Below are 141,850 nucleotides of genomic sequence, written 5' to 3'. Positions count from 1 at the left end.
AGTAGGCAGAGCACCCCTTCTCAGAACAGGAAGCGCCTATACAAAGTGATCCAAAAGTAAGTCAAGAGGCCTGGCCTCACCCCTGCTGCGTCCTTCATGGAAGTCAGCTGTTTGCTTACCACCCAGCCCCACCCCACTGCCTTTCCTGTGTGTTACCATGTGAAGTGGCCTGAGCCAGAGAGTATTACAGGATGTTTGATCACATTCTGAACCCCAAGATTGTGTTATTCACTGGGAAAAAACTTTTTAATTGTGGTGTAGCCCAGCCATAGCACACATCTTTAGTCCAAGCACTTTCTGCTTGAACACTGTAAACAGGATTAAATAAAGTCAACCACAGGTCAAGAGATGGAGCAGGCAACCAGTTGACAGGAAGTGAACATAGGATTGTTAAGGAAAAAAGCCATAGAGAGGAAGAGAAAGTCAGGAGGACAACTAAAGGAGACACACAGGAAGTAGAAGGGAGGGGGTTTGAAGGAGGTTTTTTGAGGTGGTGTGGGAGAGGGGGATTCTTTCTGGTATGTCGTTGGAGGGGGAAAGTCAGTGAACCCCTGCATCAGCTTCTGAGTCTGTATTATTAAAATCGAAAGTTGAGATTTTGTTAAAAACAAGGTGGACATCAGACCTTAGGAAGGCGTCTCACTAAGACAGTCCCCTGAGGACAGAGCCACAGCCAGAGCTAATGTTGTCTGTTATTCTTTCAGGTTGCGGGATCTGGCTGGAGGTGAGGATCTGGGGGGCACTAAGATGGTCTCTCTCTCTCTCTCTCTCTCACACACACACACACACACACACACACACACACACACACACACACACACGAAGAGCCAGTGCCTGTGGAGGAGTCCGCAGCCACCCCTGAGGCATGAGAGAAGCCCCTGCAGCGGTCTGTGACGTGGTGGGGGAAGGGCAGGCAAAGGCCCCAGCACTCACTGCCTCTCTGTGCTTGCACAGTGCTGCACAGACTTCTTTGCCAGTCCTGGTCCTGGGAGGCCTTGTGACCTTTCACTGTCCTGTTCTGGCTTGCTAGGGAGCCAGCCTCTCTTCCCTCACCAGAATGTACCTTGATGCTTCGTGTGGGCCGTAAACTTATGCCAGTATTTCTAGATGAGGTTCACACTAGAGTGTGTGTGCTGTGCATGTGATGGGTGTGTGCCCAGGAACCCAGTGCAGAACCGAACATGAGTTACCACCGTGCATGTGCAGCCTCATACACTTTAGCCGAATAGCCTGTGTGAGGAAGAGACCGCGGCACTGTACACGTGCCACAGACTGCCTCTCCGTGTTTCCTTGCTTCTGAGCTGGGTCTGTGTCCACCCCTAACGTGGGTCTCAGCAGCTTAGTCATTGCAAACATGTTGAGTCTCGTATGAGAGCAGGCCTTGCAGAATGGAGATGATGCATTCCCTCCACACCCTGACTGTCACCTGCTTCTCAGGCACTTTCCCTGAAAATGAAATCTCTGAAAAGGCCTGCAAGAAGCTGCTAGAAGGGAGGCGGGAGAGGAAGAAGAAAAAGAAACGTTTGCCCAGATTGGAGCCACAGAATGATAAAGGTAGGTCCCTGGGCGGTGGTTAACATGTGGGCTGCCTCACACTTCTTGTCTCCCTTACTGGTGGTGCTGCCTTTTCTTAGGCTCCCTCCCTGCCCTCGGTGCTCCTGGCCTGGGGACCCCGTCACTCTCCACTCTTCTCTTTTTTAGTTGGAAGTCCTCCAGTGCTCGGACTAGACTACCTCTCTCTGGCCTCTTGCACTCTTTGATCGGAGCCCCCTCTGTCCTTCTCTGTCCTTTAGTGGTCCAGAGCCTCACCACTCAGCACTGTTGCTTTCTGGACCTCTACCCCGTGGCCTTCCTGGTGTGTGTCCTAGCTTGCAGCACTCTTGCTAAAGACTGTCCAGGGCCTGCCGTACGTTGTTGGTGGCCTTGCCCTGAGATAGGTTTTTCATGTGCTAACCTAGGATCTGCGCTGTGAAGGGTCACTGGGTTTACCATCTCTGTCCAGCTAGCTCCTCACTGAGGTCCATCCATATTGGTCCCAGCTGCAGCCTTCTCCCCGGCCTGCCCTAGGCCTGGCTCCAGCCTCAGTCTTCCAGATCTGACAGGGCAGGTTGAGTTATGTTTGCTGGCCTAGGGGTACAGGCTCTGGCCACTTGTCGGATAGCCATCTCTGCCTCCCTTCCTGCACCCTCTTCTCACTCCGATTCATGTCTGGGCTCTTTATCCTGAGCTCTGCCTGATCTTCCTGGGGACTTGGTCCTTGAGTCCAGCTCTCTCTGATATCCACTGCCCACATAACATGGCTGCTCGCTGGTCAGCAGCCATGTCTGGTACTGTCCCTAATGCTGACACCATAGTTGCAGAGTTGGGTGAATGGAACCCACTGTATTGCCCAAGCAGCTTGCTCACAAGCCTCACTGTGTCCACAGCAGGAAGCGAGACAGAAGCCTCAAGTGCGGATCCTAGCCCAGGGATAAAGAGGAAGAGAAGTGGGAGGACGGATGAGAAGGCTGGCCAAAGAGGGCGTCCTGGGAAGAGGAGGAAGCCTAATGCTAGAGCAAAGGGGGCTGGCGTCCAGCAACTAAAGCGGAAGAGGAAACAGGCATTGCCCAGTGAGAAGTAAGGTACACAGCCCAAGCCGGCCAGCCTTCCTCCTGCACCTGGGGCAGGATGGAGCCTTTCTTTAGTGCTGGCCTTCAAGAACACTCCTGCCTCAGAGCCACTGCCTGCACACCAGAAGTTCATTAAGACTCAAAGGTTCACATGTACTGTGGGCAGTGGCTATACCTGACCCTAGCCAGAGGGTTAAGAGATTGAGTCCAGCCTGGGTCCCAGCGTAAGACCCCCGTCTCAGCCTCCCTCCCTGAAAGTAAGGAAAACAAAACCTATATTTACACCTTCGGCTGCCCACAAAATAAAACTACAGGTCCTTACAGCACATGGCTGCTTCTGCCCTTTGTTTGGACTTCTATGTGGAGGTGGTAGATGCTACTTCCTGGGTGATGTGTATATTTTTATTAACTTAAGTGTGTGCATCTGAGAACCCTTGCAAAAGAGCCTTCCAGGTGACCGTGGGTTGGCGCTCTGTACTTCCACCTCACACACTTGCACTGTTGAGGGTATGCAGGAGGTTCCTGTGTCTGAGGTGACAAGGCCATGGCAGGAAGGCCTGGCTGTTGCCACCACCTCTCTTTGGGACACTGTCGTGTGCCTGTGGACACAGCATGCATTGAGACCCCAGCCTGGGGGCCAGGACATGGCCTTACTGGGCTGTTGTTGGTCAAGAGTAAGGCAGACTCAGGCCTTTTGCTTCAGGTTTGTCTCTCCTTGGGGATCACTGGGACGGCCAGGTTGCACGGGGCCAGGTGACAGGCCATGGGAGGAAGGACAGTGCCAAAGCCATCTGCATGCCCCTGGAGGTTGTGCTGGAGGTGTGCACTGGAGACAGCATTAAAAAGTGTGGTGACACGCTGGTTCTCAAGTCAGTGTTCCTGCTACTGAGTGAGGCCCGGGTTCCATGCCTATGTCCTGGGGAAGGCCTGCAGCCAGCGCCATGTGAAGCACTTCTGTCTTAGGTTCCCTCTAGTAACCGCCTCACTCACACCAGTCGCCGCGTGCCCTGCTGTTGACTGTGGCTCCTTACTGATGTGTCACGCACAGCTGAGGATGGCATCATCAGTGTGTAAGTGGTCAGCTTTAATCCTGTATGAGTGGCTTTGAGAACAGGCAGTCTACACCATCCACCCACTATGCCATTCATGAATTATTAGGACATTCTCAGGCCTGGGCAGCCACCGCCAGTTAGTCGTCAGTTATGCCTGGTGTGCTTTAGCTAGCAGCCCTCCCTGTGCTGGCAGCCTCTGATCTGCATCTGTCTGCCGGCTACCCTGCTCTGCACACGTGTACCTGTGATCGTGTGGGGCATGATCTTGGCATCTGGCTTATTTCACTTAGCTCTTCTCAGGACTCATGCCTGTAGCATGTGCTGGAGCTCCCTGTGTAGACAACCTCACTTAGAGTATGTTTCATTTATGCCTGTGGACACTTGGGGTGTCTGCCCTGGGCTGTACATCGTGCACATGTGTCTTCACTGCTCTGGGGGAGACACCCAGGAGTAGAATTGTCTAGGCAACTGAAAGACCTCCAGGCTTTTCTGCAGCACGGTCAGTTGACCTGTTGCAGCCTTAGGCATGACAGCTGCTCCTGGTGTGACCCTGAATACAGCTGCAGCTTCAAGGAAGGCTCTACTGCCTCCACATAGCCCCAGGATGTGGGAGTGGACTGGGTGCCCCAGCATTACCTTCTCTTCCCAGGGTGGGGAACCTGCCCTGCCAGGTGTGGCAGTCCCTGTTCTATCAGTTGATCTGAGGAGGTGATGCACCAAGAGGTTTGTCTCCGCCTCTGAGTGTGTGAACTCAACAGGAAAACAGGCCCCTCCTCAAGCCCATACAAGCATGAAAACTCAGGAGAGAGGGAGTTCCATGGTGCTGACCGGGTGAGCTCCAGGACCCCACAAACACGAAGCACCCCTAACGCTAAAGCCCCTCTTTGAAAGCTGTCTTTCACACCTGCCTGTGTGCTTTGTGTTCACACCCGAACAAGGCAAGATTCTACACAAATGGCTTCTGCTCTGTATCGATGAACCAAGGACACAGAGGAAAAGCCCATGCAAGTTCAGTACAGCCCAACGTCTTTGATCTCAAATTGTTTGCATCTACAGGTGTTGGAGCCCGTAGTAGGTATGGAGGGTGGGCGGATGTGATTTATTTTTAATCTTTCTCAAGCGGGGTGGTGGTGGCACATGCCTTTAACCCCAGCACCCAGGAGGCCGAGGCAGAAGAATCTCTGCAGTGAGGATGATGTGTGAAGGTTGCAGGGCAGGCAAAGCCCAGGCCCAGAGAGAAGGGATACTGTATCTTGGATGGACCTGAAGGCAGTCCTGGGGACCTCAGGTTTTTCTCTTGAGGTCTTTAGCTGATGAGATAAGACAAGGGCCCTCCACCCACACACACAGAGGGGAGGACTGCCTGCTTTATTAATAGCCTGCTAAATTAAATATCAACTCTTATTTATTTCCATGCTGTTTGGTCGTTTGTTTTTCGAGACAGGGTTTCTCTCTGTAGCCTTGGTTGTCCTGGACTTACTTTGTAAATCAGGCTGGCCTTGAACTCACAGTGACCTACCTGCCTCTGCCTCCCGAGGGCTGGGATTAAAGGCATGCGCTACCACTGCCTGGTGCTCCATGGTTTCTTAATTGCCCTCCTGACGTGGATGCAGGCTCTGTCCTTCAAGTGAGTCTGTGCCCAGAGAGGATGCTTCTGCTGAAGCCAGCCCCAGGAACCTGGTCCCCTTTCTCTGCTAGACCTCCCTACAGGCTCTGATGAAACTGACCTTCCCCAACGCTTTATTCCTGGCTCCATGCAGAGCTTGCCCATCGAAGAGCAGGACCCTTTTCTTACCTTCATTCTCAAGGTTTCTGTTGCTGCAGTTAGTACCATGACCAAAAGCCATCTGGGGAGGAAGGATGTCAGGGTGAGAAGTGAGGCAGGAGCTGATGCAGAGGCCATGGAGGAGTGCTGCTTACTGGCTTACTCAGCCTTTTTTAGGGGGTGGGGTACTTTGAGACAAGGTGTCTCTGCGTAGCCCTGACTGTCCTGGAATTCTGCCTCCCAAGTGCTGGGATTAAAGGCGTACACCATCAACACCCAGCTTAGCCGATTCCTAATGCCCAGGACCAATAACCTAGGGGTGGCACTACCCACAATGGCCTGGGCCCTCCTACATGACTAAGAAAATGTTCTACTGGCCTGCCTGCCTACAGTTTGGTTTTTCAAAGGCACTTTCTCAATTGAGGTTCCCTCCCTTTGGATGACTATAGCTTATGTCAAATTGACATAAAACTAGTCAGCAAAATAGATCTTTTGTCAATTTGACAGAAACATCATTATTAAGCCACAACTTTCCCCACCCCCAACATATTAATATCAGCTCAATATAAAACACTTTACAAACTTAGAAAGTCCTATGGTCTTAGAAGTTCAAACACTTAAAGGTGTTTTAAGAAATCCAGAGTTGAGGCCGGGCATGGTGGCATGCCTTTACTCCCAGCACTTGGGAGGCAGAGGCAGGCAGATCGCTATAAGTTCAAGGCCAGCCTGGTCTAAAACGGGTCTAGGGCAGCCAAGGCTACACGGAAACCCTGTCTCGAAAAACCAAAAAACAAAACAAGAAATCCAAAGTCTGGCTATGCTTTTGGTGGCTCATGCCTTTAGTCCTAGCTTTTAGTCCCTGTACTCAGGAGGAAGAGGCAGAGGCAGGTGGATCTGTAAACTGATGTTTTCATCCCACCGTGTGTTCTGTTTGCCCACCACAGGTGTCCAGTTTGGTGGCGTGTCACAGGTGCAGAGACACAGCCTATGTTAGGACCTTTTCATCACCCACAGAGAAACCTCCCACTCTGTGCCCTTGCCTCTGGAGCCGACTTGGGGGAATATCTGGGTAAAGCTGTGTCCTCAGTAGCCTTGTGTGGCAAGGACAGCTGGGGATCACAGGCTGAGGTGCACTTACTGTTTCTTCATACAGTATATGGCAGGATACTGTGACCTGTGTCCTCCCTTTGCATCTCATTTCCTTCAGCTGGTCATCAGACATGCTTCTAGGAAGGTCACACTACAGACAACTGTGCAGCCCGTGCCCACGAGCTTGTACACATACTCTAACATCTCCACCCACCTGTCAATCACTCATGCATCTTTGTAGCATCCATCTGCTTCCCTAACATCTAGTGTGCCTCTCCTGGCGTCTGCCCACCCACCACTCCTCTCTGCCCATGTTTTTACTGCTCTGTCTATTGTCCAGGCCATCTCCTTATCTATGACCTCAGATGACGGGGACTTTCACCACAGTTTTATATGCAAAACAGGCATCCTTCCAGGGTTATAATCTCTTCTGAAGATGACACCCTTCTGTCATTTTCCATATTGTGACATCTCATCCTTGAACTCCCCCTCCCCCGCCCCAGCATACTGAAGTCACTGTGGGCAGGGGCTTGTTGCCAGGGAGCCTTGGCCTGCATCTTGGGGGAGGGACAGACCAGAGAGGAAGCCAGTGGGCACTAGGCCACCTCATCTCCTTGTGTCACCTCCAAGTCCCTAAATGGAGTTCCAGGATCTGCCGCTAGGGGAAGTCTGGGTCCTGGCTAAGGCTCCGAAGAGAGCAAGCATGCATCTCTAGTTTCTTGCCGGCTGGCTGTGGTTTCCAAGGGAACAGGCTTGGGCGGCGGGAGGGAACTTTCCTCCCAGTGCCTCTCTACAGCTGAAGTGCCCCTCTGTTACCTGTGTCCAGTTGTCAGTTTCCATTCCACTGTGCTCCTAACCAGACTATGATGCTCTGAACAAGTGCTTTTTGTCACTGCTTTTCTAAGTTCTGACTTGATAGGGATCGAAGGGGTGCAAAGCATGGGTGGTGCGACTCACTACATCAGGCCCTGAGCCAGGTTTCTACTGGCTTAAACAAGAAGCGGGATTCCTAGCTGAGCATCTGCACTAAAGTTGAGACTACTGACTGGTCCCTGTAGCCCAGACCCCAGCAAGGGGCGTGTAACAAGGCCACATACCCCACAGTCCTACACTGTCACAGTGATGCCCAGACCCTCTGGGGGCCCACTGGGTTGGAGAGCTGTCTGGGCCTCTGCCAAGTGCAGTGAAGGCAGGAAACCCAGGTTTCCCCTACTGACATGTCAGCTTCCTGATCCAAGTGGAGCCACAGTTCCCAGAGGGGCAGTGCCAGCATGTGACTCTTCCATGCTGTCCTGTCTGCCCATCACTCCCTACACCCTCATAGCCTCCAGTCTGTTGGTGCCTTTTAGGTCTCTGAAATGTATTCAGAAAGCCTAGCACTTACAGGAGGGGGAGGTGGGTGAGTGGGTTGCTTTACTCTGGGAAGTTAGAACAGCTGTCCTCAGGCTGAAAGTGGTGGCACACACCTTTAATCTCCGCACTCAGGGGCCAGGTGTGGTGGCACATGCCTTTAATCCCAGCAGAGGCAGGCAGATCGCTGTGGGCTCGAGGCCAGCCTGGTCTACACAGCCAGTCCAAGACAGCCAAGGCTACACAGGGAAACCCTGTCTCAAAAAACCAAAAAAATAAAAATAAAAAAATAAAATAAAATCTCTGCACTCAGGAGGCAGAGGCAGTTGGATCTTTGTGAGTTCAAGGCCAGCCTGGTGTATAGAGTGAGTTCCAGGACAGCCAGAGCTGTTACACAGAGACACCCTATCTCAAAAAACAACCAACCAACCCTGTCCTCCGGCCTGCTTTGTTGCAGCTTACAGAAGCGTTGGTCCACTGACCTCTGGCTCCCTTCTACATGGTGCCTTCTTCCCTCAGGGTGCACCCTTCCTGCAGCACACACCAGAGCTGGGTGTAGACTGGGACCCAGGACCAGGGCAGGGACAGGGAGCAGGAAGTAGAAAGTAGGAATCCTTCTTAAGTACCAAATACCAAGAGTGCTTAAGAGACCTGCCTTCTCCCTTCCTCCTTCAGTCCCCACTGGCAATGTCACACCAGCCATGGCCTTGAATCCTTTTCACTGGATTTCTACAGCCTACCTGGTTACCTTATTGCACAAGGAATTCTTTTTTTTTTTTTTGGTTTTGCGAGACAGGGTTTCTCTATGTAGCCTTGGCTGTCCTGGACTCGCTTTGTAGACCAGGCTGGCCTCGAACTCACAGCTATCTGCCTGCCTCTGCCTCCTTTTTGCTAAGAAGTTCAATCTGTCTCTTGAGACGGGCACTCATATTCACCAAATCTCTCAGCTGTGTGCCTGCCAACGAAGACTCATCTTTTTTTTTTTTTTAATATGGTTTTTGGGCTGGAGAGATGGCTCAGAGGTTACAAGCACTGTGTGTTCTTCCAAAGGTCCTGAGTTCACTTCCCAGCAACCAGATGGTGGCTCATAACCATCTATAATGAGATCTGGTGCCCTCTTCTGGCCTGCAGGCACACATGGGGGCAGAACATTGTATACATAATAAAATAAATCTTTAAAAAATATATATTTTTTTTATTATTAGTGGAGGGTGGTATGTGTGTGCCATGGCGTGCTCGTGGGGGTCAGAGGATAATTTTTCCAGAGTCGGTTCTCCCGCTGTGGGTCTGGGGATGGACCTCAGGTGCGCTGGCTTTGTGTGCTGTGTTGTAGGACCCACTGAGCAGTCTCCTTCCCCAGCCTGTCTTAATAGGGGGTTCCTTTCTCATCAAGGAAAAGTGAGAGCAGCAGGCAAGGAGACTGCTATTGCTGATAACATACCTGTCTCCACAGGGGACTCACAGCATGCAGGGGCCACACAGGAAAGTTACCTGGGAAGCCTCTGATGACCAGGAGACAGAAGGAACAAGGGGAGGTGGCAGGGGCTGGACTGGTTGGTTTTTGTTAGCTTGACACATCTAGACATGCCCGGGAAGAGAAACCTTGGTTGAGAAAATGCCTCCGTAAGAGTGGCCGGCCTATAAGCAAGTCTGCAGGACGTTTTCTTGGTTAATGACTGATGGGGGAGGGCCCAGATTACTGCCTGCTGCCACCCCTGGACAGGTGGGCCTAGATGACATTAGAAAGCAGGCTGAGCAAGCCAGGAGGAACAAGCCAGCAAGCAGCATTTCTCCACAGCCTCTTCAGTTCCTGCTTCCAGCTTCCTGGCCTGCTTGACTTCCTGTCTTGCTTCCTTCAGTGAGCTGCAAATAACACCGTCTCCCCTTCGAGCCGCTTTGGTCAGTATTTTATCACAGCAATGGAACCCTAAGATGGGGATCTCCTGAGGCTTCTGAGGGTTGAGCAGGCGAGTCAGAGCAAGAAACTGAGGGTGGGCTGGCGTGGGACATTTCAGCAGGCTTGGCGCGTAGGCACTGTGCCCAAGTGTCCGGTACCCGTCTGAGGTGACGAGAGCAAGACATCCCTTAGAAACAGCAGCTGGGTGGGGGCCTAGCCATCTGGGTATGAGTGAAAGGTGGGCTCTTGGCTTGGTTGGTCACTGTCTCTAGAAAGTGCAGTGCCAGCTCAGCAGTGCCAGCCAGTGCTGCCCTAGGTGTCCTAGCACCAGCTGCAGAAGCCAGAAAATGCAGTCCTCACAGCCCAGCTTCCTTGCCTGCTGGTTTTCTAGGTTTTGCCCACAGCAAATGAAAGGGAGGAGAAGGAGAAAGACAGAGACTTCATCTTTCTTCTTTCCTTCTTACGGATGTCTCTACATCACAACAAACAGTTGCAGCTCAACTCCTAGCAAATAGCTGGTTCATGGAAACCAGGAGGAAGCAATTGTCTGGGGACAACCACTACATTGGGAAAGTCCACCTGAGCCCAGAAGGGGGCGCTGCTGCTCTGGCTGATGAAGAGCACCACGAGGGCAGAGAGAGTGTAGGGGACAGACACAGGCCCTGTGGGCATGTAGGCCACTTCAGGCACATGAAACCTCGTCTGGTCACACACACACACACACACACACACACACACACACACACACACACACACACACACACACACACACACACACACACACACACACACACACACACACACACACACACACACACACACACACACACACACACACACACACACACACACACACACACACACACACACACACACACACACACACCCCAAAGCCTGGAGTGGATTGTGTACACGTGTGCATGTCTGTGGAGAGCGTTATCTCCACTGTAGCTCATTTTAGCCCACTGATTCCACACCGTCACTTTAACATATGTGGAAGATAATGAAGGTATAAAGAAGAAAGGATTTGTTTGTTTTGCTTTCAGGGTTTTGTTTGGCTCACAGTTTGGGAAAGTCGCAGTCTGTGTCAATTAGCTCCATCACTCTGTGGTCTCTGATGAGTCCGACTTTGACAGGAGCATGTGATAGCGCACAGCTGATCATCTTGGTGACCTGGATGTAAAAACAAACAAGTTAGAGAAAGACCTTGCTGAGGCCCCCGCAGTGCCCCTTAGGCCCGTCCCTCCAGTGACCTGAAGACCTCCCACTAGGTTCCTCCCCTAAGAGCTTCCACCACCTTTCAGCACAGCAGAGCTGGGGGCCAGCCTCCAGGGAAGAGTCAGCATTCAAGTGACAAGTGACGGTGATGCTGGAGAAACTTGGAGTAAAATTGATGCCATAAAAAAAAAAATAAATAAATTGGGGCTGGGGAGATGGCTCAGAGGTTAAGGGCACTGTCTGTTCTTCCAAAGGTCCTGAGTTCAGTTCCCACACCACCTACAATGAGATCTGGTGCCCTCTTCTGACAGGCAGGTAAACATGTGAGCAGAATATGTATAAATAATAAATAAATATTGAAAAAATAAATTTACTAATGTTTCTGGGAAGTGTTGGGTCTTACCTTTAAATCCCAGCACTCAGGACAGCTAGGGCTACACAGAGAATTCCTGTCTCAGAAAACAAAAAAACAAACAAACAAAAAACCAAACGAAAGAAACAGAAACAAAGAGAAGGAATTTACTAGTGAGCTTACTTGGGAAATACTTATTAAACACTTATTACACCAAGTAGAATTTAGCTAAAGACAGGCGGTAAAGAGTGCTAACAGGCTTGTTAGAAACGTTGAGAAAGAAGTCTGTGCCATAACTGAAGTTTAGGGTTGCTGAGAAAGTTTCTGCTAGAGCTTATTCATCAAGGTTGACCTCCAATTAAGCCTTTTTCCCATAACAAAGGATGGTAACCCTGAGTTACAGCCAGCCCGCAGGGCCATCTGCACAACAAAGAACACCTTCTAGGGAGCAGCTCCAGGGACCATCCTTAACCCCTGGTCCGTCCTTAAGCCCCCTGGGCTATTCAGGAAAAGCAGCAGTTCTGCCAGGTGGGCAAGGTGACCCTCGGTAACAGCTGCTGGGAAAAAAAAACAACACTGCTGTATTTAAGAAATGATTCTGACAATACCTTTGCTATGTAAACCTCTCATCTGCCCAAGTGTCCAGACTTGTAGTCTCCTGTCCCTGTTTAAATTGTTCAAAGTGGCGGGGAGTGGTGGTGCACACCTTTAATCCCAGCACTTGGGCAGATGGATCGCTGTGAGTTTGAGGCTAGCCTGGTCTACAAAGTAAATCCAGGACAGCCAAAGCTACCCAGAGAAACCCTGTCTTGAAAAATAAAAAAATAAAAAAAGAAAGAAAGAGAAAAAAAAGCTGGCATGGTGGTGCACGCCTTTAATCCCAGCACTTGGGAGACAGAGGCAGGTGATCGCTATGAGTTCGAGGCCAGCCTGGTCTACAAAGCGAGTCCAGGACAGCCAAGGCTACACAGAGAAACCTTGTCTCAAGCAAGCAAACAAACAAACAAACAAACAAAAAACCCAAAAAAACAAAACAAAACAAAAAAGATGAATGCCCACAAGCTTCAGAGGTCTGCAAGTTAGTGAAATCTATTTGAGACCAGCTTCTCTTTAGGTAGAGTCTGGTGTGCTAATTTATAAGACCTTTTTTTCCTTCTTTTTAAAAACAATGTCATTATTATAGTAATATTACTATTTATTATTAGTAGTATTTTCTATGTACAGATTGTTTTTTACTATCTGTAAAAACTATCTGTTCTTTTTGTTACAAATTTTTTGTTTGTTTGTTTGACTGATTAAAAGTTTGCATCACCACTGCTGAACTCATTACAAATTTCAAGCTAACTTTTTGTTACAGATTTTTAAAATTATATATTTTTATTTTATGTACAATAATGTTTTGCCTGAATGTATATCTTTATGAGGGTGCCAGGTCCCCTGGAACAGGAGTTACAGACAATTTTAAGCTGCCACATGGGCGCTGGGGACTGAACCCAAGTCCTCTGAAAGAGCAGCCAGTACTCCCAACCAATGAGCCATCTCTCCAGCCCAGCTTTTTTTCTTTCATAATCTCTTAAGTGTGTGGAGTGACTTCTCACTGAGAAGGCATGGTCTAGAACACCCACTTATTATTTTTAAATATTTATTTATTTAATGTATACAAGTGCTCTATCTACGTGTACTCCTGCAGGCCAGAAGAATGCATTAGATCTCCTTATAGATGGTTGTGAGCCACCATGTGGTTGCTGGGAATTGAACTCAGGACCTCTGGAAGAGCAGACAGTGCTCTTAACCTCTGAGTCATCTCTCCAGCCATTCCCCTCCCCCCCCTTATGTTTAAACAGTTTTGTTGTGGTGATATGCAATGCAGAATTCACCAGTGGTAACTGCCCTGAAGGATGGCAGTGGATGAGGATGAGGATGGTGGACGAGCTCACCAGACATAGGCAGAAGTAGGGAGTTAATTTTACACACCAAGTGAGGAGGTAGATGAACAGTGCCTGGGGGCATGCTAAGGACCTGCTCTCACCTGAGCTTTTTCCCTGTGGACCATCAGGTAGTGTTTCAGTTAGCACATTTACAGGATTGCAGAGCCAGGACTTTCACGCCGAGGAAAACCACACCCATCAGCAGTGGATGCCCGTCCTCAGCCCCTGATGCCAGACTTGCTTTCCATCTCGGTGGACTGTCCTCTTCTGGACACTTCATAGAATTGGAATCCCTTGGGTGGCTTTGTCTGGCTTCTTTACTTGAACACAAGGTCTTCAAAGTTCGCCCAGGTTGAGTTCCTTGTTAAAGGTTGAATAATAATCTCCAGGGAGGATGCACTGCTATGGGGTACCTGAAGAGGAGAAACTTGAGGTGCCTGAAAAAGTACTTACTCACCTCTGGAAGGGATGTCCCAGGCAGAATAGCGAGAAGCTCTAACCCCCACCCACCCCCACACATCCCCACACATTTGTTTTCAAAGGCAACAATGGCAATTGTGACGTATACAGAAAGGCAGCTCTGGACATCATCGGCAAGCAAGCATTGTTTACAGAAACAGTGAGAGAGTCCCGGAATGGCAGGGCAGTTAACCTTTAGGTCAGAGTCACATTGTTAAGGAATTTGTGGCTGATCCAGAGAGCAGTTCACTCTAGGGAATTATAACAAACTTAAAATGACCAGAGACCCGTTTGCCCAAGATAGTTTTAGCACTTAAAGTATTCTTTTTTTTTAAAGATGTATTTATTTATTATGTATTCAGTGCTCTGCCTGCATGTACACCTGCAGGCCAGAAGAGGGCACCAGATCACATTCTAGATGGTTGTGAGCCACCATGTGGTTGCTGGGAATTGACCTCAGGACCTTTGGAAGAACAGTCAGTGCTCTTAACCACTGAGCCATCTCTCCAGCCCACTTAAAGTGTTCTTAAGGTTACTTTCATGAAATGTGCAATAGTTCAGGAACCCACCGCAGTACCGTGGATGCCTCCATTTCTCTGATAGTGGACTCCTCTCTGTTCTGGGTGGCGCTGCTGTTGACTGGTGTGAACAGGTGTGAACAGGCTCCTGCTGAGCACCTGATGTTCTTTGGCCTGGAGCGTGGATTGCGGGGCTGCTGCTGGCTTCTTTGAGAACCACCAATGGGCCCATGTGTCTGTGTGCTTTAATTTTATTTACTACTTATTTATATTATGGAGGATAGAGGACCACTTTTCAGAAATCAGTTCTCTCCTTTTGCCCTGGTCTGGGCATTACACTCGGGCTGTTAGGCTTGTGTGGTATGTGCCTTAACTCACTGAGCTATCTAGCTGGTCCTCATGCATTTTTTTTTTTTTTATGTGGATGGAAGCCTGTGATGGGCAGGAATGCTGGGTAGTGGGAGGCTCCTGCCTCTGGGAGATGGTGTTCCTGTAGTAGAGTGTATGCTGAGGTGGGTGGAGCTAGGCTATGCTGCCAAAGGTCAGGGAGGTCATTTCAATGGGACAATTTTCCTTCTCTACCTTGGTGCCCTAGGGCCCAACTTACTGGAGGGGTGTCATAAATACGTCTCTTCTTGGGCGTGGGGCATGCGTATTCACGTGTGTGTGGGAACATGTGTGTGTGTGTGTGTACACACACGTGTGCAGGTGCATGTGCATATGTGTGGAGGCCAGAGGTGACATCTGGCATCTTCCTTAATCATTCTTCCCTTACCTGTTAAGGCAGAGTCTTTCATTGAACCTCTGGACCTCATTACTTTGGAATGTCTAGTTGACCAGCTTGCTCTGGGGATCCTGTGTCTCTGCCTCAGGAACTGAGCACTGTGGCCTGCGGCAGCTGTCACACCCTGCTGGCTTTTACATGGGTGCTGGGGACCAGAGGTCTCCTCCTCATACTTACCCAGCAAGTCATCTCCCCAGCCCTGAGGAGCATCTTTCCTCCTGCCTCACCCCAGGGCAGTTGGGATGAGCTGCAGAACTGCTTCCCTGCCCCGCCCCCCTTTTTTTTTTGGTTTTGTGTTTTTGTTTTTTGTTTTTCAAGACAGGGTTTCTCTGTGTAGCCTTGGCTGCCCTGGACTCACTTTGTAGACCAGGCTGGCCTCGAACTCACAGGGATCCTCCTGCCTCTACCTCTCAAGTGCTGGGATTAAAGGCGTGAGCCGGCTTGTCACTTCTGCCTGTCAGCCACTGCCTAATAGGAGATTGTCTAGAAGCCATGTCTGCCAGCACAGCTGTCTTGGTCATTTAGCGGTGTGGGCTCAGGAGCGTGTAAAGCTTTTGGTGTTGAGGCTCCTTGGCACTTAAGGGGTCTGTGAGCCTTTGAACCTGCGTCCAAGCCTACTAGGCCCTTGGGGAAACTACCATCTTCACTCTTTCTGCCCCTTACAGAAGAATGACGGGCCCTCATTAACAGACTCACAAATATCCACCTATCTCTGCCACCTGGATACTGGGATTAAAGGCATGCGCCACCCCTTAAAATGCTTCTAAATTACACCTGTAATCCCAGCACTCAGGAGGCAGAGTCAGGCAGATTTCTGTGAGTTTGAAGCCAGCCTGGTCTATAAAGTGAGTCCAGGACAGCCAAGGGTACAAGAGAAACCCTGTCTTGAAAAACCAAAAACCACAAGAAACAAAACAAAAAATCCCTAGTTTATTTATTTACTGTAGGGTGTGTGTGCAGAAGCAGGGTTCACACATGCCTCAGTTTGTGGCAAGTGTTCTCTTCTGTTGAATCAACTACAAGATTGTAGTTACAAGGTTACAAGATTGTTCACTTTTCATATCTTATTTATTTATTTATTTATTATTTATTATGTATACAGTGCTCTGCCTGCTTGTACCCCTGCAGGCCAGAAGAGGGCATCAGATCACATTGTAGATAGTTGTGAGCCACCATGTGGTTACTGGGAATTGAACTCAGGACCTATTGGAAGAACAGACAGTGCTCTTAGCCGCTGAGCCATCTCTCCAGCCCCATACTTTTCATATCTTAATAATTCAGGTGTGTTTTTTTGTTTGGCATACTGGGCTGAGGGAGGGTTAGCAAAAGAAACTCTAAGAGCACAGCTTTAGAATGGTGGCAATTGTCACCGTTAAAAAATAAAAATAAAAGTATTGGGGGGAGTTGGAGAAATGGCTCATTGGTTAAGAGCACTGTCTCTCTTCTAGAGGTCCTGAGTTCAATTCCCAGTAACCATATGGTGGCTCACAACCATCTATAATATGATCTGATGCCCTCCTCTAGCATGAAGGTATACATGCAGGGAGAACACTGTATATGCAATAAATAAATAAATCTTTAAAAAATAAAGATAAAATAAAAGCCAGCCATAGTGGCACATGTCTGTAATCCCAGCACTCAGGAGGCAGAGGCAGGTAGATCTCTGTGAGGTCGAATACAGCCTGGTCTACAAAGCAAGTCCAGGACAACCAAGGATACACAGAGAAACCCTGTCTCAAAAAACCAAAAATAATAATAAAATAAAGGTGGCTCAGAGCCAATGTGTCCTTGTGTCCCCTAGCCCAGGGAACTGTGGGATATCTATATGCAACCCTGAGATTCCGTAGGACACCTTCAGACAAGCAGTGTGTGGAGCTCCAAGCTGAGCCTCAGTTTTCCTGCACAGGCTTGCCTCCTCAGGGGTGGGGTGGTGGTGGTGGTGGTGGTGGTGGGGTCATTTGAGGATTCGGGAATTGAATGGGGACAGAGCTCCCTGGCACAAGGCCTCTGCCAGCAAACGCCCCTACTCAGGTTTTCTGTTCTTTCCTTTTCTCTCTCTGCTCCTGGAGCATGGAGGAGCCTCAGGCCCTGAGAGAGGATTCAGGAGGTAAATGTGGCATCCGCACACACAGAGCCACCCCAGAAGCCCCAGCTCGCTTTCTAAGGCTGGTGGAGAAGCAGCCTTGCTTTCCTGGGTGACAGGCAGATCAGGGGGAGGAAGAACGCGCCTCCCCTTGGGGAAGTGCAACCGCAGTTTATTTAAAGGAGGCTATATTTTTGGAGCAGCCTCTTGGAACAGGAAAGTACAGTCATCGCTTCAGAAAAAGGAGACAGCTACTGCTAAGTCGCCAGAGAGACGGTCATTAGCAAACTGGTCAGCTAATTGTCTTCAGTGTTCTGGAGTTTAAAAGCTATGTGCTACGATAGTAAGTTGTGTCTCTTAAATGTTCCACTGCAAACAGCGGGGTGATCAGAGACAGGAACTGCAAGGAACATGGAAGCTGTGGGGAATAGCAAGTACCTAGAAAGGGCAGAGGAGGAGCTTTCTCCAGCCCCATGCTCTCCCAGCCAGCCTGGCAAACAGAGCATCTGTGTCCTAGAAACTTCTCTACCTACTGGCCACAGGCCATAGGCGCACACTCTTGCTTGGGTCAGTGTGGAGCCTGCCCTACCTGGATCATGTCTGTTTTGTCTGGTCCTGAGGCACCACATGGTAACCATACGGCCTTGCGTTAGCGTGGCACAGACCACCTTGCTCCAAACAGCCAGGACACAGAGATGGTGGCACCAAAAAAGTGTCAGCCTACCACACGTGGAGGGCGACTCTCCTTTCAGCTTTCAGCCTACACCACTCTTTCTTTCTTTCCTTCCTTCCTTTTAGATATCTGTGTCCTCGGGAACCAGGTCCTGGCCTGCGGATGGCTCAGGCGGACTACCCCTGCTGAGGTTAGTGTGGATAGGAAATTAATGCAAGAGGGAAGCTTGAGGTGGGCAGACATTGTTTCTAGGAACATGTGCCCAGATCAAGTTGGCCAGAATCCCAGGGACCCATTGGGCCTCCAGCTTTAGCAGTGCAGTTCCCACTGGGAGCCCCAAACCTCCATGGAATCTCTAACCCCTACAAGGAGCCTCTGTGGGAGGCGTTGGCCCTCCTCCATGGACTGCCCTAATGCTCCCATAGGAGACCTAATCTGCCATGGTGCAGAAGGCTGTCAGGGCCAGGGGCGGAGCCTGAGGAGCCTGCCCCTCACCTTGGGCCTTTCAGTAGCTAGTGAGCATGGACAGCTGTGAGGACTTGGCCTGTGTGGTAAACAGTTGGGTCAGTGTCTACCCTGGGTCAGCTCAGCCCCTGGCTCTGCATAGGGGCCATGTGCTTATGAGAGATGATGGAGCCGGGCATGGTGACCCATGTTTTTTTTTTTTTAAGATTTATTTATTTATTTTATGCATGAGTACTCTATTTGCATGTACACCTGCTGGCCAGAAGAGGGCATCAGATCACATTATAGATGGGTTATGAGCCACCATGTGGTTACTGGGATTTGAACTCAGTACCTCTGGAAGAGAAGTCAGTGCTCTTAACCGCTGAGCCATTTCTCCAGCCCGACCATATGCCTTTAACAGCACTTGGGAGGCAGAAGGAAGTGGATCTCTAAGTTTGAGGCCAGCCTGGTCTACAGAGCAAGTTTCAGGATAGCCAGGGCTACACAGAGAAACCTTGTCTCTAAAAAACAAAAGGATGGGGGGAGGAGAGGGACAGGGAAAGAGAGAGGGAAAAGAAGGAGAGGGAGAGAGAGGATGGATCTTGGAGCTGGGTCTTGGAGTACAGCGAGGGAACAGAGGACTAGCCCTGTTCCTTCAGTCTTTTCCCTCTCCAGTTCTGTGCCTGGGGGTCAGTGGCCTCTACTGGCATGTAGGCCAGGCGTGGTGGTGCATGCCTTTAATCCTAGCCTTCAGGGCGTAGAGGCAGGCAGATGGATGTGAGTTGGAAGAGCAGCCTGGTCTATAAAGTGAGTCCAGGACAGCCAAGGCTACACAGAGAAACCCTGCCTCAAAAAACCAAAAAATAAGAGAAAAAAAATCAGGAAGGGGACTGGAGAGATGGCTCAGTGATTAAAAGTACTGGCTGTATATGCCGGGCGTGGTGGCGCATGCCTTTAATCCCAGCACTCAGGAGGCAGAGGCAGGCGGATCGCTGTGAGTTCGAGGCCAGCCTGGTCTACAAAGCGAGTCCAGGACAGCCAAGGCTACACAGAGAGACCCTGTTTCGAAAAACCAAAAAAAAAAAAAAAAGTACTGGCTGTTCTTCCAAAGGATCTGGGTTCAATTCTTAGCACCTCTGTGGGCACCGTGGGCAGGTGGTACACATACATAGATGCCACTCATCTATGTATGTGTATGAGATGTGTACTCATACACATAAGTAAATAAATCTTAAAAAATAAAAATTGCATGTGGCCTACCAACTGCTCTGTTCTTAAGTCAGCAGACTCTGGCCGACTGTGCAGCTGAGTGCTGAGCACTCCTGTGAGTGCTCTTTGTTGTTTTTGGTATAAAAACCCAGCAGGATGGGGCTGGAGTGAGATAGCTCAGCACACTGGCTGCTCTATAGAGGACACGGAGGACCCAGGTTCAATTCCCAGCACCGACATGGCAGCTCACGACTGTCTGTAATTCCGGTTCCAGGGGATCTGATACCTCACATTGGCATACATGTAGTCAAAACACTAATGTACATTTTAAAAAAAATGAATAAAATTAAAAAAAAATCCAGCAGGACTCCTGCAGGGGGATGCACCTGTTGGCTTTGCTATGCACCTTCTGCAGAAGTTGGATTTTTAGCCTTGGAGGGTGTGTGGTCACTTGCCTCAAACCCAGACCCACTCCTAATACAGGGGTATAACTTTTGCTTCTGCAGGGTGGTGGGGTCTCTTCCCTGACCAAGCTGACCCTCTGGGTCCATGGGTATGAATAATAGGTTTAAGTGAAACCAGGTTTCCCATTCATGACTTGGACCCTCCTATTCTCAGGGAAAACCCTAGGTTAGAGGATTGCATTGGCCCTCTGTGAACAATCAAGAGGCTGGCCTCCCTCAAGGAGCATCTTTGGGGCTGATACCACATCTCGTAGGATCCATCCTGGGCCTGACACTTGGGTTCCCAATCATACTCTCTGGGATGTATTTCCTTCTGGCTACTTTCTCTGCCAGACGGACCTCCGTGAGACCCCTGGCTTCCTCTCCTCCGACCCAGGCTCTGTCTCCTTTCTGCCCCTCCTCCTCTCCCCTGTGTATAAATCTCACTGATGGTAGCGGAGAGAGCTGAAAAACCGTTAGGCTATTTTCTCTTATATTCTTGGTTGTGAGCCTAGCCTTTAACGGCTGAGCCGTCTCTCCAGCCCTGAGCTATTTTTTCAACACCTCTCTTGCCAAAACTTTTGGGATTATATGTGTTTGGTACCTGAGTAGCTAAGACACCAGCCTTTCCTGGACCGAGCCTTTTGTTTAGATAATTAATGCATTGTTATGTTAAATTTCTACCATCTCGCCAGTGATCAGAGTAAGGCACGCACACATGCACACACACAATTACTAAGTAAATAAATACGTAAATGTAATAATAAGTTTCACTCTGCTGCCTCTCTGATCTTTGGGGACAATCCTGGGACCCAGTTGAGAATTATCCACTTCTCTCATGAGGCTTTGTCACCCCCACCCCCACCCCTGCCACCACCCCCCTTTCTCCTAGAGGTCTGCAAGACTCAGTCCTGCTGAGCAGGCTCCTGGAGAGACCAAGTGAGACCCTCTCTCTCACTCTTCCTTGTGGCTCCTTGAGAGAGAGGCTTTAAGGCCAGGCCTTCCTCTCCCAAAGCTTTTCCTTCCTCTGGTTAATGAATATGATTCCGCTTGGCAGTTGGTGGTGCACACCTTCAATCCCGGCACTTGGGAGGCGGAGGCAGATGAATTTCTGAGTTCGAGACCAGCCTGATCTACAGAGTGAGGTCTAGGACAGCAAAGGCGACACAGACAAACCTTGTCTCCAGAAACCAAAAAATAAGCCGGGCGTGGTGCCGCACACCTTTAATCCCAGCACTCAGCAGGCAGAGGCAAGCGGATCGCTGTGAGTTCGAGGCCAGCCTGGTCTACAAAGAGAGTCCAGGACAGCCAAGGCTACCCTGTCTCGCAAAAAAACAAACAAACAAAAAAACAAAAACAGAAACCAAAAAATAAAATATAATAATAATAACAACAACAATAATAATAATAGAAAGAAAATAGAAAAAAGAAAAAAAAGAAAGAATATGATTATAGGACTAAAAAGACAAATCTAGCAAAGGCCGGGTTCCCAGGGCTGTCACTGCCAGGAGAAAGGGAAAGACTTAACATCACAAGTTACACTTGTCCCAGTTGCCCATAGCTAGGCACTGGTAAAAAATAAAAATAAGTGTGTGTGTGCTTTAAAATATATTCTAGCCAGGTGTGGTGGCGCATGAGAAACAGGTGGATCACTGTGAGTTTGAGGCCAGCCTGGTCTACAAAGCAAGTCTAGGATAGCCAAGGCTACACAGAGAAACCTTGTCTCGAAAAACCAAAAATAAAATAAAATAAAATAAAAATAAAACATATTCTGATACAGAGAAACTGTCTTCAAAACAAAACAAGCAAACAAAAACAAATTCTGGGGACCTGGAGAGATGGCTCAGCAGTTAAGAGCACTGGCTCATCTTCTGGAGGTCCTGAGTTCAATTCCCAACACCCACGTGATGGCTCACAACATCTGTAACTTCGGTGCCTGAGGATCCAATGCCCTTTTCTGGCCTTTGCGGGCACCAGGCACATTTGTGGTGTACAGACATGCATGCAGGCAACACAATCACACACGCACGCACACACACAAATAAAAATAGATGTTCTAGAGCCAAATGTGGTGGTACAGTGAGATGCGATGGTATACACCTTTAATTCCAGCACTTGGGAGGGAGAGACAGGTGGGTCTCTGTGTGTTTGAGACCATAGATGTATATAATAAAGTTTGAGGCTAGCCAAAGATTCACAGTGAGGTAAACAAAATGTTCTGGGTCCAGCCAGTACCTCCAGGCTCATCAGCGAGCTTCCTGTTCTGCCTGTACCATTGGGTTCTTCCTCCTACTTGGCCCTTAAGGAGAAAGCAATAATTTGTTAGCTCCACTAGTTCTTCAAGAGACCAAGTATTTTTGTATCCAAAATGGTAATTACAGGGTGAACAGAAAGTTGTGGGGTTTTTTTTTCCCCTGTGTATTTTCTGTCCCTTCTGTCTTTTCTTGCTAAGTTAAGAAAGATATTCAAGACCCTGAAAAGTTAGCCAGCCCTTGCTGGAATGTAACATTCTGTAACTAATAGGTGACCCACAAAAATATGTGTAAAAGCCTTCCTAATAATCTATATGACAATAAAGCCTGTGTAAGACCCATAGCAGACAAAATCTATGTAGTTTAACACTGTGTGGATAGCAACATCAGACTGTTACATTGTGTTGTAAATGTGATTTAGATTCAAGTCCTTTAAGGAGTCAGTAAATTTGTTATCTTGCTTCTCTTGACTAAATCTTTTTTGTTTTTCCAGACAAGGCTTCTCTGTGTAGTCCTGGCTGTCCTGGCACTTGCTCTTAGACCAGGCTGGCCTCAAACTCAAACTCAGAGATCTGCCTCTGGAATGCTGGGATCAAAGGCATGTGCCACTATGCCCAGCTAAATAAGTATTTATTTAATCTTAAATATGTATTTTCATTATGCTGGACATGGTGGTAATTCTTTATTTTCTTTTTTATTAATCACTTTATAGCCTGACACCAGCCCCCTTCCCCCTCTTCCCCCAGTCCTGCCCTCACAGCCCCCTCCCCCACTACTTCTTCTCTTTCTTCTTAGAGATGGGGAGGTCCTTATATGGTACCATCCCGCCTTGGCATCTCAAGTCACTGCAGGACTAAGAGCATCCTCTTCCTCTGAGGCCAGACAAGGCAGCCCAGCTAGGGGAAAGGGATTCAAAGGCAGGAAACAGAGTCAGAGACAGCCCCTGCTCTTGTTGTTAGGGGACCCACACAATGACCGTGCTGCACATCTGCTACATATGTGTAGGGGGTCTAGGTCCGGCCCATGCACTCCCTGGTTGGTGGTTCAGTCTCTGTGAGCCTCCATGGGCCAGGTTAGTTTACTCTGTAGGCCTTGACTCCTCTGGCTCCCTCTCTCCTTCTTCCACAAAACTCCCCGAGCTCAGCCTATTGTTCGACTGTGGGTATCTTCATCTGTCTCCATCAGCTGCTGGATGAAGCCTCTCAGAAGACAGTTATGCTAGACTCCTGTCTGCAAGCACAGCAGAGTATCATTAATAGTGTCGGGAGTTGGCCATCTCCTATGGTGTGGGTCTCAAGTTGGGCCAGTTATTGGTTTGCATTCCCTCAATCTCTGCTCCATCTTTATCCATACACTTCTTGGAGGCAGGACAGATTTTGGGTCAAAGGTTTTTCGGGTGGGTTGGTGTTGCCATCCCTACACCGGAAGTCTCACCTGGCTACAGGAGGTGGTGATTTCAGGTTCCATACCCCCCACTGTTAGGAATCTCAGCTAGGGTCACCCCATAGACTCCCAGGGGTCTGTATGGTAGCGCATATCTGTAAGCTAAGGGTGAGATGGGAGATGGGAGAGGCCCTGGAAAGCTCATGGTAAACAAGTAAAAGACCTCATCTCAGAGCAAGAGGAAAACCAAAACTAGTGCCTGAGGTCGCCCTCTGACCCCACACACATCATGTTCCACGATTAACAAGCAAACAAAACAAACTAAGAAAAGGAAAGATGGGGATGAAAGGGTCTCCCTACATATTTATGGCTGTTTTGGAACTCACTGTGTAGACCAGGCTGGCCTTGAACTCGTAGAGATCTGCTTGCCTATGCCTCCTGAGTACTGAGACTAAAGGCTACATCCATCCATCCAAACCTTGATTTTCTTTTTCTTTTTCTTTTCTTTCTTTCTTTCTTTCTTTCTTTCTTTTTTTTTTTTAAAGATGGGGTCTCTGGCTTGGCCTGGAATGACTTTTCTTCCCTACCCGGCTTTCCTGCATGGTGTAAACTTTGCTAGCTTTGGGTTTGTTTACACCTGCATCAAAGTATCTTCTAATTGACTTCATTAAGCTAGTTCATTGGTTCAGGGCCTGGGGTGTTTCTAAATGTCCTCAGAGTGATTTCTAGCTTCTGTATTCTAGGACTCTGTTGAGGCCTTTCCCAACTCCCCGTGGCCAATCAGTTCCCAGCTTTTCCTTTGAAGAAACACTGCCTCAGGCAGCTGTGACATTAAGCAGCTGCTGCTGCACACACAGCCTCAGTGGTCCCCAGGGAAAATCGGTTTCCAGTAACAAGGTCTGAGTTGCGCCCTGTGGTGGGGCTGCAGGACTCTGCCGACACTGACAACCACTTGACCATCAAGGATGAGGCCTCTGGGTAGCAAGGAGTTTGTGCTGCTCCTCGGGTGGATCTCAGCTGCTGGGTTTTGGACTGCCCAGGATGCTGGAATAGAAAGTACATTAGAGGAAGCCAAAATGCCATAACACTAGAATTCTTTTCTGTAGCTGTGTTTCTTCCTTCCTTCCTTCTTTCCTCTCTCCCTTCCTCCCACCCTCTTCCCTCTCCCCCCGCAACTGGGTTTCCCTGTGTAGCCCCAGCTGTGCAGGATTCACTTTGTAGACCAGGGTGGCCTCGAACTCACAGTGATCCACCTGGTTCTGCTTCCCTGAGTGCTGGGATTACATGTGTGCGCCACCTCACCCAGCTCCTCTCTCTCTCTCTCTCTCTCTCTCTCTCTCTCTCTCTCTCTTTGGTTTTTCGAGACAGGGTCTCTCTGTGTAGCCTTCGCTGTCCTAGACTCACTTTGTAGTCAGGCTGGCCTCGAACTCACAGTGATCCGCCTGCCTCTGGCTCCCGAGTGCTGGGATTAAAGGCGTGCGCCACCACACCCGGCCCTCCCCTGTCTCTCTTAAAACAAGGTCTCTCCAGGTAGTTCTATTTGTCCTGGAACTCACTCTGTAGATCAGGCTGGCCTCTGCCTCCCTAGTGCTGAGATTAAACGTGTGCCCCACCACACCCAGCTTTAGCTGTGTTTTCTTGATAGCTCTTGTCCCGTGGTTGCAAGTTAACTTGCAGAGTTCTGGAAATGCTGCTTTTCATGATTTTTCCAGTGCTCTTACAGTTTTAGGGAAGTGCCGCCCAGCTGCCCGGGTGTTTTCGTGTTGTTTTGGTCTGTGAGTCAGTGTTTCATGGATCGCAGGCTCTCTTTTAACTTGCTATGTAGCCAAGGATGACCCTGAACTTTGACCCTTCTGTTTCCAACTCTTAAGTGCCTAGATTATGGGCAGGCATCATGAGACTGGTGTGCATGGTGTGGAGGAGTGGACAGAGGCTTTCAGGCTACACGTGAGTCACTCTGGAAGCCCCTAGCCACTCAGGACACTCATCTGCATCATCAGATTAGCTCATCAGAGAACACTATTGTCGCTGTTCCCGCTGCCCACTGAGGACATAGGAAGACTAGCATTGACTGTGAGCCAGTCCTGCTCACCCTGAGCCTCAGGAGGAAGGGAGAAGAATCAGAGATCTCTGGCCTCTGCCTTGGCTAGGGTCTGCTGCTTTAGGGGTGATCCAAACACAGGCTCCTGGGGTTCCCAGCATCTTCTCCTGATAGCACAAAAGCTCACTCTCTGGGTCTGAGGTTATAATCGAGACACTAACAGTGAGTGGCAGGCTGGTCTCCTCAAGGGGCTCCACCAAACACCCAGGTTGCTGTTGTAGGCCATGCCTGGCAGCCCCCATGGGGAGGGTTGGGTCCCCATTTTTTACCTTTTAGCAAGTCCTCAGCTGCCGTTGGTGAAAGAGGCCCAGAACACACACAGATGTCAACTTCTCAGCACAACGGTTATTTTGTTATCCTGGATGGGATGGGGGGAATGGGGATGAAGCCTCCAGCTTAGTAGCAGGTGTTTCTGCAGGAGAAAAGGAAAAGTCTGTGCTAAGGTGGATTAGTAAGTCCTAATCGGACAAATTAGCCAGTATAGCCAAATAATAAATTTTTATTTCTGGACCCGGCGTTTTAGTCAGGCATAAAGAAGTGGCCAAGGCCAGTCATGGTGGTGCATGCCTTTAATTCCAGCACTCGGGAGGCAGAGGCAGACAGATAGATGGCTGTGAGTTTGGAGGCCAGCCTGTTCTGAAAAGTGAGTCCTGGACAGCCAAGGCTACACAGAGAAACCCTGTCTCAAAACAACAAACAAACAAGCAAAATAAAAAACCAACCAAACAAAGCAAAATGGTGAAGAAGTAGGCAAATAAGAGAATAGGCCTTTGTGGCTGGCTTTAAGAAGATCATCTAGGGGCTGGAGAGATGGCTCAGAGGTTAAGAGCACCGACTGCTCCTCCAAAGGTCATGAGTTCAATTCCCAGCAACCACATGGTGGCTCACAACCATCTATAATGAGATCTGGTGCACTCTTCTGGCTTGCAGGCAGGATATTGTATAGATAATAAATAAAGAAATCTTTAAAAAAAAAAAAAAGAATTTAAAAAAAAAAAAAAAAAAAAAAAAGAAGATCATCTAGCAGTTTAGCCAGCGTGAGGGCAAAGCGTGCTGGTGTCTTGTTGGCAGTGTTTAGGTCTGTTAGAGAGCCTTTCATTATGAGAATCACACGCTGCTCCCCCACCCGCAGCAAGGCCTCTGCGAGCAAATGTCACTGTCTCAAGATCAGCACTTGCTTTATTTGGTGGTTTGAATAAAATGACCCCCATAGGCTCATAGAGAATGGCACTACTAGGAGGCGTGGCCTTGTTGGAGGAAGTGTGTCACTGGAGGCGGGCTTTGGAGGTCTCAGATGCTCAAGCCAGGCCTAGTGTTTGAGTCTCTTCCTGCTGCCTGTAGATCCAGATGTCGACCTCTCAGCTGCCTCTCCAGTGCCATGTCGGCCTATACGCGCTTCCCGCCATGATGATAAAATATTAAACCTAGGGGACTGTAAGTCAGCCTCAAGGAGATGTTTTTCTTTATTTGAGTCGCTATGGTGTCTCTTCACAGCAATAGAAATCCTTACTATGACACTTTGTGAACCCGGCTGGAAGATGGCTTGTCATGGGGCATGAACCCTCCACCTGGTCATGACCCCTTGGCTCACCTCAGCTTCCCTTCAACACTCAGCTCCTCCTGCTCATGAACAAGCCCCCAAGGCCAGTGGCCCCAGCACACCGCCGTCTCTCCTTACCTACTTGTGAAGTGGAATAAGATAAAAAATAAAATAAAAAAAGACCAATGACTAGATAGTGGCTTGTTGATTTATTTAGTGATTTACTCAAAGCGCTGCTGCTATAGCTCATTTCCAAGTGCGATCTCACTTGGTACTTGGGACAGGATGACAAAGAGAAATAGAATGAAACAATGGGTCATTGTCCTTAACAACCTGACCACAAGAGCTTATGCCCGTCAACTGTGTATAACATCTTTTAAAAGCCAAAAGCTGCCTGCCACCTAGGCTTCTGTAAACAAAATCTCTCTTGCTTTCCCAGCCCACTTTGCGGTCTTGGAGTATAAGAAAGGGACCTAGCAAACCAGATGTGGGACAGAAACATTTCAGGAGCTATGCTGGCTTCCATGCAATGGAGGAATCACTCTTCCACGCTCCTTGGTGCTTATTCCAGAAAGATCCCCACAACAGCTTCTTTACATAATGCAATCATTTTAGCAGGAAAGACTCTGGAGGCACGTGTGTGTGTGTGTGTGTGTGTGTGTGTGTGTGTGTGTGTGTTGGTAGATGCTTGTCCAGCCCGCACGAAGCCCTGGGTTTGAGCCCCGGCATTGCACGGAGTGGCAGCGTGGTGGTACACACCTGTAATGCACTTGGGAGGTGGGATCAGGGGGCTGGATCATAATTGAGGTTGTCTTTGGCCACATAGCAAGTTAGAGGTTAATATGGGCTGCATGAGACCCCGTCTCAAAAAAAAAAAAAAAGATTAATGGAGAAGAAAAGAAAACTGGAATGCCTAATTGGGTCTTTGAGCTCAGCCTTGCTTGGTGCTGTAGGAATTGCTGAGAGTGTGTGAGGCCCTGGGTGCCAGAGCCAGAGATATTAGCTGAACCCAATCCTCCACAGAGAGAACATCAAGTGCTGGTCACAGCATCAAAGGGGAACAGAGGCCTTTAAGAAGTGCAGACACAGCCGGGCATGGTGGCGCACGCCTTTAATCCCAGCACTCGGGAGGCAGAGGTGGGCGGATCACTGTGAGTTCGAGGCCAGCCTGGTCTACAAATTGAGTCCAGGACAGCCAAGGCTACAGAGAGACCCTGTCTCAAAAAACCAAAACCAAAACCAAAACCAAAAACAAAACAAAACAAAAAAGAAGTGCAGACACTGAGGTTGGGCATGGTAGTGCAAGCCTTTAATCCCAGTACTCGCAAATCAGGGGCAGGCAGCTCTCTGTAATTTCCAGGCCAGTCAGAGCAACAAGTGAGACAATGTCTCAAACGTAATAAAAACCAAACCCAAAAGAGAAACGCAGACTTTGGCAAAAACACCTTGGCTGCTGGAGGACAAACTGGGTGGGAAACCTTCCTGGTGTGGGACTCGGGGCTTTAATACAACCTACAGTGAGTGTGCTGGTGGGCACTGGTGGGTGAGCAGCCAGTGACTGGGCTCTCCAGAGGGGCCATGGGGGGTGGTGAGTGACCTGGACTGACCAGTAAACCTTCCTGTTTTGTAGTGAACACAAAGACTAGAAACGGATGTGGGAGGAAGGAAGGAAGTGGGAAGGAGAAGGAGGAAATGAAAAATAGCACGAGTAGGAAAAAAAGACAGCACAGGAAGCAAGCTAAGACAGGCTGATGCCAGAGAGGTAGACTAGAATCCTGAGAAATGCAGTCACTAGCGCCCTGGGGTGGGGGTGTCACAGAGCAGCCTGCCCTTTCCCAAAAGCCTGACCCCCCCTTCTCCCTTCATTTGGCTGTCCTTGGTTGAAGCCACTGTCACCATCAGTTGTCAATAGTCAACCAGCTGCATCTGGCAGCCACTGCCTCTCTGTGGCCTTCCACCAAGGGTGGCCTGAGGAGCCAGGCTGTTCTGAGGGAATTCTGGGTAGAATCCCCGGTAGAATAGAACACTGTTGGCGCCCAGAGTGGTGATGGCTGAATTCTCCTTTCCTCTTCTGCATCCTCCTCAATTCTGATACACAGATGTCCTTGAAGACACAAGGATTAGTTGGGATTACTCGTAACAAACCTAGATTTTTATTTTTTCCAGACAGGGTTTCTGTGTATAGTTTTGGCTGTCCTGGACTCACTCTGTAGATCAGGCTGGCCTCGAACTCACAGAGATTCAGCTACCTCTGCCTCCCCAGTGCTGGGATTAAAGGTGTGCGCCACACCTGGCCCTAGATGTATTCTGAGGAGTGGCTGAGGACACCAGGGAAGCTTGGGAAGAAAAAGCCTTGGAGTGTGGACAGCCCCTGCCTGCCCTTTCTCCCATAGACAATGTTGGAGTGTGAAATATTTTATGGGCCTGGCCCTTTAAATGACCCTATGCCCTTCAGTGTCAGCTGGCTCTTGGACTTCTGGGAGTAGGAAAGGATAGAAAAGGCCGGCAGAGGCTGAGAGCTGGGAGAGAGTAGTAGGATGGGGAGAAGGCAGGAGTAGGATCCCGGAGGCAGAAGAGGAGGGGCCAGAGAACAGAACTGATTCAAGAAGAAAGAAGATGAGTAGAGCTAGAGCGAAGAGGAAAAGAGATCGAACACAGTGAAAATACGAGTCAGTTGAGCCTTTAATCCCAGCACTTGGGAGGAAGAGACAGGCAGATCTCTGTGAGTTCGAGGCCAGCCTGGCCTACAAAGGGAGTCCAGGACAGCCAAGATAACATAGAGAAACCCTGTCTCAAAAAACAGAGAGAGGGAGAGAGAGAGAGAGGGAGGGAGGGAGGGAGGGAGGGAGGGAGGGAGGGAGGGAGAGAGAGAGAGAGAGAGAGAGAGAGAGAGAGAGAGAGAGAGAGAGAGAGAGAGCTGAGCCAATGAAGATACTGTTAGGAAATAGAAGAAGAACCCAGAGAAACCCACTAACAAAGTAGCTAAGATATAGTAAAGACTAAAACGATACATTTACTAAAAGCTACACCGAGTTTTTGTTTGGCTTTTGTTTTTATTTTATTTTGAAACAGAGTCTCACTCTGCCTCTGACTTAGAGACCCAGTAGCCTCTGCCTCCTGAGTGCTGAGATCAAAGGCCTATGGCACTCTGCTCAGCCTCAGGCTTTCTTTCATTCATTGGTTTTATATCCAAGTATCATATATATTCTTATTTAATTTTTAAATCTATGTTGATAACCATTTACAAGCATTAGTTTTGCTCCCCAAAATATTATGTATAGATTATGCATTTGCTACACTTTTGTATTTGTTACAAACAAGATAAAGAGGCAAATTTTCAGTTTGGTTGTTTTGTCAATTTGGCACAAGTTAGAGTTATCTGGGAAAAGGACCTCAATTGAGAAAATGTCTCCATCATGTTAATCTGCAGGCAAGTCTGTAGGAGCATTTTCTAGATTAATGATGGATGTGGGAGAGACTAGATCACTGCGAGTAACATCATGTGTAAAATGCAAGCTGAGAATGTTCTAGAGAGCGACAGTGAGCAGTGTTCCTTCGTGGAACACGTCCCTCAAATGGACTGTGAGCTAAAATGGACTGTAAGACGAAATCATCCTTTTCCTTCTAAAGTTGTTTTTGGTCATGGTGGTTTGTTGCAGAAATAGAAACCTTAACTAAGACACCTAAGCTGACCTTGGACTCCCAGGGTCAGGTGACCTCTGCTCAACCTCCCAGGCTGCCTAGAGACAGGTGAGTGACCAGCTGTATGTGTGATATTGGGGGTAGGCATCAGGGCTTCATACATGCCAAGCAAGTGTTCTACCAGCAAGCTATATCCCCAGCTTAAAAAAAGAAATCAGTGTTTTAAATTTTTTTAAACTTTTTAATTAATTAATTAATTAATTTTGAGGCATGGTTTCTCTGTGTAGCCTTGGCTATCCTGAACTTACTTTGTAGGCCAGGCTGGCCTCGAACTCACAGCAATCTGCCTGCCTCTGCCTCCCGAGTACTGGGATTAAAGGCATGTGTCACCACTGCCAGGCCAGAGTTGCTTTTTTTTTTTTTTTTTTTTTTAAGGAGTTTATTTTATTATTTTTAGAAAAGATCTTACTTTGTGTTTATGTATATGTCTATGTTTGAGTATGTGCAGCATGTAAGTACAGTGCCTCCAGAGTCCAGAAGAGGGCATCATCTCTCTTGGAGCTAGAGTTACAGGAGGTTGTAAACTTCCTCATGTGGATGCTGGGAACCTAGGTCCTTTACAAGAGCAGCAAGTGCTCTTAACTGATGAGCCAGCTTTCCAGCACTCACTTAATTCTTCGGGGGGTGAGGGAGAAAGCTTTGCCACAGATCCAAACCCGTGTGGATGTGTGTTAAAGAACATGCACCAGCCGGGCGGTGGTGGCGCACGCCTTTAAACCCAGCACTTGGGAGGCAGAGTCAGGCGGATCGCTGTGAGTTCGAGGCCAGCCTGGTCTACAAAGTTAGTCCAGGACAGCCAAGGCTACACAGAGAAACCTTGTCTCGAAAAACCAAAAAAAAAAAAAAAAAAAAAAAGAACATGCACCAATGTTCAGGATTTTAAAATCTGCTCTCTGAAGCTGGGCTGTTCTTTGGAGTCCTAGTCTGGCCTTCAGTCCCCATAAGCCTTCTCCTCCACTGCCTGAGACTCAACGTGACTGCGAAGTGGGTGGAAGATGAGGGCTGGAGCCGGGATTAGTAACTGCCACTTATTACCTTTAGGGTGTTAATTATCACCCTGTCACTGGGGAGCCGAGTCATCCTGCACATTAGCACAGCTACACAGGACACAGCGGCTACATGTCAGGAGCTGACACGTACAGGATAACTGGGATGCCAGCTTTGGGGGATTTGGTTGTTTTTTTTTTAAATCAAATAAAGTCAGAATAATTCCGAAAACTACACTATAAAGAAGCCCATGTTAGTCTCACTACCTGAACACAACTGATTATTTTAACCGATATTCCTCTGTGCTTCCCACCCAAGACTCGTGATATTTTTTATGTTGATGTAAGATACAAATGTTTACAAATTTTAGTGTGTGTAAATATATGTGCATGAGGTTGACATCAGGTATTGTCCTTAGTTTATCTCTATATTATTGTTAAAAATTCTGCCTGGAGGTGGTGTTACATGCCTTTAATCCCAGCACTCAGGAGGCAGAGGCAGGCAGATCTTTGAGTTCGAGGCCAGCCTGGTCTATAGAGTGAGTTTCAGGATGGCCGGGGTTGTACAGAGAAACCCTGTCTTGAAAAACAAAAGAAGAAGAAGAAGAAGAAGAAGAAGAAGAAGAAGAAGAAGAAGAAGAAGGAGAAAAGAGGAGGAGTAGGAGGAAGAGGAGGAAGAGGAGGAACAACTCTTGTGCTCTTTGAGGACCAAGTCATAAGAGGGGTGGCTAGGTCACTGCAGGCCCAGTTGACCACTTCAGTGACCAGCCAGGCCCTATCTCTGCCCTTCCTAAATAAACCTAGATAAGCATTGGCTTTCCTCACTCCTGCCCACCAGGCATGGGAGTAAGGCACTGAGAAAGACTGAAGATCAGCTGAGCTGGGCTGGAGCATCCCATTCAAATGGAGGAGAGCTGGCCATGGTGCTGGCTGACAGACTCGCTGTCAAGCACGTCGCTGGGATAAAATACCCTGAGAAAAGCAACTTAAGGGAGAAGGGGCTTGTTTTGGCTCACAGTTCCAAAGGGACACAGTCCATCATGGTGGGAAAGACATGGTAGTAGGAGCAGGAGGCTGCCTGCTCACATTTTATCTGCACTCAGGAAGCAGGAAGTGAACAGGAAGTGAGGCTGGGCTACAAGGCTAATGGCCTGCCCTCAGTGGCTCACTTCCTTCAGTGAGACTCTGCCTCCTAAAGATTCCACAACCTTCCCCAACAGCATCGCTAGCTGCTAGCTGTAGTGGTTAGGGTAGTGGAGTCTGCCTAGGACTGGCTCAGCAACAGACCCAGGGGAGGAGAGTGCTTGCCTCTTGGTGAGGGAACCTCATCTTCTAGGTTCCTGCTGACAGACAGTTCAGGGCCCATGATTTTGCCCACATCCCAACACTGGCACCATATCTCATCAGAAGGAACTTAAACAATTACATCTCAAAATTAAGCTAATTTTGTTTGTTTGCTTGCTTTTTGTTTTGTTTTTCTTTTTTTCTTTTTTCTTTTTTCTTTTTCTTTCTTTTTTTTTTTTGGTTTTTCAAGACAGGGTTTCTCTGTGTAGTCTTGGCTGTCCTAGACTCGCTTTGTAGTCCAGGCTGGCCTCGAACTCACAGCGATCCACCTGCCTCTGCCTCCCGAGTGCTGAGATTAAAGGTGTGCGCCACCACGTCCGGCTTGTTTTGTTTTTCAAGACAAGGTTTCTCTGCATAATATCCCTGGCTGTCCTGGAACTCTCTTTTTAGACCAGGCAGAACTTGAACTCACAGCGATCCTCCTGGCTCTGCCTGGGATTAAAGGTGTGTGCCACCACACCCAGCCAAGATGAAGCTGATTTTAAAGCATGGTCACGCTTTAGTGATTTAAACTGCCCATAAAGCCAAGGCTCCTCATATACCCTATGCTTGGACAACATCCCATTTTGCCTCTGCCCGTGTGCCCGGCCAGGGGCCGGACTCCCAGTCACCCCAGGAAGCAGACGCTCTTCACAGCAGCTCTCTCCAAATAAGGACAAAGACTCAACCTTGGGTTTAAGTAGGCTGGTTCCTCAGAGGACCCGGGGAAGCTTGCCAAGCTGCTTGGGTTCTCCTCAACCACACAGTAATTTGGGGAACACCTCAGAGCACCCCCATGTCCCTGACACCTACCTGCTGCCCTAAGCCTGACCCTATCATAAGGGACAGAATAAAACAGGAAGTCCTGGCTTTTAGCAGCCATGGAGGGGTGTGTTCATTTCCAGGCTGAGTTGAGGTTCAGGCAGCAATGGTTGCCTGCAGTGTCTCTTGGGATCCAGAGCCATGAGTTCAGGTTGGGAGCCTGACCCCTTGGCCAAAGGTGCAGGCTGAAGCAGAGATGGAATGTTCTCAGAGTGTGTGAGAAGCCCTGGTTTTGACCCAACAACTAAAATTACTAAAATGTATCCTCACGGGCTGGAGAGATGGCTCAGAGGTTAAGAGCACTCTTTGCTTTTCCAAAGGTTCTGAGTTCAATTCCTAGCATCCACATGGTAGCGCACAACCATCTATAATGAGATCTGGTGCCCTCTTCTGGCTTGCAGGTGTACATTCAGGCAAAACACTGTATACATAATAAATAAATAAATCTTTAAAAAAATGTATCCTCACTTTACAATTAGTTTCATATTGAGACACGAGCCACATGCCCCCCCACACTGTCCGTGTTTGTGACGTGTCCCGGTAGAGTCCCAGAGTCACCTGCCTTACACAAAGAAGCAACTTGATAAACAATGTCACCACCACAGATAGAAACCCTATGTCCTTGGCCATACCTGTTGTGCCTCATCTTTCCCTCCCACCTCTGACTGGCCTGGGTGGACAGACAGTCCCATAAGCTGAACCAGGGCTGGCTGCTCTCTGTATGCCTCCAACTGTAACATGACAGAAACACTGACTTGAGGAGGAACAGACAGGACTGGCCTCTTTAGATGGTAAACTGATGCCTTTCCCCAGCTCAGATCCTCTAGTTGCTCCCAGATCAATTGTGGTAAAAGGACAAAGGCACCAAAGCCCCCAGAGACAACTGGGATGGCAACCTCAGTTGTTAGCCATGGTGCTTTGACCCCTCCACGGCCTCCTTCGCACCTGGGTGTTCTCCATCTCAGCTTTTTCTAGGCTTTAGCCCTTTCCTATGCTTTGCTCACTTTATTGTGCGTATTGTGTGTATTGACTGATTGCTCTTCATGACAGGACATCAGTTCTAGGGTGGGGCTCTTGGCCTGGTGGCTGGTTGCTGCAGCCCCATCCTTAGTAGGTTCAGACACTCGCCCAGAACTTGCCCAGTAAATCAGTCAGTCCCAGTGTTCCTTTGTCCTGGAACATCTCTCTCAAGAATGGTTGTGGCCAGTGGCTTGCAGAGAAGTAGTAAAAACACCACACTATGTGTATCAGGTGCCCCCGGGGGTCCACTGTACCCCTCACTTCTGTGGACCCTGAAAACACACAAGTTTATTTGTGCACTAGGCACAGCTGTGGTCCCAAGGTAGAGATGAGGGCACTAAGGAGAAAAGATGGCACCTCTGGGCCACAAATGGAACCAGGTCTGCCTGCTGCCTGCTGCAAGACCAACTGTCTGTCCCTTTCTGCCAGGCTGGGTGATCCCTTGGCTTGCACAGTTGGTGTCCAACAGGGCCAGAGCTCTTGGACTCAGCCAGTTTCTCCCACCACCTGGGCCTCTACTCTTCTCTGAGAGGGGACAAAGGACAGCGTAGTGAATGAGAGGGCAATGTGTAGATGCTGGCAAAGCTTCAGGGACAGGGGTTGAGGACAGTGCTGGGGTGGGGGTGGGGTCAAGGTTGGAGTAGGCAATGCGGATGGGCAGAAGGGCCCAACATCTCATGAGTGGACTGGAGGTGGCCCATGATAAAAGGGAGCCACCCAGATGAAAAGAGGCAGATGAGACCTGGACCAAAGTCGTGTATGTAGATGGCATAGCTTGCCCCTGGATGCTGACAATTCCAGTGTCCACAGACACGAGGAGATGGCAGACCACTGCATTTGTTTTGTGTTACTTCATTAGGATACCTGACAGCGGGTAACACAGAGAACAGGTTTTGTTTGTTTGTTTGTTTGTTTCTGTTTTTTTTTTTTTTTGAGACAGAGTCTCTCTGTGTAGCCTTGGCTGTCTTGGACTCTCTTTGTAGACCAGGATGGCCTTGAACTCACAGCGATCCACCTGCCTCTGCTTCCCGAGTGCTGGGATTAAAGGCGTGCACCACCATGCCTGGAGAACAGTTTTATTTGGCCCATCACTGCCGGGTGGACAGCTTCCGTGGGGAGGAGGGCCTGGGCTTGCCTCCTGGGCTATCTTTGCACTGTGAGAACTGCATTGGTCCTTTCTGGGACACGTCTAGGACCCTACGACCTCTCATCAGGTGCCCCCTCTTAAAGGATCCACACCCCCACACACACACACACAGATGTCTACACTGGAGGCTATACCTGTAGAACATGAACCCTTGGGTTTCAACTCAAATCACTAGCTTTCCTGCTCATCTCTAGTGCTGCAGGTGGTGTAGACAGCAAAGCTGGCTGTCATCACTGGAGCACACTGCAAGGGAGGCCCGCCTCTGTAGCAGTACCAACTTCAGAAGGCTCCTGATGGTACAGTTCAGGGCCCTCCCCACTCCGGACTGGCTCCCATATAGACTAAGGGCCACAGGCACACAGAGAGTGCAAGCACGTTATTGCTCACACTGTGAGACCTCACGGGAGACAGGGACCCTCCATAGGAGCAGGAGCTGTTTCAGAGCAGAAGGAGCCAGGCGGGGGTGGGGGGGGGGGGAAGGGCGGCTAGGAACAGGCTCCCTCCCACGAGCAGGGCTTTGCATGGTTGACGACTCCTGTCAGTGCCGAGGGTAGGAGTGACCACAGCTAGCCACGGGGTCAGGAAGGACCAGCCCTTCCACACGCTGCAATCCCAACGCCTGTCCCTGCTGTCTACACTACAGTTCCTCTTTAAAGATCGTTTGCAAAACGTTATAGAAAAAGAACCACAGGGACTGTGGAGAAGTGTGGCGGTGTCTCAAAAGAGCCACTGCAGACTCACCAGAGCAATCCCACGCCTGCGTCTACAGCAGGAGGGACAGCACAGAGCACTGGACAGGACGTATCTTCACACTCGCCTTCCCATGCGGTATGCAAAACTAACTGCTCAAGGTGGGAGCCGCCTGATGATGGCCCATCACTGGGAGAGGTTCACTGCAGGTCTGTCTGTTACACCAGCACTGGACCGTATTAGTTACTTCTCTGCTGCTGTGACAAAAATACCCTGACAAAAGAAATTTAGGGAAGTTTGAGGCTATCATTTCAGGGCAGTCATGGTGGAAGGAGCTTGAGGCGACTGCTCACATGGCATCCACAGTCAGGAAGCAAAGAGAGAGAGGAATGCCAGTGCTCTGCTTCCTTTTTCCTTTTTCTTTTCTTTTCTTTTTTTTTCTTTTAAAAACTAGACATATTTATTGTAAAGTCAATAGATTTTTATTTAAGGAAGAGTCCTTTCTTTTACACATCCAGGTCGCATGTGTTCACATTCAGGATTTCTGAAAACAGCCCTCAAAAATGGCCCAGTGTGTTTTTTTTTTTCCAGCCCTTTATTTATTCCTTGGTTTAAATATAGCTATGGCAACTTCAAGGTTCTCAGCCAGAAGATTTCAGATGATTTCTTCAATTTAGAAACCATTCTACAGTAGGCTTCATTTGTTAACACCAGTCACTCTGACCTCTAAGGGGACCCACGTCCACAAATTAACCCTTTTTCCTTTTTCAATTAGTCCTGAAACCCCGCTCATGGGATGGCGGCACCTCAGTTAGCCTAGTCTTGCTAATCCTGCACAGGCACATCCACAAACCTGCCTCCCTGGTGACCCCGGAGCCTATCAGATTGATAAATCAATATTACCCATCATGACCGAGTGCATGCCAAAATATACATTAACTCGGGACTTTCACTCACTCAGGGCTTCCTTTTCTCCCTATTACAGAGAGAGAGGAAGTGCCAGGCTTTGTAAGAATGCTCTCAGGCAGTGACCGGTTCTATCCTGATCATCCTGAGAGGACCTGTCCCAGGTTATCTAATGACCATGCCCACAACCTGTTGGGTTCAGGGTGGGAGCTGAGAAAACTCACTTCAGACACAGAAGCTTAAAATGCAAGCTTTTTTTTTTTTTTTTTGAGACAGGGTTTCTCCGTGGATCCTTGGCTGTCCTGGACTCACTTTGTAGACCAGGCTGGCCTCGAACTCACAGCGATCCGCCTGCCTCTGCCTCCCGAGTGCTGGGATTAAAGGCGTGCGCCACCACGCCTGGCTACAAGCTTTATTTTTTGCATGTGCAGAGAGGTGGCCAGTTCGGGATCTCTAACTCATTCCTGAAGGGAGATTGTTCCACATTTTTAAAGGATGGGCACAGGAGCTGGGTGGGCTGTGGTATTGACCAATCTTTTTTTGTTTGTTTGTTTTTGTTTTTGTAGACAGGGTTTTTCTGTGTAACCTTGGCTGTCCTGGACTCTCTTTGTAGACCAGGCTGGCCTTGAACTCACAGTGATCCGTTTGCCTCTGCCTCCCGAGTGCTGGGATTAAAGGCGTGTGCCACCACGCCCAGCGATGAATCATATTTTTTAAAAGATTTATTATGTATGTAATATTCTGCCTGCATGTATACCTGCACACCAGAAGAGGGCACCAGATCTCATTGTAGATGGTTGTGAGCCATCATGTGGTTGCTGGGAATTGAACTCAGGACCTTTAGAAGAACAGACCCGGGGGCTCTTAACCTCTGAGCCATCTCTCCAGCCCTGACCAATCATATTCTGACACAAGGGGTTGAGGGAGGAAGTAAACATGGGTGACTGGGCCTTTCCAGCTCACCTCGTTTCAAGACCCTCAACTCAGCTTTTTGCAATCCTGACCTCTCTTGGACTCTGGCCTGGAACTTAGAATGATAGGGAAACAAAGGAGGGGCGAGCTTTAAGTCAAGACGGGCAACACATTTACAGTCTGTTTGCCTTAGTTTAGATAACAGATAACTTCTCTCTTTTCATCCTTTACTGGCTAACAGGCAAACACGAAACACCCGGGGAAGCAGATAGGTGTTGGGTTTCCCCGGCCTGGGAATATGAACTAAGTTTTGACCCTGCCAGGAAGATGGAACTTGTTCCTGAGATGGCTGGACCACAAAGCTGTCTCCTAACACACCCTCGACTGTTGCTGGCCGGAGAGGACGGACCCTGAGAAGTGGGGTCCTGGCTTCCAGCACCTGCTGGGTCTGCTGCTCCACATATTCCTTTGAGGTCAGTTCCTCTGGGGGCTACAGTGGTACCCACGTCTCAGAGACCGACCCTGCCACAAGCCCTTCATTACAGACGTGAGCACTGGGTCTCCTGCCTGAGGCTTTATGTTGACTGAGACTGAGATTTGTAAGAGGCTTTGAGTGAACCCTCCCGATCCATTCTGCAGGACCCTTCAGTTTGCTTTTCTTCTTATGTAACCTGGTGTAGTAGCTGGGCTTTCCTCAAGAGGAGACCAGGACAAGCTCTTTATGAATTTGAAGGTTTTAATTGATCCACTTCCACTGTAATATGGGCCCTGGGTTTATTTTTATTTGTCCTTTAAAGTGAATCCTTGGTTATAGCAGCTCTCACATCTGAGCTATACAGAGCACCCCCTCCTCTCTGCCCCCCCCTCCCGCCGCGTGCTTGTCAGCTGCCTATGGCCTCTCTATGTTCCGGCTGTTGGACTGTGTCTTAGTTAGGGTTATTCTTGCTGCTACAAAAACACCGTGACCAAAAAACAAGTTGGGGGAAAAAAGGGTTTATTTGGCTTATACTTCCATATGTCTGTTCATTATCAAAGGAAGTAAGGACAGGAACTCAAACAGGGCTTGCTCTGCATGCTTTCTTATAGAACCCAGGGCCACCGCCCAGGGACAGCCCCACCCACAATGGGCTGGTCCCTCCCACATCAACCCCTAATTAAGTACATGCCTTACAGCTGGATCTTTTTTTTTTTTAAAGATTGATTGATTGATTGGCTTATTATGTATATGAGCACTCTGTTCTCATGCACACCAGAAGTCACTACTGATGGCTGTGAGCCAGAATGTGGGTGCTGGGAATTGAACTCAGGACTCCTGGAAGAGCAGACAGTGCTCTTAACCTCTGAGTCATCTGTCCAGCTTTAACCCTAGTTTGTATGTCCTGTTGACATAAGACACAGCACAGGTCGGCATGGAGACGACTACCGTTTGTTGTCATTGCTTCAGAGTTGAATGTGTAAACTATTTACATCACAGAGCAACCCCTCCCCCTCCCCCTCCCCCCAACCCTACAAGTGGTGGCTTGGCTATCATCTGTGGTTATCCTGAGAGCTTCGTGCACACCAGGGGCTAAGCATGGGCCAGCCATGCATGCTTTCCCTACCTCTCTACACTGCTAAGACGTAGACACTATTGATTCTCTCCGTCTAAAGGGAAGACACTGAGGATCAGAGAGGTTAAGAAACCTGGTCAGTAGACACACAGCTATGAACTGCGGGATCTGGTTGTAAATTCTGGCCTAGGTTGGTGACAGAAGATTAGAGGTCTAAGGAAGACTCCACCGCTTCCTAGCCAGACAGAGGGCCCAGGATTGGGGGAGGGGCAGGCAAGGAATCTGCTAAATTAAAAGGATGGAGTCGCAAGTTTTTTTATCTCCCTGGGGGATTGGTGGGGAGACTGAGGCTGGCTGGCACCCTTTTAGCAGATGTCTGGGGATTACACCTTCTAATTGTGGGCACCCACAGAAATTCAAACCAGCAGAACAGTGTGGATTCTCTCAGTAGATAATTACTTTTAATTAGCATTACAGTGCCACAGGATTTTTTTTTCAATTGCTTCAAAATAGTCTCCAACTGTTTTGAGCACCCTCCCCCCTGAATAAGTCTGGTTTTCCATTAATTTGTAGTAAATTGTAACACTGTCCAAAAGTTATTTTTTAAACCGTACATGAACTACAGCCTGACATTGGTGAAGGGGACATTTAACCTCTCAGCGGCTGCAGAGAGGGAAGGATGCTCCTGGGTAGAGAGCACTCCAGGACTCTTCCTAAGCGTAGGTCAGGGTGACATTTACCAACACCAGGACAATAGGAATGCGCAGGCCCTGACCTGTCCCTCTGCTTGTCAGACCAGCCTGGGGGTACAGACTGTCTTGCTGGGGAAAGCTCTGGCCCTAGGGCCAGCTCAGTGCTCAGTGACTGCATGCATGGGGTGGGGCACTCCTTCCTGTTACTTGGAACTGGTCTTTAATAGGGTACTCAAGCCCCCTAACCCCCCCACCCCCCCCCCCACCCTCCGCCTGAGGTCTATTGATTGCAGTAGTAGAAGCCACACATGCAAGCAGTCAAGCCCAGGTAGTTGGTATCTGGAGAGGTAAAGACATTACGGTGGCTGTGCAGGCCATTGGTCCATGGGAATCCTTTGAATCCAAACTCTGTCTTCACCCACGTTAGAGATTTCATTTGGACCGTGACCTCTCGGAGCTGGTTGCGCGTGGGTTCTAAGACAAATGCTAGCTGTGAGCAAATGCTACTCTCTGCAGGTTGCCTGCTGTGTTATTAATGAGAGCTCAATTATAGATACCTGGCTTTGTGGGGCTCCCAGCATGCTCACTTCATCCCTGCCGGGCCCCAGGGAGGGCCTTCCTCTGCTAAAGTCAGCCAGCAACCCTCATGCCACAGTGTGCTAAGAGAGCCTGGTATGAGGAGGCACGCTGTGTGCCCAGGCTCCTTAGCAGGGACAGAGCTAGGGCGGGGGTGGGGGGTGGGGGAGGGTTGCGCTCCCTTCATCACTTGCTGCTCCAACTCTGAGGGGTTGCAGGGTAGGAGCTCAGATCCTTGTTTCTGCAGAGTCCAAACAACAGGAAGTGGGGAGGCAGGCTGTGTGGGAATCTGGCCATCTTGCACAGAAAGCTATGAGAGCAGATACAGAGCCTGGGAAGGAAGAGACAGGAAAGAGCACCGTGGCCCACACTGGCCTTCTGCACACCCACTAGGAGTCAGTCTCGGTCCAGTGTTTGGAGTGGTCCAGGCCAACCTTTCCCTATGGGGCCTTCTGCCCCAGCACCCCCCCCCCCCAATTCAACATGTAGCCTCTCTAGCCAATCTAACTGGCATTACAGCAAGTGCCAGGTTGGCGGGCCTATCTACTCTTAGTTTCCTTCCAATTGTTTACTAGGGGGCTGAGCATGCAAGCGTTACAGGACAGTCTCCTGCTGTGAGACCAGAGTACCCTCATCAGGGGCACCCTCAGGGCTGCATTGAGAACCTCCAACAACCTCTAGCTATTGTGACATTATCAATAATGTCTACCCCCATCCTGACTCCCTAGGTTGGAAGGGCAGGGGGGTGGGGGGCTGGGGGGGTGGGGTGGGGTAGGGGTGGGAAGGGGGGTTGAGAGGGTGGGGGGTTGGAGGCGGGGGTGTTTGCCCTTCCGGCAGGGAGTTCCCTGGGTTGGGTGGGGATGGGGTGGAACTGGATGGTGGGACACTCCTTGGTCTGCCTGTTGTTGCTGTAGTATTCTTGTCTCTTTGCTCCCAAGTCTTCAGTTCCCTTTGCTCCATCCCCAGGAGGCAGCGGAAGCTGAGGTTTAGTGGTGGCTGTGGGGCAAGGAAGGAGTTAATCATGGCTGATTCCTGAAGGCTTCTGCTAGGCAGCCAGCTCCCCTTACCCGCTCTTCTCCTCCTCATCCTCCTCTTTTATGAGACAGATTATGATGCGGAACACACCTCTTAGAATCACATAAACATTCATGTTTGAGACACAAATGTTACAGGCTGTTGTTTTGAGGTTGCTACGCCTCCCTCCATGCTCCTGTGGGCCCCTAAGACCTCAGAGTGGGGCTGTCTTTGGAGAAAGAGCCTTTACAGAAGTAATTAAGTGAAAGCAAGGCCCTGACCCAACTGACTGGTGTTGTCACTATTATTTCCAAAGGAAACTCCACTTCCCCGCGCCCTAGATGGCAATCCAAACACCCACAAATGGCCTCAACCTGGACTCTAAGAGGATTTCTGGTGGTTAGATAAAAGCCAGGATTCCTCAGGAACTTGTGAAACTGGTTTCCACCTTCCAAAGGAGTCATTTATTTTCCTTGCCTCTGGCAGAAGGGACATATGGCTACTTATAGCAAGCACCTATGAGCATATCAAAGCACATGCTGGTATCACAAATACCTGTTACACATTTCAAAGTCCATGCTAGCATCCTAGCTCCTCTCGCCTTCCCCCCTATGCTAAACTCCCCCGGCTCATCAGCCCCTGTATCTACTCATTTTCCTTATAACCCCAGCTTAAATTTAGTTTTTACAGAGATTCAAATGTCTCTTGGTATAGATGATATTTAAATATTGTTACATGCTGTTCTACTTTATTAAAGGAAAAAAAAAGTTAGCAAGGTGGTGGTTGCGCACGCCTTTAACCCCGGCACTCAAGTGGCAGAGGCAGGCAGATCTCTGTGAGTTCGAGGCCAGCCTGGTCTACAGAGAGAGTTCCAGGACAGCTAGGGCTATACAGAGAAACCCTATCTGGTTCTGGAGCTGGGTTATGGTTTTCTCTATCTCCTGGCCCAAACATGTATGTTTAAAAATCTCTCCAAAATCTTTGTCCTGAGTCAGGTGGGCCACCTGGCTCTGTGGCAGGAGAAGGAGAGCAAATTAGAACAGCACAGGAAAAGACACTGCACTGGTTGGTTTCCTGTCAACTTGACACAAGCTGGAGTCATCCTGAGTTCAATTCCCAGCAACTATATGATGGCTCACAATCATCTATAATGGGATCTGATGCCCTCTTCTGGCCTGCAGGTGTACATGCAGGCAGAGCACTTTATACATAATAAATAAATAAATAAATTCAAAAAACAAATGCTTGATGAATAAGGTATGGTTGATAATTAAGGTTTATAAATTCCTGAAGTTATAAAGGTTTACTCAGATTAATAGAAACTGACATAGATTGAGATGAGTGCAGTGGTGCACACCTTTAATCCCAGCACTCAGGGAGGCAGAGACAGGCAGATTGCTGTGAGTTTGAGGCTAGGCTGGTCTACAAAGAAATCCAGGACAGCCAAGGCTACATAAAGAAACCCTGTCTCAAAAAAACCAAAACCCAACCCAACCCAAACAAACAAACAGAAAACAAAAACAACCCCCTCAAAACCCCCAAAATATAATCTTTTTGTTTGTTTGTTTGTTTTGTCTTTTTTTCAAGACAGGGTCTCTCTGTGTAGCCTTGGCTGTCCTGTACTCACTTTGTAGACCAGGCTGGTCTCAAACTCACAGCGATCGCCTGCCTCGGCCTCCTGGGTGCTGGGATTAAAGGTGTGCACCACCACGCCTGGTTCCAAAATATAATCTTTAAAAAGCTATTAACTTGTATACTGTTAAAGATAATTAAGACATGCAAGTTAATAGTCACCTTATAAATGATTAAATTATTTAGTGTTCTCAGAACTATGCGTGTAGTCATGCTAAGTACAAATGTAATTAATTTGCAGGACAATTAAGCCTTTAGCCTCCTGTGTTGTCAGGATTACCTTGAAGTAAGTAACTAAAAATGAATGCAGTTGGCCTAAAGTCAGGCAGAATTATTAGATTAGATGATGACCCTCGAGGCCCTGAGAGGCCCACTGATTCTGGCATTTAGTACGTTTCATAAAAAAGGCCTCCCTGACAGACAAAATCCCAGCTCCTGTGGCAGCAGCTGAAGCTGTCCCCCAAGAAGACGGGGCAGCAACCGACTCCCCTGGAGCTTGCATCAAGCGTGGTAATGCTGACCACCCAGCAAAGAGCTGCACTATGCCTTGCCTGCCACCAGGGCCCTGCCCAAACCGTGGCCACTGTCGGGGTGACCGCGCTACTCTGCCTTGCCAAGGTAGGTCAACTTTCCCAAGTTTCTCCTTCACAAGGAAACGTCTTACCCTCTGGGTCTGGCAGCTAAAGGCTGATGCTGTCATGTGTGACAACCGAAGACTGGTGGTGACCTCTGCCCCCAGCGAAGCTATTGGCATCACCATGGAGGATTTCAGGCTGGCTGACCGGGTAGTGGGTAAGTCTCTGCCATTTGAACTGGTAGAGAGGCCATTTGGACTACTAGACTCCTTGCTCAAATGTATCCTTCTCATATCTCTGTGATGGTGCCGAGGGCGAGCTATGACAATGGTAGCTTTATCAGTTTAGCAGCAGCAAGCAGACCTTGGCCAGCTCCTCCCACCAAGGTTACAACTGCCTGGCTAGTCCATTTCCTATGTAAGTTGATTTTTTTTTTCTAGAGCTACTAGGTCTCCTGCTGAAAAAGGCTACCTCATCGGCAGGTTCTTAACAATGGAAAGACATAAACTTGCAACATGGCTTTCAATGTGAACATAAACTCAACTATCACTCTGCTATTACTAACTAAAAACTTACTTTTTACTTTCCAAACTTTAGCTAAAAGATCTTGCTTTTCAAAATCGCTCTCAAAAATCAACCACTATGCCTCATGGTAAATGATTGGATAGGATAACAAAATGGCCTCTGGGAATATGTGCAAGCCGAGGAAGAGACTGGAGCGTACTAGCCTTGTGCACCTTGGTCTCCAGCCTCGGGGCCTGTGACTTGGCTTGTTCGGGTTACACGCACACATGGCTACGGCAGCCCTACAAGCAGAGACACGCCATGAACAGGAAAAGAAATGTGGTCCCAGGCTTGCACTGTCCAGAGATGTCCATGAGGTACCTAACTGCAATTTGTTATGTCTGTCCAGGCAGGCAATACAGAACAGATGAAACCTTCGGGGGCTGCCCAGGGTGGTGTGCTGTGATGCCAGGACAAGGAGGACTCTGAGCTGGTACCTCAGTGGAGAGTGAAGCCCAGAGCAACAAGAGGATGATTACAGGACCCATACTTTACTGTGGAAGGGACGAGAGAGCTAAGCAGGCAGCCCCCCTAGAAGGGGAGGCTAAGCAAAGCCTCCACATAGAGGCGATTAGGTTTTGTTTGTTTGTTTTGTTTTGTTTTTGAGGCAGGGTTTCTCTGTGTAGCCCCGGCTGTCCTGGACTCCCTCTGTGGACCAGGTTGGCCTCGAACTCACAGAGATCCACCTGCCTCTGCCTCCCTGAGTTCTGGCACTAAAGGCGTGTGCCACCATGCCAGGCTAGGTGGTCAGTAAATAACAGTCAGGGATCAATCAGAGTTTCAGAGAAAGCTCTGAAGACAGTGTGCACTTGATTTCTTGTCTTAGAAGTCACAGAGATACTAAAGCAGTGGCTACTGTCCCCCTTTAATGAAACCAGAAACTGAGGCACGGGCTCGCCCACACAGCTAACTAGTTGGTGGTGTGAGCCCCACCACCAGCAGAGCCCCTTGAGTGACCGAAAGACACCGCTTCCTCCTGTCATAACCTCCCTCCCACCGGTTCTGACATCAGCAGGATGTGAGCCAGAAAAATAAGGGAACAGAAATGGGGATTAAAGGCGCTGCCTCTACCCTTGGAGTTGAGGTTTCGAGTGGTGGCAAGAGGAAGGAACCAGATGCGGACAACAATTTAGAAAGGCCTAGCATTTCTCCTCAGCTGGGGGGTGTGTCCAAGGAGGCACGAGGGATTTCACACAAGCCAGACCAGTTCTCTACCTCTGAGTTACATCCCCTGGCCTAAAAGCAGCTGTTTGTTTTTAAAGATAGAATCTTAAAATTTTGTTTATTTGTTTTTAAAGATAGAATCTCACTCTGTATAAGATATAGTTGCCACGTAGTCCAGGTTAGTCTCGAACTCACAGAGATCCAGCTGCCTCTGCCTCCTAAGTGCTGGAATTAAAGGCATATATTGCCTGGCTTCTGAAAAAGGGTTCACTATGTAGCCCTGGCTGCCTTGGAACTCGGTATGTAGACCAGGCTGGCTTTGGCTCACAGAGATCCTCCTCAGTTCTGGGATCATAGGTCATGTGTTGCCTGGCTTCTCGGTTGCATTTCTAAGTCAAAGGGATAATGCTTAGCCTCAATTATCAACTTGACACAACCTACAATCACCTCAGCAGAGTATCTCAGTGAGGGATTGTCTACCTTAGGTTGGCCTGTGGGCGTGTCTGTGGAGGGTTATCATAAGTTAATTAATGTAGGAAGACCCAGCTGACACCATGGGTGTTACCATTCCTTAGTCAGGAAGCCCTGCTAGGCCTATAGAAGGTAAGGACTGGGCATGTGGAGCCTCAGACCCAGGGTCAGGGGGGAAGAACTCTCCAGGAGCATCCCGCCATGCTGCCACACCATGTACTCAGCCTGGAGGGGCTTCCTCAAGGGATGTGGGGGAGAATGGGGGTAGGAGAGGCGCGGGGAAGTTGCTCTAGGCTTCAGGAGACTCACTCCTGCCTCCCTGTCTCTGCTCTCTGGCTAGTTGCCCTCTCTCTCTTCTGCCCCAGCCCCCTATGGAAGTCACTAAGGGCATGCTAATGACAGCTCTTGGGTATCACTTGCTTAGGCTTTGTGTAGAGGGCGCCCAAGCTACTGTCTCCTAAGGACACTGAGGCTGCCGACCACTCCATGAACTGGGATGAGGATCTTAAACTCAATGTAGGCTCTTTGTGGCTGCATGGATAGCTTCCCCATGGCTTAGCAACTCAGGGGAGAAAGGGCTTATTTTAGGTCAGTATTTCCACAGGAAGTCACTTGAGCAGGAGCCTGAGACAGCTGATCTCAACCAATAGCGTAGAGAGAGAATGGATGCTTGCGTGCTCATTGGGACTTCCTGACTAGGGAATGGTGACACCCATAGTGTGCTGGGGCTTCCCTACATTAATTAACTAGCATGAACTAAGGGTCTGCTGGCGTCATGATGTTCTAGCTCTTGGGACCTGGTTAGGCAAGGCTTCTTCTCCACATTTCGTGAAGAGAGTCACCTTTGTGCTCTCAGCTAGCTGAGGGAAAACATGAGGAACCGCCGGAAGAACGTCTGTCAGTCTCGCCTGCTGCGGCATTTGTTGCCAACTGTGATGTCTGCTCTTGCTTGTCAACTTGACCATGTCAGGAATGAACTACAATCCAGAAGTGGAGGGCACACCTGTGAGAGATTTTTGTTATTGTTTTTCCAGACAGGGTTTCTCTGTGTAGCCCTGGCTGTCCTGGAACCAACTCTGTAGACCAGGCTGGACTTGGGCTCTCAAGTGCTGGGATTAAAGGCATGCACCACCATTGCCCTTTGAGAGATAATTTTTGCTTGGTTTGAAGTGGGTGAATCTACTTTTTAAAAAAAAAATTTTTTTTGAGACAGGGTTTCTCTGTGTGTATAGCCTTGGTTGTCCTGGACACAATTTTTAGACCACGCTGGCCTCGAACTCATGGAGATCCACCTGCCTCTGCCTCCTGAGTGCTGGGATTAAAGGCTTGTGTCACCAAGAAAGGCGTGATCTGTTCTTCAGGCTGGAGGATGTACCTTTTGTCTGAGCCACACCATCTTATGGAAGCCTGTATAAAGACACGGGGAAAAAAGACATAAAAGAAGGAAGCTTTGGAGCTGGAGAGATAGCTCAGTGGTTAAGAGCACCGTCTACTCTTCCAGAGGCCCTGAGTTCAAGTCCCAGCAACCACACCATCTATCATGAGATCTGGTGCCCTTTTCTGGTGTGCAGGTGTACATGCAGGCAGAACACTGTATATGTGATAAATAAATAAATCTTTTTTTAAAAAAAAGTGTGTTTAAAAAAAAGAAAAAAAGAAAAAAAAGAAGGAAGCTTTTGTTTGTTGCCTGCTCGCCTTCGCCTTGCTGGCACACCCATTCCTTCCCTGGCATTGGAGCCTACTTCTTTGGGATTGCAGCATATACTGAAGACCAGCTGAGACATCCAACCTTGTGCACTGAGAAGCTACTGGATTTTTGGACTTTCTGTTCACCACCAGCCATTGTTGGATTAGCTGGACTGCAGCCTATAAGTCACTCCAATATATGTTATACATATTTATGTATATTTATGTAGAGAGTCATTGTATACGCTCTGTTACTGTAGAGAACCCTGACCAATACACCAACACCTGCCAATCCTTCCTTTATATAAGCCATGCCCCAGCACATCCTGGGGCTCTAATCTCTACTGAGAAGAACCCCTGTTATAATTCTGAGAAAGTGGCATTCGTCACCCTGTTTTCCTATTTGGGTATTAGGCATTAGCAGGAACCATCTGATACCTCCGCCTTTTTGGTTCATGTCTGTACATTTCCAGCAGTTACCTTCAGTCTGGGTAAATGGGTGATGTCTGTGTACAAGTTCATAACTTTTAAAATACCTCTTCTTGCCAGGTAGTGGTGGTGCACGCCTCTAATCCCAGCACTTGGGAGGCAGAGGCAGGTAGATTGCTGTGAGTTTGAGGCCAACCTGGTCTACAAAGCCAGTCCAAGACAGTCAAGGCTACACAGAGAAACCCTGTCTTGAAAAACCGCTCTCTCACATATACATAATCAAAATACAATTAAAACCAAACTTTTAAAGAAGCCCACTTGCCTAGGGCCCATGGCTGTCTTGATACCCTTGGCGCACAGACTGCCTCATTTTACAGAGAAGCAAACTAAGACCTAAGCTGTTTTCTTCTCATCCAGGGGCCTGGGTGACACCCAGCCTTGCCCTGTAGTCTCCTGGCATCCAGAGGTAGTGATGTCCCAGCCAAGGTGCTCCAGAAGCATGGCCTAAGGGTGGCCAGTGCCTGTTCAGGCCCCGACTTGTGGAGACCGGGACATGATGCTTTGTGTTGAAGCCACCTTGGAAGTGACCGGCCCCTCTGAGTTAGAGGTGAGCGGCCTCTGTCGCTTGGCCTTTGTGATCCACTCTCACACCCGGTTCGTGTATTTTTGAAATAGGTGGCTAGAAAGTTCCTTCTGAGGATTAGAGCCACTTGGGAGGAGGGAGCTTCCTGGGTCAGCTCTGCCGGAGCCCCAGGGATACCTTCCTGCTTCCTGGAGACTTCACGTGGTCACTGAAATCCACTCTGGGCTCAATTCTTCTTTCCCAGTTGACATCATGGTGGGAACTTTGGCTTCTCTGACAGGAAAGCCATCAACTTCTGTCTAGGCCAAGAGAAGCCACGTACTATGGCCAAATGCCATACAGTTCCAGGCCGAGCTGACTGGTAAGTAGCGCATGGTGGAGGAGGGAGAGGAAGTGAGCCCCAGAGACTGAGGAAGCCCAAAATGTCAGTGAAACATGCTTAAGGAAGAGGTAGAGGGGCTGGAGAGATGGCTCCGTGGTTAAGAGCACTGGCTGCTCTTCCAAAGGTCCTGAGTTCAATTCCCAGCACCCACATGGTGGCTCACAACCATCTACAATAAGATCCGGTGCATGTAGTTGTACATGCAGATAGAGCACTCATCTATAGAAAATAAATAAACCTTTAAAAAAGAAAGAAAGAAAGAAAGAAAGAAAGAAAGAGGTAGAATGAACAAAGGTTAAGTTGTGATTTGTTTTGTTTTTGTTTCTGAATAGGTTAGAAAATTGGGCAGGCTTAACCCTGCTCTGTGGCTGCCACTCCGTAATTGAATTTTTATTTTAAATTAATTGACCTTATGCTGTACTGTCACACACAGAACCAGCACACTACAACTGTGGAAAACAACGCCTCGAGTTAGGACTATTTTAAACAGATGTCTTGGTGTCTAATTGGCTGGCTCTGCGCCTTCAGAGAGAGTTAGGTTTCTGGATTTGCGGGTGGGGCACTAAGCCAGCACACCTGTCTGTGGGGATTTGTTCTTGCCTTCGGATTACTAACAATGACCACATAGGTAAAGGCTTTAGAAATACTGGGTTTCAGGAAGAGCACAAAAGTGAGGGGTGCGGAGCAGGCCAGGAGTGGGTGTTCTTTCATATAACTCAAGATTTCTTTTACTCCCCCTGTCTGGACTGCTCTCCTGATCCGCCTTTGCCGCCTTAGCATCTCCATTGTGGAAAGCAACAGTGTTGTTTCTGGTAGGAAGAGTCAATAAAAAATGGCCACATTTTCCTTTGTTTTAACTTTAAAAGAAACTAGGAAACAAAAATTGGTAACAGCAGGGCCTGGGACCAGGGTGGTGGTCCTTTTAATCTCGAATTTGGGAGACAGAGGCTGATCTCCAAGTTTGAGGCCAGCCTGGTCTACATAAAGTTCCAGGACGGCCAGGACTATACAGAGAAACCCCGTCTCAAGAAACACAAAACAAAACAAAAAACCAAAAATTAATAATGAACGATGGATTTATTTTCAGGTGTTTTATTTGTTTGTTTTGTTTTGTTTTCTGGACTCGCTTTGTAGAGCAGGCTGGCCTCCAACTCACAGCGATCCACCTGCCTCTGCCTCCCAAGTGCTGGGGTTAAAGGCGTGTGCCGCCACCACTCAGCCCCAAGATAGTTTTTAAAATTTCAGTTCAGGTAGAAAAAATGGGGTCTGAATGAGCCCCTATTTAAAAAAGAAAATAGGAAAACTGGGTTTGTGGGAAGTAGGGTTCCCAGCCGAAACAAGTCCTGGTGGGGCCATTTGTAGTTTTGTTCTTTGTTTTTTTGTTTTTTTTTTTTTTTTAGTTTTGTTCTTTTGGCAGGTGGACTGTGTGGATGTGCCTTGTCGTTGGTGTTGGCTTCAGGATCTAGACTTAGAGGCTAAGTCAGGATCAGTGACTGTCACTGGTCCTCCCAGTGGAGGTATCACAGGCCAGCAGTCCCAGCATTGTGGGGGGTAGAAGCAGCCGGATCAAGGTTATCTTCAGCTACCTACTGAGTTCAAGGCCAGCCTGTGGGACAGGGGACCCTGTCCTGACAGAACAAAACAAAACCCCCGCAGGGTTGAAAGAGACTTAAAGGAAGGGGCAATGCTCTGTTAGTTGAGGGAGGCGCTCAAGTAGGGAGCCGTGCTTCTCAGCAGGAGTAGCTCCTCCTGGGTGCCCGTTTCCAGGCTAAGTTGGACTACATGAGACCTGTCTTAAAGACGAAACACAAAAACCAACCAAAATTAACTTAGGCTCAGAGGTTAAGAGCACTGCCTGCTCTTCCAAAGGTCCTGAGTTCAATTCCCGGCAACCATGTGGTATATTACAACCATCTATAATGAGATCTGGTGCCCTCTTCTGGTGTGCAGGCATACATGCAGGCAGAAGACTGAATAAATAATAAATAGATCTTTAACAACAAAATTAACTTAGGTTCTTGTTTGTGCATGCGTGCCTGTCTCGTGCATTCGGGTCCAGGTGGGGGGCACTGAATCCCCTAGAGCTGGGGTTTACAGGAGATTGTGAGCCACCTGCCTCTGGGTACTAGGAACTGAGCTTGGGTCCTCTGGAAGAGGCAGTGGGCATCATTAGCTGCTGAACCAGCTCTCTAGCCTCCACGAGTCCTTTTTAATTTTTTTTTTAATTGAAAGAGATAATTTCAAATGAAAATTCTAAACCCGAAACAAGCTGCGTGTGCTTACAGCCTGGGCACTGGTGATGTCTGGGCCCAACCTTGCTGGGTTCCCGACTGTAAACCTTGTCACATGACTTGACAGCCTGGTGCCCTGTCATAGTAAGGACTTCTTCAACCCTTGCGACCCCTCCAGAAGTAACCAAAGCCAAGAGCATATGGTTCTTAGACATGGCTGGCTGACACTCCTGTCTTCTTAGTAGAGTTACTCTTGGCAGTCCCTACCCACAGAGCTGCTTGGCAGGAGAGTGGCCCAGAGCTTTTACTTACTTTGTCTTCTGACTTCAGCCCCTTGATTTCTGTTCTATAGCCTACTTTGCCACCTAAAAACTTCAACTGCCTCATGTATATGCCCCAGCCATTACAAATTGCTCCTGTTTGGCATACTACTGAATCCCCAGGGATGTACAAAGCTACACCCCAGTTCCTTCAAGACGGAGGAAATGTTCAGACCCAAGGTTGCCATGTCAGGTTTCTTCAGTGCTGGGGACTGAAGTCAGAGCTCCAGGCATTTTAGGTAAATATTCCACTAACTGAGTTACATCTACAGCCCCAGGTCGAATGTCTTTAGGAAATTTGGATCTGGGTGACGTTTTGAGTGATCTCCGTTGTGGTTTGTAGGGCCTCAGAAATTCCTGCTGGGTTATTCGGATAATTCATCCCATAGCAGCTAGTGTTCCTACGTGACTCAAGAGGAATCCAAATCTAAAGAGGAAGCCAACCCAGGTCATCAGAAAAGTGGCCTGCCACCAGAGCAAGTGAAATCAGTGCTAAGTTCCCTAATTGTCTCAGTTAGGGTTTCTGTTGCTGTGGTGAAACACCAAGACCAAAAAAAAAAAAAAAAAAGAGCAAGTTGGGGAGGAAAGGGTTTATTTGGTTTGTAGTCTGTCATGGAAGGAAGCCAGGGCAGGAAGCTGGAGGCAGGAGCTGATGCAGAGGCCATGGAGGGATGCTACTTACTGGCTGGTTCCCCATGACTTGCTCAGCTGCTTTCTTATAGAACCCAGGACCACCAGGCCAGGAATGGCCCCACCCACAATGAGCTAGTCCCTCCCCCATCAGTCACTAAGAAAATCCCCTGCAGCTGATTTCTGAGACAGCGTTTCTCTGTGTAGTATCCCTGGCTGTTCTGCAACTCTCTTTGTAGACAGGCTGGCCTCGAACTCACAGTGATCTGCCTGCCTGCTGCTGATTCTTTTTTTTTTTTTTTTTTTTTTTTTGGTTTTTCGAGACAGGGTTTCTCTGTGTAGCCTTGGCTGTCCTGGACTCGCTTTGTAGACCAGGCTGGCCTCGAACTCACAGCGATCCACCTGCCTTTGCCTCCCGAGTGCTGGGATTAAAGGCGTGCGCCACCACGCCCGGCCCTGCAGCTGATTCTTATGGAGGCATTTTCTCAAGGTTCCCTCCTTTCAGATGACTCTAGCTTGTATCAAGTTGGCATAAAACTAGCTAGCACACTAACCAAACAACCATTTGGGAAGTGGCCAGATTGAGCTTCCAAAGTGACATTATTTCATGCATTCACTCTTTGCAAATTGCCACCCAGACCACAAACCAAAACAAGGTCCAGATGGCAGGGTTACAAGGAGCTCTCCAGACCTTAAAACTATATAATTAGTGAGCTAGGTGGTGGCATAGGCCTTTATTGCCAGAATTTAGGAGGCACAGGCAGGAGGAATCTCTCTGAACTCAAGGCCAGCCTGGGCTACACAGAGAAACCTTGTTTCAAAGAACAAAAACAAACAAAAATTAGATGACTAAAGCTGTACACAGGTAAATCTTACAGCCCCTGACCCCTTCTCTCTCCATTACTAATTCATGAACAAGAATTTATGGAGCAAGCCACACCACAGGTTTAGGCTCAAGGGAAATCCCAGCAGCTCTGGGGATTAATGGACCGCAGGCTTGCATCTGGCTGGCTCACAAAAACTGTTACTGGGTACTTGGATTCATTAAATCTACCTACCTCCAGCTAGGCGTGGTGGCGCACACCTGGGGGAGGCAGAGGTAGGTACATCTCGTGAGTTCAAGGCCAGCCTGGTCTACAAAGCCAGTCCGGGACAGCCAGGGCTACACAGAGAAACCCTGTCTCAAGAAACAAAACAAAAATATCAACCTACCACATTGCTTCCCTGTTTTGTTTTGGACTTGTTTATATTTATGTGTATGTGTGTCTGCATTCATGCAAGATGCATGCAGAGGCCAGAGGGTGTCCTTCCCTGAAACTGGTGTTAGAGGTGGTTGTGAGCCACCTATGTGGGTGCTGGGAACTGAACTCCCATCCTCTGCAAGAGTTTTCAGTGGGTGGTTTTTTTAAATTTTGTTTTTTTTAGATTTGTTATCTATACAGCACTCTGCCTGTATGTGCACCTTCATGCCAGAAGAGGGCACCAGATCTCACTATAGATGGTTGTGAGGCATCCTGTAGGTGCTGGGAATTGAACTCAGGACCTTTGGAAGAGCAGTTCTCCCAACCTCTGAGCCATCTCTCCAGGGAGTTTGATCCTCAGGATCCCCGTGGAGGAAGGAGAGAACTAATTCCTCCAAATTGTTTTCTGACATGTCCACATGTAAACACAAAATAAATAATACAAAATTTAAGAAATGGGCTAGCGAGATGGCTCAGTGGGTAAGGTACTTGCTGTGAAAACAAGAGGAACCCAAGTTTAGACCCCATGGAAATACCAGGTAGCCATGGCAGCTCCCCTGCAATTCCAACCAGAGCAAGCTGCCTAGTAAGACTAACTGTACTTGCGAGCTCTGGGTTTGGTTGTGAGATCCTGCCTCATTTCAAAGGTGGAAGCGCAATGCATGACTGCTGACATCGGCCTTAGGATTCCCATATGCATGTGCACACAAATGTAGCCATCCACATGCAAGCCCTCCCAATGAAAAAAGAAAATATTAGGAAACAGAATTGATAAGAAAATGGATTTATAGTTTGTTGAGACACGGGAGTGGGAGGACACACAGCTGAATACCTCCTGTTTTGTCTGTGGCCGCCTTACAATGTAACAGTTTTACAGACTTTTTTATTTTTTATTTTTTGTATGTGGGGGCTGATGCTATGGTAGGTACATGGAAGTCAAAATGTGGCTTGGTGGAGTTGCTTCTCTCCTTCCACCCTTAGGTGGGTTCAGGGATTCGAACTCAGGTCTTCAGGCTTGCGAAGCAAGAGCTTTTACCTGCTGAGCCATTTCCAGCTTTCACCTTACAGTTATTAGACAAAGGCCAGGCCACATAAAAACTTAAGTGTGAGGAGGGATAATTGCCCTTTCCTGGGGGGCGGGGGGTGGTGGTGCCTGAGCCATAAGCTGTTTCCAGCTTTTGAGTCCAGGCATAGGAAAGTGTGGGTCCAAATAGAGCCCCTATTTTGAAAGAGAAAGGAATTGGGTTTGTGGGATTCCTGCCCATTCTGGGGCTGGCGAATTTCTCTGTGACCCATCCCTTTGGTAGGTGGAGAGTGTAGGCTTTCTGTCTCTTTGGAAATTGTGTCAGGATCCACACCTCCTGATAAAACAGTAATTTTGCAAGTGACAGTTGATAGCTGAAGGGGTCAATGGTTCAGTCTGGTTCAGAGGTGACCCATGTTCCTTCACTTAAATAGATACTGATGACCTGAATTCCTCCATTTTGAGTCCAATTGCCAAGACAGAATGTCTCTTACTTTTTTTTTTTCCTTCCAAGATAGGGTTTCTCTGTGTAGCCCTTGGTGTTGTGGAAGTCATACTGTAGACCAGGCTGGCCTTGTACTCAGAGGTCCACCTGCCTCTGCCTCCTGCGTGCTGGGGTCGAAGGTGTGTGCCACTAGCCTGGAGAGATTTGTGCGCTGAAGAGAATCCTGGGTATGAATTTGATGTCTTCCCAACTTATATTCTGAGATAAGTTCTCACTCTGTAGTGCAGGGTGGTGTCAAACATGCAGCAATCCTCCTGCCTCATTCTCTTTAGTGCTGGGATTGAAGGCCTAAGCCATCTTGGTGCCTGGCGCATTTAAAGAATTTCTAGGTAACCTTTTTTTTTTTCTTCTTTCTTTTCCTGAGACAAAGGAGCATTTCTCTCTGTAGCCCTGGTTGTCCTGGAACTCACTCTGTAGACCAGGCTGGCCTCAAACTCAAGAGATGCGCCTGTCTCTGCCATCCGAGTGCTAGAGGCAAGTGGGATCACAGGCTAAGATCAGAACACAGGCCAAAAGGGCACAAGAAATCCTTTCTGAGTTAGAGCAGATGAGGAGGCATGCATGTTAACTATAAAAATCTATAACTTCAGTTGTGAAATTCACCACGTTATAGGGTTACTGTTGGGAAAGGAGTCCAACTAAACTCAAACGCCAAACATGCTTCAGTCTTAAGCATTATTTTAACATTTTAATTTGATTTTTTTAAAAAAAAAGGAGCCTTGGCTTTATGCAGGCAATCTTCACATCCAAGTCTGCTGAAATGCAGCTTTCATCTGGGAGACTTCAATGCTTCTCTGGGTGAGGGTGGGAGCTCCCCTCTCTCCCCATCCTTAAACTTTTCCTATTTCTCTCCTACCTCTGTCAGCTCAGCCTCTGCCTCCTAGACAGCCTGGCTGAGTCATGTGGCCTTTTCAACTCTTCAGTAGCCATTCTATGACTTTTTAAAGGTGTGTGATGGAGTTATTGAGGTTAGTAATTAAGCTCAGTTTGGAGTGAAAGAACCTGTTAGCCAGTGGTCACAGCAGCTTATGCAGTTGAAGAGACTTGTGGATTTCTTACTCAAGTTCTGACGTTAAAGGCACAATCTTGCCTGTTACTGACGATCATGCCCCAGAACAGCTTTTAAAGGTAGGCAACGGGGCCTGTAGTAAATGTCCTAAGTTGTTTTCCAGTGAACTCAGAAAGTAGGGCTGGGATCCCTGGGCCTGAGCAGGCATGAGGCCATGGCAGGTTTCAAGTGGTGTGCAGATGGCTGTCTTGATGCAGCACCCTGAGCCTGCGCAGTTCTTCCTGGCCTGTTTTAGGATCAGCCACCTGCCAGGTGGGGGAGGGAGGCTCAGGTGGCTGTTGGTCCTCAGATCAGATGACTCACTATAGCCAGGAGCCGGATCTGTGGTCAACAGGCTGCTTGGGGAACTGGGTATCCAAGGCCGACCCTAGGAAGACTCTGGACTAGGTTGATTGGAGCTTCCTCCTAGGTCGGATGTGGATACAATGTTGCTAGCCAGTTGCCAACTATAAATAAGTCAAAGGGCATACCACGTGGCAGTGAAAAGTGATCCTGGTGCTGCACCAGACATTGGGGACGTTCCTCCAGGATTCCGGGATGGGATCCTGATCCAGAGGCTGGGATGGGGGAAGGTGATGAGAGTTGGGTCCAGGAGGATAAGAGGAAAGGGGGTCTAAGAAATTGGGTGAAGACCCAAAACTATCTGGGCGCCACAGACCCTGAGCCATCAAAACAACCTGGGGCTCCAGGGGACCTCGGTGGGCCTGGGAGGGGATCTAGGCTGAGGCTCAGGATGATTCCAGGGGGCTGAAGGGGTACAAATTCAGGCTGAGCCCAGGAACACCCGGTTTCTGGGGGGGGGGGGGGAGCACTAGGAGGACTCCAGGGAACCAATGAGGGTCCCGGTTTGGCTCAGGAACACCCTGAATAAGTTCAAGGGGACAAGGGTATCCAGGCTGGGCCCAGGAACACCGCAGTACCCTAAAAAGACTCCAGAGGGCTGAAAGAGGGTCCAAGCTGGGCCCAGTCGCACCCCAGTGGGACACCGAGAGGACTCCAAGGGGCTGAAGGGGGTCCAGGCTGGGTCTAAGAACATCCCGATGCCCCGGGAGGGTCGAGGCCAGTGCCGCGGAGCGCCCCCCACGTCCCCTCCCCCGCCCGCTGTCCGTTGGCCGAGGCTCCCGCCGCTGCGCCGCGGGCTCGACTCCTCCCCCGCGCGTCCGTCCGCGCGTGTCCCCGCGTCCCCGCGCCCGCCGTCCCGCGCCGGCGGAACTGTGGGATCGCCGCGCACAGGAAGTGGCGGCGGCGCCGAGGCGGAGGGCGGCGATGGGGGCCCGGGGCGGCGGGCGCCGCACTCGCTGAGGCCCGACGCAGGGCCGGGCCGGGCCCAGGCCGAGCGCAGCGGCCGCGCGCAGCCGACGCGGGGACCGCGACCAGCAGGTGGAGTGCAGGTGAGCCGCGCCGCGCCCCGCAGAGCCACCCGAGGTCGCCCCCGCCCGCGGTCGCCGGGCCCCACCGCAGTGGCCGGCTGCGTTCCGCGGGGCGCGCGGCCTGGGGAGCGCGGCGCTTGGAGGCTCCGGGTTCACCGGGCCCCTGTGCGGCCTGCCCGGTTGGCCAGTGCTGTGCAGGGTGCTCGGCGTCCTGGGGTGGGGCGATCGGGAGAGATGGGGGTGCGGGCCCGGGGAGAGGGCCCAGGCGGCCTCCGGTCCTTCTCCGGGGGACCTTGCTCGGCTCCTGGCTTCTCAGACTGGGTAGCCCCACACTTAACTGCGGGACCCTATGGGCTAGTTTCACTTTTTGCTTGCTCTATGCGGAGGGAGGGCTGCAGGTGGGACGACTGGAGGAAGGTTCGAGGGCTCTTTTTTTTTTTTTTTTTTGACTTTGGCGTTGAGACCAAAGGCCGACTGTGAATTTCCACGTTTCACTCAGGCGCTGGGGTCATTCAGTAACCAGAGCCTCTGGAGGAAAACACCTGTCCATGGTGGGCCACCAGGATCCCTGGCGCAGTTGACCCCAGGTACCTAAGACAGGGGGGGTTGTGAGCATTAAGCTAGGTGGAAAATATGTGCAGGATTTCTTTTAACTTTGAGTGAAGTTCAGTGGCACAGGGAAATGGTTTTAGAAATGGCCTTCCAGACCTAACTTTTAAAGCAGTGTGCAAAGTCTTCTCTAAGCGAATACTTAAGAGACTAGGCTCTTTTTCCTGGGAAACGAGAAGGCTACTTGGATTTGAGACAAACTGGAATGACTCGTCCAGAGCCAAGATCTCTCTGGTTCTGGGATTGGACACAGGGTGCCATTTGGGAGTCCTGGGTGTGTGTGGCTGTTGGAAGTGAGTGGGAGCAGCCCTTTCTGCTGTGATGACGTTTGGGAAACTGTGCCCTTTCCGAGAGGTCTCCGTGGGTTGTGCACTTGGTCTCATTTGATCACTTCCTTACAGTGTCTTCCCCTTATTAGATAAAGCACGACCCTTTCTCACTTTGGGAGTTAGTTAGCCTGTAAGGCTGATTCCTAAATTCACACCCTGTACCCTGTGATTACATTGTTTCCAGAGGCAGTTACATGTGGCATTCCCAGCCTCTCTTTGGTCTTGGTGGCGTGTGCTCCTTGGAAGAGCTATGCTTAGCAGGTGGATGTCAGCTGGGTGGCTGAGCTAGCTCAGCCTGGACCTGCTGGAAGCCTTGTGAGTGGCTCCACCTGGGCTTCTCTGTGCAGCCCCACGGCAGAGGATCTAGGTCTTAGAAGTTGCCTCGGGAACGGGTAGGAAGTGGGTTAAACAGTGTCTTCCCAGGGAAGGAAGACAGGAGGGATGCTGCAGTTGAAGAGAGGCCTCTGTCTCACTCTAGGCTGTACCCAGATACAGGCCCAGCACCTGGGAAGGACAGTGTCTGCGTCCTACAGGGGACTGGGGGAAAGAGTCGAAAGTAACTGATCTACTTTGAAAGTTACAAAAGAGCATCCACCACAGGGGCTCTTCTTTACTTCCCTTGTGGGGCTTGTGGCTTCACCCTGTGCTGACAGGTTGGGAGCCACACTAGGGTCTGAGGAACATGGCTAACCACTTGTCCTGGATTGTGTCACAAATTGCCACAGCCAGAATTTAAAATTAAGAGCAAAGGGACGCCCATTTTCTCAGCCCTTACAGGGTAGTAAGTTTGTAAGGTTCATCTCTGGCCCAGTTGGAGACAGGTAGGGCATAGCAAAATCTTTTTATAGTTTGCGGGGCCGGGGGGGGGGGGTGCCGCAAAGCAAAGGTGGAAATTTACTGTTGTTTCAGGGGTCAGAAGGGCAGCATTGATTCAATCTCACTCCTGACAAGTTGATGCTGGCTTACTGGTCCACTTTTGTTTATCCCTCACAAGATGGAGCTGGTACCCCTTTCTCTGAATGTGGCTTTGCTTGCATCCTGCAGCATGACCCAGAGTCACAGCTTTTCAGATCCAGCACTGGGCCCTTGGCAACCCCACTCCCTCTCTTGCCAAAGCACTACCCCTCTCTCCCTTATCCCACACGAATTCCCCCATTCTTTCACATGCTTCTCCCCGTTCCGGCCTTGTGTACACATCTGGGACTTTTCCCATCTCATGCTGTGTCTGGTGAGGTTTGAACAGCTTGTCTCTGGGTGTGACTGGCCCCTTTGGGTCAGCAGCATCTTGTGGACCTGTCTGACATGAGCTCTGTAGCTACTTGGTCTCCTCATTGAGAAGTGTCTGCTGCTATGGGGTTGTGCTAAGTCTTGTTGCTCAGGGACTTCGTGAGGGGTTTCTCTTCAGCCAACTGCAATGAGTCTTTCCAAGTTGTAAAGTGAACAACTGACCTTGCATCACTCCCAGAACAACCCCAGAGTAACTGCAGGGTTAACTTGAGCTTGATAACCTCACCGTGCTTTGTTTCACGCAGTTGCAGTAGTGGCTCCTCTTTGGACAGTCTTGCTGCTTTGTCTAGCACCTGACATGTTCCAATCCTGTTTGTCAAGCAAAGTCCAGGGGTGCACACCTGGACAGGTCTGTGCTGAGTTTCGGGATGGAGAGGCAGGCTGATGGGGTCCATGGATCCTGCTGTCCCTGTGACTGGCTACTGGAATAGCTAGGTGCCTTGTCCATGCCCACCTCTCTCACACATATAGATGGGAAAGACATAGACAGGATGTTTTAGACGTCAGCGGATGTGAGCAGAGGGCAGTCCACGTGTGTCTTTCAGGATGTGACAGATGGAAGCCTCTCATCTGGCTGGAGTGTTTCACGTCACTTAGGACGTGCTAGGTGCTTTTGATGGGAGCAAGGTGCCAGTGGCCCAAAGGCCTGTCCCTCTGTGACCCAGAAGCCATGCATCATTAATGGGCAGTGTCTCTGTTCCTTTTGGGAAGTGGGGGTGAGAGCCATAATAAATGACAGTGGCAGTGAATATAGAGTAATGGTAGAGAGCTACTGCAGGGCACAGTCTCTCCCCAGCCTGGAGCTCGGGCTCTGTCACTGCTGGCTGGCCAGGGCTGCTCTTCCTCTAGCAATTTGCTGACTGGAACATTCAATAGTATATGCTGATACTTCTTTTGCCCATACTTTAAAAACAGATGTATTTATTTCTTTAGTGGGCATGTGTACCTGTGTGAGCACGCATGTGGGTGGATACATGTGCTCAGAGGTCAGCATTGGCTGTCTTCCTCAGCTGCTCTCCACTTTATTTTTAGGAAGATTTATTTTTAATTTGTGCATATGAGTGTTTTGCCTGCATGTATGTAATGACAATACACACTTGTTCTGGTATTGGAGGAGGCCAGAAGAGGATGCTAGATCTCCCAAGACTGGAATTGCAGATTGTTATGAGCCACCATGTAGGTGCTGGGAATAGAGCCAGGGACCTCTAGAAGAGAAGCCAGTATTCGCTCTTAACCTCTTAGCATCTCCTTTTTTTTTTTTTTTTTTTTTTTTTGGTTTTTCGAGACAGGAGACAGGGTTTCTCTATGTATCTTAGGCTGTTCTGGACTCACTTTTGTAGACCAAGCTGGCCTTGAACTCACAGCGATCCGCCTGCCTCTGCCTCCCGAGTACTGGGATTAAAGGCGTGCGCCACCACGCCCGGCTTAACCATCTCTTAAATGGTTAACCAGCTCCTACTTATTTTTTAAGATCTTTCTCTCTCTCTTTCTCTCTCTCTGCCTTCCTCCCTCCCTCCCTTCTCCTTCCCCCCCTCCACCTGTGTATGTGTAGTGTGTGTGTGCGCGCCACATGTGTCCAGGTACACATGGAAGGCAGAGGAGTTGCAGGTGGCTGTGGGTCATCCATGGGAACTGAATTTAGGTCCCCTGTAAGGGCAGAAAGCACCCTCAGCTGCTGAGCTGCCTCTCCAGCCCTGACCACCTTGTTTTCTTAGGCAGGGTTTCTCACTGAACCTGGCGCTGGCTGGGCTGAAGTCTGGCTAGGCTGGCCGGCCTGCCAACAGGCGCCAGGGTCTCCTCCATGTTTCCCTCCCAGCCCCAGGACTGCTGCACTGGGCTTTCTCCAGGGGTGCTGGGCATGTGTGGCCCTCAAGCTGTGTGACATCCCTAGCCCCTGCCTCTACTTTATGTTATACTTTGCTTATATCTTTGCAGTAAAAAAATGTACCCACTGGGCCTATTTTAGATACACTTCCTTTAATTCTCAAAGCAACATTGAAGAGAGGAGTGTCTCCATGTCGTAGATGAGGAGAATGAGGTAGGCGGCCTGGACAGGCTGCTTGGCTGGGTGGGTTTCACACACAGGTCCTGTTGAATCTATAACCTATAGCTGTTGTTTTGTGTGCCAGACCGCCTGGTGCTCAGCACATCCCATATGTGAAAATTCACATTTCTAAAGCAAATTAAGGTGATTAGCTTTATATACAACGTTTGTGCCAAGGTGCCACTGGTTTTTTTGCTTGTTTTGCTTTTGTTTTTAGTTTGGGATCTGACCTTTATTAAGCTTATCCACCAGAGTGGAAATAATGTCTGTACAAAACCAAATGTTTGTTACTATAACTTCTGCATCACAATTAAAATCCAAATAGCTTTTTTTTAAACAGTCAACTGGATCAAAACCCACTGCTTGAGAGTCAATAGCTTCTTTGAAGCCCCAGTAACACTTAAATATGGTTAAGAACTGTCTTACCCTCGTCACTTGCAGAATTGGATTCTCTGACCAAGGTTACGGTTGCTGGTGGTGGTGTCATCCACACATCCATAGGTCTCTGATTGGCAAAGGTGTCACCTGTAAAGGCTACTTCTGCTGTGTTGGGCTCAAAATCGCCAGGTGACATGCAAGTCACAGGCATGTGGTAGGAATGGCATTGAGTTAGGGAGAAAGTGCTCCCTGGCTTTTTCTCCCGCCTCAGTGTGAAAGGCTGCCTATTGACTCCTTACTCACAGCGTGTGCTGATGATCCAGGTACTTTCTATCGATTGATTTCTGACTTAGGCCATCGTCCCAGTGTAATTGGGGTGATTGAGGGAGTGAACCAGCATGCCTCTTTATTAGAGAGACACGGAAAAGAAGCAGTCAGAATACCTCCATGCTGAGGTTCTCACCAGAGTAAGGCCAGTCGTTAGATGACGGCCACATCAGCCAGGGTTACATGGGAAATGGGTGCCATAGTGAAGTTCAAAGCACAAGAGGTCTCCTGGGGACAGTGCTGTGGGTGACAGCATTGGGGTGAGAGCCCCCAGGCAGGTATGTGAGAGGAGACTGACCTGATGAGGAGGAATCTCAGCCGAGGAAGGCTCAAGCCAGCACGGTGTACAGAGGGCCATGACCCACATGTCCCACAGGCTCCACATGTGAGTGCCCCTCTGAGCTGCCTGCTGGGTGCTGGGGGCTCCTGCCTCGCTGGTTAGCTCCCTGGTCATGTTACCTCACCCATCACTGCAGACGGCAGAGAAGTCCGCATGGCAAAGCTCTGGCCACTTCAGAGATCAAGTTTAAAGCTTAATAACTTTGCTTTCTTAGCTTGGGCGTCTCTTGGGGGAAATGCTGGCTCAGGAGGGCTGCATGTTCCATTGACTTATGCATGCTAAGCAAGCATTCTTCTAGCAAGCCAAGTCCCCAAGCTGTCACTTCCCGAGTGCCAAAGTTTAGTAGCCTAAGGTGTCCTGAGTGCCTACGTGCATGTCTGTGCATCACTGAATGCCTGGTGCTCAAGGATGTCAGAATAGGGCCTAGAATGGAGCTGGGGTGAGAACAACGTGAGCTACCATGTGCATGCTGGGAACTGAACCGAGGGCCTCTGGAAGAGCAGCCATCTCTCCAGCCTCAAGTTTAGTAACTTTTTTTTTCAAAGACAGGGTCTCTTTACATAGCTCTGGCTGTCTTGGAACTCACTTTGTAGACCAGGCTGGCTTCAGAATCACAGAGATCCACCTGCCTCTGCCTACCAAATGCTAGTAACTTTTGATACCCAAGGGGGGGGGGGAAGACAAAGCAAAACAAAACAGGGCATGGCAGAAGCTGTCCCTGTTGTTAGCATCATGACACAGGCAGCTTTGGGTTTTAGGAGCAGGCCTGTGGCCTCACAGGCCTCCGTAGTTCTGTGAGGTCTGTGCAGTAACTAGCCGGAAGCTGGCATTAGAAGAGAGTACCATGCAGGGAAACCCCCCACAGTTCTGTACTGACATGGAGTCAGGGGCCAAGTCAGAGCGGGCAGACGTCCTCCCCGGGGTGTTTGCATCTCTCTCCTTCAGCGGTTGGGGACCACAACCTGGCTTCTAGGTGTTTGTTTTCCTGGAGCCCCGACTGCATTATAGCCTACATGCTGGCGAACTTTTGGCTAGAGAGTGTTTCTTTTTGATGAGCAAAGCTACGGGTGGAGATTTTAAGGGCAGATTCCAACAAGGGTCAGGCAGCAAGGGGGGAGTGAGGTATGGGCTGCGCTGAACTTGGCCTGGCTCACCTGACTTCCAGCTACTGACCTCAGTTAACTATGGCCAGACAGTCACAGGACCCAAGTTACTAGTCTTTTGTTCTTCCAAGAAAAATCCTGAAATCTGGACTTGTGCAAGTTTCTATTTTAGCACGAGCTATGCCTTATCAGCAGTGCTGTTGGCCACACTCAGCACTCCACAGTGAGCCTCCAAATTCCCGTCTTCATTTCTTGAGATAAAGTAACCGAGTCAGTGAAATAGACCAAGTGATCTTTCTAGAATACACACACAAGGGAAGCAGCAAATGGTCCTGAGAGCGTTGGTGCACACACAAGCCAAAGAGCGTCCCTCTGTGCTAGTGATACGGGCTCTGTGCATCAGAAGCCCCTATGTGTAACTACTGTGTGTCCCCTGTATGCTCCTCCACCTTGTCCCCTGCGGTGTGTTCCCACTGTGTGTTCACCTACCCTGTCCCCTGTGTGTGATCCCACTGTGTGCTCCCCCATCCTGTCCCCTGTGTATGATCCCACTGTGTGCTCCCTCATCCTGTCCCCTGTGTGTGGTCCTCTATGTGCTCCTCCACCCTGTCCCCTGCGTGCGATCCCACTGTGTGCTCCCCCATCCTATCCCCTGCATGTGGTCCCCCTGTGTGCTCCCCCACCTTGCACCCTGTGTGTGATCCCCCTGTGTGCTCCCCCACCCTGTACCCCATGAGTGGTCCCCCTTCGTGCTCCTTGGCTGGTCATGCTTCCTCCCCTATGACTTTCCTGCTCCTGCTTTGCTGTCTGCTGGTGTGACCTTTGCTGACATATAACGTCTGCCTGGCTTTCCTAGTGTGTCCTCTGGGTGCCTGTCATTGTCCTGGCTCACTGATTCCTTTCCTGCCTGAGCTTATCTTTTTTACTTCATTTATTTTAAAGATCAGATACGTTTAAATTTAATCAAATATCATCTGTCTTTTCTGAGTTGTGTCTGGCACAGCGTAAGCCCAGGCACAGTGCACTCTGCATGTTCTTGTGGAGGTTTTAGGTCCACTTTCCACTCTCCGTCCTTCGTCCCTGCAGAATATCTTTCTGGTGAATGCTGTAATGCTCCATGCATGTTCCCTTATTCCCACGTGCCCTTATTATCTTTGTTGTTTTGGAAAACAGAGTTTTAAAAATGTACTCTTCATATTACTAACCCCTTGCTGATACTATACTGAGATGCAGGTGACTATTGGGTATTGATGTCATGACTAGTCACCTAGCCGTCTCTCATAGTTTGTTGACTTTGGAATCTTCTGCACAAATCGTGACATCTAGGATGACTCTGGCTTTGTGCCTCCTGCCCGGCTCAGGGCCTTGGGATGATGCTCAATGGACAGTGATGGGAATCCTTCTCTAGCCTGGGTTTAGGAAGTGATCCTCCTGTCCTACTGGGCTGTTGATTCAAACATCACTGCTTGATTTTCAGTCCTCCCATTGCTGCTCCTCAGAGCTGGGGAGCCGAGAGTGAAAGGTACAGAGAAGTTGAAATGAAATGAAAGAGATCAAGATGAAAAGTCCACCTTTGTGAGATGCAGAAATGAAGCCAGGGGCGACTCTGGCATAGCCTACCAGGATGGCTAAACTGTGCAAGGCCACCTGGCGTGTGTGCTGGCTGTGCTGTGGGACAAAGAGAATACAAGCGTGCCTGGCACAGGCCCCCCCCCCCCAGACCTGAAGAAACTGTGGGGAGGCTGTGTCAGCCGAGGTGTGTACCTACTGTGTTCCCTTTCAGAGACACAAGCTGAAGTGTTCACAACTGTCTATTAAGGTCAACCCTCTGTACTCTCTAGATTCCTGTTGTCATTAGTAATGGGACAATGACGTGTGAAGTATGCTTTGTGACTTAGCTACCTATAGTCAGCTGTCATCCATGATACTACATGGCAGCCCGCATAAATAAACACTTCATCAGTTTGAAGTTGTGCACTGTTTCAAGTTCTGTGATTCATTCACACCGTCCTGCTCCATCTCAATGTACCTGCGCGGTATGTTCTACCTTCTCATTGGCTACTGAGAGACCCTTTCTATGGTCAGATTCCTGTCATGGTATTATTGTTGTGACAGTAAATTAATAATCACCTACGCTGTTAGAAAAGCCCAGCTCTGGTGCATCTGTGTTTTTGTCTGCGACTTCCGAAGGATTTGTTGGGAGGGAGTGGTGCCTGGTTAGAGGAACAAGGCCCCTAGATACATGTTCTTGGAACTGTGCCTTCCCCGGTTCCTCCTGTGCCCCCTCCCTTTGCTTCCTCTCTGTCAGGGAGCGAGGAACCTCTTTCCTTCATGTGGTTCTACCACTGTGACACTCTGCCCAAGGACATATGGCCAAGCCATAGGTCTGAGCCCTCTGAAACCCTGGGCCAAAGTATCCGTCTTCCTCTAGGTGGTTGCAGTGACAAAGAAATAATACAAGCCCGACATGGTGGTGCATGCCTTGAATCCCAGCACTCGGGAGGCAGAGGCTAGGGAATCATTGTCAGTTCGAGGCCAGCCTGGTCTACAAAGTGAGTACAGGACAGCCAAGGCTACACAGAGAAACTCTGTCTTGAAAAACCCAAAAGAAAAAGAAAAAAAAAAAAAGAAAAAAGAAAGAATACAAAGGTGCTCTGTGTTAAGTACCTTAGAGAGTGCCATGTTCACACAGTGGAAGTGAGAGGCCAGTGAGATGGCTCAGCAGGTAAGCTGCCTGCCACCAAGACCAGCGATCTGAGTTTGATGCCCAGGACCCACATGTGGAAGGTGAGAACTGACTCCTGAAAGTTGTTCTCTGACCTTCATGTTGTGTACTGTGGCACGTGTGTAACACACATGCACATGCACACACGCACACACGCACATGCACGCATGCATTAATATGGAAAAGGGAGTAGGAGACGCTAAGTATGTGCTGTTTGATTCCACTCAGAGCCCACACCCCGGCAGGGTGGTGGCCTCAAAGGCGGAGTGCTCAAGCCGCTTCAGGCGGACGTGATCTCAGTGCTGGCTGCACTGTGTGTTCAGTTTGTGTCACACTTAAGATATGTCACCTGTTTACATATTGTTCCTAAATAGGGAGTGACAGGGGACCTAAAGAAGTTAGCAGTGTAGAAGACAGAGCCCAGAAAACATGTAATTGGAAAGGCAGATGTGTGTGACTTGGCTCCCTGGGCTCCCTGGGGATGGAAACTCAGAGAGGACACTGAAGAGACACTTGACTATGAGGGACGGAAATCAGGCGGCTTCTCCTCAGGAGACGGCGGTGTCCAGGCCTGGGCTTTGAAAGAGAAGGTGTGTGGGTCAGCCATCCTTTAAGGGAAAGGCTCACCTGAGAGCTTAGGGATGCTGCCACACACCTTCCCTGGGAAAGTGATTTCTGGCTGAGACTGTACATGAAGTCACAGGTGTGTCAGCGTGCTGGAGGTGACCAGTGTGCATGGGTGACTGTGGGTCCGAGCCACAGCCAGGATAAGCAGAGAGGAACCAGCTTGGGACTGGGAAAGCTATGTTATAGAGGTTGCACTGATATGGGACAGAGGGGAGAAGAGTCACAGTGTGTCACAGTGACAGTTTGGCTGGGATGCAGCCCAGTGCTTGCTTTACACATTTGAATCCCTGGGACTTCCTGTGCTGGGAAAATGCTGGTGTGGGGCTGTGTTGGGTGCTGTAGATGAAGTAAGTCATAGAAGCCTCCAAGGACAGAGAGCGTGGCTGAAGTCAGGTGCATTGGAAGCCACCTTCTTAGAACAGGTCTCACATCCCTAGGCTGGACACCATCACCCTAGGAGGTGACTCTGCAGGTCTGTCCACAGGGCCACTGCTGGCTGAAGAACAGATGGCTGTGTGCCGAAGAGTCTCTGGGTTCAGCTTCTGGGACAACCAGGATAACAGTTTGGGTGGGATGGAAGGGAAGAACATGTTTTCAAAATTCCTACATGGAAATAAATGATAAGTTCACAGACAGGGCCAGATGGGGGGGGGGAGGGGGCTTTGAGGACTGCGGTGCCTGCTTATCATATGAGAAAAACAAGGCTTGCTTCATGGAAGGCAGAGTTTTCTCGTGTCAAGCGGGTGTTTGGGAGGTTGAGACAGGGGATGGTGAGTTCTGGTCCAGCTTGGGGTATATAGCAAGACCCCATCTCAGTGGTTTTTCCTCTTGTTTCTAAGACTGTCCTCCTGATTTGGCAGAGGCCTTCTCTGCACGTGTGGAGCTGGGCACGGGGACCCCCGCCCTCCCTCCTTCTCTCTTGTGAGCCGTGTGCTGGATCCCGTGCTTCACCAGGAACACCCAGCTTCTCTATTGGCCACAGGGCTTGATATTTATGATGTGTTGAGCAGTCTCTCGTAGGTTTGTTAAAATGTGTTTGAAATTTTTCGTCTGTTTGGAAGTGAGTCTGGCTCCCCCCCTTATCCCCCCCCCTTTTCCCAGCATCCTCCTCATCCTCCTTGTTCTTCAGGCTCTGAGTTGTAATAATTTAGCCCTGAAGCAGGTGGCGGCCTCTTTCTGTGCATAGAAGAGTGGTGGTTGGAAGGAGCCGTTCCCCCAGTAGTCTCCTGCATTTGAAAATCTGGTTCTCAGTTGGTGGGTATTTGGGAAGGACTAGGAGGTGTGGCCTTGTTGGGGAGAGTGTGTCACTAGGGGTGAGCTGTAGGTTTCAAAACCTTGTGACATCTCCAGTGGGCGCTTTGCTTCCTGTTTGTGGATCGGGACGTGAGCCCGCTGCTGCTGCTCCAGGGTCTTGCTTGCCTGCTGCCATGCCCTGTGCCACGATGGCGCTGGGTTCTTATTCCTCTAGAACCATAAACCCCAAATAAGCTCTTCTATCTATAAGTTGTCATGGTGTTTTTTATCACAGTAATAGAAAAATAACTAAGACAGAGCTTGTGTGAAGTTGGAGGAACATGTTTCCTAAGGAGGATCTTAGTCTGTGCCTGGTGAGTATAGATTTTCATGTGTGTGCACACACAGGTGTGCATGTGTGTGGAAGCCAGAGGTTGGTGTCAGTTGTCTTCCTCTTTTGTTCTCCATCTTATATTTTTGAGACAGCGCCTTTCACTGAACCGGGAGCTCCCTAATTTGCTAGGCTGTCTGTCTGTCAAACCTTAGGGCTCTTCCTGTCCTTGCCTCCCGGCACCGAGGTCACAGTTACAGTCCCTAAGCCTGGCTTCTTACATGGGCGCTGGGGATCAAGTTCAGGCCCTTATATTTGCAAGGCAAACACTTTACCATGTAAGCCATCCTCTCAGCCCTTTGATTTTTTTTTTTTTTTTAAGATGTGTTTTAACATCCTAGCTCTATATCTGCCATGGGGACAGTTCTGTCTGTTGGATGAGCCATCCTTTTCCTGAGTTTCCATTATCTGATCCTACAGAACCAACCGCCCCAGACACTGGGCTCCATCATGGCAGATCGCTTCCCTGTGGGCCAGAGGGTTGGGTGTCACTCGGGGCTACTCAGACTCCCTTCTCCTCACTGTGGGCCGTGTGGCGCCAGGTGGCTGCTGTTTTCTGTGAAGGCCCCTCTAGGAAGGAGCTGGCTCCAGATTCCTTGTGTGGATGTCACCAGGAGCAGGTCCTTTCCCATTTGTGCCAATAGGGTACCTTGCTCCTTGATGCCAGCACACGAGGGGGGAGAGGGGGAGAAGAAGAGGGCCAGAAGGGAGAGGGGGTTGGGCTCGGGGAGGAAGGGAGAGCGCGCAAGCCAGTACTTTAGAGGACAGAAGCGCCATGATGTTATCTTGGGATCCTTACATTCAAGTTCTTACAGGAGCCCAGATGAGTGACCCTTCATCTTCTACCCATGAGAAAGGCAGGCTCTGCGTGCTGGGGAGAAGGACCAGGCCCATAGCTCGGGGGAGGAGGAGAGGATGCAGTGCCCCTGCCCTGTTCCTCTCAAGTTATCGATTTCTCACTACAGTGCCATTCTGTCTCCTGAATTTATAGTCCTGTGCTTCAGCCAGGACTCCGGAGGCAGAGGCAGGTGCATCTCTGAGTTCGAAGCCAGACTGGTCTACAGAGGAAGTCCCAGACAGCCACGGCCATAGGGAAACCCTGTCTCAGAAAACAAAAGAGTCCTGTGCTTCATCTGGCTGGCGGTCCCCTCTTCATCCTGGTCTCTGTCTCACCAAGGAGACTGATAGGTTCTCTGGTCATCACCATCATGTGTGTTTTTCAGTCACTCAGTCTCCTACACTCAGGTTTTCCTCCTGCTAGGTTGAAGGTGAGGCTCAACTCTGTGTGTGTGTGTGTGTGTGAGAGAGAGAGAGAGAGAGAGAGAGAGAGAGAGGAGAGAGAGAGAGAGAGAGAGAGAGAGAGAGAGAGAGAGAGAGAGAGACAGGCGGGCGGGCGGACGGACGGACAGACAGACAGACAGACAGACAGACAGACAGAGATCTATGGACCTGAGTGTGATTCCTCTGGAGCCATCCACCCGTTTTTTGAGGCAGGGTCTCTCACTGAACCTGGAGCACCCCAAGACCTCAAGATAGGATCCTCCCGACTCCGCCTTCACAGAGCCCCCAAGTTTAACTTTTAGTGTTGTCTGAGAGTCTCTGACGCTCTTTCTTCCTTACTGGTTCTACCGTCTTTATCTCTGCTCTGTTCTGTCGTGTATTTTGGGACATAGGGCTTCCTTACTCAGTCCTAAGCATGCTAAGATTTCTTTATTCTCTCTTTACAACCTTTTTTCTTCTTTTTAGACAGGGTCTCTTTGGTAGCTCTGGTTATCCTGAAAATCACTATGCAGTTTGAGGGTAGATAGCCCCGAACTCACAGAGATCCACATGCTTCTGCCCTCCCAAGCACTGGGATTAAAGGCATGCGATACCACATCTGGCTCATTCTAAAATGTCTTATTTTTCTGTGACTCTCAGGTCACAAGCCAGGCTAGCTGGCCTCTGAGGGATCTGCCTGCTTCTACCTCCTATCCCCATCTCTAGGATTATAGATACACACCCTTCCCCTAGTTATTTATGTAGGCCCTGGGGGTCTGAACTCAGAAGTGTGTTTCCATTGACCTGCCCAGGCTACTGCGCTCACATTTTGAGTGAGTGTGCCTGCAGTCTCCTGCAGAATTTGTGGATAAGGCTTTCCCCGATATCCTGAGCCAGAGGTGGAACTGAGCTACAACTGTTGTGGACTCACAAAGGCTAACTGGGTAAGGGACTACTAAGGAGGAACTCTGAGAGTGAGAAACTACTACTGGTGGTGGGTAACTCTATAGAAGCCCAGAGGGATTAAACAGTGTCGAGCCACTGAAGGAACAGCACACTTAGGTGTGCCAAGTGACTCAGCTGTCTTGGGGGAATTCCATCCCAGTGTCAAACTGCCTGTGGAAGACAAACACACATTCCAGGGAGTTAGGTGCTGATGGCGGTGGCAGCGCCATTCCCCATCAGCTTGTCACTGTCAAGGGCTCCTAACTAGCAGGGCACATGGCTGCAAAGTGCCTTGATTTTTCACAGACTGTCTGTCACAGACTCAGCAGGCAATGCTACAGTTTCAGTTGTTTGTTTGTGTTTTTTTCCAATGAGTTGTTGGCAGCTGAAGAACCGTACACAATGAGCACACACCAGTGATAGTTAAATACCGTTGTTTTTATTTTATTTTAGACAAGGGTTAGCCCAGATTGGTCTTGAGGTTGAAGTTTCCTCCTGTTTCAGGCATCTAAGAGCTGGGGTTATAGGTATGTGCCACTTTGGCTGCTAGAATTAAAAAAAAAAAGATGGTGTGTGTGTGTGTGTGTGTGTGTGTGTGTGTGTGTGTGTGTACACACGTATGCATGCATGCACAGGCACACACAGCCACTCTGGTGTGTATGCCCAAGGAGGCCAGAAGAAGGTGTTGGACACCCTGGAACTGGAGTTGGAGGTGGTTGTGAACTGCCTGACATGGGTGCTGGGAACTGAACTTAGGTGCTCTTAACCGCGGGGCCCCATCCAGCCCTGTGAACGTGATTCAAATACAGTTCTAAAAAGATGAGTGTGTGGGGTCTGGAAGCTGGCAGATGGCTCAGTTGATAATTGTAGAATACATATAAAGAAGCTGGGCACAGTGTCACCTGCTTGTAATCCTAGCACTGGGGAGGCAGAGACAGGTGGATCCCTGGGATGGCTGGCCGCTGGCCTGCCTACCTAATAAGCTCTGGGCTAGTGGGAGAACCTGTCTCAGAAAAAACGAGGGCAGGAGCTGGGCCTGGTGGCACACACCTTTAATCCCAGCACTCAGGAAGCAGAGGCAAGAACATCTCTGAGTTCAAGGCCAGCCTGGTCTACAAAGTGAGTCCTGGACAGCCAAGGCTACACAGAGAAACCCTGTCTCAAAAACCAAACCAACCAACCAACCAACCAAAAACCCAGGGGCAGGGGTAGACAGATGCTCAGTGGTTAAGGATACCGGCTGCTTCTGTAGAAGACCTGGGTTCAGTTCCCAGCACCCACATGGCAGCTTAACCATCTGTAACTGAGGGGATCTGACAGCTCTTGACTTCTGTTGGCTCCTCCATGTACATGGTACACAGACATACACTCAGGCTCACACATGCGTGTATAGACACGCACACATACACACTTGTACATGCACACTCGCACACACATGTACATGTGAGGGCACACACACACACACACACACACACAGGAATTGTTCCTAAAGAATAACAACAGGGTATCCCCTGACCTCCACATGCACACAGGCTAGAGATGTTTTCCTCTCATCTTGTAGACGCAGGAAGTAGCGTTTAAGTGAAGGGAAACTCTTGGGTGGCAGTGTGCTGTGCTTCCTGGCCCTGACTGAGGACGATCTTTGGAGTCCATTCCTATCCATTCTCAGGGTCCATACGCCCATTCCAGTCATCCCTGTTTTAACAAGGGTCCTGGACCCCCTTTCCGCTTTCCTCTGTTCTGTGAGCCTTGCTGCTTTGACACCCTGGGTCCCCTGCAGCCCCTCACCTGTCTTACTCCAGGCCAGCGCTCACTCATTCTACTCTGTGGTGAGTTGGAAGTCACAGTTCAGTGGCTGGATTCTCCATGGCAGCTCCTGAGACGTCACCTCCTTTTCCTCTGTGCCTTGACCCTCCCTTTTCCTTCAGACTTCCCTAGGTTCTACTGTTTCCCTTGTCTTACTAGTGACATACCTGCCTTCCACTGAATGTCTCCCCGATGGACCTCCTTTGTCTCCTCCATCTGCGTTAGCATGCGCACACACATCAAGCATGCCTTCACAGCTGCACCATCACAGCTGCACCATCACAGCTGTGCTATCACAGCTGCACCTTCACAGGGGTGCCTTCACAGCTGCACCTTCACAGCTGCACCATCACAGCTGCGCCTTCACAGCTGCGCCTTCACAGCTGCGCCTTCACAGCTGCGCCATCACAGCTGCACCTTCACAGCTGCGCCTTCACAGCTGCACCATCACAGCTGCGCCTTCACAGCTGCGCCTTCACAGCTGCGCCTTCACAGCTGTGCACTTCTCTGCAGCTCTCTTACCGATGTTCATGCTCTCACTGAACTAGTTGTCACATTAGACCATGAAGGCTGCATTAGGCCCTGTGCCTGGGTCTTCACAAGCACAGTGCTGTGGTTTTTCATTTTCATTCATTTTCTAGTTCCAAAAGCCAGCAGCCTAAGCTATCTCTTACTCACTGTGAAATACCTCAATAGCATTGTGTGTGGGTGCCCTGTTTGCTCACCTCTGCAGTGTGAATGGGTGGCAGGTGACTGATTGACTGTGTGGGGTGTTCGTCTCTGACCTCCTCTTGAGGCCATGTTGGCATGAACCCTGACTTGAAGCTGGACCATGGGTAATGTGCCCTAGGATACTACCTCCCTTCTGACTGTAGCCTCAATGCATGGCTCATCATGTGTATGAAAATGGCGTGCACATGCACACAGGGCGTCATGTGCATGTACTATATGCTGTGTGACTCTTCACTTGGCTACCTAACATGGCAACCTTCGGAAGCAGTGACCTTGGCCAGTGACTGGCACATTGAGGAGGGACAAAGCAGCAACTTGGGATTGAGTCTGTAGGAGATGCCCAAAACTGGCCATAATTTCCAGGGAGCCCCAGAACCTTCCTCCTCTTGCCTCATCCCTTTCTGCTTCCTCCACAGGCAGCTAAAGAGAATGGTGGTCTCCTGTTTCTCTCCTCATAGCAGCAGGGCATGTGACACCCATGCTGGGCACTCACCCCACTGCAGGGACTTGGCGTGTGGACATTAGCTCTGCCGCCCTAGCACTGCCCTTTGCCTCCTTGGGTGTTTGCTATGGCACAGCAGTGGAGCACCATTCCTTTTCCTTGTTGCTGTGTCACGCATGGCTCAGCGAGTCTGAGAGTAGCATCCTGGTGCCTGTCGGGGTGTTATCGCTGCTTGCAAGTCTGTGGCTGTCTGACCAAGCGCTCAGGTGAGGCTCTCTGTGCATCTGTCCTTGGCCCTCTCCTGTCCTCACTTGCTGAGCCAGGATGGTGTGGGAGGGCTGTGCTCCTGTACCCCTGGGATGGTTGTGAGGCAGGGCCTTAGACACTAGTCCAGTGCTAAGCTCAGCATCCAGGCCTTCTCATCAGGGAAGGGTCTAATGGCCTGAGAAGAGAATTTCCCAGTTCATTGGATGCGTGGAGATAGGTCACATCCACAGCTGGTGCCTCGTGGAACATAACTGGGGAGCATATAATTGCATTCACATAAGACAAGTTTATTAGGAGTGATTCTGTCAGTTGTGCTGGGTCCCGCCAATTACATCTACCAAAAAGAGTGTGTAGCTGGGCGGTGGAAACAGGCATTTGGTGACCATCGTTCTGATAGGTTCTTTTATGCTGTCCCTCATATGTGTGGAGATGGATATGACAGGCTGCACCTAAGATTTAAAAATGGAACCCACCTCCATGTGGGAATGCTCGGGCACGTCCATGCTGGGGACAGAAAGGTTCCATCCAGCTCAAGCTGCCCAGAGAAGGCAGAGGGGAGGGTAGTTGCCGTCCCTGGCAAGGTGGTCAGGGCAGAATTCATCTTCCTGCCAGCTGGGTGTTGGGCAGTAGCATTTCTGGAGACCCAGTGCCTGGGAAGCCAGATATTTGACATCTCTATCCATCTGGGAATGAGGTTCTGAGCTCTAAGAACTGGTGTCTGGTGAGGCCCACTCAAGAGGCAGCAGTGTGCCCCTTCACTCTGACAACAGATGTCCCCTCCATGAGCATCCCTGATAAATAGGGAGGCAGCTGTTGAACATGATCCCTAGGTAACTTTGGTGGTGTGCACATCTGGATGGATTACAGGAAGCAGCTGCCCAGTTCTGCCTGCCAACTCTGCTCTTGGGATCCTAAGGTGGCTGACTAGCAAAGTCCTCATGCAATGCCTGGGTTCCTGGCACTCAGATCCAAATGCATGCCAGGCAGCTGTCACCCCGTCCGTGTCTGCCGGCAGCTTGAGAAGGTGCTGCATCTCCCTTCTGTGTGAGGCCCTGAGCTGGGATGTCTCTTCTTTATGTGAGCTTCATAGCACAGATACATGAGATGGCAGGAAGTGAGTCTGGACTGTGTGGCTGTGACATCAGTGGCGGGCTCCTTGTTTCCTCCTAGCTGTAACACCCACCTCTGAGCTGTACTCTGACCTCTCAAGGGCAGACATGGTCCAGTCCCTCAGAGGCACGCAATATGCGGTTCAGCCAGACCCAGGTTCATATGCCTTCTTCCGCAGCCCTGAGATCCTCCACCAGGCTTCCTGTGGCTGAGTCCTGGGTATGGGGTCCTAGCACCTGTCCTGATGAAAAGCAGGTGCCCTTTGTAACTTTAGCAGCTAGACCCCATGGCAGGATCTATGCCAGCAGGCATGGGCCTGTCCCTGTTTTCAACTCAGCTGTGCTTGGCAGCTCTATACAACCACAGAGCTGGAGCCAAGTCACGTGCCCATCCCTGGCTCCTGGTACTTTCCCTTGGTTCCTCTGGCTGGCTCCCCTAATGCACACCCCTCACCCCACTTTTCCCATGCCCTGGAGAGATCTATCGGTGAGGGACTGGGTAATACTTGTCAGTGACAAAGCTTCTGTGACCGACTCTATCAGCACGCTAAACCTCACTTTCTGCTCAGCGGAGCATGTCCTTCTAATTGCAACAAGCTGTGGCCACTAGCTCCTGGCCTGCTGGGGCCCCACTTACCTGGATCACTGCTTGGGGACCCTTTCCTGGCTCAGCGTCTTTTCCCAGTGGCTCTGGGTGGTCCAGATGCTAGGCTGGGAGGGCTTGTGCTTGTCACAGAGGGATTGAGAGTGCTGTGGTTTGTCCTTGAGAGGGGGATATCTGGATAATTTGTGATGTGTTTCTTCTCAGCTCTCCTTGTCCTCCGTCATCACAGATTGTGTGTTATCTTTCCCTAAAAATGCTGAGAGTGAGTTTTGCTGGCACAGCCACCTTGTTTGCTGCTTTACTGCTCTGGAAGACTTGCAGCCGACTGTGCTATCTGGGAGCTGGAGGGTCTTACTGTGTTCCCTGTACAGCTGCCAATCTCGGCTCCAGACAGAAGGGGCCTGGCAAAACAGCCAGGTTGTCAGAATTGAGCCTCGCTAGGGGCACGCAAAAGCCAGGCCTAGAAGTGTTTCTGCGGCATTTGGAGCAGACTGGATGTGGATTGGCTGCTTGATGGTATGAGGGGAAGGCGCATTCGTCCTGCACGTGCTTCCAGGAGAGCCAAGCCGGGTACATGGGCGTCAAGTAGCACCAGGTCTAAAAGGAGTCCTGTAAGGCAAGAGCACAGGTGTGTGCACACACATGACATTTGGCAAAATGCTAAATTTAAACTAGATACTGACACTCAGGTGTTTGCTACTATAGCTTCAACTCTACAGTTTCCGTTAAGAAAGCTGGAGAGCCAGGTACATTGGCTCACACCTGTAATCCCAGGATTTGGAAGGTTGACTCAGGAAGATGATGAGGGCAAGGCCAGCCTTGGCTACATAGCAAGTTGGAGGTTAGCCTGGCTACCTGAGACTGTGTCTCAGAAGACTATAAAAGAAGGGGGCTGCCAGGATGACTCAGCCTTGCAGACGTTATGACCTGATTTTATCGCCAGCACCCACTTAGAAAAACAAGTATGGGGGTGCATGCCTGTGACTGGCATCCCAGCACTGGCAGGGATGAGGGAAGAGAGGCAGGAGGGTCCCTGGGCTCACTGCCAGCCCATCTAAGTTAATCAACGAGCTCCAGGCCAGTGAGAGACTCTGTGTTAAGGCAGGTAGATGGCACATTTACATACACACACACACACACACACACACACACACACACACACACACACGGGCGGGTAGGAGGCTGAGACTGGGGTGGCCATGATGAACTGATTCAGCTCTGTGAACTGCAGAGACATTAAGAATGCCCATTGCTTGCTCTTCATCCAGCACCAGTTTGTAGGTTATTCCAGTCCTCCTGCCTCAGTTTCCCCAGTGATCAAACCATGCTTGTAAACGGATGTTACCACCTTAACCAATTGGGCTGTTTCCCTTTGATTTATTGATTAATGTTAGATAGTCCAGCGTTGCCATGGAGACCCAGCTTAGCCATGCTCCTTGATGAGTCACTCAGTGACTCTTCTGTGCATGGACGCACACGGCAGAGAGATTGTCTGGTGGTGGTGCTCGCTCTCCCTCCATCTCTCATTTTTTTCCTGTTTGTAGTTTGTACTCTGTCCTCTGCAGTGCTGGAAGCCTTACTTATAAAGGCAAAAATGACCAGACTTCATTTTGGGGAACTATCCAGGGGCCTGTACCCCTCTCCATGATCAGTTCCCGCTCCTACCATGTCGCGGTGTAGCTAATCCTTTCTTGTGTTTATTATTTCATCACTTTTGTCATTAGCACCATGTCAGGAGACCAGCTCTTGCTCTGCCACTCTGGATGGCTCCCACGCTCGTGACCTTCGTTTCGTGCTGCTGCCTCCCAAGGGCTGAGGCCACAGGGCATCATGTGTTCAGTCTACCCATTTTTCCCTTTTATGCACTTTATTTTTTTTATTTTTTTTTATTTTTTGGTTTTTCGAGACAGAGACTCTCTGTGTAGCCTTGGCTGTCCTGGACTCACTTTGTAGACCAGGCTGGCCTTGAACTCACAGCGATCCGCCTGCCTCTGCCTCCCAAGTGCTGGGATTAAAGGCGTGCGCCACCACGCCCGGCTTATGCACTTCTTATTTTATTTTTATTTTGTTTTCTGGAGCTGGGGATTGAACTTTGTGTGCCTGGATTTCTATCTGAGAGCCTAGAACCCACATAAAACTACTGGGCACAGCTGCTATAATGGAAGTTCTGGGGGACACATTGGCAGCCAGGCTGGCCTGACCAGTGACTTTCCAAGCTAGTGAGAGACCTTGGTTCAAAGGAGGTGGATGGCATTGTTCTTTTTTTTTTTTTTTTTTTTAAGATTTATGTATTTATTATGTATACAGTGTTCTGCCTGCATATACCTTTGCAGGCCAGAAGAGGGCACCAGATCACATTATAGATGGTTGTGAGCCACCATGTGGTTGCTGGGAATTGAACTCAGGACCTTTGGAAAAACAGACAGTGCTCTTTAACCTCTGAGCCATCTCTCCAGCCAGATGGCATTGTTCTTTAATTTCTTCTGTTTGTTTTTGAGACAGGGTGTCACTATGTAGCCTTGGCTGGCCTGGAACTCACTCTGTAGACCAGACTGGTCTGGAACTCATAGAGATCCTCTGTCTCCCTGGTGCTGATTGTGTTAAAGGCACACTACCCTCAACTGTATTATATATAATACAGTGTGTGTGTGTGTGTGTGTGTGTGTGTGTGTGTGTGTGTGTGTGTGAATGTTCTGCCTGCATACATGTTCATACACCATGTATCTAGTGCCTGCAGAGGCTAAAAGAGGGTGTTGGATCCCTGAGAACCGGGCTTAACATATATGACTGTCGGCTGCCATGTGGATGCTTGGAATTGAACTGGTGTCTTCTGGAAGAGCAACCAGTGCTTTTAACCACTCAACCATCTCTCTGGCACACGCACATGCATGCATACACACACACACACACACACACACACACACACACACACACACATATTTTAGAGTAAAACATACTGGCTGGCTGGGATTGATTTGATCAGTTAGAAGTACAGAGGGATCAGTGTAATCAAAGACATGATGCCTTGTAAAAGTAAACAAGGCAAAGAACAGAACATCAACGGGACTGAAGTGAGTGGGAAAAAATGTGAAGTTGATTTCTACAAGAAGGTCTCATGTGGCAGGAAAAAGTAAGGCCTTGATTTGTCCAAATTTGGCAAAAATTGAAATCCAGGAAATTCACCAAACCCCACTCTAAAGAAATCCACTAGGCTTCTTACCATGAGCTGCTGAGGCCGGTCAGCAGCATGGGGACGCACTGGTGGGCTCCTGTCACTACAGAGGGGCAGAGCTGCTAGTGGACCGGACTTTCCTCAGGAGTACATGGACCAAAGACAATGTAGATGCAGCTTAGAATAGCGGGGTGGCACACACCTCTGATCCCAGCCCCAGGGAGGCTGAGGCAGGAGGATTGTGAGTTTGAGGCCTGCTCTCTTCTCATGAGGATACTAAGACTCAAGACCCAGTCACTGTCCAAAGCACTGCTGACTGCACTGTCATGGTGGGTGGGGACAGACATTCACTCTGCAGCACCCACTCAGCAGAGTGGTGTGTGGCCTTAAAAGTGAATGTGGTTGCAATGAGTGACAATGCACTGTAGGTGAAAGATACTGTCACAAAAAGACAGATGCTATATATTCCACTTATAGGAAGTTGCTAACGTTTCCAGTTTTCAGAGAGAGAGGGCAGCATGGGTGCCGGGGGCCGGGATGCTAGTATCCCTTTAGGAAGATGGGACTGCTCTGTGGGTGGACATGGCTGCCATGCGCATGTGCTTAGCATGTCCCAAACATGGTCAAGATGGTCAGTCTTGTGTTGGGTGGATTTTGCCACGGTTTAAAATGGAGGCTTTGGGCTGCCGATCCTCCAAGGCAGGAATGTGGTGTGGCAGGCCTGACAGGAGCCAGAGCAACACAAGCTATGGAGAGAGTGGGCAGTGGCTCCATGTAGGACAGCCTTTGGGGCAGAGAGAGGCTTTCCTGCTGTTCAGGGCAGATGCAGCCCACCTCCGCTGCTTAGGGGCCCCGCAGGTTTCCTGCAGTGTCCTGGCGGGTAGCTGGTGCCTGTCTGGGTCTGTTCATTGGTGAGTCATTGGCTAGCCTCCTGCTGTGCACTCCAGGGGGATGACCCTGTAATTGCTTGAGTCCCTCGGGAGGTTCCTGCCTCGCTCTCAGTTTTCCTGCTTCTCCTAAGCCCTGCATGCCACATTCATGACCACGTCTTCCTCTTCCAGGCCCTGCAGGTCGGACTCCCTTGAGGACAGCCATCACCTGGCCCTGCTACCCTGTGCCTTGGTAAGTGAAAAGAGCACAGTGGGCTTCAAGCATGTCTCTCTGTGTATTCTGTGCACAGCCGGGCTGTGGGCCCCCCTGTGACAGGGGCAGCTCCAGTTAGTGAAAGGTCCCTGATCTTTGACCCCGGAGTCCCTGCTCAACTTAGATAGGACTGCTAGGACCACCTGAACCCTGGGCATGGCCAGACCTTGATAGGCCCTCTGATTTTCTTAAAGGGTTTGTATTTTAATGCTCTCTGTGGTGGTGGGGTGGGGTGTTGTCTAGAGCTGGGGATGGGCTGGTAAGCTAGGACACTGGGCTGAGCCAGCTGCCTGGACACAGCTCTCTCATAGCATCCCCTCAGCAGAATGGCCCCAGAAGCACACTGGTCTCCCTGAGGCCAGCTGATAGCCACCTAGGCAGGATCTGAGAGCATGTGGCACTGGGGTCAGAGTTACTTCCTGACAGAAACAGGGCAAGTGCCTCTCCTTCCAGAGGCCACAAGGGCTGGCATTGGTGGAAAACTGGATTCATTAGCTGGGTCAGTCGGGCAGTGGGTTCTGGGTCACCAGGCCTGAAAACAGAGCCCAGCTCTCTCTGTGACCAGGGTGGGACATTTCTCCCTGCTCCTGTGTCCTCTTCCTTTGGAGTGTCATGTCATCACCAGGGCCTTTTAATGAAGGAGCTTGAGCCACAGGCTCATCTTTGGTGGTCAACTGTGGATCGGGTAGCTTCCTGCCTTTCCTCCATGACCCAGAAGACCATCTACAGAGTGGGCGCTGTCTGCACAGTGGATCCCTGGGTTTGGACTACAGGCTCATGGTTAGGTCAGTGTCCTGGTTCTTGGCAGGCAGTGGGCAGGTAGTTTAACTTTCTGGGCCAAAATTGTAGCCAAGAGTATGCTGAACTCACTGTTTTATTTATGACAGCAACAAACACGTTTTGACTAAGAAGGAGCTGGGTCTTTGTGATAATATGTGCCCGTTATCCCATAGACTTGGGAGGCTATGGCAGGGTGTCATGTGTTCCTGGCCTGTGTGGGATGCCGAGTGAGACCCTCACTTAAGTCCTCCCTCTCTCCCTCCCCATCCGGAATGTAATTAGGATTCTTGCAGCTGGTTCTAGTCTCGTGCCTTTTCTGTTTATAGTTGTGATTCCCTGAAAATAATACTTAGCCTCTCCTTTGCCCCCAAATTGAATGGTGACCACAGCAGCTCTGACTGACTGGAGCTCTGGGCAGACCTTCTCCAGCACGCACGTGCGCGTGCACACACACACACACACACACACACACACACACACACACACACACATGCCTCTCCCTCTCTCTCTCTCTTGCTGTTTCTGCAAAGTGAACACTGCTTATGCAGAGCTACGTTGTATGTATTATGCAGTACTCCTCACCAAAGACATAGGTATTCTAAAATCAAGCACCACTATGGCCGTACGTGGCTGCAGGCTTCCCACATGGGCCAGTGCAGGAGCTGTGACTCTTCTGAGTCTGCGTGGCAGAGCTCTGTAGAAACTCAGCTGTGAGGGGCACTGGCACTGGGTGTACCTCACCATGGGGACAAGGAGTCTGGTGTTGCCACATCTGAGGGCTGGGAAATGAGTTAGGAGAAATGCCTCAGTTTGGCAACAGTGCTGGACCCAGGAAAGCTAGGAGTGACGCCCAGTTGGATCTATAGTGTAGTATCTGGGGGTCAGCTCACTGCCCATGGTGCATTGACACTTGACTCTCAGTAAGAAGCAGGACAGGAAGAGCTCACAGATGGCCTTGCGCCTGTCTGCCCCCACTGTCCATCACTAATTTTGAAATTTATAGCAACAAATTTGCTTCCTACAACAACTAGTATCTCTTTTTTTAAAAAAATACAACTTATGTTTACTTGATGTACATTGGTGTTTTGCTGTACACAGGTCTGTGTGAGGGTGCCAGAGCCCCCGGAACTGCAGGTACAGACAGTTGTGAGCTGCCATGTGGGTGCTGAGAATTGAACCTACGCCCTATGTGTCCTCTGGAAGAGTGGCCAGTGCTCTAAACTACTGAGCAATCTCTCCAGCCCCCAACGGGCATCTTTTGAAAGCTGTTCAAGGGCCAGTAAGATGGTTCAGTGAATCAAAGGACTCCTTTCTGATAAGCCTGACAACCGTGTGACCACAGGAAACCACATGGTTGTCCTTTGATCTCCACATGCAGGATATGGCATCCAATACCCCAAAATAAATAACAAATAAATATTAAAAAATAATAACTGTTCAGGTAACTAGCAAGCATCTGAAAAGGTGCCTGTTCTAGGGACACAGCCCCGTGTGTGGTGCTGGAAGACCCAACGTTCAGAGAGCCTCGGGGTGGGAGGAAGTACTACAGAGTTCAGTGAGACTCTCCAGGGTGTGTGGGAGAACTTACCTAACAGCACAAAGCAATTGGCCAAAAAGGATCTGATGCCAGCTGGATCAGCAGTTGGGAGGGGGTGGGCGACTGGAGGGGGTGGGGATGTGATCCCTTAGGGACACAGAGGACTCCAGGAAGTGTGGCCTGTCCTGAGCGGAGCCCATCTGAGTCTATACCAGGCGGCACTACTTCCCAGCAAGGCCTAACAAGTTATTTCCAGCTGGGTTGGGAAGGGGCAGGAATCTTCAGAGGAGTGGAGCTTTCCAGTGGGGCGGTTGGGGGACAAGGCTCACTTAGGTCATTTAAATGCTGCAGCCCAGGTGTGTTGCCTTGGTAAAAAAAAAAAAAAAAGGTCTCAGACAAAGGTCTGAGGTTGTAGGAAGTGAGCAGCTGCTGGGTGGGTGCTGGGGGCACAGGGTTCCCTCCAGAAGCAGAGGAGGGGAGGTGAAGACTAATACATATCCCCCCCCACACACACACACAGGGGCTGTATGAGGGGAGAGCAAAGGGCGCAGACATCACCCTGCCAGGCTGTCTAGTAATGGCAGACAGCCTGCAAAGGGAAGCACTTTTCTTGAAAGAAGAGATGAGTCTTATCTGCTCTGGGTGGGTGGGTAGACTGTCGCCATGCAGACACAAAGGGTAGGAAGCCTGATGTGTAAGCAAGTTAACTTTGTTCTCAACACTTACAATTTTAATTATAGAACTAGCATATGCTTGTAAAAATTGAACCAGAACCAAATATAATAAATAAAGCTATGTTCCTTACTCCATCTAGAATTTCGGTCTTCTGGGAAGATCCACAAACCCAGAGGGCTTTGTAATTAATCTTCAGAACTCATAAAAATCTAAGCCCATACAGACAGGCTGTGTTTGCAGAATGCTTACAAAGCATGTATAAGACCCTGGGCCTGAACTCACCACTGACTAAACCAGGCACACTGACTCTGCCTGTGCTTACAGCAGTCAGGCTATGGAGGCAGGACAGCCAGGAGATGAAGCTCTTGTTACAGGTCACGTTTGAGAACAGCCAGGGCTCAGGCTAGGCTGTACCTTGTTTCAAACAAGCAAACTAAAAGCCAACCAAACAGTTACCTAAACGTAGTTCTGTGTAGCAGCCATTGAAGCTTTCTAACTTTCAGCTTGCATAAATCTGCCTCCTTAAAAAAAAAAAAAAGGCTCTTCTTGCCGGGTGGTGGTGGCAGCAGCAGCGCACACCTTTAATCCCAGCACTTGGAAGGCAGAGGTAGGTGTATCTCTTGAGTTTGAGGTCAACCTGGTCTACAGAGTGAGTTCCAGGACAGCCAGGGACACAAAGAAACTCTGTCCCTCAAACCCCCCAAAAAACCAAACCCCAAAAGGCCTTCTTGCTTCACCACTGCCCCAGGGTGTACTGTTTATTTGGGCGCACTCTCACCCACACCTGTGCCTCTGATGGCTTTGGGCAGTTAACTGGAGTGGGCTGTTGAGCTGTAGTGCCTGAGGTTTAGCGAGCAGCGTGGAGCTGACATGCTCATTTCCCCATGAGGGCCAGAGGCCACCTGCCCAGATAACTTGATAGGGTTGGCCCATACAACCCTGCAGGCTGCCCCAGCAGGCTGTCTCCGTGGAAGTGGACTTTGCCTTCCCTGTTGTGTAGAGCTGGCTGGCTCCCTGCATCTGTCCCTCCAGCTGGTGCTGTTTGTAAGTTTCTCGGGTGACAAGTGGCTGCAGGAGGAGCCTGATCTGGCCTCAGACTCCTTCCCTCTGAGGACTCTGTTATCTGCACTGTGCCCCCCGTGCGTAGAACACAGGTAAAGGGCTGCACATGTGTGCACCCTCTGGCACTACAGCTTGTGCGGATGGTGCCCAGCAGCACCTCCTCCTGCAGCCCCCTTTGGCCTCCATCTGCTGTGCTGGGCCTCGTGGCCGCTCTGATTGAGTGTCCTGGGTCTTGTCTCATGGCTGCCATCTGCTGGGCTCTGCCCAATCATGGAATATGATGAGCTTCCACCTGAACCCGGGCCTCACAGCGCCAGCACACCTCGCTAGGCTGGGTCGGCTTTGGATGGAGTGGGGCTCTAGGTAAAGCCATAGGAGGTGACATTCTCCCATCGGTGTGTCCTGGTCATCCTCACTGGTGTGGGCCTTTCCTTTCCCCTGATCACTCAGTGTGGACCGGAATCAGGAGGCGAGTGAGCAAGAACAAGGGACGTGGAGAAGTGTGTGGCCTCCAGCACAGGCTATGAGGCCGGCGAGTGGCTGCAGAAAGGCAGAAGCTAGCATGTGAGGCCACACTGCATTTCTGCCCTTCACTGTCTTCCTATGAGGAATGTCAGCTGCTGTGTAGACCCCGGGAGAGGCTTGGGGACTGTGTGAACCGGAGGAGACAGGTTGTGTGCACAGAGAGCGCAGCACTCCGCACCGAGGCCTCTTGTGGCCTTAAGAACGTCTGAGACTTCCTGAGACAGCCTGTCACCCACCGGTGCTGAAATTCTCCTCTTCACAGTCTCCTCCTCTGATCTCTGTTTAAGGTGAGCTGCAGTGATTCCCCCTGCCTCAGCCTCCTGCGTGCTGAGGTGGCAGGCAAGTGCAGTCTTAGCAGTTCCCCCTCTTGTCCTTCCTTAGCATAATGGCCATGGATGGTTCCAGAAAGAAGTCTCTGTGACAGGTGGCCTTCAATACTCATGCAGGTTGGACTTCAGATCTGCTTTTCCTAATATTTCATAAGACTACCCTGTTATTTCTCTCCCTTTTTCTTTTACTGCCATTACTCACATTGATTGATTTTCTCTAGTTCACCTTCGATGTCCGGGACAAAGCAGCCTTGATGGCATTTTGGCTTGTTGCATAAGTCTGGGGCTAATCTGTAGGCTGTCTTATCTGCTCCTGGCTGAGGCAGACCTTTCCAAAGGGCCTCTCTTGTTCCTGGCACCTCCTGCAGTTCCTCTTAGGAACTTGCTGACGGGAGCACAGATGCCCCTGGCAGAAGGCAGAGCAGAAGTGTCAGCTCGGGTGACTTAATCCTAAAACGTATATGGGATATCGTAAATTGACTGCGGCATTACTGTTTAACGGGGAAGCTGGTTTGAATTTGGTTAGACTGCTGTCCAGTGTTCACACAGAAGAAGTGCCACAAATCCATTAGACCTCCTCATAGCTAAACCTGGATGAGCTGTCACCTCGGAGTGCTGCTGGCCCTGATGGCCAAGCTCCTCTGGCTCCCACAATTCCCCTCCCCCTCTTCTGAGGGGTTCCCTGAGCTACCAGGGGAGGAACTGGATGGAGACCTCCAACCTAGGCTCTCTGCTTGCCTAACGTTTGGCTGATGGGTGTGTGCGTCTGCTCCCTTCAGCTGCCAGAGGCAGCCTCTTTGATGATACCTGTTCTAGGCACCCGTCTATGAGGAATCGGTTCATCGATTTTTATTTTTATTTTTTATTTTTGACAGTCGCATTTGGTTCTCCCCTAGGTCTCTGGGCTATCCCACCTCTACTTCCCGGTCATCCAGGCAGTGTTGGGCATGGGCTCCCTCTTGTGGTGTGGGCCTCAAATTAGAGCTCTGCGCCCCAGCGCATCTTACAGGCAGGGCAGAATGCAGGTTGAAAGTTTTGCTGCTGGCTTGGTGTCCCAGTCCCATCACTGGAAACCTTGCCTGGTTACAGAAAGTGAGTGGTTCAGACTCCATATTCCTAGGAGTCCTCTTTAGGGTCACCTTCGTAGATTCCAGGGAGTTTCCACTGCACTAGGTTTCCACATCTCCCCTAAGAGCCCCCCAGTTCCAGTTGTGTCTCCCTGTGCTCTCTTCCCCCACTCCTCACCTGCTTCCTCCTCTTCCCACCCCCTGCCCCAGGCCACCTGCCAAATCTATTCCATTTCTCCTTCCCAGGGTGATCCATGCATCCGTCCTCCACTTGGTCCCCCTGAGCCCTCCATATTACTTAGCCTCTCTGGCTCTGTGGATTATAGCGTGGCCATCCTTTGTTAACAGCTAATAGTCACTTATAACTGAATGCAACCCATGTCTGTCTTTCTGTGTCTGAATTATCTCATTTGGATTTTTTCTAGTTTCATCCATTTGCCTTCAAGTTTCATGATGTCATTTTCTTTTAACAGCTGAGTGATACTCCCTTGCATAAAAGTACCACATTTTCTTTATCCATTCTTCACCTGAGGAACATCTAGATGGTTTGCAGTTTCTGGCTATTATGAATAAAGCTGCTATAAACATAACTGAGCAAATGTCCTTGAGACATGGTGGAGCATCTTTTGGTCATATGCCCAAGAATGGTACAGCTGGGCCTTGCTGTAGATTCCCAATTTTCTGAGAATGTGCCAGATTGAATGGTCATCATCGTTAGACAAGTTTGCACTCCCCTTGCTCCACATCCTCGCCAGCATGAGCTGTTGCTTGTGTTGTTGATCTTAGTCATTCTGACAGGTGTAAGATAGAATCTCAGAATAGTTTCAGCTGGGCATAGTGGCGCGCGCCTTTAATCCCAGCACTCTGGAGGCAGAGGCAGGTGGATCACTGTGAGTTTGAGGCCAGTCTGGTCTACAAAGCAAGTCCAGGACAGCCAAGGCTACACAGAGAAACCTTGTCTCGAAAAACCAAAAAAAAAAAAAAAAATTTTTTTTTTTATTTGCACTTCCCTGGTGGCTAAGGATGTTGAACATTTCTTTGTATTTCTTGGCCATTTGAGATTCTCTGTTGAGAATTCTCTACCCCACTTTTTAATTGGACGGTTTGGTTTGTTGATGTCTAGTTTTTTGAGTTCTTTATATATGTTTGATATTATCCCTCTGTCAGATGTGGAGGCGGTAAAAATCTGTTCCCACTCTGTAGGCTGCTGTGTCGTCCTGTTGACAGTGTCCTTTGCCTTAGAGAAGCTTGTCAGTATCATGAGGTCCCATTTATTAATTATGGATCTTAGAGCCTGGGCTGTTGGTGCTCTGTTCAGGAAGTTGTCCCCTGTGCCAAGGGTTCTTCCCCACGTTGTCTTCTATCAGGTACAGTGTATTTCATCAGCCCTCTGCTCACATGGCGGGGCCCCTCTGGTCACCAGCCGCAGCCCAAGGCCACAGTGGATGACGGATGACAGCTCACACTAGCCCTCATTAGCATGCCAGGGCAGGACAGGGAGAGCTAGCTGCTTAGGAACTTCCAGGCCATGAACCAAATGTTATAAGGAGCTGCATTGTGAAGCACCATGAAGTATTAGAGACTAAGACTAAAAAGCACCTGGTTTTTTATCTCACAGCCCAGTGGCTGTGCCTTGAGCTGCAGGATCCCCTTCCAAGATGGCCCCCCCCCTCATGGCAGGGAGGGGGAGGGGCAGCTGTTCTCTGGGCCGCAGGGACTCAGTCCCTAGGCCTGCTTGCCTCTCACTGCTGGTTCATGTGCGGCCCAGGCACACTTGGCCTTTTCCTGTTGACTTGTTCACCTTAAACCCCCATTTAGTGCTTGTCCTGTCCCAAGAGGCCTGGCTGTTGTTGAGTGCTGCTGAGCCATCACTTTCCTGGACACAGCTAATGGTCAGGAAGCAAGGAAGATGGTCTCAGGAGGGGGCAGGAGCCCTCTGTCCTTCACTGCATTGTGAAGACAGGCCCTTTCCAAAGTTGCCGCCACATACACCTCCACCTTCCATCTGAGCACCACGTAGCTGTTAACAAGGCTTCTGATTGGGTGGCTGGCCTGGCCAGACTCAGGCTTCATTCTGGGCACTTAGATAAGGACCTTTTTCTTGTGAGGCCCATTTTTGGCACTGGAGCAGGGCACATGGATACTTGATGGGTGTGGGGAGGAGGCTGGGCCTTACTCCAGGCCACACCCCTGCTCTGCCTCTGGTTCAAAAACTAGTCTGGTGGGATCAGGTCCTGCTCCTCGCAGCAGTGGGAATAAAGGCCAGCCCATTCTGCCTCCTGACACCTTTGGAGCCACCTCCAGCTCTGCTGGGCACCTGCCGCCTGTACAGGTAAGGGTGACTGTGCTCCAGCCCCACCTTGGTGAGGTTGGTGTACATACATGGTACTGAAGGGGAGTCATGGAGGCATCTCTGAGACCCTGCTGTCTTAGGGCCACCCTTTGATGTGTGGCCCTCTCCAGATCCCCCGCCTGCACCCTGGCTTTAGATGAGGGTCCTTCTCCACTCTGGTTTCTGGGCCTGTGGTTTTTCCTTGCCCAACTTCCAAAGCAGGTCCCTCCAAAACTTGAGTGACTGACACTTGTCTCTCATGGCCTGCTGGCCTCCTTCAAGTGCATCCTTTGGGACGCCTGCCGCTGCCGCTGCCGCCGCCGCTGCTGCCACTGCTGCCATGGTAGCAGGAGTGCCTCATCTCTTCTGTGCAGACAGATGTCACCTAGTAAAGGAGATGACATAGTCCGGCTCTCGATGAGGTAGCTTCCAGCCTTGCACAGCTGCTGTGCCCTTGGAAGGCAGCAAGACTAAACCTAGCCCTGAGTTTGACTGGCCCTGGGCTGCACAGGGTGGGAAGGAACACAGCAGTGCCTGGCATCTTTCTGATGCTCACACAGCTGAGCTAGCGTGTTGAGTGTACTGGGTGGATGAACCATGCCTTTCGGTTAATATCCTCCTCACGTTCTTAGCCTGCTCACGGGCGAGTGCCGAGTGTAGGCTCACAGTGTCGCTGTGTGGTTTGGGCGGGTGCTGAGTGCTGCTGCTATCGTTCATCCTGATGGACCGGTGCCTGCTTGCACGACACTCTCTCAGCTCTGTTCTCACGCTTGTGAAAGAGCTCTTGGATAACCAGTATTTGGGTAACCAGCCTCATGCTTGCAGAAGCTGGGGGGTGCCACTTGCTGTCTTTTGATGAGCCAGTGTTTCTTTTGAACCCCACCATCAGCTGCAGTGGGGTTGAGGGAGGGGTGTCCATTCACTGGGCCTGAGCAGAGCTGTGATCTTGGGCCTGGCATCCACTTTATTCTCAGGTGCCTGCACAGGGCCCATGAGTGGGAAAGCACTGTGACCTGTAGGGCCTTCAGTAGGGTATGTTTTTATACTGCAAAACTACCCACGTCTTTAAGAAAGAACTCTGAGATATGCTGTGGAGGGGGGCGGGGCGGTGGTGAGTTCCACTTTTGCTTTGAGGAGTGGAGAAGCCCTTGGATTCTGTCTGTCCTTGCATTGGCAGTTGGGAGGGGACCCTGGGTACTAAAGGGTGTCAGAACTGTGGGTGAAACATCTTATATCTGACCATCGCACTCTCAAGTGCAGGCTTGTCTTAGAGGTGGAGTGTGAGGGCAGATCCCTTGTCTTAATTAGATGCTAGCTCTACTACCAGGGCCACAGGCAGTCAGCCATCCAGCAGGGCACAGATTAGTGTGAGGGGAATGTTAAAAAGGGTCCTTTCTCCAAGGTTCAGCCTTCCCTGACCCTCAGGGATCCATCCCGATGGACACCCGAGCCGCAGGTGCCGCCAAACCTATGGGCGTGGTGCTAGCATACCCACAGTGCACTTGAATTTAAAGATTATGTGCACAAAGAGACAAACAGCAGCTAACACAATCACTAAGAAACGTGCAGCATGCTATAAGAAAAAGAATTTAAAACATATGTTGTTCACACCTGGAATTTTGCATTGCTGTTTTGAACCATGGAAGCTAAACCATGGGATGGGGTGGGGGAGGGGGGTCTTACTCAGAGTCACCACCTGACGGTTTCACAATCAGGTACCGGGTAGTGATGATTGTCATGCCAGAGGGAATGGTGGGAATGGGTGTGCACAAACATGTCCTGGCCCCCAGGAGCAGGAGTAACAAGGCCTGGCTTGGGTTCAGAAGACATAGCTTCACCCTAGCCCCTGAAAGCGCAGGGTGCTGGGAGGCTCCAGTGAAGCCATAGTATAAAGCAGCAAGAAAAGAACGTTCCTGGGTTCTTAAAGCTACACAGCCATCTTGGCAGACTCTAGAATGCACACTCGATGGCCAGTACAAAAGGTGGATGGGGTAGCCTCACTGCCTTCTTCTGCATTAACCTCTGTGAGGCAGGCAGTCTCCCTCTCTTGTGCTGGGCTGGGCCTTTCTGCAGTACTGAGCTGTAATCTAGCACCGAGAGAGAGAGAGAGAGAGAGAGAGAGAGAGAGAGAGAGAGAGAGAGAGACAGACAGACAGACACACACACACACACACACACACACACACACACACACACACACACGGCCTCTCAACATAGCCTTGGCCGTCCTGGAACTTGCTCTGTAAACCAGGCTGGTATTTCCTCCTGGCTGGACAGGTTAGCTTAGGAGTATATACAGTATGTAGACAACATAGAAGGCCCATTAGTATTGCTTGTCAGGCAAGAACAATGGAAGAAGATTCCCCACCCCCAAAACAACAGGAGCAGAACCAATGTGCGTCCTCAGGGTGGTGGCGACTGTTTGGCCACTGATAAGGACACATACTTGGAGCAAGGGCTGTCGAGGCTGAGTTCTGTCAGCAAGCAGAACCAGGCTAGGGGGAAAGCTGGCAAGTGGCTGTGGCCACTGGGGTAGGGAAAGTAAAGGGCTGTCAGAGCCTCTGCCTCTGAGGCAGTGCTTAATACTGACTGACAATGCATGCTACTTCTGGGACTGGGGACAGGCCTGGCACATCTCTGATCAACATGTAGCTCTCAGGATTCCACCTACTTGTATTTGATCTACTTGGGATGCAGTTCATCTCGGGGCGTCTGTGGGGAGATAGGTAAATTTGTGTCCTACCAAGTACATGGCGCGAGCAGGGACATGGCTGTGGTGCTGTTTGGAGGCCAGAGGGACTAGGCTAGCTGTGGACAGAGCAGGGATGCAGGCAACAGGCAGAATGGCCAAGTGGCCTTTCTAGATACCCAGCAGGGGACATCAGAACCCCTGTGACTCGGGACCCGGTGCTGTTCCAGGCAGTGGCTGCCTCTGCCTCAGATAGCTGTGACAGGGAGGGGACAGGGAGCTTTCCTCCCTCTGCCAAGTGGGAACAGCAGGGCCGGCAGCCACCAGCCAGGCTGGTGGGACTCCTGTTCCATGAGCTTGCCCTGGGGAACGCGTGCAGGAGAGTAGATGAGAGAGTTGTGCCCCTGCCTCCATACTGTCTTACCCAGAAAAATGAGGGGTGCCAGTGGTCTCAGACTTGGGGACCTATATGAATGTGATGAACCTCAAGGGGCCCACAGCCAGGGGCCAGTCTGTTTTGCCGCTCCTCTGAGACCAGGCTGGCTTGGGGACGCAGGGAGCTGTTGCTCTCATCTCTATGTCTTCATCAAAGTGTGGCAGCCTCAAACTTTTCCTCTACAGAGCAACTGGCCCTGAATTTGAAGAACCCGAACCATCTGTTCACCCTTCCACCCCACCCGCTGGGCAAGAGACGCTGTGAACAGTGGCCTCTGGCCAGTGTAGCTCTGCTGGGACAGAGCCACCTTTCCCCCACCCCCCTTCCCGTAAGCCCTGTATTTTTAGTAGGTGACTTTGTGGAAGTAGGTGACCCGGCACCTTCAGGGAGGCACCAAGCGCATTAAGACTGTTGGTCTAACCGGGCAGGAGGGGGTGGTGACAGAGGGGGTGGCCTCTGCCAAGGTCACCCTTCCTATGCAGTCTGCTCCCTTCTGTGGTGGTCCTGTCTGTCTGTTCTCAGCTCTCAACCCACCAAACCAGGATCTTTAAAGCTCAGTGCCACTGTTTTCCAGAGGGTTGCGTGTTTATTTCAGGAGCACTTTGTTTCAAGGCTCCATAATGAGGCTTCATTCCTGAAGAGAGATGTCAAGCAGAGCGGTGGCCCCTTGGGGACCCTGTTGCACACAGTGGCTTTCTTAGTGGGAGTGCCATTCTTAAACAGGATGCCTCGCTGCCTCATGCCTCCTCCCAGCTCTGTGATCTTTTTTTTTTTCCTCTTTAAAAAATTATGGTATGTATGGTGTATGTATGTGAGTGAGAGCAAGGGGATGAGTGTGTCAGAGTATATGTGAGGTCAGAGGACAGCTTTGGGGAATCAGTTCTTTCCCACCATGTGGGTTCCAGAAATAGAACTCAGCTCTCCGGGCCCATATGGCAAACACCTTAACCCTGCTGAGCCATCTTGATGGTCCTCGGCAGCCTTTAATGGAAATTGTTTATATGTATATCGCACACTTCTCATTACACATGCGCGCGCGCGCGCGCACACACACACACACACACACACACACACACACACATACTTCAGAAATACTAGATTTCAAGTTTTCTTACCAGCTTCCTTTCCAAGCAGTATTTTGGAGTTCTGAGCCATGAGGTTTGAACTAAAGGTCAAAGAGCCCTCTGCCAGAGTGGTACCCGAGGCCAAACAGCTGCTGGGACAGGTGCAGAGTGCACCTGGTGACAAGGAGCAGGGCTGTAACTAGAGGCCACTGGTGCCCCTCCCCTCCTTGGTCCTCCTTGGGCCGGTTCCACAGCTGCAAAGCTGTAAAGACCTCAGGGTGAGCACCACAGAGCAGAGCAGGCATGGTGAAGGCTCCAGCCTTCCTGTCCCATTCTCTGACTTAAAGAGTACAACAATGGTCTTACTTAATAGAATAATTATCCTTTCTCTGCATTGAATGTCAGTGCTCTGAGCCACAGGAGGCTTTGCTTGCACATGAACTGTCATGTGTGAATTTTCAGGGTGTCTTTTCCTGTTCCCTGAGCACTTGTGGGAGGCTCTCTTGTCCCCTGGTATAGTACAGAGGACTAGGCATCCCAGGCAGTGTCCTTTAGGCCCTGATGGCTGGTACCATGTAAACTATTAGTCTGTCCAGCGTGGAGTAATGCTAGGTAGGGTCTAGGTTTGCACTGGGGCATGCTGAGATAGGGAACCCCCATCCTCTTACAGCCTAGAAGGAAATGCATGTAAAAATGTAAAAAACCGGCCTATGTGAAAATCTCTCACTCACCTTGCCTTTGAACCTTTTTATTTGGAAACCTAAGAAATCTTACTCTGTACCAACCAGCTTCCCAGAGGCCAGCAGTCTGACAGGGCCTGGCCTGGACCCTGTTGGCTCTGTCTAAGGCATCTTTGAAAGGCCTATCATGGGAGGAGATGGTCTCTTTAGAAATCACACTTTCATAAACAAATTTTTAAAATAGTCTCTCCTTGGCCAAGGTGGGCCATCATGTTCTTGGCTCCACCCTACTCCGAGAATCCCGGTTGAGCTAGGGGTGCTGGCTGGCTGTGGACCCATCTCTGTCAGGCCTTTTGTCCTGCTGCTGAGAAGGTGGCAGCACAGGTACTGAGGTGTTTTTGAAGATGAGCACAGGCAGGTGAGAGGCAGGACAGGTGCAGTCCTGGCCTAGCATTCTCATGCCTGTCCCTGTGTGGCTCGGCCAAGGTAGCACAGTGATGGCTTGAATTATATATAGTTACTTTAGTTTCTTACTATGTTTTCTATCCAGCCTTTCTCTAGACAGTTGAAAAAAAAAATAAAGGTTTTCCAACCTGGTACCTGTAATTCCAGCACATAAGGATCTAGACAAGAGAATCCTGACTATGAGGATTAGATGGGGGGGGGGGGGAGGAAAGATGGACCAGATTTCTCATGTATTAGGCAAGGCAGTGGTCTTGGAGGTAGCTGAACACACATGCCTGCCCTGTGGACATGTGCATCATGCTGCTCCTCCCTGGGCCAGCTTCTCCACCATCATCACCTCATCTCCTTGTGCCAGCAGGAAGAACAGTGCCTGTAGGTTCCTAACTGTGGCCCTCACTCTACCAGGGCGTGTGGGCAGTGCAGGCTGTGAGTCTCAGGGGCGCCATGAGCATGTCCCCAGGGGCAGGCTGGTGACTGGTGGTGTCAGTTGCAGATGGTGAGCACTTGAGTGTTCAGCACAGGGACCTCAATGTGCAGAGGCCCTGTGTGGGGAGAGGGTGGTAGCTGGTACCTGTGTGGTCATCACCTTTCACCCACAGCCACTGGTAGTGTTTAGAGTACAGGCCAAGCCTAAGTACGTGTATGTCACATAGCTCTGGCTTTGTTGTTTTGAGTTAGGGAAACTCCCTTTGAGATACTACAGGGACAGAGTGGACAGCCTTCGGCAGTGATTGAGGAGGGCACCTCTTGGGACAGGAATCTGTTCTGTTACATAGGTTGTGGTGCTCCGATGGCAAGGCACACAACTTGGAGGTGGCAGAAATGCTGCTGTGGATGAGGCTGGAATTCAGGGAGCAAAGCAGGCTGCTTCCTATGGGCTATCATGAGTGTCAGAACTGTTTTGTCTGAAGGAACCACTTCTTCCCGAATGCCCCTCTAGGGCAGGTTTCCAGCCAGTAGCCCAGTCATGGTGCCAGATGTTCCAGGAGGGGCAAGTTTCTGTCAGTCATACACGGCATGATGCTCCCATGCCACAGTCAGGGAAGGAAGGGAGGTTGGAGATGGACGTGGGACACGCCTCTTCCAGCCCTTGTCTTTCCTGCCAGGTCTCTTCCTTACTGCCTTGAGGTGGCCTCCACAAGCTCTTTGAGGCTGTCTGCATCCGTCTCCCTGCTGCCCCTGTGTCTGCTTACAAAGGCGCCGTGGTTGTGGACACAGTTGGCCAACCTGTGCTGGGTGCAGGGGCCAGGGGGGTCCACGCTCTCAGCATCCTTCACAGATTACAGTCCAGGGTGTCTCTCCTCTCCTTTGTGCTTGCCTTTAAGGATGGCTTGGGGTGATCACGTGACCATGAGCTGCCCAGCTGGCACCTGGAGAGACCGTTCAGCACCCTGGAGATCAGGCCCCAGACTCCTGGGCTCACTCCATGGCCTGTTTACTCTTTGTTTGGTCTACATAGTAACTTCATTCCCCCACGTGTCCCCATGTTGTTGGAAGGGCATTTTATCAGCTGGGTCCCTGAGTTGCCCAGCTGCCTTGCTCCTGGATTCTCTGTCATCACTGTCTGCAGCACAAGCTGGGCACGGTGGGTCTCTGGTTCTGCACATGCTTGCTTATGTGAAGAGGGGGAGGGGAGACTAGGTTGAGGAGCTGAACTTCCTTTTGGTGTCTGTCCAGTGACTGGGTCCCTGCACAGCCAGGCTGAGTGGGACACAGAGCACTCACCTCATGCACAGGTGATGGCCAGAGGGCCCTCTAGCCAGTACCAGCAGCAACTCCTGTTCCTTCCTGGAACTGCAGGTTAACAACTGCCAGTCCAGAGGCAGAGTGGGAGGGATGGGCGTGGTAAGAATCAGGGAAGCGTGGGTGGGGCTGGGAGCACCAGCCAGCTTCTTCCTTGAGTAGGTCCTCAAGACTCACTCGCCTTCTGACTTGCAACAAGCGTGGTAAGCTGGAGAAATGGTGACCGGGGCTCCATAACCTAGTAAGCATAGCCAGGTAGCAGGCGGAGGCGCCGGGCTGCCTGGACAGTGTGTCTCCCCAGCGCTCAGAGCCTAGAGCAGAGAGAGGCCATCACTGGTCTTGTGCTGCGGTTCGGTCAGGGCACTTTCTTCACACGTAGAACATCAGGAGAGCATCTGAGTAGGCTAAAACATGTCATCTGCTCACGTGCCTCTGAGCCCTGGGGGGTGCTGGGGCCATCCCGGGGAGTCCTGTGCTGGAGATACTTCTGGGATGGAGAGTTGGGAGGCTAGTACCAGCCATCTGGGACAGAGGCTAGAACAGTGCTTTCGGTCACTGTGGTGCCACAGAGCCACACAGCCCCACCACTTCTCCAGGCCTTGAACCTCATGGCCGCTGCCCCCAGCAGTTCTACATGTGTCTGAGATGGACTTCTTAGATCCACCTCTGAGTAAGAATGTGGGAGGTGTCTTCTCTGAATGACTTCTTAACGCAATGCTCTCTGTTTCTAGCCCCACGGATTAAGATGTCAAGACTTGCTTTACTTATTTGTTTATTGACTGGTTGGTTGGTTTTTATGGCTGGATAATATTCCATTGTGTGCATGCACTAATTTCGCTGCCCGTTCATCCACCAATGGACACTTAGGAGATAAGCTGTCTCTGTTTCTTAACTTCCATACCATTTTATCATAACGGCTGTGCTGATGTGCAAGGGTCCCCTCTCTCCACGCCCTCACCAGCACTCATCCTGATGGTGGCTGCTGTAGGTTTTGATTTGCACTGAGACACTGACTACTACTCACCGTCTCTGTTGGCCATTGGCACGTTGTCTTTAGAGAAGGTTCTGTTGCCTGATTGTGGACACTGGCCTCTGCCTTAGTTAATTGTCCTGTTGCTAGGATGAAATGCCTACCTAAGGGAACATAAGAGGCCTTTACTTGGGCTCCAGCTGGAAGACACAGCCGGCCTTGGCAGGGACAAGGTGGTGTAGGTCGTGGGGCGGGTGCACCAGGTCAGGAGCAGAGAGACTTGAATGCGCCTCAGCTCTGTTTCCTGTTAGCTTAGTGTGGGCCTCCAGCCTGTGAGACAACCCCGCCCACATTTAGGATCAGCCTTTCTGCCTTAATTAACCTAATTTATATAATCCCTAAAAGGCATGCCCAGAGGCTAAACTAATCTCTTTAATCTGCCTCCTCCCACCTCTGCCTGCCTCCCTCTGTGTCTCTGTCTCTCTTTCTTTCTCTGGCAGTGAGAGGGAGTGAAAGAGAGAGCAGGTCTGTGTTGGAGGCAACCTCAGCTCTGTTTTCTCCCTCTACCTAATTTGAGGCAGGGTAATGTTCTTTGCTGTTACTCCATGCTGACTGACACAGCTTTGCGAGTTCCAGAAGGGACACTTCGATTACAGCCTCAAGCCACCGTATCTGGCCTCATGTGGGTTCCTGGGACTTAAACTCTGGTCCTCATAAAGCAATCGCTTTACTCACTGAGCCACTTCCCAGCCCTAACAAATGTGTACAACCTCTCCCCGGACATGGCTAGAGGTTTGGCTTTTGGTGGTTCTGGATTCTGCCCCACTGACAGTTGGTATTAACCATCACAGCCTGACCAGGTGTTTGATTGGCAGGCCACCTCCTCATGCCACTGCTGTGCCCTTTGCTCTGCGAAAGCCTCTTAATTTGGTGCGGTCCTTTTTGTCTGCTTTTGCTTTTCCGTGTGTTCTTTTGGAGTCTTGGCCTATTTCTTCCACAGACAAGGTTTGGGTGCAGGAGTGATGTCCAGCATTTGCCACGTGGTGGTCTTTCACCATCCTTTCCAGTGTCCTTACAATCTAGCCCTGAATAGAGAGAAAGGCGGAGCCATGTCCCCAGAGTCCCAGGGTAACAGCTAAGCACAACACCAAGAGGTGAGCTGGAGAGCTCACAGTGGAGCGTTCTGCGTGGCTGAGGCCCTGGAGAGCGTCATATGCCTGCAGTGGAGAGTGCACCTGCAGGATGGAGCAGGCACCAGCCGTGGGGAGGGCCATCACCCATGAATGTGGAAACATGTCACTTTGGCTATACCATGGGGCACAGGCCAGAGAGCCAAGAGGAGAGCCAGACCCAGACAAGAGGCTGTGTGCTGGCACTCCAGAAGAGATGGGCGTGCAGGGACGCGTCAGCCAAGCTTTGGCCGCCCACAGCAATTCCCTACCCTGAGAGCCACCCTAAGGGCAGTCCAGACACACAGGGAAGGGGCCGAGACAGAGGACTAAGGGATGAGATGACAGCGTCATGGAATCTCTGCAGGTTCCCGGGTGGAATGTCCTACCAGGACTCAGCTTAGCAAGTCACATCTGTGCAGACAGTGACGAGGCCTGTGGACGGCAGACTGGCCCACTTCATTTGTTTATTTATAGCAGGGATTTAGTTATTGTAGCCATGGTGCAAGTGTGGCGGTCAGAGAATGCCTCCCAGGAGTTGATTCTTTCTATCATGGTGGATTCTGGGAATTGACCTCAGGTCATCAGGCTTGGGAGCAAGTGCCTTAAACCTGCTGAACCATCTCTCTGGTCCTGGCCAATTTAAAAAGTTTGAATCTTGCCCAGCATGGTGGTATAAACACTTTACTCCCAGCGCAGAGGCAGGTAGATCTCTGTGATTTGGAGGCCAGCCTGGTTGGTCTACATAGTGAGTTCCAAGGCAGCCAGGGCTATGTTTAAGGGGGTCCATTTCTTCAGGTTCTGAGGGACCTGAAATAGAAGCACTCCGAGTGGAATCCAGGGCTTCATCAGAACCTTGTTGAAGTCTTGTTGTGAGCTGCATCTTCCTCCGACCTTAAGGAAAATGGGCTGATCCACAGCAGGCCGTGGGTTGCCTGGGTGCCTGTCCCCAGTGCCATCTCCACGGCAGTCTTTCAGCTAGTTCACATGGTCTGTTCACATACTGTCTGGGCTACTGCCATGTTTGCTTTTAGATAGGAGTGCTCCTCATCGACACCCAAGGACAGTGAGTGCTCAGGTGTAGGCCCTATAGTTTCAGCTGGAAAAGTAGACTGTGCCCTAAGCTGACTGCCCTGGGGCCACTCTGTGTGGGTCCACTCTGGCTCAGTCATGTTTCTCACTGCAGGCGGGGTCCCTTGTTGGGGACACCTTCCCTGCTTTGGCCATCACAGTGTGATTCAGCCTTGGGAGTATCTTTCTGAACCCTGCCACTGGGGCGGAGCTGGTTCTGGGAGCCACTGCTGCTCTGGACATCTTACGAACTACCTTGAAGACCACCCCTCGCAGGCGGCTTTTAGTTAGGGCAGCCCTGGTTTCCCAGGAGCTGGACCTCCCTGTTGCATGGGTGATGCCACGCTCAGCCAGGAAGTGTGAGGACAACGTTGCACACACAGCCGTCTGCCTTGAGTTAGTGCAGAAGTGGCCCTCCTGAGGCTGCATAAACATGCCAATCTGGGGAAGGTGTGACGTCCTTCCAGTGGGAGCTGTACAGGTGGCTCCATCTGCCTGCCCCTGCCTAGTGGCCAGTGTCCTAACGTCACTGAGTGAACCTTTCCTTCATTTCCCAATGTGCCTGTCTCACCAGGGAGGGGTTCCTTAACAGGAAAGAAATGCCCGAGGCAAGGAGAAGGAATTCCTGACTTTTCAAATACTCTGTTTTGCTTTCATACATCAACTCCAGTTCTAGAAATAGTCCTGAAGGCTGAGGGTTGAGGAGGGGGAGCCCAATATTGATCTTCCAGGTGGCTGATTGCTCGATTGCTCTTGTCACTATAGATCCGCCCCACCCCCACCCCAGCAGCCAGTGACAAGTGTCTGTTACCTAGCATCCCCTAAGGGCGAGTGGGGGATGCAGGAGTTCCTAGCGGCATGATGCTGGTGTCTGTGGTTGCATGGGTTAAGACAGCTGCACTGAGCCACCTGACGACTTACGTTGGGAAAGAATTGGTACCTGCTCCAGGGCAACCCTCCCCCGCAGTTCCTTCACTAGGGTGGCCCAGAGAAAGCTGAGTGTGGTACCCAGTCTATGCTGGAGGCCCTGGCCACAGCTTCCATGGATCTCAGGGCTCAGAGTGGGCACTGATGTCTTAGAAGGTGCCCTACGCACAAGGACAGAGCAGGTCGGAGACTGCATCCAGGCAGAAGGGCTCCTGACGAGGGAATTGTGGAAGACTGTGGTGTGCAGTGCCTTTCCTGTCTACAACACGGCTCCCAGGTCCCTACAAGAGAAGACACTAGTGGGAGCCTTGGCCGAGCTTTGCCTTGATGAGCTATGTCTGACATCCTGTGGGCAGAGCTTTGAGGGCCATCTGTGTTGGGGATGGGCCCTCGAGTGACGCTCTGGCCTCTGGGTCATTTTGCCTCACTAGTTTAGCATCTTTCTGCTTAGCTTTTACACTCCTTCCATTTGGATTCAGAAATCTTGGTCTGGAAGCCACAGAGCACAGGGCACTGAGCATTTGCAGCTTCCATATGCTGTGGAGTGACTCTTCTTATAGGGCATGAGACACTGGAACCCATAGGACAGTGTCTGGGCACGGAACTCGGGACTTGATCCTGGAGCCTCTATCCACTAGGTAAGACACCTATGGTTCTCTTGAGTCCCAGCCATGGGTCCAGTGCTGGTCAGGGCCCAGTGACCTGCGTCATGTTATAATAGCTCCTGGAAAAGCTTCTTATTGGATTAGTGTGTCCGACAGTAGAGCTTGCAGCGGTGGCCCCGAGAACAGGCTGCCCTGTGTCCTGCTTCAACACGGCCTCTGTCGCTAGGTAGTTCCTGGTTGTGAGGGTCCTGCAGGGCATAGTTCTCGGCACAGCCTACCTCCTCTCTCCCTGAGCCTGTGCCCTAATCTGCCAGAGACCTGCGCTCACTGCCAGCCTCCTCCTCGCCATCTCTGACAAGCTCTCAAGACCGGATAGCGATGTTGGCCAGCTCCTCAACCTGCCTCTTCTCTGGGGTCTGCGTCGCCCTGCTGGCCGTGGCCCTGGCCTATTACTTCTACTGGTGAGGGGGAGGCCTGGTGCAGGCAGTGTGAGTTTGGGCATTGTGGTATGAGTGACGCAGGTGCGTGATGGGGCTGTAGGCCGGGTGGATGCAGGCGATATTGAGTTACATGGCTGCTGACACTGTGGGTGCAGGTGGTACAGTGCCAGTGCAAGTACAGCACTGTGGAGGTGGGTGGTGCAGGTGTGGGTGCTGCAGTGAGCCTCTGGGTGGCTACTTTTGCCTCTAACCAAGGATCTACTCTATCCTTTGGCTTCCATACTGGGGCCATAAAAGCTTGGAAGGGGCTGAGGGTCAAGAGCTCTTCTGATCTCCCAGGTCTTAAATCATGTTGGAAATAGTTCAGAGGTATCTCCCATGTCCTAAGGGGGCATCGGTACTGGATCTTTTCAAGCTGGGAGGTTTGATTGGCGAAGTTTATCGGGTATTTTCTCCACCATCTCCTGCCCCCTTCACACTCCTGCCTCTGTATTTCGCTGTCCTCTCTGCTGAGTGAAACGGTTTACATGGAAGCTGGGAATGGGACAGAGGTTGCCTGAGGGGTTCCCATCACAGAGGCTCTGAGCTCTGTGATGAGCTGGGCTATGCCAGACCTCGCATGGGGACACCATCACCACCTCATGCGACACATCGGCTTTCAGGTCTCCAGCGTTCCTCAGTGAGGTAGGGACACAATGCTGCTGTGGCGCTGTAAAGATCAAAGGAGACGGGCTGATAAGGCCACCATGTGAGGGTGCCAGTGTTCCTGCCTTGGGTGTTGCCATCATGTGATACAGGGAAATCCAAACTGGCCTTGGGTCAGGAGTGTGCTGAGTGAGGACCACTGTGGTACATGCTGGGATGGGTACGGGTCACCCTGTTTTGAAGCCGTCTCTCCCCTGGATCTGTTGATGCTGCCTCCCCTTCTAATGACAACAGGGACTGTAAATGGAGCAGTGGGCAGTGCCCTCAGACCTGACCTAGGACCTTGGTTATATAAAAGCAGTTGAGGCTGTTTATAGAGGCATGTGTGGACCCAGTGGAGAAAACAGTGTGGACACTGAGGGGGGCGTACTAGCTCTAGTGAAGGAGGGTGCTTCAGTTTCTTGATAAAGACTTTAGACCTCTGTGAGGCAGGGACCATCCTTAGTAACGGATTACCAGACCCCAGGAAGCGAACATGCATGCCGTCATCGTTTCAGGGGTTGGGTCCTGGCCAGGTAGCAGGTGGTGAGGACTCTGGTTCACAGCAGCAGCTCACAGGGCACCCAGGGAGTTAGCACTGGGTGACATGGGCAGGTCATACAGTCTGGAGCTCTAGAGGAGTCAGCTAAGGACGGGAAAGGCATGGTATCTGTTCTGTAGCACTAGAGCTGGGCCCTTGCTCTGCATGCCAGGGGCATGCTGGTTCCTATTCTGCGTGACCTCTGACCTCTGTATTTTGGACATGGGTTACAGCTGACTAAACAATTGTCTGAGCCACAAAAGGAAAGGATTGCCTGAAAGAAAGAACACTCCTTGTGCTGAGCCCAGGGAACAGAGGCAAGAGCTTCCCGCCCTAGAGACTCTAGGTTTGCCTCCATCTCCAGTGTCTTTTCAGGAAACCTTGCTTTGCTGGGCATGGTGGCACATGCCTTTAATCCCAACACTCGGGAGGCAGAGGCAGCCTGTGAGTTTGAAGCCAGCCTGGTCTACAAAGCAAGTCCAGGACAGTCAAGGCTACACAGAGAAACCCTGTCTCAAAAAAAAAAAAAAAAGAAAAGGACATCTTGCTTGCTTCAAATGTCTGTATAAGATCCCCCAAGAAGCTGGGTGCCATGGCACACCCCTGTAATCCTAGCATTCCAGGAGGCAAAGGCAGGCAGATCACTGTGAGTTCGAGGCCAGCCTGGTCTGCAAAGCAAGTCCAGGACAGCCAGGGCTACACAGAGAAACCCTGTCTCAAAAAACAAAACGAAACAAAACAAATCTGCTAAGACCTCGCAGTGCTTGGAAAGACAGCCCACCAACTCCCGAGGACACATGCACCATTTCTTGAAGGTCTCAGCATCTTGTGTTGTCACAGCATCTCTAGTTAGGTCTTAAGCTGGGAAATCTATGGGGCTGAGTTCTATGAAAGGCGTCCCGGTTAGGAACACCCACCAGGCACCTCCCCAGAGCAGTATGCAAGGTGAGCCCTGGGTGCAGTGGCTCAGACCGTGCTCTGCCCTGTGCTTTCCATGTTCAAGTTAATATAATGTTTGCTGCACAGCCTTAAGAAGTTGCCCATTTCAGAGGGGGAAATCTCTCTAAGAAGCAATGCACTGGAGAAAGGCTATTTATTGGTTTGCCTGTGCAGTGTGGGAACTCCTTGGAACCCCATATTGAAGTGTGATCCCATTTTGAATCTACCAACCCCCCAGAAGCCTCCATGGGTGCCTGCCTCAAAGTTTTTCAGAGTTGGACTACTTTTCTTTCCTGTTATCTGAGTCAAAGCAGTCAGGAGCCATTTCTTTTAGTAAAGTAACCAGAGGCAAAGCCTCAACTGGAGTAATAGCGCTGTGCAGAGTGTGGAACTTGTGGCCGCTTCGTGTGTGTGTGTGTGTGTGTGTGTGTGTGTGTGTGTGTGTGTGTGTGTATGACTGTTATGACTGTTTGTGTGTATGTGTGTATGACTGTGTTTGAGTGTGTGTGTGTGTATGACTGTTATGACTGTTTGTGTGTATGTGTGTATGACTGTGTTTGAGTGTGTGTGACTGTGTTATGACTGTGTTTGAGTGTGTGTATGTGTGTATGACTGTTATGAGTGTGTTTGTGTGTGTATGTGTGTATGACTGTGTTATGAGTGTGTGTTTGTGTGTATATGACTGTATGTTTGAGTGTGTATTTGAGTATGTGTGTCTGTGTGACTGTTATGAGTGTGTGTTTGTGTATGTATGTGACTGTTATGAGTGTATGTTTATGTGTGTATGTGTATATGACTGTGTTATGAGTGTGTGTGTGTGTGTGTGTGTGTGTGTGTGTGTGTGTGTATACACCTGAAGCTTCACCCATGTGCACTGAGAAAGGAACTTGGCTTGGTGACACCCGCAGCAGGGTGTATAAACTTGAATGATTTGATGAAGCAGCTGGCTAGAGCCTTGTAGAGAGATGATTGGCCACCTTCAGGATGGAGCATCCAACTTCCTGACCTCACGTTACAGCAAGCCCCTGTTCTGACCCTTCCTTGGGATCAGTGAGTTGATCACATGGGCTGATCATGTGGGCTTAACATGGTACTTGTTAGGAAAATGGAGCTGTTGTTTGCTGCTCAGACCTGGCTAACTTTGCGGCTGCCTTAGAGGATTTTCCAGGCTTCGGTGTGCTGGAATGGGGCCATGCTACCTCCTGACCTGAAGGCTGATTCACTCTACTTACCCTCAGAGCCACCCAGTCAGCTTATTCTCTTCAGATGAGAAACAGATTTTTTAAAAAAAATATTTTTTAAATTTATTATTTATATAGCATTCTGCCTGTACGTCAGAAGAGGGCACCAGATCTCATTACAGATGGTTGTGAGCCACCACGTGGTTGCTGGGAATTGAACTCAGGACCTTTGGAAGAGCAGCCATCTCTCCAGCCCGAGAAACAGATTTTTAAAAAATACACTATTATTTGGATAAGAATCAGCCCAGATATTTAGCACTAACACTTCTTACTGTAGTCAGAGGTCTGAGTGTCATAGGGTTTGTTTGTTTGTTTGTTTTAGACCATTTAAGTTGTTATATCTTAATGGTTTTTAATATCAATAGAAACTTAGTAATCCAGTTGGTTGGACCTGATTAACATTCTTTCCTTTTTCTTTAGTAGTTTATTTGTCTTGGGCTCTAATATGTTGGATTTAAAGTGGAGGTATCCCAGAATGGATTCACTTTGAGGAGACTTAAAGTCGGAATTTTAAAAATCTAAATTATACCGAATAACGAAAAGATTCTTTTATGATAATGAAAATCCCCGAATCTTTTTAAACAGACAGATTGGTCTAGGTGAGGCCGGAGGTCTGGGAGGCAGGAATGAATAATGTTGGTGAGGCCACAATAATATCCTCATGGTGGGGTTAGTGTTTCTCTCTATTCCCAGCTTAGGATTGTACCAGCACAGCCCCTCCCTCTGGCTGAAGGGAGTCTTGCTGCTGTGACTTTCCCTCTGATTGATGAAACCAGCCAAGGTGTTTTCTGCTTCTCTCTTGTTCCTCCTCTCCCAGAAGCTGACTGTGGGAGCTCAGTGACCAACTCTGAACTTTTAATTATCGAGCTTAAAGGTCCTTATGATGGTGCACAATGCATTCTTTGATGGAGATCATTTGTACAGTCCTTAGTGTTTACAGGACCCGGACACTTACTTTACAAGCAGATAAACACTTTTCTAGAGAGGTAGATCTTCAAGTCACCAATGTGTTGTAGGCTAAGGATAAAGGCGTCTGCCAATTTTGGCAATTAGTGCCTTATTTATCTAGCCATCAACCCAGACCATAGGTACAATGATAGTTTTGTGTAACAGGTCAAATCTTACAATTGGACTTACATATTTCCCCACTAAAGTAAGTTTCACAACCATGTATTCAGAGAAATAATCCTGTCCTACTTAAGGTTTCTATTGCTGTGATGAAACACCATGACCAAAAGCAAGCTGCAGAGGAGAGGGTTTATTTGGCTTATATCTCCACATCTAAGTACATTAGGCCAGGCACTCGAGCAGGGCAGGAACTGGGAGGCAGGAGCTGATGCAGAGGCCATGGAGGGGTGCTGCTTACTGGCTGTTCCTCCCCATGGCTTGCTCAGCCTGCTTTCTTATAGAACCCAGGGCCTCCAGGCCAGTAGCAGTACCACCCACCATGGCCTGGGCTCTCCCCTATCAATCACTAATTAAGAACATGCCCACAGGTATGCCTGGAGCCCAATCTTAGACATTTTTTTAATCAAGGCTCTCTCTTCTCTGATGACTCTAGCTTGTATCAATTTGGCATAAAACTAGCCAGCACAGGCCCCAAGTAGTTGAAATTCTTTTTTTTTTTTTTTAAAGACTTATTTATTTATTATGTATACAATGTTCTGCCTGCATGTGTGCCTGCATGCCTGAAGAGGGCACCAGATCTCATTATAGATAGTTTTGAGCCACCATGTGGTTGCTGGGAATTGAACTCAGGACCTCTGGAAGAGCAGCCAGTGCTCTTAACCTCTGAGCCATCTCTCCAGCCCGACATTCTTTTTCTTAATATGTTTTTTTTAATTTTATTTTGCATGTGGGAGTAAAGTCACTCATGTGCCATGGTGCATGTGTGCATGTGAGAGAACAGTTGGGAGTGTTGGTTCTCACCATCGGTGTTGTTGAGGCGGCGTCTCCCATTGCTGTCACTGTGCTGCAGTGTACCCCAGTCTGTGAGCTTCTGCTGGCTCTCTTGTCTCCGCCTCCCATCTCACAGTGGGAGCACTGAGATCACACAGTCCATGGCTCCAACTCAGGTGCTTAGGTTTGCATTGCAGGTATTTTTATCCACTGAGCCATCTCTGGCCTCAGTGATTCCCTGTAGTAGACTTGCCCACTGCTATCTAGTGGTGGCTATCCGGCAAGTGAAACCCTGCACTCAGTGAGAGAACATAGAGATATTTGGCTAAAATCTAATCACAGAGGTTTTTTGTTTTTTGTTTTTTGTTTTTTGTTTTTCAAGACTGGGTTTCTCTGTGTAGCCTTAGCTGGCCTAGATTCACTTTGTAGTCCAGGCTGGCCTTGAACTCACAGCGGTCCACCAGCCTCGGCCTCCCAAGTGCTAGGATGAAAGGCGTGTGCCACCACCGCCCAGCCTAGTCACAGAGTTTTAAATGACTGTATCAGTAAAAAAAAATAATAATAATAATAATTGATTAAAAAAATAAATCCTGCTGGGCAGTGGTGAAACATGCCTTTAATCCCAGCACTTGGGAGGCAGAGGCAGGTGGATCGCTGTGAGTTCAAGGGTCGTGTCACCTGTAAACCAAAGATGCCTTTGGAAGCCAGGCAGTGGTGGCCTAGGCCTTCAGTCCCAGCAGCCAGGACGCAGAGGCAGGGATAGTTCTGAGACTGAGGCCAGCCTGGTCTACAGAGTGAGTTCTAGGACAGTCAGAGTTACATAGAGAGACCCTGTCTCGAAAACGATAGAGAGGGGGAGGGAGGGGCTTTAGAAGCCTTTGAGCAAGCTCTGCAAGTTTTAATGACTGGTCTTTTTTTTTTTAGTTTCCTGTTTTTGTGTTGTTATGTTAGTTGTATCTTACCTATGTTTGCCTATGAGAAGGGCCTTGAGCACTGTTTTACGCGGGCTCGTAGCTGTGAAGCCTTCCTAATACTCGACAGTGGTGGCTCATGTCTGTTATCCCAGCACTCGGGAGGCAGAGGCAGGCAGAGCTCTGTGAGTTCGAGGCCAGCCTGGCCTACAGAGCTAGTTCAGGACAGTCAAGGCTACCCAGAGAAACCCTGTCTCAAAAAAAAAAAAAAAAAAAAAAGGATAACAACAACAATGACAAAAAGCCACCCTAAAGTTTACACACATGTCTTATATTAGGTATGCTAAGAATAATAATTTGAGCACAGTTTTAAAATGTAAAATGAGCTGGGTGTGGTGAAATTCATCTTTAACCCCACACTTGGGCGGCAGAGGCAGGCAGGTCTCTGAGTTTGAGGCTACCCTGGTCTACATAGTGAGTTCTAGGACTGTCAGAGCTACATCGTGTTATGAAAAAAAAAAAAAGTAAATGAAGTGACTGAAGATTTTGTCAATCTACTGCTTGTAAGATTTTTAGGGGAAGATTGAGTTTTGTTCCAAATAAAGCAATTATAGGCAAACAATCGCTGCTCACACATAAAACACAGACACACCTTTCCACAGAGATGCTACTGTCGAGAGCGTTTCTCTGTCTTCTTGTCTTTGTACTGACTCTAACAACTAGTTCAGAACAGAATCCACCCAGCCTAGGGAGCTCCCTGCCCCAGAGAGAGCTTGTCAGTACAGCCAAGGAGGCCCCCTGGACAGTCTGGGAAGGCTGACACTGGAACCTTGCTCTGATCCACGTGACATCTCCAGTGACAGTGGAGCATCCTCAGGACCCACGTTTGGGTGCCCAGGACTGTCCCCGAGGAACACACCTCCCACCTCAAGGAGATAGGAGTGGCCATGGCCCAGGAGCACAGATTCTGGCTATCTCCAAGTACCATGTTCCTGCATAGTAACAGATGCATGATGTAGTAGCAGAACAGAGAGCCATACATTAAATAGTCAGAAAATACATCGGTGGAAACATCTGGTAGGTTGTTAAGTCAAGTGGGAAAGTCTCGGATGGAGGCCTCAGATGCCGTCTGATGACATTCTTAGCCCTCCCCTGGTAGGAGGTGGGCTACCAATGGTTCCTAAGTGCCTGAGGTAGCCCAGGGTAAATTGGCTCTGGCCCTGTAACATTCCGACTCCGCACAGTCATGGAAATGTAAGAAACCTTGAAACCCCACAACCCCCAACATGTGAGGCTGCCTTGTGGATCATTAGTGTGGCCCGTATTTTTTCTTGGCAGTGCTGGTTTGCAGAGGCTTTCTCTCTGTGAGAAACTGCCTCGCACACAGGGTGGTGCTGGGAGTGAGAGCTGCAGGAGAAAGAGCAGCTGTATCCAGAGACAAGCTACCAGATGACAAACGTGGTGCCAGGCGCTATTCCTGGGCACATGAGGTCTGGCTCACCACACGAGGTGTATGCGGCCCTGCATAGTCCAGAGCTGCTGGGAGGTTCTGCTGAGCTGGTTAGCTGGGTGCGGAGGTCAGAGGCAGCACCTTTGCCAAGTATGTTCAAGGTCCTGGATTCCTTTCCCAGCACCACGAAGAAAAGACAAAATGTCTCCAGTGACCCAGTCCTACCCTTCTCTGCCATAGATGTCCTGTTGAGCTATAAGCTTCAATACTGTCCTTCAGTTTTCTTTCTTTCTTTTTTTTTCTTTTTTCTTTTTTTTTATTATTCATCTTTGGTTTTGAGACAGGGTCTCTCTACATATCTTTGGCTGTTTGGAATTCACTTCATAGACTAGGCTGTGACAGAGATTCACCTGCCTTTGCCTTCGGAGTCCTGGGATTAAAGTTACACGCTACCATGCCCACCTGCCTTTCAGTTTTTAATGTTTCATTGTTGTGTAAGTAACTACTTCATGCCAGAAAATATGAAAAGAGCCCCAAGCCTTAGTGCTCCATAAGCCAGAGGCTACTTTCAGGACATATAATTAATGTCTCCCAGGGGAAGGGGCACCTGTATTTCATAATGCACTCATTTGGTGTATGCATGCTTTAGACCAAACAGTAAGGAGTCTGCAGCTAGCATTTGGTCACTGCGTGTCCCAGAAGGTGGTGTGCGGTGGCTACAGTGGCTGACCTGTTGTGGGACCCTGTGACTGTGCCTTGAGCACTCAGCTCCCTTCCTTAGAGGTCTTCATTGTGCCTTTCTTGGGCCAGGTGCCTACAGTGGCAGTGTCTCTGTAGTCAGTTCACCGCATTTTTTGGGTGATGGCAAAAGGGGGTTTTTCTCTTTAAAAGGGAAATTATTAGAATCCAAGGATGTGTGAGAATTAGGGTTGTAAATGTCCTGGTAGCTTCTGGAGGCTGTGGACTTGTGGACCACTGTTACTTCACTTTGACCTGGAGGGCCATGTGGGTGGCTTGGCTGGGGACAACACAGAAGTTGAGCCCGAATTGCATGCTGGACCCAGGGTTGCAAAGAGCCTAAATCTGTCTGCCCCTAGCCCCCTAGGTGGCCTTGGCTGGGCCCCTCACAGAGAAGGCTATGAGTCCCCGTGTCGACCTGCCTGCTGAATGCCAGGGGAGCAGTCACTGTGATTTTGAAAGTTAAGGCACTTTCTTCAATCTGCTCTACTACTCTGCCCTCCTGGCAGCTCTCAGGCCATGCTGTGTGACACTGGGTGTCCCCAACTCTTGGTGTACCCTTACTTCTCAGTATGTCAGCCAGAAATAGCTCCCCCTCCCCACAAGCTGCCATTGACCACACCTGTATGGCTGGCACCAGATAAGCTTGGGGTGAACTGGTAAGAAAATACCTCCGCCCCTTAGGGGAAGTACCAGCATGCCCCTGGCTCTAGCTTTGTCGATGGGTGGCCGGCACGGAGGTCCTTTTCATCCTCTTCTGGATTGTAGTTCTTGCTCAGCTTTCATCTCTGTCTCCCTGTCGTCATTAGACGGAGCCTAGAACCACCCTCTCCTTCTATCTGTTGCTTTGCCTTGCTGTACTCAGCGGTCTCCATCAGCTGATACCGGGTCATTCCACTACTGCTCAGTAATCCCGGACTGAGTCTCTGGGCCTGGGCCCTTAATCCACAGAGGAAGGGACTATTGTCCCCGCCCACTATAGAGGGGCAGTGAGACTGCAGAGGGCTCCGAGGAAGTAACTATGGGAAAGACCCTACACTGCAGGCCTGATGTGTGGTGGTGTGGCCCATGTGCAGCTGCTTCCTCATTGGTGAAATCAGGTGGAAAGTTCAAGACTTGAGTTGTGCTTAGAGTGAGGAGGCCACGAGAGCACCGCCTTCCTGTGTGAGCCCCTGTGTGTGGCACTGTTCCACCCACCAGCTTCCTGTGGTTTGGGAGTACAGCATTGCTTGAAGCTGGGCCCTGTGGAGCAAGAGGTGGTGAGGCTGCTGAGAGTGTGGGCAGTCTAGCCTGGGTACCTCTGCTGCTGCAAGGCTTACTTTCTGGCACACTGCTTTCCTGCCTCCTACCACAAGCGCTGCCTCTCTCATGTGCCAAGTATGAACATGAGCTGGCCACACAGCCAGCCCTGACGTTTCACCCACTTGGCAGAATGGCTATTTTTGTGCTCCGGGACATAGCTGAGTGGTCACTGTGCTATCCTTACTCCTGCCTGCTGAGTCCTGTTGCCCTGCTGTGGGAGGAGGCTGAAGACTCCCCCAGCCAGGACCCCAACCATCTGAAACCCAGAGTGCAGGCAGAGAAGGAGAGGTAAGGAGGGGCAGGTAAGGAGCCTTGATGGAGGTCCTGCTTCCTGCCGTGAGGGGTAGGGCAGGGCAGGCTCAGAGTGGCTCTGCGGGCACTGACCCTGCTGACCTAGATTCCCTAGTCACTCACTCTCTGAGCAGAAAGAGCCTTGCCTCCCGGACATAGAAAGCCACGCTCATTCCTCAACGACAAGAAAGTTGTACCAGTCCCCAGGCAGCCAGCCAGGCTGGGTGGCCTGATGGGGCACCTTGACCTTGGGGGCCTTGGCCTTGGCCACTGGGGTGGAGCTACTAGGATAAGTTATAGTATAAAACTTGAATTTGGCATAAACTTTGGGGACAGCAGAGAGAGGGCCATACGCAAGAAGATAACTGTTGTAGGGCGTGGAGTGAGGAGAACTTAGGTATGAATTTACGTATTTTCCTCATGGATGAGCTCTTCAGAACAGGACTACCTCCTGACGGGTCCGGCTGCTTCTAGCAAGATCTATGCCAGGCCTGTCCAGGAGCCTCATGGGCAGAAGGCCGGCTTCCCTTGTAGGCCTAACTCCTGTGGCAGCGTTAGGTGGGCTAAAGGACAAGTGAGGAGGGCTGTCAAGGTGGCAGGCTCTGCCGGTGGCCGCTGCAGCAATACAGGTCCCAGGGAGGGGTGAAGGGGGCCAACTAGAAGTCGAAGGCAGCCCAGGGTTGCGCTGGGTTTTGTGAGTGTTAGAACGGCCAGAGGCTACTGCTGCACGTGGTTATATAGCACTGCAGTTGTGAGCACAGAGGACCGTGACCTTGCTGTTTGTTAAGGGTGGCCTTTGTTACTTTTTTGGTGTTTCTCTTCGTATGTTACTGCTCATACGTTACTCTCCATATGTTGCTCTTCATATGTTGCTTTTCATATGTTACCCTTATATTCCACTGGATGGATTAATATTTTAGAAACTCTCTCTTGTTTAAAACACATCTGCTGAGGTTTTCTGAGCTGAGATTCAGACATGGTGCACAAATGTTCGGCTGCTGAGTAGATGACCCCAGTGCATGAGAGAAAGTGGGCCCTTCCCTAGCCTTCCGAGGTCACCTTGCGGGCCAGTCTTCTTGGTAGCTGCAGGTCACAAGTGGTAACAGTCCACCGTCATGTGCTCTCTGGAGGCTGAGATAGTGTGCTGAGACCCACTTAGTTTGTTGCATTTGAATCTCTATCTTCCTAAAAATCTAGTTTAAATGCATGGAACATGGTGCCAGCTTAATGCAAATGTGGCAGTGCCCTCGTCCTTGACTAAGGATTTGCCCAGGAGAGCAGTTCTCAGGAGGACTCCTCAGTGTTCCTGAGGCAGCTGGAGCATCTGGGGGGTGGGGGTCAGGGACCTTGTGGAGACAGTGCGTGAAGGCTTTGAGGACATTGTCGAGTCACCCTGTGGCCCCCCCCTCCCTTGCCAGACATTACCTCTCATCTGGTTCTCGTGGTTGGTGGTCTTGGGAACTCAGACTTCTGACAGGATGAGGAAAGGTCGCACATCTCAGGGGCCTGGGCTTTGTCCTGAGGGAAGGAGAGACAAGCCCTGCCCGTGTCCAGGAAAAGCTGGGATTCAGCTCCGCTAGCTTTTCGTACTGTGAGCTGGAGTGTATGTAGAGACGTGTATGACCAGTAGTGATCACTGTAATGGTAATTGTGCAAGTACTCGCCCACATCTCCAAGAGCAATCTGTCTTAGTGTGTAGTGTGTGTAAGATGACCGATGAGTCATATGTGTGTGTATGTGAATGTACATGTGTGCATTTTGCATCGTGTAGCTGTCCACATACGTGCTATACATGAGTGTACACACATGTGCATGTGTATGTGTATACCTGTGTGTACTTTATACACATATGTGTACTGCTCACTTGTATGTTATTCATGTGTGTGTTCTTGTGTGTGCCTGCATTATATACAAGCATGTTTTGGAGCATGGTGTTCTGCCCTGGCTCAGGGTGGTATCCTAGTATAAGAAACAGCCACACCTGTGAGCCCAGAGGCCTGTCACAGGCCCATTGTGTAGTCATCAGGCCTGGGAGCTTTGTGCCTCTCTCTGCTTCCCTTAACACCACCACCACTGCTCGGGCCAAGGCAGCCATCAGAAACACCCTGGAGGCTGCAAAGATTCTGGAGCTCAGGACTTGGGGTAAGCAAAGGGTCTGGGGTTTTTTAAACACTTGCTTTGTTGCTCGGTGGCCCTGGGACTGATCTGTCGTTGGAGTGGTGTCTGCTGCCCCCACTGTCCACCTCCCTGCCAAGGCTCACTCCCACCCTGCCCTCCTGCCTCTTTGTATAGAAACAACCTAGGGGCCATTAGGACTCAGCCTCAATCACCCATCCCATACTAAAAGCACCTAAAGGGGATTTTTCACTTCCTTCCAGTCCCCCAACTCCTCTAAGTGTTCAGAGGCGCTCCAGGCCATGCTGGTTCCATGTGAGCGGCTTCATTGCCCCTGTCCAGTGGCCAAAGAGGCCACCCACAATTTGCTTGGCCTCTGCTTTCTCGCATAACATATCTGTCACTCTGAATAGTGATGCTTTCTTTGTCTCTGGTCCAAAGCTATCGCAGCTGGCATCCCTGGCAACGCTGAGACTCAGTAGGCCTGCTCCTGGATGAGAGTGGGATGGGCTTTGATTCTCTGTGACTCAGGCGCCTGCTCTGAGGCATCAGTTCTCTGCAAAGTAGTTCTTTCAGGAGTCGGGTGGATTGTAAGGCGGGGAAGTCTCACTGCTGCTTGTCACAGCATGCTTACTGCAGACTGGAGTCACACATGTAGTAACAGTGGGACAATCCCTTCTGCATTGTATGCTGCACCTGTGTGAGTGGCAGCTTCTGAGGAAGCTGGTGCAAGGTGACAGAGCTGGAGACGGACATGTGGCCTCGTAGTTTGGCTCTCGGCTGGGGCCCTGTGCGCAGATCCCAGGGATGTATGCTGCTGCGATGGCTGTGCCCCACCCCCAGCTTCCAGGTGCTGTTAGCTAACCTTGGATGGTGCTGGGGCCACAAAGCAGAGCTCTGTCAGGAATTGGAGGGGCTGTTATGCGAAGTTTTAATTGTTCCTTCTAACCCATTAGTCAAGAAAATGTAATGCTACAAGATTCCCATGAACTCAGCCTAGGTTGTAAGAAGCTTTTGTTAGTTTTTAAACTTGTCTAAATCCAGAAGAAACACAAGTCCACTGGAGCCCAGAAGGCCCACATGAGGTGCTGCCTGAGAGACCTGACATCATGGCCTGAGGTTGCAGACTGTGCTGTGGGTGCCTGTTCTCACTACGTGAGAGGTGGGGCTGCTCCTTGCTGCTGGAGCCTCGACCCTTGGCCCAGGTTCTTGATCTGTGTATTATGTGGCCCGGCCACTCAGGTGAGGACAGGCTTTGTGGCTGTGGTACCTGTAGACCTGTGCTCATTCCTTCTTCAGAGTCACTTGGCTTTTCTTTCCTGGTCGTGTTTCCTATAAACTGTGGCGTCAGTTTGTTCCAGGTGGTGGGGAGCTTTGGCCGTTGGCCTTCAGCGGTATTTATAAACAGCTTATGTATTGAAATGGCTTATCTAAGACCACACCCACGTCCCCATGGTTATGTGGGTCAGCAGTTTCATCTGGACTTATCTAGGTGTTTCTGATCCCCCTGGAATCGTTCTCACTCATTGACAGTTATCCCAAGGTTGTGGTCTGGTGACCTGGGCCGGGCTGGGCTCGTCATTCAGTAGACTGACCCCAAGCGTCCCCACTTAATGGCCAAAGGTCACAGTAGGCTTCAAGGTCTCTGAAGGCAACCCCTGTATATCATAAGTGCCACTGCCACCCAGACAACCAGGCCAGGTCCTAGGCCAGGGGTCAGCCCACATCTGGAAACAGCAATGTGGACTGACTCTGCACATGCTCAGAGAGCTCCCTGGCTGCCCGACACATGGGCCTCCTCACTTAGCTGGATTTTCTGTTGCTGAGCACATTTCACCTGCATTGTGTGTCGTGTGTGGGCGCTGTTCAGACTTTCCTATAGCCTGGACACACGAAGGGCTGCTACATCTTCATCCATCTGGTCACGAAGCACTTGTGGGCCCACACCCCACTTGCTAGAAAGGAAACCTCTGGCCCTGGGCCTTCTTCTCCCCATATTCTGCCTGCCCGAAAGGTAACACGGCCACAGGGTCATGCTTGGGAGACAGCAGAGCTGCTGGAGCTCAACCCTGGTAGATTCCTGAGTGGCCAGCTGTACAGCACTAACAAGGCTGGACAAAGCTACCAGGACCCAGCATTGCCAGAAGCATACAACGTCTCTGCCATCTTGGATTCTGGGTGCCATGTTTGCTCTGCTCAATACTCCTGTCCTCTTGCTGAGTGCGACAGTACCGGCCAGGTGGAGCAAATGGGCCTAGTGGCACTTCCTCCTTCACCACAGTTAGACACCTTTTCCTCCAGAGCCTGGTAAAAGTGGGCTGCAGGGAAGGGCTCATACTTTGTCTCTCATCATCCTGAGAGACCAGATGGTCTGCTGGCAAATTTGCCTAAGGGCTGAAGTTTGCTCTTGGGTTGTGTTTATTTCATGTCTGTTCTGGTTATATGCCCTGAGGAACAGGGTCTATCCCTGTGGAGAGGTACAGGCCTGCCCCCAGCAACACTCCACAACATCACAGGGCAGCCATCTTGGTCAGCTGCCACGAGCACTTCATCTGTCTGCCCTGTGCCCCTTCTAACTCCTTTTCACAGGCTGTGGTGGTAAAGCCACCCTTGTGCCCAATCGTGTGAGGAGGCAGTGAGGGCTCTCCGGGGCATTGCCCTGAGCATGCTGTGATTTTCCACACCCACTTGGCTGCCCCTAAAGGGTTGGGCATTATATTTTTGTTCTTGGCTGTTATAAATAGTGAATTTCACAGCTGGCTAAGGCAATCTGAGGTGCTGTCCCATCTCTGATGCTGTATGTCCCCTTAGTCATCCCTGTTAGTAATTCTTCTGTAGCATGTGCCAATTCTGGACTGGCTGAGTTCACCACATACAACAAAGATGGAGAAGGTGTGCCGGGCATGCCCTTGGCCCAGCCCCTCACAAGCCTGCTCTCCTGCTGCACATTCAGGCCTTGGTAGGGGTGGGCAGTGGAGATGGAAGATGAATGTGAGTGAATGGGGCAGGAGGGGGACAGGAAGGAAGGTCACAGCTGTGTCAGTCCTCTGAACCAGAAATGGATCACTGAAACCCACATGCAAATGTCTTCCTTGTGACTGAGTCTCCTTCCACAAGCAGCTCATTTTCCATATTCAGTGTTTTCCCTTTGCCAACCCGCCTGCTAAATGCCAGCCACACCGTCTGAAAGACTCTTACCCTTCAACCATACAGTGCGGTGTGAAGGGGGTGGGATGTCTCTGGATAGACAGTGCTCTGACAGAAAATAGGGCTTTCTGGGAAGTGGTCCCTAGGGAAGAAGGGCAAAGAGACTAAGGATGATGGAGAGGCTCCCAGGAAGTGGGGGGATGGGGACTAACTGTGACCAAGAAGTCAGCTGTGAGAAGAGGGACCTGCAGGTCTCCCAAATCTCAGATCAAGGACCCAGGAAGCCTGTGTGTTTGTGAGAGGCATGTGAGCGCACAGGCCTTGGACTGCACTGTGCAATTTAGGGGCTCAGAACTCTGGAGATAAGACCCACAGTTTGGTTCAGTGGCGAGTAGAGCTGGTGCCTCTACCTGGCTTGTGCCTTCAGACCAGAAACAACCGCAGTTACCTTCATCACTTTGTGGAGCTGTCGTCTCTAAGTACTGTCTCATTCTGAGGTCCTAGGGGTTTGCCACTGCTGGGGGGAAGACTCAGTTCATTTATATCAAGGAGACAGTCAGGGCAGAGGATCAGGTAAGGCCCTCCTTGTGTGCAGTAGGCTGGTTCAATGTCCTGCTGATGCCCCAGATAGCTCAAGCAAAGAGCAGCAACAGTTAACTAAAGAAGAGTCCCACTTGTATCTGTGGGAAGAGAGTCCAGTTCAGGATCCTAGTCCTCCCCCAGGGAAATCCCGCTTTCAGCAGTGGTAACATTTGAGGGTCTGAGTAAGACCCCTGCAAGGGCACACTTAGATTGATGCCGATGCGACTGTTTGGTGTAGCTAACCCTGTAATCTGCACAGATTTGCTGAGCCACTGGCTTCCTCCTCCCCAACTGGCAAGCAGTTTAACAGTTCCTTGAAAGCCAAGGCTGGCTTGTCTCTCACCTGCCACCATCCTTTAACCCAGGAAGGTGCTAGTTCTGACAGCCTGTTCAAGTGCCATAAGGAAAGCCAGGAAGAACCACATCTCTTTCAGGGGCAAGATATTCTAATGCCAGCTGGCCTCAGGAGTATGCTAAACTCGACTAATGAGGGTTATGGAAAAGCCACTGTGTGGCCTCTAGGGACCACCCTGCCCACCAGCTGTTGGACATTTAGGCTCCAGAATCCATATCTAAGCTTCTATTCACATCCAGTCTTCAAAGATCACAAGAGATCATACATCACACCGTGCCCAGATATAACAGCTATTAGATGCCAGGGCAGGAGTCATGAAATGAGAGAGCATGGGAGAAAGAGGGTATAAGTCTGACAGTGCCATCCCACTGCAGGGTGATGTGGCAGACTGGCAGGTGACACTCCCCATGGTCAGGGGCAGCCCACTCTCAGGGATTGTGGTAACTAGCTGACACCATGCACCAAACATGTCTAGTGGCATCACTTCCCCAGTGCTGGTATCAGATGTCCTCAGTGGGCAAGCTGCCCATCATCCCTGTGGAGTTTTCTTGGCCAAAAATGTCGAACTTGAAGTGACCGTGAGGAAGTGTCCCCTTCTGATGGTGGGGTGTGCCCCCCAGATGGCTGTGGAGCCCTGAGAAGCTCTGTAAGATGTCCCCAGGGGTGCAGATGGATGTCCTGTGCTGCTGCCACAGGGTTCAGGCTCATGCTCTGATGACAACTCTGCAAGTAGGTGGCCATAGTTTGTGTGGAGGTCTGAGGTCTGAGACGCCTCACCTCTGTGCCAGAAACGTGCAAATGAGGCTGAAATGATTCATAGCTTTGCTGGGACACCAGGTCACAGAAGTCAATAAAAAGCTCTCAAGCATAATTTCAAGCCAAAGAGACGCTTGCTGTGCCATGTGGGGATAAAATCCTGCGGCAAAAACACAGTGGAAATACACAGCCAGGGAGCAAGCAGAAAGTGTCCACAGAGAGGCTGTGCAACATCCACGGGGATGCCAGACCTCTAGTCAGTGTCTACGCTTGCATTTACAAGATTAAAATTGCACCTTTTTGTTTTGTTTTGTTTTGTTTGTTTTTTGAGACAGGGTCTCTCTGTGTAGCTTTGGCTGTCCTGGACTTACTTTATAGACGTGCCTCTGCCTTCCGAGTGCTGGGATTAAAGGCATGTGCTGCCACGCCCGGCTTTAAAACTGCACTTTAAAAAATCATTCTTTACAGCATGCCAGATGCTATACATTCTGTACATTTATTTTTTAAAAGATATCTCTCCCTCTCCCTCTCTCCCCCCGCCCCTCTCTTGTGTATGAGTACCCATCTGCACTATGCAATATAGGGGCTCAGAACTCTGAAGATAAGACCCACAGTTTGGTTCAGTGGTATCTATAAAGGGATTTGATTCCCTCTCTAAGAACAGACAGTAATCTTAGCCGCTGAACCATCTCTCAGTCCCCAAACCCTGCATATTTTAACATGGGTTTGAAATGTAGGTGTCAACTTGATGGTCTGAGGACACGTGGCTTTTTAAAATGTGCTCTGTGCTGGGCATGGTGATGCATGCCTGAAGCTCCAACTCTCTGAAGGCAAAGGCAGGCAGATTTCTATGAGTTCTAGGCTAGCCAGGGCTAGTTAGACCCTGCCTTTAAACACACACACACACACACACACACACACACACACACACACACACACACACACACACCAACCTCAAAACGAAACCAAAAACCCCTTGTTTTGAAAGCACCTGGGCCGACAGACGGATACCTTGGTCACTGAGACCAGGCCCTTCCCCACACTTATGTGCTCTGATGGACCAGAAACTTCTCCGTCAAGAGCAGAGTGGAGTAGGAGCTGGAGTGAAGGTTGAGTGTGGCATTCTTGTATACAGCACCAAAGTAAAAAAAGCAGCAAAGAAACAGTCCTGGCAGTGGGTGTGTGCTCAGCATGGAGGAAGCAGGCCATAGGTCTAGCATTGGGCTGTTTAGGGAGTCGAGAGTGATGCTTGAGGTCAGTGGTCTGCAGCAACGACAAGTCAGATGGCCTTGGGGATACTGTTAGATAGTTCTGGCTGGATGACTAGGCAGATAAGGAGAAATCCTGGGCTATGAAGTAGAGCTGAGTTCTCAGTGCCTGAGCTGAGCTCCAGGCCAGCATTTGGCTAAGTCTATCTGCCCCGTCAGGTTTGGTTCGACCCAGGGACATTGACCTTGAAGGTGGACTGGGGACACCAGAGATCCAGAGCTGAATGTGGTAGATGGCAGTGCCCTGTAGGGTGGGCGTGCACATGTGAGTGAGGACAGGGCTGTCCAGGGCACAGCCTATGTAAGCCTAGTCCCTGCGCACGCTGATCACTGTACCCTGCGGTTTGCAGGACGGCTGTTCTCAGTGAAGGACCGTGTGCCCGCCCCTGAGCAGCGACCATGGGCCTGCTTGCCTACCTGAAGACGCAGTTCGTGGTGCACCTGCTCATTGGCTTCGTCTTCGTGGTGAGCGGGTTGATTATCAACTTCGTCCAGCTGTGCACACTGGCCATCTGGCCCATCAGCAAGCACCTATACCGCCGCATCAACTGCCGCCTGGCCTACTCGCTCTGGAGCCGTAAGTGTCTCCACCCATATGGGCTTTGCTCAGGGGGGTTCTCTGGGGGCGGGGAGAGCTTCTCCTGTCAGAGATCTCAAGAGGCAGTGAGGACAAGGCCACACCTGACACCCCATCTCAGAATAAAGTCATGTGCAGCTCAGGCCCCCTGAGATCACACCCTTCCAGGAGCCATGTGAACAGGTGTCCCAAGTAACACTACTAGGATCAACCACATGATATTTCCATGTCAGGCTGTGTGACTCACACTAAAGGAGACTGCTTAGGGTCTATGAAAGCACACTGTGGGTCCTTTCAAACCAGCAAAAGCCAGGAGAAAAAGGCTCAGTGACCTGAGACCCAGCTGCCAGCACACAGTACCGCATGCCCCTCTGCCTGTTCACACTACAGGGTGCAGTAAAAAAAAAAAACCAAGGGTGCTCCTGAGTTACTAGTGTGTGGGTGTCGCATGTCTGTCAGAAGGTACCAGCACGTTTCTATGACACTTCTCGTACTCCCATCCTGTGCATCATGGGAGTGGCATGGGCCTGGATGTGGCTGCCCACAGCTCACACGATGCCAATTCATTCTGTTGTCTCAAAGAACAAGGGTACAGGCTGGAGAGCTCTGCAGATGCCCACATCCCACGGGCATCCTCATCTCTTCCTCTTCATATGGGCCCAAAGCTAACCCGGTAGTCCTGTGGAGGCTAGTCCTGCCCGTGTCCCTCCACAGGGGACCCACACAGACACCAAGGAAATGAGTGGCCTTTCTGTACCAGAGAATCATCTTCCAAATGCATTTCTAAGTAGGAAAAAAAAAAGCGGACACACAAAGTGTGCAGTCTTGCATGACTGTCACAGGATGGAGGCAGGAAGGGACAGCAGTGGCTCGAGGTGGGGACAGAATGGTATGTGTCACATCCACGGGAGAGGGCGTGTGCCATCTCACAAGAAAGAGTCTCCAGTGACAACGGTCTGCCTGATTCCCTCCTCAGCCTGACTCAAAAGGTGACAGCTGCTGCGCAAAGAGCAAACTACAAATCCTACATCTACAGCATGTCTTAGTGACAAGACCACACAAATGTTGACAGATAAAAGCTAAACTACAGACACCCACATCTAGTGGCACTCTGAAGCCAGAACAGCACACACACACCACGTCCTGCAAGAAAAGGAAACAATTGTGGGAAGTGAGGAGAAAGTCAGATGTGTCCCTGTGAGATTTCCCGGCTGCGGCCCCTGGGAGGGGCAGAGGAGCCAGTTAGCAGGGCCCTGGCCCCAAGCAGAGCTGGGTGGGTGCACGGCACTCAAGAGCTTGTCCTGGGGACCTTCTGGGTGCTCAAGCCTCAGAACTTCCTTCCGTCTGGGTAGTAGCCTGTGCCAGACTGGAAGGTGATGGCTGTCTCTAGCAGCAGCGCCACGCCTGTGTGTGTTCTTATGCAGGCACATGCATGGGATGCCCTTCTGGCCATGTGCTGATGTGTTTGGAAACCATTAAGGGCCCCTCCCAGAGGCATAGGCAGGCGGATCACTGTGAGTTCGAGGCTAGCCTGGTCCACAAAGTGAATTCCAGGACAGCCAAGGCTACACAGAGAAACCCTGTCTTGGGAAAAAAAAGAAAAAAGACTCCTCCCTGAGCCGGGCGTGGTGGCGCACGCCTTTAATCCCAGCACTTGGGAGGCAGAGGCAGGCGGATCGCTGTGAGTTCGAGGTCAGCCTGGTCTACAAAGTGAGTCCAGGATGGCCAAGGCTAACACAGAGAGACCCTGTCTCAAAAAACCAAAAAAAAAAAAAAAGAAAAAAGAAAAAAGACTCCTCCCTCTGAAGTGTCCCGAAGCAGCTACACTACCTGGTACCCTGCCTGGGACTGTGTAAGATCTCCTGTGCCCCCCAAGGCCTCACAGTACTCATGGGCTCCATGTTTCAACTTGGCAGTGTCCCCTGGCTCCACCCCCAGGGGCCAGGTCATTGTAGGGGACTCTGGGGGTTCACTAATGGAGCAGTGGCCAGAGCCCGAAGTACAAAGCTTCCTGTGACCGTCCTACACTTGGCAATTACACTCTGGTCCACCCTCAGATACCTGGCCACGATCAGTGTGACTCCCACTACAGACCATGGCGTGCGTGAGGTGCCTGCCCACTTGTGCTTCTCACCAGAACTCACCTGCTTTCAAGTTCTGTGCTGAACAAGCACATGCAAAGCTTTTGCTGTGGTACCTTCGGCCCCTGACCTTCGTATGAAGGTGAACATGTGCGTCCCTTAAACTTTGAAGAGGAGGCAGGCAATGCCATGGTCCTGGTTTATCCTTCATCTGTCACTGGCCTATGAGGCTCAGGCAGGTGGAGGCTGAGTTGTGGTGGCCTTCCTCACTTTGGGGGAGATACTGTGGTCAGCTGCTTAGTACACTCTGAGCTCCTGACCATGGCACCCCTAGTGCCTTCTGGGCAGCAGTAGATCTCATATGAGCTCTTCCACAGGCCGAGGGTGGGCAAGACTGAATATGGACCTCAGCTTACACCAGAGACAGTTGTAGGCAAACGTGTCACCATGTCCACTTTACCATCACTTTCCAACTGTTAGTTCCGCAGCCCTGCATGTCTCCTTCCCTGTCAGGGACAGTTTCTATCCTTCGGCTCAAGCAGGCAGTAGCGATCATGTGACATGTGATGTACAGTGCGCATCCACCTGGCATGGTGGCTGTGCACTGAGGCCCCGGGACCCATTTAGATCTGTCTACAGGGCCTTGCTTCTTCTGTTTACGGCCGCCCAGCTTCCACTACACAAATCCAGCTGTGATCTGGGGAAGCTTACAGTCTTGTGCCCTCAGAACTCACTTCTACCGGAAAGTTCCCCTCTAGATGAAAATGGAAGTGGGTCTGAGACGGCACACTCAAAGCCTGTGCAGAACCGCAGGGCTGCAGGGGGGTGGGCACCCGGGCAAGCATCTCGCAGTGCTGACCCCCCCCTCCCGCAGAGCTGGTCATGCTCCTGGAGTGGTGGTCCTGCACGGAGTGCACTCTCTTCACCGACCAGGCCACCAGGGACCACTTTGGGAAGGAGCACGTGGTCATTATCCTCAACCACAACTTCGAGATCGACTTCCTTTGTGGGTGGACCATGTGCGAGCGGTTTGGCGTGCTGGGGGTGAGCCATGGGGTCAAGGGGTCGGGGTGAGTGATGGCGGAAGGGGGCCCTAGGAGAAAATTCTAGATTGGCCCCTTCACAGTGAGCAGTGTGGCTGATAAGGGGTGGGGGGGCGCAGGCGGATGTCTTCCCATGTGGTGCCCTCTGTAGTTTCCTGTCTATTCTTGGGACTAGCTGTGACTTCTTTTCTTGTCACTACCTTTTACCTTTCAGAGGGCCCCACTTTAAGCCAACTGAATAATTGTAGTTAGCCGAGTGACCTCAGATGAATTGAAACTCCACTAAGTGGGCCAGGTCTTTCAGTGCAGCCAAAGCCCCTAAGCCATGCCAGAAAAGTAGAAGTCAGGGGGCGGGGGGCCTGGAACTGAGGTGCTGCTATCCAGAGTTTCCTGGTACACCTGCCTCTTGTGTAGTTTCTGGGGTGGCCCCCTGCGTGTACTTGAAGGGTGTTGACCCAAGGCTTATACACTCATAAGCCAGGGTCCCGTTTATAGCAAATGCTTTGAAGCAGGAGAAGCAAGGCCTGAGCTCCGGGCAAGTCTGTGAGGGCTTCTGGCCAGGTCCTCCCACCTCTGACAGGTGCCACTGACCTCCCTGCTCCCTGCAGAGCTCCAAGGTGCTGGCTAAGAGGGAGCTGCTGTACGTGCCTCTCATCGGCTGGACCTGGTACTTCCTAGAGATCGTATTCTGCAAGAGGAAGTGGGAGGAAGACCAGGACACTGTCATGGAGGGACTGAAGCGCTTGGCTGACTACCCAGAGTACATGTGGGTGAGTGCGCTGCATGCTTCGTGAGCTGGCAGTGGCTTGCGGATACACCTCAGTCCTCCTGTGTACACGGCCCAAGCTAGAGTTGTGAACTCTCTGGTGGGGGAAGTGCTTGCCACATATGTCTAAGAACCCGAGTTTGAGCCACAGAACCCAAACAGAAAAGCCAGGCTGCTGGGGGGCGGGGGCATAGGACTAATCCCAGCACTGAGGAGGCAGAGACAAGACTCACCAGCCAGCCAGCCTAACATGCTTGGCAAGCTGCAGGCCGTGGAGAGCCCCTGCCTCAAAAAATAAGGTGAATGGTACCTGAGGAACTACACCCAAGGCTGCACACTCTAGCATTCTAGCCTACACACACACACACACACACACACACACACACACACACACACACACACACACACACACACACACACACCCTTGTGCACACACATGCCCATGATACCATCCCAGTCTTGCAGACTTGGCCTCGTTCCTAGAGCATAGCTGTACCCGTCCCCTCTGCTGCAAACCCAGCTTTGGCACACACCCTGCTAGGGTGCAGGAAGTGGGAGCACCACCCCCCTATAGCATTTCTTCTCTTCTTGTCTACTCTCGGAAACCTGGCCTCTTAGTTCACATTGCTCACATCATATTTGGAGACAACAGATGCTTTCTGCTTTCTGATCAAAGGCTGCTGCCCAGGGACACCTCCAGGTTTCTCCTCTGGTGAGACCTTTCAGGAAAACTGTTCTGTCTGCATTCATTTGTGTGACTGGAGTGCAGATTGCAGCCCTGAAATAAAATACCATTTCAGTGACACCACATGCTTGTCGCTGGATGATTCTGTTTCTTTCTACATGCGGCAGTGTGTGCTCTGCTGCCGTGGCATATGCGGCCTGGACTGTTACAGGCCTTGAATGGCCCTCCTGTCCTGGAGTGACCCTCTGGCCTCTCTCTGCCCTGTGTTCATTCTGCACCTAGTTTCTCCTGTACTGCGAAGGAACACGCTTTACAGAGACCAAGCACCGCATCAGCATGGAGGTGGCTGCCTCCAAGGGGCTGCCCCCCCTCAAGTACCACCTGCTGCCCCGGACCAAGGGCTTCACCACTGCAGTCCAGTGCCTCCGGGGGACAGGTAGGAGAAGCTGGAGCCCACCACTGCCTAGAGTACATGAGGTCCTATGTTCTAGTGCCCCATAAGCCAGGAATCGTGGCACATGCCTGTAGCCACAGCACTCAGGAGCTGGAATCAGGATCAGAAGATCATTTATGGCTGAATAAATTCAAGATCATCCTCGGGAACATAGTTTGAGGCCAGCCTGGACCACACGAGACTTTGTCTCAAAATGAAAAAAAGAAGCTTTTTGAAAATATAAAAAAATAAAATAGAAAATATACCCTAAGCACAGGCATGAATGGAGGAAGCAGAATTGTTCTAAGTTCCTTAGTCTCTTTGGGGATGATAAAATGCTACTTAGTGGGAAACTGTCAAAGTAGTAAAATGTCAGTAATGAAGGAGAATGTCAGCAAAGATGTCTGGTTCACCAGGAAGGGGCCAAGAGCACTGGGCAGGCACGAAGCACCAGCAGAGAAGGGCTGAGCACTAGGCATCCGGCTGGGAGTGCAGATCCTTGCCCTGTGCTCTGCTGTGTAGAGGGACAGACCTAAGTGTAGAGGGACAGACCTAAGTGTAGAGGGACAGACCTAAGTGTAGAGGGACAGACCTAAGTGTAGAGGGACAGACCTAAGTGTAGAGGGACAGACCTAAGTGTAAAAGCACCTTGTCTGTAAGTTGCTGACGTCACTGCTGTAGATTGTCTCCTGTCGTCCGTCACCCACTGGTCCCGTCTCCTCCCCACAGTTGCAGCTATCTACGATGTGACCCTGAACTTCAGAGGAAACAAGAACCCATCTCTGCTGGGGATCCTCTATGGAAAGAAATACGAGGCAGACATGTGTGTGAGGTGAGCGCCCATCACAGGGCTGCCAGACTTGGTGTGGTCTTCTGCAGGACTCCTGAGGGTGTGGGACACAGGAAGGCCACACAGGAGCCCCTTGTGCCCTCAGCAGTGTCTCCCCTGGCCAGGGTGGAGTCGTTTCTTGTCTGTCTCTCGGTCTTAGAGAACACCTAGGCAGTCTTTCTGAGGAAAGCTGTCCCAAGTCCAGCCAGGGTCATTTGGTCTCCTTGAGCAGCAGTCACACAATCTGGTAAACTGACCTAAACCCTTCAATTTCTTGCTTAGAGCTGGTGACATGGGACCTCCTGCAGAGCCCCTGGTATAGTGGCACTGTCACCAGGTGGCTCTAATCTGGCTTGGTAACTTCTAGATACTGGCAGGCAGGGGGCCTGCTTGGCCTCCTTCTGTGATGCAGGGCCCTTTGGAACTGCCTGAGACCTCACACAGTCGCGGCCAGCCTTCTTGAACCTGAAGTCATTTCTCAGTGTTGCCTGGGGGGCATAGCCAAGGTGATGTTCATCTCTGTCTCCTGAGGAAACCTTCCACCCATAATGGTTCCACCCGACACCTGTGCTTGTGCCTTCTAAGAGGACTTGAGCTCATATTGGTCCTCTCCTTCACATTGCTTAACCTGCAGCAAGGGGCCAACCCACTGCTGGCCAGGTGTGTCAGTTAGCTTGCTATGGCTATAACAAACACCTGAGACAGCCACCTTACAGAGAAGAGACTTTGTTTAGGCTCAGGGTTTTTGACAGTTTCTGTTGCTTTAGTGCAGTGTGGGATCAGTACATCATGGCAGGAACACAGCACATGCCTGAACATAGCAATCACCTCATCAGTCATTTGGTAAAAGAGGAAGGGCTGGGGTGCTGACCCCACTACAGATGGCCAGGACCTATGACCTCCCACTATGCTGACCCCTTCAGGATGGCCATGGCCTATGAGCTCCCACTGGGCCTCCTTTTTCAAAAGTAGGACCTCCTGGGAGACCAAGCTGTTGAGACACGATCTTTGAGAAGCAGTCAAGAACAAAAGCACAGCGTTAGGAAAGATGACAGTGACTGAGAATCTGGCTATGTCCAGAAGTGAGCCCCCTCAGAGGCCAGCCATGCCCCAGGTCAGAGCCAGACTGTGGCAGGGTGGCCAGGGCCCCCTCATCCAGCCCTCCTTGCTGCTCAGTCATCCCTCAGGCTGAAGTGCCCCCACACGGACCCCAGTTGTGCCTAGGGAAGCCTCCTCCACTTGCCCTTCCGTTTCCTCTGTGATCTGGATTCTGTAGGTCTCTTCAGCTTCTTAGAGCTCCCAGAGACCTTGGCTGGTGTGTGCACTTAACCATGGACTTTGCACGAATGTGTTCTTCCTCCATCCAGCATGGCCTTGAGTCATAGCCAAGAGACTTCTCCTATGCCTCTCTCAAGGGTGACAGCACTCTTAGAGACTGGATGGGGCATGTGCATGACTTTAAGGGGCCAGGTTAGTCTTGTGATGACGGCATTACTCCAGAGAAGTTCAGGGTAACAAGCTCAAGTTCTTGCTGCCATGAGCAGGAAGCCTGCAGGACCCCACTTATACATATCTTGTCATCTTTTATCTTCCCTTATTCATAATGTACATAGCAGTGTGTGCGCATATGTGGCAGTACACAGACACACACACACACACACACACACACACACACACACACACACACCAGGGAAAGCCATGAAATAGGTCTGAGCCTTCTGATCCTCTTGCTGTAGGAGGTGCCCTCCTGAACACCCCCACCCCCCACCCCAATGTAGGCCATGTGTGGCAAATCCTCCTCACACAGTCCCCACAGCATGTGGCTGGAGCCCTTGGAAGATACAGACTTATATATTTTGTCCACTAAGATGCTGTTGCCTCTCACCCTAATGTGGCCATGAGCCTGCAGTGGCGCTCTGTGGAGTCATGTGATCTGTGGCCCTGTGCTCCACTCAGTGCTGTGTGGGTGCTGAGGTAGAAAGGTCCCTGGCCCACACACACTGCCCCTCAGGGCCTCCACTGAAATGCACAGGTCTGTCTCAGGCTGTGGACCTTTCAAGTGGCCTGTGGGGCCACTCTGGTGACCATCTAAGCCCCTTGCCAGAGCCATACTCATCACAGAAATTTGCCCCTTATTCACAGTTCTACTTACCCACAGGCTGATGAAGTCTGAAAACACTAAACAGAAAATTCCAGAAGCAAGCTAGCTGTTCATGAACTTTAAATTATGCACCCTCTGAGTAGCATGGTGAAAAATTTAAGCCTTGCTCCAGAGCACCCTTGTCTAGAGTGCCCACCTTATATCCATGCCCTCCTAGTCATTCAAGAGTCTTCTTGATGATCACACAGACTCAAAGTGCAACAGTAGTGAAACGGAGGAAGCACTAGGGTGTGGAACAGATGGCACACCAGAAATCACGGTGTGCAGAGGATGCAGAACACCTAGGGTTTCTGACGTCCCCTGGGGGACTTGGGATGTGAAGAGGGTACAGATCACCCTAGTCCTTGAGAACTTGTGTGAACATAAGTGCTTTGCGCCACCTCCTGGGCATCCTGAGGTACTGCAGTCCCTTGCGGTGCCTAGGCCTTATTTTTTTGCTCCATCCCTATCCCAAGTGCTGGCCTACAGGAACTTACCACCAGGTCCCCCCTCTCCCTCCCTTCCTCCCCCCCCCCACCCCCCAGGTAGGAGTCTTGCTATGTAATCTTGGCTGGCCTAGAACTTGACATGTAGACCACAATGGCCGTGACCCTATCTTTGCTGGGGTTAAATGTGTGTGCTACCATACCCAGCTCTAGGTTTTGTATTTTCTCTCTCTCTCTCTCTCTCTCTCTCTCTCTCTCTCTCTCTCTCTCTCTCTCTCTCTCTCTCTCTCTCTCCAAGACAGGGTTTCTTTGTAGCCCTGGCTGTCCTAGAACTCTGTAGACTAGGCTAACCTTGAACTCAGAGATCCTCCTACCTCCCAAGTGCTGGGATTAAAGGCGTGCACTACCACCTGGCTGGGGTCTAGCTTTTTAAAGTTTATGGCACAAAGACTTATTCTCCAATGAAAGAGTCCTAGCTGGTTCTCCCCACAGGTGGCCCAGCATCACCCTCTCAGCCACGTGATTTTGAGATGCTCCTCCTGGGAGCAGCATTGCTTGTTGCCATCAGATGCTTTCCATGTGTGTCAGAGTTCAGTCTACCAGAGCTGTCCATGACCTGCAGGGCCATGGGTGTGGCATTTCTAGTTTTTTAGCGTCACCACTATAAAAGTAGTGGAAAGGAACATAGCACTTTTGTTTGTTTGTTTGTTTTTTGTGGGTTTTTTTTTCCCCAGATAGGATTTCTCTGTGTAGCCTTGGCTGTTCTGGACTCGACCAGGCTGGCCTCGAACTCACACCATCACACCTGGCTGTTCATAGAACTTTAGTGTGCAGTCACAGCCTCTGTTTATTCACAGTCTGATTGACTTTCACAGCAGGGGCTGAGCCACATGATTGGAAAAGGCCCCACCTGTAGTTGCTAGACAGCCACCTGGTTTATTTACCAACACACAGGTTAGGGAGGCAGACAGCTCAGGGTCCTCGTGGAAACATTTATTGTAAGCTGACATTAAAATGTATCAAATTGGAAGACTTCCTACTTGGGGTATGTTGTTTTTTCTTGAAGCAGTGACCCTTCATGTCTAACAAAAGAAAGTTATTGACACAGAAACTGTCCTCACCTCAAAGGGAGTAAGAGGCTGTTTGTTCTAGAGCTAGGTGTGAGTAGAGGCCAGGGCCCCAAACCATACTGAAGTTTCCCAAAATGCTATTTTCCACTGTGGGAGTAGTTCTGTGAGGTTTTTATTAGTTGCAGAACAAACAAGGTTATAACGTGTTTATGAAATGCACTGGTAGGAGCCAGCAGTAGGTGGGATACAGCAAGAGCCTCCACTGCAGCTCTCAGGGGCTACTGATGGCATCTCTGGATTAGTGAAAGCTAGTAATAGTCACCAAGATGATAGGTCAGACACAGGCCGGGGAGTGGATGGCTCTCAAAGAGATTAAAGGCAATTTAAAATAATCTGTAATCTGCAACATTTTAACTCTGCTTAGTCATTGTTGTTTGTTTGTTTTTTCAAGACAGGGTTTCTCTGTGTACCCTTGGCTGTCCTGGACTTGCTTTGTAGACCAGGCTGGCCTAGAACTCACAGAGATCTGCCTGCCTCTGCCTCCCCAAGTTCTGGGATTACAGGCATGTGTCACTGTGCCCAGCAACTATATTGAAGCTTGGTTCTTTGGCCTTGTAGAATCTTTAACCCAGGTGCAGTGTCCATCCCTGTCTGTTTCTGCCTCTCTGTCTTTCCCTCTGATCTGCTTGTCTCTCTTTCTCCCTCTATACCTTCCTCCTTCCCCCCTCCATTCATCCTCCATCGCTCCTTTCCTCCTTCCCGGGAACTTCAGCTCCCCTCATGTTGGTCACTTCGGCATAAACAACTTGAAAGGCTTGCTTTAGCTGCTGGTATCAGAGTTCAGCACATGCTCGTCTGGCTCCATTGTGGGGTTGAGCTGAGATCAAATATCATGGATGGGGAGCATTTTGGCAGAGCCACGCAGCTTACATCATGGTGGCCAGGGAGCAGAGAGGAGAACAGGAGTGGGGCAATACATACCCTTCAAAGGCACACTCCAGCCGGGCCCCGCCTTCCAGTTATAGAACCTCTCAGCGGTTTATTCAAAACTTAAATCCATCAATGGATTCAACAAAAGGTCAGGTCAGAGCCCCCTCTGGCAAGGCCCTCACAGACATGAGGTGTTTGTTGTGCTCTACTCAGCTTAGCGTCTCTCAGTCCAGTGAAGGTGACAGTCAAGATCAGACACCGTGGACTCCTGGTCACGATTATCTCCAACAGTGAGCATGTTGAGAAAGACCAAAGTCACTGTGATCACCACCCTATGGGGAAGAGTCATGCTCTACCAGGCAGGTGGCTCACAAGTGTCCCCAGACAGAGGCATCTTTCAGTCTTCATGTGATGGGGCCCTGTCATGCCCAGAAGGTTCCAGCATGTCAGGTGACTGTTAAGAACTTACTTTGCTGTCTGCTTGTTTCAGAAAGTAAGAATGAGGCCTAAATAGGGCCTCATGTAGCCTCCTACAAGTCACCTGCGCCCTCCCAGCTGGAGCGGATGCTGGCCATTCACCCGCTTGACTCTTAATCTTCTTGATGCCACAGGAGGTTCCCCCTGGAAGACATCCCAGCAGATGAGGCCGGCGCAGCCCAGTGGCTTCACAAGCTGTATCAGGAGAAGGTAAGGGCTCCTGCTTGCCTCTGGCCCACCTCCAAAGCAGGCTAGGACAGTAAGGAGCGTAGGAAGGTGGGCACCAAACACTGGTGGTCCTCACCAGCATTGAATTCTTCTCTTTTTCTTAAAATTTGAGAATTAATGCTAAAGTGAAATAAAAAGTCTGGCACAGTGCTTGGTGTGTGCAATATGCAGAAGGCTTGCCCAGTGCCCTGGATATGGAGCTGTGTTGATGACATTTTACCATAGTTTTTTAAGATGTTATTTATTTATTTATGAGTGCTCAATCTGCATGTACACCTATATGCCAGAAGAGGGCATCGGATCACATTATAGGTGGTTGTGAGCCATTATGTGGTTGCTGGGGATTGAAGTCAGGACCTCTGGAGGAGCAGACAGTGCTCTTATCCACTGAGCCATCTCTCCAGCCCCATATTTGTTTTTTTTTATATATATAAAAGAAATATATATATATTTTTATATATATAAAAGAAATTTTAAGTGTGTGATAGACACTGCCCAGATTTACAACAGCGTGCTTATGTATGGGTACCCTCCAGATTTACAACAGAGTGCTTATGTCATAGGTACCCCCAAGATTTACAACTCTGTTATGTCTTGGGTACTCCCAAGATTTACAACAGTGTGCTTATGTCATGGGCATCCCCAGATTTATAACAGCATACTTATGTTGTGGCTACCCCCAGATTTACAACAACGTGTTGTATCATGGGTAACCCCCAGATTTACAACAGTGTGTTTTGTCATGGATCCCCATAGCAGATACCTAGGGGTCTGAGACCACATGTGTCCAGTTCCCACTTCACAGTGCATGCTCACCCTATGCCCACTTCCTGGGATTATAAGTGTCCACTTAGCATTGTTGGAAACCAGATGACCAGGAAAGCCTGCAGCAAACAAAGTTCTTTCCAGTATCGTGAGTGGCTCCCAAGGAAGTAAGGGAGCTCCAGAGACCAAGTGGGGAGGGGAGCTAGACATGAGGGTGATACCAGTGCTAGTGCTGTGCTGATGCTAGTGCTAGTGCTAGGGCTGTGCTGATGCTAGTGCTAGTGCTAGTGCTGTGCTGATGCTAGTGCTAGTGCTAGTGCTGTGCTGATGCTAGTGCTAATGCTAGTGCTGTGCTGATGCTAGTGCTAGTGCTAGTGCTGTGCTGATGCTAGTGCTAATGCTAGTGCTGTGCTGATGCTAGTGCTAGTGCTAGTGCTGTGCTGATGCTAGTGCTAGTGCTAGGGCTGTGCTGATGCTAGTGCTAGTGCTGTGCTGATGCTAGTGCTAGTGCTGTGCTGATGCTAGTGCTAATGCTAGGGCTGTGCTGATGCTAGTGCTAGTGCTGTGCTGATGCTAGTGCTAGTCCTAAGGCTGTGCTGATGCTAGTGCTAGGGCTGTGCTGATGCTAGTGCTAGTGTTAGGGCTGTGCTGATGCTAGTGCTAGTGTTAGTGCTGTGCTGATGCTAGTGCTAGTGCTAGGGCTGTGCTGATGCTAGTGCTAGTGTTAGTGCTAGTGCTAGTGCTAGTGCTGATGCTAGTGTTTGCTGTCCTCCCCACCAAGGTCTTGAGTGTAAGCCTCCAAGGGGTCATATGATGAGATGTGACTTTACTCAGGACAGTAAGGTGGTGGCACATGCCCCATAATAGGCCAGACCTTCTAGGAAGTCATCTAGGGAAGGTTGAACTTGTCCCAGCCGACCTCTCCCTCCTCCTTCCTGAAGAGTTGTTGCCCTGGTGACTGTCCTGGCCCCACCTACACAGCTCCAGGAGATGGAGACACCAGAATAGAAAGTGGTATACAGCAAGTCCCCTCAGGCTGCCAAGGGAAACCCATGACAGCTGGAGGGAGGGGACCCAGAGGCAGACAGCTCAGCATTTCCTCAGATTGGACTCAGTGGAAGGCCAGCTGCAAGCTGCCACAAGACCAAATGCCCAACAGGACAGACGCTTTCCCATGTCGGACAGAGCAGTCAGAGCTTTTGGAGGAAGTTGAGAGTAGCAGACAGAGCAAAATGAGCATGCAGAGGTGAAAATGGAAAACAAGAAGACCTGGGGGGTGGGGGGGGAGCAGCGGAAAGACCTTAGGGGCAGTGGAGAACAAGCCAGCCTGTCAGCAGAGCCATGCTGTAGCCCTGTGCTATATGTGCAGTGCTAATCTTGTGTCCGGTCCCTTCTGCACGTCATATGCGTTCCTCAAGAATATTAATAAAGGGGCCAGATAGATGGCTCAGCAGCTAAGAGCACTGGCTGCTCCTCCAGAGAACCCAGGGTCAATTTCTAGCACCCACATGGCAGCTCCCAACTGTCTGTAACTCAGATTTCCAAGGATTCCAACACCCTCACACAGACATACATGCAGGCAAAATTCCAGTGCACATAAAATGAAAAGATTTGCCAGGCATAGGGGAGCATACCTTTGATCCCAGCACTCAAGAGGCAGAGGCAAGCAGATCTCTAAATCTGAGGTTCAAAGCCAGCATTCCAGGTCATCCAAGGTAACATAGTGAGACCTGTCTCAAAAAAATATATTAATAAATTAGAAAGCTCTGGTCAAGACTGATTAAACAAAGTGATGGAATTAGTGTTAACAGGAATAAAGCAAGACACAATAAACACAAAATCAAAGTCATGAGCAGGGTATGGCTAGCTTTCTGCTCACCTGCTTGGAAACCTAGATAAAGTATGTCATCACCTTCACCACACACTCATGACAGTTACCCAACAAAGTCAGTGTAGAGGGTACTGGGGTCCAGAGCATATGTCTGTCTGTCTGTCTAGTCATCCTTATTCAGGATAGCACTAGAAGTTGTAGCAGAGCCATTAGGCAAGATAAGAAGATGAGGATGTCCAGATTGGAAAGGATGATAGTTAAACTACCCTGTTTGCAGATTCATAGCCTTATATTTAGAAAAACATGAAAACTGTCAAAATGTGAGACTAGGAAATTCCCTAAAGTTGTAGGATACAAAACCAGTGTCCAGAAACCAGTATCATTTCCATATAGCAAAAATGAACTAGCTGAAAGAGAAATTCAAGCAAAACCAAACAAGTGTTGGGAGCTGAACTCCCATCAGCCCCTGCAGTCCTCCTGTTGGGAATGTCAGAAGCAAACTCAATTTGAGTGCCAAAGACCTGCAGCCAGCATTACTTCAGTGCTGTCCATGGGCACCAAAATAACAGAGTTCACACTACCCTCTTGTTTACTAGTGGATAAAGAAACCATGATAAGGCTGGATGGTGGTGGCGCACACCTCTAATCCCAGCACCGGGGAAGCAGAAGCAGATGGATCTCTGCAAATTTAAGACCAGCCTAGTCTACAGAGTGAGTTTCATGACAGCCAGGGCTACATAGAAAAACCTTGTCTTGAAGAAGAAGGAGGAGGAAGAAGGAGGAAAGAGGAAAAGGAAAAGGAACAAAACTATGATGTGTGTAACAGTGAAACTGTTCAGCCATTACAGAACAAACTTTTGCCACTTGCACTTGGAGCAGCATGGATGGAAGTGAAGGAATTCCACAGACATGAAGCCAGCCAGGGCCAGGGGGACACAGCACACGCTCTCACTTACAGATGGAAGCCAGTCACCACAGTAAAGGGTAGAAGAGTAGACACCAGAGGCTGGAGGGAGGATGGGATGGTAGGCGGAGGATGCTAACAGGAATGGTACTCTACGGCTCAGAGGTGTTAGGGTTGCTCATTATGGTTGATGGCAACTATGTATTTCTAATGTTTCAGTGGAGAGGACTCTAATCATTAACAACACAAAGAGATGGTAGCTGTCTGAAGTAGTGAGCTGCCAGTCTCTGTTCATCACATTGTGTGTGTGTGTGTGTGTGTGTGTGTGTGTGTGTGTGTGTGTGTTTGTGTTTGAGAGAGAGAGAGAGAGAGAGAGAGAGAGAGAGAGAGAGAGAGAGAGAGAGAGAGACCCATAAACATGTACAATTATGTCATCTATGTCAGTTAAATTTTTAGATAGGTGCTAAATACACACACACACACACACACACACACACACACACACACACACACACACACACACACACACACACACACACACACACACACCACTCTACCACTCAGAAAACTTAGTCAGTGGTAGTTCTTGTCTGTAATTCTAGCATTCTAGCCCTTTAGGAGGATCAAAAGTTCAAGACCAGCATCAACTACATACATGAAGAGTGGTCCCACACCAACCTGGGTTGCAAGAGATCCTGTGTCAAAGGAGGAAGACAAGGAGGAGGAGGAGAAGGAGGAGGAGGAGGAGGAGGAGGAGGAGGAAAACAAAATAGGAATGGTGTGGGGCCACTAGATAAATACCCTGAAGTCTGATGTCCTGAGTTTGTTCCCAGAATGCCATGGTAGGAGACATGAGAAGACTTGACAGGAGAACCCCTATGATTGTAGGGGCGTGGACTGTGGCCAGGCCCAGGACCCAAGCAAGTCCCTGCTATTACCCCTTGTCCTTTGATATGTGTTGCAGTCAGCCAGCCATATGCCAGTTGTGACTAGTGGCAGCTTTGCTTGCTTGGCTGCCCATTTCCTAGCTAACGCCTTTCCTGGGTCCAGATGACACACCCTTTAGCCAAGCAACCAAACTGCGCTGGCCATTTTGCAGCCTACGTCTTGGCCAAGTGGCTTTTGTTGCTGAGTTTCCTCCTGACTCACAGTCACGTTTGGTGCTTATGACTTCGTCTTCTCCTCTTTGCTCGTAGGATGCCCTACAAGAGATGTACAAGCAGAACGGCGTGTTCCCAGGGGAGCAGATCAAGCCTGCCCGGCGGCCTTGGACCCTCCTGAACTTCCTGTGCTGGGCCACACTCCTCCTCTCTCCCCTCTTCAGCTTCGCCCTGGGTGTCTTTGCCAGTGGATCCCCGCTCCTCATCCTGACCTTCCTGGGGTTTGTGGGAGCAGGTGAAGAGCACAGATGTGCCCCTCACGAGCTGGGGCCACTACCACCATCAAACCCAGGACAGATGGCTCATCATGGTGGCCCTGGGAGGCAGCAGCTTGGGTCAGGGAACTGAGCGTGGGGCTGTGGAGGGCTCTTTCCTCCTTTGTTTGGTGGTTTCCCGTTCTAGAGTGGCCACATACTGGGAGGAAGGGGGTGGGGGTGAGGCTGGAGGTTCAAGGCCTGGGAGGGCGCCCTTGTGAGGTTAACCTCTAACCTCTCCTCTCTTTTTTGTCTTTAAAGCTTCCTTCGGAGTCCGAAGACTGATAGGAGTGACTGAGATAGAAAAAGGATCCAGCTACGGCAACCAAGAGCTTAAGAAAAAGGAATAATTAATGCTGTGATTGAACACCCATAACTTGACTCGGTATCCAATTAACTCAATTAAAAACAGAACACACACGAGCGAGGGAAAGAGACACTTAGAGACTATTTTTCTTATTAACTGGTGACTAATATTAACAAAACTTGAGCCAAGAGCAAAGAACCCGGCCTGCCAGGTGAAGATGCTCAGCCAGCACAGGCGAGGTCCCATCGGCCCTCTGCGGGGACAGAGGCGGGCTTGGGGAGGCGGTGGGGCCATGGGGCTCCCCCAGAGCTCTGCCTCCAAGAGGCAGCCTTGGCTGCTGTCCCTTCTTAAATGTAGAATGAGGCTTTTGTTTCTTATCAGTTATTTTGGGAACTTAATCTGGCCTCAACCTTGTGTCCTGCACCCCAGAACGCTGGCTCTTCATGGGTGCCACTGTCCTCATGGGGACAGGTCAGCTGGATCCTTGTCCTACAGAGCTCATTTGTCCTGCCCTGCTTGGCACCTTCGCTTCTAGCCCTGGGGGGAGGGAGTCGTAGAGATAAGCACACACTGAATGGAGATCTGGCCCCTTGGTCCCTCCTCTGCCCAGGGCTGAAGACCACCCCTCCATCCTCTGCAGCACCGTTGGCACCGCCTCTCTGTGGGCTGTGTCTAAGCACCTTAAGTCTCTTTCTAAAGTGAACGCCCGACAACTCTGCGGAACGTGGAATCCTTGAGTTCACACAGCGCCTCCAGACAGCTCCATGGTCCCGGTCCCGCTCTTCCTCTGTAGCCAGCAGGGCCAGATGAGAAGACCGTTTGGGCCCCACACCTCAGAGCCGTGGTGCCTGGGTGACTCCAGCCTATGGGACTCCCCTGGGACACTCTTCAGGAGGTGGTATCACCGTCAGGCCTCCTTGTTCTCAGTCAGGCACCTTTAGTGCTTATTAGCATTAGAATTTATTTTTACAAGTTGGTCTGTGGCTGGCTCGCAGCTTCTTCCTGTCCTCCTCCTATTCTGCCTCTATCTGGCAGGTGTCATGGCCACCCACCATACCCACTGTTGTCCCATAACACCTCAGTGACATAGGCTGTCCTGGTAGAGAGCAGGGGGCCTCTGCCTGCACTTGGTGCCTTGCCAGGGTCCCTTCGGCTGGCCCTGGAGGCACATTTTCCTTCTCACTGCAGGAAGGCCTGCTTGGTTTCTGGGAGACCTAGGTCCTCAGGAAATCCCATCAGATACTTTTACCTTCTGTCTGGAACCTTCCACTGGCTCTTTTAAAGTCATTTCATGTTTTCTAAACAAGGAAAAATCGGGTATTTTTTTTTTTTCTGGTATAGTGCAACCAGAGTTCAGATCAAAGGCAGAGAAGCTTTTATAGGGTACACTGGAAGAAGGGGGCCTGGAGAAGCATGAGAGCGGAGCCGGGCCCGACTGCATGGTCCCCAGTGCTGGGGACCTCGTGAGGCAACATGCCTGATTTACAGATGATGCTACTGGCCTCTGTGGTTCATGCACAACGGAGTAGCCGTGGACCACTCCTGTCGCTCTTGGGTGACTTCAAGAAACACAAGACTACTTGTAAGGGGGGTTGAGTCAAGCAAACAGAGCCTGAATCTCCTCCCTCCTGGAGGCTTGCCTGCCCAGGCCTTCATCAACTGTGAGCCATCCTGAGGGCCAGCTCCCTCCTGGTGGTTTCTCTCTCCGCCTTTCTGTCTGCTTGAGGTCTCTGTCTTTCCCCACTCACCATCCCCTTACAAACCAGAAGGAATCAGGCCACTGGGCTCTGCCATGCATGCACCTGGCACCGGGAAAAGCAAGCTCAAGCCTCTGCCATTTCACTAATGCCTCTGGCTTCCCATAGAAGCCTTGAGCCTTCGAGGTCATCTGAGTGTTCTCTCGATGTATGACCCAGGGCCACCAGGCTGCAGGCTTTGCCCTCCTAGGTCTCCCCTGCTCACCAATACAGCGCTTCTGAGAGCAATAAAAATTACACTGGGAATGTGGGTGTGGGTTTTTGGTTTGTTTTTTTTTTTTTTTTTTTTTGGTGGGGTCAGATTTTGCTTTTCATCTGCTTCAGAAGGAGAGGGGGAGGAGAGCCCCTTTGATTTTTCTATTAAATTAATAAATGTCAGAATAATGCTTTTCTCTTTTTCCTTCACACCCTACTGCTGACAGGCATGGCTGATGTCATGCCCAGCTTCAGGCGTAAGGTTTTGTTGAAGCAGCTTGCTAGTCTTTAGGGAGCCCATGCTGCAAGCAGTGGGCTCAGGAGCCAGAGGCATTCCGGAACTGGAGTGGTTGGTGGGCTCGGGAGGAAAGTCATGGCGACTAGACTGCCTGTGCTTCAGGTTCCCCAGCAGAGGGGCCCCCACAAGGTCAGCTCAGACTGGGACACAGTCTTCTTACTACTCAGGCTCAAAAGCCAGATACGGGGGCTCCTGCCATCTCCCTGAGAGACCCTTCTACTGTCCAGGTGGTCTCCCACCCTTGGTCCCTGGCCACACCCACGTACCTCATGCAGGCCTCTCTGAAGCTGTGCTGAACTTCAGCAGTGGCTGCCATTCTCCTGGCTGCCTGTGGCGTCTCATGGTACCCACACAAAGCATCTAGGGACTATGGCTCATTTGCACTCTCCCTCCCCTCCCCCCCCCCACCTTTGTGTTAGCATCCTCATCAGTGACCATCCTGCAAGAAGCAGAAGCGAGCTAGGAAGGCTGAATGGTCAGAATGTGGGCAGCTCAGAGGTCAGGGACACTGTTTTTGACAAGCCCTTTAACCCAGTGAAAGAAGCCACATGCCGGTTGTATCTGTGACTGTATCCATTAGGCACATTTGAGAAACAGTCAGATTAAACAATCTGATTAAAGAGATGAGCTCTGAATATGCAGGCTGCTTGATAGCATAGGCAACAAAGTAACAACACTTTCCTGTAGGAACAATGCGGGTGTCCTCACAGATACCTTGACGGCGCCCCCCCCCCCCCCCTTGTGCACCTTGCCCCATCTGCCTCTGGTCTAGTCCAGCCTTCATACCCTTGGAGGAAAAGTCAGGCTTGCGCCCAGCAGTGAGTTACACTCATATACAGTTCAAGAGATGTCAAGAGAGCATCCACACGCCACCCACCATGACTACCGATCTCTGTCAGGTGCAGGGTGAAGAGTTAAGGGGCTCTTGCTGCATGTTGCCCAGTCTCTGCCTGAGACCTTATAGGGCAAGCCAAAACATAGCCTTTCCAGCCCTGGTCACTTGCACCTCAGTTGTTTGTCCCACACATAGACCCAACCCCAAGTTAGATGCATGTGACGCTTAGCGCTAGCCATTTGGTGTGGCTTCTAGCCCTCTGCAGTGTCATGAGGCTCAGGGTTAGAATGGCGCACCTGAAATGCCTGCTGCCTTCTTTCTAGAAACATCTCTGGCCTATGGGCCAGCCCCAAACCAAAGGCACCTGGGCTTGGGTGAGGGCACCCCTGTCCTGCCTCAGGCCTTGTCCCAGAGTCTTGCCATGGGGCTGTCAGGTGAGGGGACTGGCACTCAAGCCCCAGATCCTTGCATATAGGGGCCAGGATTTGAAAATGTAAGTTCAGGCTTTGGGTGATCTGCTTGGCTGACAGGGTGGGCATGTGAATCAAAGTTTATTACAGGCTTTTGGAATCAGTTCATTCAGGGGAACGGTGGTATCCTTAGAAACCAGTCCAGAAATAAGCCAACAAGAGCACTTTGAGCAGCCACTGGAGACAGTGGCATCACCTCTTCACAGACAGCGACCTGTGAAACTGTGACATTTGTATGGACAGGTCACCTGGAGTTACCTTTTCTCCTTACCTTCCTGTTGCAAACGTGTCGGGATGGAAGTGGAGCGGTGAATGGCACCCTGAAATGCACTAAATTGTATTCTATTAAACTGGGGTTACTTGATTCAGTGAAGAGCTGCATTGCTCTCCTTGTATTTATTGTCTCAGAGCAGTAACGTCATGACAATCAAACATGCCTTGCCTTGCCTCCTGGTTTCTGTCCTGAGTACTGGAGAGTTCTATAACTACAGGAACGGCTCTTTCTGGAAGCCGCACAGACCACGGACTTAAATGATGGAATGCTGCGTGGGTGGGCGGACATCTGGGCGGCTTTCTCCTATTCCTGAGAAATTGCTGCATATCTGACTGCGGGCAGTCTCGAAGGGGATAGATACTTTGTCTACAGGGTGCAACTGTGTTACACAGATGTTTCCTTTTGTACACTTGTTTTGTTTTTTTTTTTTAATAGGTTTACTACTCAGAAGCTTTCTGTAGTAAGGATGGGGGCCTGTGCACTAGGAAGACATCCAGGTCTGAGAGCTAAGTTAGGCTCCCTGGCCCTGGATCTACGGCCTGGCTGTGATGACCGCTATGCAAAGCTCTCTCTGTCCACAGCACGTGGAAGGTCACTCAGGCAGCATGGCACTCCTGCTTGGTGGTACTTTCTAGGTAAAAATGCATAGGCATCATACTTGTTTATCACACTGTTGTGAACGAGGGATAAAATGTCCACAATATATGAGAAAGTAACTCTCCGTCTCCTTTTCTTTCTTTCTGTTCTGCATAGGCTTCTAAGAGGGACAGCACCGTTCAAGTGCTTCCTGTCTCTCGGGCCCGCCCTCCTATAACCTTTTAGGCTCTGCCTCTTCTCTGAAGCCCTTTAGCCGACAGTGCTGTCCCACGGTCCCAGGGTCCCAGGGTCTCCACTCTGAGCAGCAGAAAGAGGGAATTTGGCCAGCTTATAAAATGCTGAGGGCCTCTAGGCCCCATATTGGGTTTTAAAAGCCGTTGAGGACACTGGAGAGATGGCTCAGCACTTACAGGCTCTTGCTGCTCTTGCAGAGGACCCAGGCTTGATGCCCAGCACCCACATGGCAGCCCAT

The 141,850-nt window shown here is 50.3% G+C and overlaps 2 protein-coding genes across 11 annotated transcripts in view; both read left to right on the top strand.

The window, feature by feature from the left end:
- The window catches only part of RRP1 (ribosomal RNA processing 1), a 14,535-nt gene extending 11,600 nt beyond the window's left edge, over nucleotides 1–2,935 (top strand). The window contains exons 10-13 of one of the 2 annotated variants that reach the window (XM_084752473.1): nucleotides 1–56; nucleotides 705–724; nucleotides 1,438–1,554; nucleotides 2,430–2,935. The exon at nucleotides 1–56 is cut by the window's left edge and continues 42 nt beyond it. In XM_084752473.1, the coding sequence (XP_084608599.1) occupies nucleotides 1–56; nucleotides 705–724; nucleotides 1,438–1,554; nucleotides 2,430–2,620 (384 nt within the window). In that variant the 3' untranslated portion in view covers nucleotides 2,621–2,935. Of the gene's footprint in view, nucleotides 57–704; nucleotides 725–1,437; nucleotides 1,555–2,426 lie in introns of both variants that reach the window. The other variant, XM_084752472.1, reaches the window with a different exon arrangement.
- Nucleotides 2,936–58,181: 55,246 nt separating this feature from the next.
- On the top strand, nucleotides 58,182–139,095 carry AGPAT3 (1-acylglycerol-3-phosphate O-acyltransferase 3). 9 transcript variants are annotated; one of them, XM_084752483.1, is made up of 12 exons: nucleotides 58,182–58,389; nucleotides 58,868–58,955; nucleotides 81,160–81,220; nucleotides 81,867–82,026; nucleotides 120,377–120,603; nucleotides 123,559–123,728; nucleotides 124,336–124,497; nucleotides 125,461–125,614; nucleotides 126,341–126,443; nucleotides 131,638–131,713; nucleotides 136,428–136,626; nucleotides 136,907–139,095. In XM_084752483.1, exons 5-12 carry the CDS (start codon nucleotides 120,426–120,428, stop codon nucleotides 136,993–136,995), a joined length of 1,131 nt encoding a protein of 376 aa, XP_084608609.1. In that variant the 5' UTR covers nucleotides 58,182–58,389; nucleotides 58,868–58,955; nucleotides 81,160–81,220; nucleotides 81,867–82,026; nucleotides 120,377–120,425; the 3' UTR covers nucleotides 136,996–139,095. The 9 variants fall into 9 exon arrangements, with proteins under 9 accessions (XP_084608609.1, XP_084608611.1, XP_084608610.1 ...); XM_084752485.1 differs by lacking the exon at nucleotides 58,868–58,955; XM_084752481.1 differs by lacking the exon at nucleotides 81,867–82,026 and having other exon boundaries at nucleotides 58,183–58,389.
- Nucleotides 139,096–141,850: the final 2,755 nt, after the last annotated feature.

Source organism: Acomys minous (genome assembly GCF_964271855.1).
Source record: "Acomys minous genome assembly, chromosome: 13".
Taxonomy (NCBI): domain Eukaryota; kingdom Metazoa; phylum Chordata; class Mammalia; order Rodentia; family Muridae; genus Acomys; species Acomys minous.
The sequence above is the reverse complement of the archived record's forward strand: the minus strand, read 5'-3'. Positions and strand labels throughout refer to the sequence as shown.

Coding starts and splice junctions, on each gene's coding strand:
- AGPAT3 (XM_084752485.1), top strand. CDS start 120,426: ATGGGCCTGCTTGCCTACCTGAAGACGCAGTTCGTGGTGCACCTGCTC. Junction 125,615..126,340: donor CCAGTGCCTCCGGGGGACAG/GTAGGAGAAGCT, acceptor TCCTCCCCACAG/TTGCAGCTATCTACGATGTG. Junction 131,714..136,427: donor ACAAGCTGTATCAGGAGAAG/GTAAGGGCTCCT, acceptor CTTTGCTCGTAG/GATGCCCTACAAGAGATGTA.